Raw genomic sequence first — 143,857 nt, forward strand, 5'->3', positions numbered from 1 at the left:
TTAGTGCTATGTTTGGAAAAGCAAGTCTCCACATTCACTGTAAGACTCACCTTTCTTGTCCAGGAATTGTGGGGGTTTGTGGGGATATTCTTGAAGTATGAAAAATAATTCCACAAAGATAACCAAGAAATGAGCTGCTGAAAGAAATAATCCCATCAAGGCTTACCACAGTCTCTCAAAAACCATATGCCAACTCAGAATTCCACCACTCTTAATAGAACCATATCACCACCAAGCTTTAAAACTGATTAACTGTGCCCCAGCAAAGGAGGATAGAAACCCAGCAGCTGTCAGGCACAGTTACATAAGGAACAGACTATTCCAAAGGTTTCTGCTAGACAGAGGAAGAGAAGCCTTTTTTTTTTCTCCTCACATAAAAATAAAGGTTATAATAGTGGAAGGTTGAATAATAGCAAGAACAGTTACAGAAGAAACTGATGAATAGGGAAAGACATGCTGCTGGGGCTGTACATTTAGAAAATCTGCATGGGGCAAAAATTTGCTAGAGTGGAATATCACTCACAAACCTATATAGCTAATGCCATCAGCCAGGCATGTGTGAGAAGTGAGGGCTAATGTGCACCATCCAGAGAGCTCCCACAGACACCCAGAACAAAGGAGTCCTTTCATCTGTTCTTACCTTTTGTGGGGGAGAGCAAGAGATGAACACAGTAAAAGGCCAAAATATTCAGAAATACTAAATGCTAAGCAAACACCTTGCCTCTGCAGTCACGCGTGATTTCCATTAAAATGAAGTAATTCAGCAGTGAAGCAGTGCAGCCTACCTTGATTGACTGCCCCCATGTAGATTCAAGTAGGAAATTAGATATACTATGAAAAGAATTAATCTTTGGCTCAAAGAAGCCTGAAGCACTGGGAATTTTTCAAATTCCTGGTTTAGTGATACATGTCTGTATGTGTGTTTATCCAGTGTTACAGCTGTAACCTTTAGGATACAGCTCTTGAGCCTTCTTTCAAAGCACTGGGGACTTACTCCAGTCCATGAAGGACCAAGTCCTCTCTCCCTTACGGTGCTAGAATTGCCAAAATAATTACAGGACAGGGAAGCAAAGGGCAGTCCAGAAGCAAGACTGTGTGCAGTCCCAGCATTTAAAAGGATGCAAACACTAAGGTCATGTGTTTTGGGTTAATTAATTAAAAAACACCAACAACTCACACCTATAATCCACCAAACCAAGCCTAAGCCACAACATTTCCAACACCAAAAAAACTAATAAAAAACTAAATAAACTAAACTACAACTCCCCCCAAAAAAACTTTCTAAAATTATCATCTCTTTTAAAACAACAAAAAAACTTATCTCAAGACAACTAGTTATATATTTGAAGAACAATTTGACCGTTTCTATTCCAATTAAAATTTCCAATTAAATTTTATTAAATTTATTAATTATAGATTATATTATACATTATATATTATATATATAATATAAATTATTCTATATATATTATAAATAATCTATACTTTTTATATTATATATTTTACATATTTTATATATATTTTTATATAAAATATATTTTATATATTATATATATGAAATACATATATATCTATGTAAAATACATACAATATATAATAAATTATATTTTTTATATATATACAATCTATATAAATATAATATACAATATGTAATAACTGTATTATCTGAATTATAAAATATATATTTAATAAATATTGGAGATACATATATATATATTTATGCCTTTTTCACACAACTCATTTGGAAGTCATTAACATGCAAGTCCTATGGAAGGGATACACATCTACCAGCACACCTACTGAGTCCTGTGGGAAATCCTGGTTTGTTCAGGAATTTTTGGCTTTTTTAAGGACTCAACCTGAGGCAATTATGCTTGGCACTTGCTCTTCCACTTTTTCCACCTGCACAGCTTTTTCTCCTCAACCAGTCACAAAATCTCCCAGGTGCTCCCAGTGCTGGCCAGGAGCTGCCAGGAACTGATGGCATCTCCATCGCTGCACAAGTCCAGTGTTCCCCTGGAAAGGCTCAGTGTCTGCTGATTTGTCATCAGATTTGTTGTTTTAAAGCTGGTAATGAACAAGAGCACATTTGGTTCACCATGAATGGGTATCAGAGACAATAAAAGCCTGGGAACATGAAATCCTCTTCTCATTGCCATTCTCTTCTAGTATGGGATTAAAACATTAACATTCTCAGACGCTGATGTGCCCTGGAATATATGGTAACCATTTTTGGAAACACTACTGAATACAGATAATTCACAGCAAAAGATTTATTTGCAACACAATACATCAGCAAATTCTGAAAATTAACCACATCTTTATTTATTTCCTGATTTTCACTATGGTTACTGGGATGAAACCTATATGGCCAGTGTGATGATTTCTGTTCAGTTATTCCTAGAGCCTTCACTAAATATAGTCAGTCGCAAGGAAAGCAGAAGTTTTATATAATTTTGTGACATTCTTCTTCAAATCATGCTATTTCAAATTGAAAAATGAAGATATTGCATGGTTCACTTATTGTTAACCAACATACGAGAATTGTATTATCTCTACCAGTGTGTCAAATGTTCTTTCTTTTCCATATAACTCTGGCAATTTAATTGTTAGAACTTCCTAGAACTTCATTATCATGTTATATAATTGAGTTTTACCTTTAGTTTTCCAGTTCCTGTTCTCTATTTATTTGACTTTGATGCAGCATTTCAGTGTAAATGAAAACCTAAAATTGCATTTCCCCTTATCCCTGCAACACTTATTTAAAACATGTGAGTGTTCCCCGATAAGGAAATTAATGAGTTTTTAATAAAAACCCCAACAATACTGATCCACACAAACAGTACAGTTATGTATTAAAACACAAGAGCCTCGTAGAAGATTTTGTAAGATGCCCCTGCTCTCACAACCCCCTTTTTCCATGCCACTCTGTTTGGCCAGGGTCAAAGCATTTCTCAAGTCTAAAGATGCAACTCGACAGAGTGACCCATATTAGTGAGTGGTCAACCAGTAGAAAAAGAACCAGAAAGTGTTAGAGCAGCAGTTTCAAGCCAGTTTTGAGCAAGACAAAACTTCAGACAGAATATATTTTGTAATGTACAGCTTTATAGCTGTACTAGTCTCTTGGAATCCAGACTTGATAGCAGGGAACACCCTGCAAAGCAGTGTCAGACTGGTAAGGGTTATTTGACATGCAGAAGCAATATGTGCAAGAGCTTAATTCCTTTCCATATCCAAGATATGAAAGTGGTGCCCCAGGCAGGGCTAGAGAATATCAGGTGCCTGCAGAAACAAAGCAGAATCTATAAAAGCCAAGAATATCTGCTCCCATTCTCATCCAGGGAAAAAATTTATTTGTTTTAGAATTCATTTTATGGCAAATAACCCCAAGTCTACCTCTGCTAACATGCAGAGGGAGGAAGCAGATGCATTGCTGTATGGCTTGGAAGGGAGGCTGGTGCACACACAGTGATTTTTCAGATTCTGTAGCAGCACAAAGGCAAGCAGAGCTCAAACTGACCTTGAAAAGCAGTGAAATCTTCCTCTCAGTTTTAACTGCCCTGGTACTCAAACAGAAGCTCGTTTATGAAGCACATTTATGCTTAGACATGGTGACTGTAAACAGATGTTCTTTTTGCAGTCCTTCATTACTGTCTAACTGAGGTATCCTGGACTGACAAAAGCATCTTATCAACATGATCAGTACCTATAACCTGTTCTTTGGTTTAGTTAGAAATTGGGAGGGAGCTTCACAAGAATTCAGAGTTTATCATTATATGCAGATTTTATTCAAGGACATGATGCTATTGAGTTTTACACTGAATTTTTCCAGACTTTCCAGTGCTTCATACATATGCTTTTTTGCACATAAGGAAAAGATATAAACAAAAGGCTTGTATTTAATGTGCATGTTTTTAGTCACCAACTAGCAATATCCTTAACCTGTAAAGCTGTCTTGTTTCTGTGGAGCACTTGAGACAATCTGTGAAGAAAGACGAGAAGCTAACAAAAAGGGATTCATTGCTGATGAAGGAAATCTATGAAGATTAGCTGAAAGCTCAAAGCTTACAAAGCAAGTTAAGGTATAGCTTTAAAAAAAAGCTCAGTTTTCATGGATCTTAACAAAATTTGTACTCTCAGAGACCTTATGGAGCTTGGATTGCAGTCTGACATCCCCATTCCCTGTGGGTGGATCAATCTCTGCATCCCCCATGGATCCCCATTTCCTGTGGGTGGATCAGTCTCTGGATCCCCATTCCCTGTGGGTGGATCAATCTCTGCATCCCCCATGGATCCCCATTCCCTGTGGGTGGATCAATCTCTGCATCCCCCGTGGATCCCCATTCCCTGTGGGTGGATCAATCTCTGCATCCCCCGTGGATCCCCATTCCCTGTGGGTGGATCAATCTCTGCATCCCCCATGGATCCCCATTCCCTGTGGATCAATCTCTGCATCCCCCATGGATCCCCATTCCCTGTGGGTGGATCAATCTCTGCATCCACCATGGATCCCCATTCCCTGTGGATCAATCTCTGCATCCCCCATGGATCCCCATTCCCTGTGGGTGGATCAATCTCTGCATCCCCCATGGATCCCCATTCCCTGTGGGTGGATCAATCTCTGCATCCCCCATGGATCCCCATTCCCTGTGGGTGGATCAATCTCTGCATCCCCCATGGATCCCCATTCCCTGTGGATCAATCTCTGCATCCCCCGTGGATCCCCATTCCCTGTGGGTGGATCAATCTCTGCATCCCCCATGGATCCCCATTCCCTGTGGGTGGATCAATCTCTGCATCCCCCATGGATCCCCATTCCCTGTGGGTGGATCAATCTCTGCATTCCCCGTGGATCCCCATTTCCTGTGGATCAATATCTGCATCCCCCATGGATCCCCATTCCCTGTGGGTGGATCAATCTCTGCATCCCCCGTGGATCCCCATTCCCTGTGGGTGGATCAATCTCTGCATCCCCCATGGATCCCCATTCCCTGTGGATCAATCTCTGCATCCCCCATGGATCCCCATTCCCTGTGGGTGGATCAATCTCTGCATCCACCATGGATCCCCATTCCCTGTGGATCAATCTCTGCATCCCCCATGGATCCCCATTCCCTGTGGGTGGATCAATCTCTGCATCCCCCATGGATCCCCATTCCCTGTGGGTGGATCAATCTCTGCATCCCCCATGGATCCCCATTCCCTGTGGGTGGATCAATCTCTGCATCCCCCATGGATCCCCATTCCCTGTGGATCAATCTCTGCATCCCCCGTGGATCCCAATTCCCTGTGGGTGGATCAATCTCTGCATCCACCATGGATCCCCATTCCCTGTGGGTGGATCAATCTCTGCATCCCCCATGGATCCCCATTCCCTGTGGGTGGATCAATCTCTGCATTCCCCGTGGATCCCCATTTCCTGTGGATCAATATCTGCATCCCCCATGGATCCCCATTCCCTGTGGGTGGATCAATCTCTGCATCCCCCATGGATCCCCATTCCCTGTGGGTGGATCAATCTCTGGATCCCTGTGGATCCCCATTCCCTGTGGGTGGATCAATCTCTGCATCCCCCATGGATCCCCATTCCCTGTGGGTGGATCAATCTCTGCATTCCCCGTGGATCCCCATTTCCTGTGGATCAATCTCTGCATCCCCCATGGATCCCCATTCCCTGTGGGTGGATCAATCTCTGCATCCCCCATGGATCCCCATTTCCTGTGGGTGGATCAATCTCTGCATTCCCTGTGGATCCCCATTTCCTGTGGATCAATCTCTGCATCCCCCGTGGATCCCCATTCCCTGTGGGTGGATCAATCTCTGCATCCCCGTGGATCCCCATTCCCCGTGGGTGGATCAATCTCTGCATCCCCCATGGATCCCCAAGGGCTGCAGGGCCACAACTGCCTCACCATGGCCATCACCATGGCCTGCAGAGGAATCTCAGCTCTGGCCCCTGCAGCACCTCCTGCCCCTCCTTCCCCACTGATCTTGGTGTCTCCATAGTGTTTCCCTCACATGTTCTCCCCTACTCCTCCTCTTTTCTAACTAGAAGCAAAAACTGTGTGACTTTGTTTTGATTTTCTTCTTAAATCTGTCATCACAGAGGCGTTACCAACCTCTCTAATTGGGCCAGCAGCCTGTCCATCTTCAGAGCCATCAGCCATTGGCTCTGCTGGACATGGTGGAAGCTTCCAGCAGCTTCTCACAGGAGCCACCTCTGTGACCCCCTGCTACTGAAAACCAGGCTGTGCAAAACCAGTGCAAGTACCTAAATGGTCCTGAAGAGGCCAGTGCAGAGGTGGAATCGCTCCCCTCCAGCCTGACCTGCTGCTCTGTAACCAACAGGACTGCGCAAGTATACTCCCCTGTATTGGAGGTGGCATTTACAGAGATGCAGGAGCTCTTCTACAGACAGAAATTGATTGTCCCCTTTAATTTGCCACTCTGCAAGGATGGTGGCATGCACCCCTACAGCCAGAGAAGAACAGCAAAGTGGGACTGACGGAGTGGAGCTGCTGTGGGGAGTGCCAGCCCTGGAGCCCTGCTGAGCCAACCAGACAGACAGCAGGCACACATCCCTGTCCATCAGGGCTGCTCCTGCTCCCGTGGAACCGTGACACCATTGACTCACTTGCTTCCTACTGACATTAAAACTGGTGCCTAGTGACTGTGAGTAACACCAGGGCCACAAAGATGTGCATAAGCACCCACAGATGCTGCAGTTGCTTTTCCAGCAGAAGGCCTGGCTGGCACTAAGCTGTTCCTTTGCTTTTCCTGCAAAGCAGTCCATGTCTTTATTGCTTTAAGAACTGCCTGTACATCAAAATTGCAAAAAGATTAAATCAAACGGGTTTACCATAAAAAGAGAATTACATCAAACTCTGCAAGCAAGGGGGAATATATTTTCATGGGGGCACTAGCATTGTGTCAGCATCAAACCACGACAAAATGTTGTAAAATGCATAAGTTTGTTTATGTGATTTTTAACCCAATCATTGTAGTAATACATTACTAGCCTCCTAAAATATCATGTAAGCATTTGTATCCCACAATAAAATCAGATTGTTTGACCATCTCACCAAGTCCTTGACATGGCCACTCTTAGAGGCACTTGTCTTCTCTTGAATAAAGAGTCCTAAATTTTAAAATTCAAATAACTACAAGGTATGATAAGTAACTGAACAGTTCCATGTTAAAACCCAACTATAATTTAATCATGAATGAGTTTTATTTTATATAATTAAATAGGCATGGTCACTTTTTATAAACTATCAGGCAGAACTGGTTTCTCTCTCCAGATTTACATGCAATAGCAATAATACAACTGCTGAGAATATCAAACCAAAACAGGAAATTGAAGGTGTGATTATCGATTTGGAAAATACAGGATATTTTTGTGTCAACAGTACCACCTGCTGGATATCAAGAAGATAAGAGGCAGATAGTAAAGAACATTTATAAAAGATTATTGCACAACTCAGGACTAGTCTTGCACAAATGTCAGCATCACTAAACTGTTAAAATTAATCGGTAACAAATTTTCAGATCTTCTAACGCACTCCCAAAACCCTGCAGAGAGGTCACAGACATTTTCAATACATATTTTTTCTTAAATCAAACATTCAAAACTCATTAAACATAATTAATCAGATGAATAAAAAATTCAAACCAATCTGCCTAGCTGCCCAATTTAAAAGCAAAGCTACTACTATTAATGACTGTGTTAAGCAGGCAGTTTTTAAATTTAATTGCACAACTAATGTGTTATATCCTTACAATCTTATTAGCAGGGTGGGAGAAGTAGACAAAAATGCCCTCAAAGCACTAAAATAAGCAAACTCCCTCCCCACTTCTATTACTATTAAGGTACTGTGCAATCCCAAAAATAACTACCTATTAAAGGATCTCAGTCCAAGTGACTTCACTGAAAGGTTAAAGCTTCAGCAAAAAATCGTCACCCTTGAAATCCCCTAACAAATAGGCCCTCGGACACAGAAAATTGTTGGCATGTTTCTGCTACTTCTCAATAAACAACTTTCTGACTGTATTATTGTATTGGTTTTGCATGGTTTGGTTTTCAGTAGCAGGGAGGCCACAGAGGTGGCAAGGTGCTGCATATGGGTCAGGGCAGTCCCAAGCACAAACACAAGCTGGACAAAAGATGGATTGAGGGTCCTCAGGAGAAGGCCATGGCTGTGAGGAGCTCACCGTGAGCCAGCAATGTGCACCTGCAGCCTGGAAAGCCAACCACAGCCTGGGCTGCATGAGGAGCAGTGTGAGGAGGAGGTCGGGCAGGTGGCTGTCCCTTCCCTCTGCTCTTGTGACACCCCAGAAGGAGCCCTGTGCACAGCGCTGGGCCCAACATGAGAAGGACAGACCTGTTGGAGAGTCCGGGGGAGCCATGGAGACCCTCAGAGAGCTGAAGCACCTCTAGTACAGAGACAGGTTGAGAGAGTTGGGCTTTTCAACCTAGAGAAGAGCCCAGAGAGACCCGAAACCCCTTTCCTGTAATACACACAAGAGAGATGGAGAGGTTTACAAGAATGTGCAATTGCAAGAGCACCGCCAAAGAGGGAATGTCTTTAAACTGAATGAGGGTAGCGCTCTTCCAGTTGCGCCCATGGCTCCAGGGAACGACACCTGGCCACAGGCTGAGCTCCCGTTCTCCCTGCCAGCAGCTTTCTCTGGCCATGTCCATCTCCAGCCACGAGCCGGTTCTGCTGCCCCCGGGGCGGGCTGGGCTCTGAGGGCACAGAGGGGCTGAACGCTGCCGTGGGGCAGGGCTGTGATGTCCCCAGGCTGTGATGTCCCCGGGCTGTGATGTCCCCAGGCTGTGATGTCCCAGGGCTGTGATGTCCCAGGGCTGTGATGTCCCCGGGCTGTGATGTCCCCAGGCTGTGATGTCCCAGGGCTGTGATGTCCCGGGGCTGTGATGTCCCAGGGCTGTGATGTCCCGGGGCTGTGATGTCCCCAGGCTGTGATGTCCCCAGGCTGTGATGTCCCCGGGCTGTGATGTCCCAGGGCTGTGATGTCCCCGGGCTGTGATGTCCCCAGGCTGTGATGTCCCCAGGCTGTGATGTCCCAGGGCTGTGATGTCCCGGGGCTGTGATGTCCCAGGGCTGTGATGTCCCAGGGCTGTGATGTCCCCGGGCTGTGCCGGCCGCAGCACTGTGACATCACCGCGCTGCCGCTGGATAAGCCGGGCCAGCGCCCGCGGCCGCCAGTGCAGTCGCGATGGGACGTGCCGGAGCCACGAGTGACGGCGGCGTCCTGGTGACGGTGCTTGTCCTGCTGCTGGCCGCTGGGGCTGTCTGGTGGGCCCTTGGCCACCGGCACCCACCGGGCCGGCGGGCACGGACAGCAAAGAGGAGCGAGCGCCCCGGGGTGCGGCCCCGAGGCCCACGGAGGAACCGAGGAGCCCCTGTGGCTCCCAGGGCCCCCAGGCCTCGGGCGGCTCGGCGCAAGCGGCCACGTGCTCCCGGCAGCCCCCCGGGCAGGCCCTGCAGCTGCGGCCCCTGCGTGGCTCTGGCCCGGGAGCTGCAGGAGCTGATGCGGCTGCTCTGGGATCCCAGAGGGACGCGTGCGCCGCTCTACTCGGGGATGTGGCAGGCGCTGTGGGAACAGCTGGAGGAGCTGGTGAAGCGAGGCCACCTGCCCTGCTGTGGCCCCTCCAGCTCCTCCCGAAGCCTCCATCCCTTCGAGAGGCTGCTCCCAGCAAGATTCTCCATCCCTGGGAGAGCCTCAAGGCCTGCAAGGATGGCACAGCAGGGGAGAGCCATCCTTGCAGGAACCTCAGGCTGTCAGAGACCCTGCATCCTGCCAGGAGCCTCTGCTATCTCTGACAGCCTCCATCCCTGGCAGAGGCTCAGTGAGACCTGTCAGCCTGCAGAAGGTGCAGAGCCCATGGACAGGTCCCACAGCTCCCTTGGACTCACGGGCTTCAACAACGCGGGCGCAACCCTGACCCCTGACGTGGCCGGGGAATGCCCAGAAGTCCAAATGGGAGCCCAGCCTGACCCAGAGGAGCCTTCTCGGGAGAAGCTGGCCGAGCAGCAAGCGTCCTGGAGCCAGCAGTGGCCATCCCACAGCTGCCAGGACGCTGTGCCGCTTGTGCCAGCCGGTGACAGCCCGAGCCTGGTGGTGGAGACCAGCCTGGAGACACCAAGGAGGCTCCTCCATCTCCAGGAAGCTGTCCCGAGACAGCCCTCGAAGGCCACAAAGAGCTCTCTAAGAGCAGGTGAGATCTCCTGAGGAGCTGTCTGAGGCTCCCCCGGGGCTCTTGAGGGGCACAGTCAGGCCAGGCCAGGGCCCCTGGGAGCAGCCTGGTCGCTGGCTCTTTCCAGTGCCTCTGACGGCACGGCTTCAGAAAGCCCTGCTTGCTTTGCAGCTGCTCCTGGCACCCCCTTGGGCGAAGAAGCCTCGGGCTGCAGCCCCGGCCGCGGTCAATGGCAGAGTCCAGCCCACGAGGCCGGGGCCAGCGACGGTGCCGCCGTGCCCCGCTGCCCCGGGGCTCCTGCAGCCGCCGGTGCGCGCTGCCCGGGCCCGGCTCTGCCGCTCGCCAGCCCGGCGGCTGCAGGGCAGGGGCCGCTGCCCGGCGCGCAGCAGGGAGCAGGTGAGAGCGGCGCGGCCCGCGGGGCCCGGCCCGCTGCACCCGCGGGCACTGGGGGGTTCCTGGGCGCAGGGCTGATGGCCGCTCTCGGCCTTTTGCAGGGCAAAGGAAGGAGCTGCGGGAGCTGTACCAGCTGGGCCCGCGGCTGGGCAGCGGTGGCTTCGGCACCGTTTTCTCGGGCATCCGCCTCTCCGACGGGAGCCCGGTGAGTGGCCGCGACGGCCGGCCGTGGGACGAGGGGCAGCGCTGGGGAGGGGCAGGGCCGGAGCTCAGCCCTCCTCTCTCCGTGGCTTGCAGGTGGCCATCAAACGCGTGGCCCGGGAGAGCGTCCTGCAGTGGGACGAGCTGGTGAGGGAGCGGGGCCGGCGGGACAGAGCGGGCCGGGGCGGGCAGGGAGAATCCCGGGGCGCCGACTGGCAGCGGGAGCCGGGGGATGGCGGGGGCGGCGGGCGCGGGCTCAGCGTGCAGCCGCAGCATCGCGGGCCCGGCCGTGCCAAACAGCGGCGGCGGGGCCGGGCAGGGGCGTCCCCCAAGCATCCCCTGGGCGGGAGGAAGCCCCAGCACCGGGGAGGCTGCGCCAGGGGGCACGGGGGCATCGCAGGCAGGGCGCAGCGCAGCAGCCCCAGGGCAGCACCAGGCCTGCCGCAGGCACTGATTTTCTCCTGCTCGCAGCCCGACGGCACCCGCGTGCCCATGGAGGTCGTGCTGATGGAGAAGGTGGGCTCCGGCTGCTGCAACATCATCCAGCTCCTCGACTGGTTCGAGCTGCCTGACAGCTTCGTGCTGGTGCTGGAGCGTCCGGAGGCATGGCAGGATCTCCTGCAGTTCCTGCGGGAGCAGGGGTTCCTGTGCGAGGAGATGGCACGCTGGCTTTTCGTCCAGGTGCTGGAGGCCGTGCGGCATTGCACCGCCTGCGGCGTCCTGCACCGGGACATCAAGCCGGAGAACCTCCTCGTGAACCCGGAGAGCGGCGACCTGAAGCTCATCGACTTCGGTTGCGGCACCTTCCTCCAGGAGCAGGCCTACACGCGGTTTGCCGGTGAGCCCATGGCCCGGGCCCCGCTCCCGGTGCCAGGCACTGCAGGGCCCCGCTCCCTCCTGGGCTGCGGGCTGCGGCCTTCAGCCGGCTGCCCTTTGGCCCGGGGCAGACGCCCTGCTCCGGGACCCGGCTGCCGGCCCTGCCCGCAGAGGGGGCGGCCAAAGCCGGCTCCGGGCCTCCTGGCTCGGCAGGCCCGCATGGGCCTGGGCCGCTCCGCTGGCCTGCTTTGCCTGGCAGAATGGTTCCTTGGCTTTGGCCAGCTGGCTAGGGGACGCGGGGTGGCCTCGGGGGGGAAGCTGTGGCCGCGGGTGCAGCCCCTGCCTCAGCCAGGAGCCTGGCGCTGGGCTCTGGAAGGCAGCAGCCCGCGCCTGGACAGCGCCGCCCGTCTCCCCTAGGAACGCACGCCTACAGCCCGCCCGAGTGGGTCTGCCTTGGCTGCTACGACGGCCACGAGGCCACCGTCTGGTCCCTGGGCGTGCTGCTGTACGTCATGGTCTGCGGCAGCCTCCCCTTCAAGGACGACCATGCCATCGTGCTGGGGCAGCCCTTCTTCTGGCAGCAGGTCTCTCCAGGTTGGTGTCCGGCCCCGAGCGGGCGGCTTTGGCAGCCGGCGGCGCGCAGCCCGGCGCGGCCCTCACGCGGCTCCGGGCACCGTCCATCTGCCCCCAGGGCCGGCGCAGGAGGTGCCCGTGCCCACGGGGTCAGCGCGGCCCCGCGGCCGAAGGAGGCGGCCGTGTCCCGCCGTGCCGCTCTCTGCCCGCGGGGCGCGGTCGCTCGGGAGGCCGGCGCAGCCCCGAGCTCACGCAGCGCGGCCCGGGCCCCGCGGGCGCCGGGGGCAGCCGGGCAGGAGCGTTCTGCTAGTGACCGGCGCTGTCTGTGCCTTCTCTCCGCAGAGTGCCAGCACCTGATCCGCTGGTGCTTGGCCAAGCACCCCGCTTACAGGCCGCACTTGGAGGAGATCTTGTGCCACCCTTGGGTGCGGGGCAGGCGTTTCTGACCCCTTGCAGGAGCCTCTGAAGCACCCACTTCCAGAATCCCACGCAGGACTGAGGGCCCGAGAAATAAAACAACAACAAACCCCTTGTGGCGAGTCAAGTTTGCTCCTTGTCAGCAACTTCAGCTAAAGAAACCTCTTGGGAAAAGGGGAGATCTGAGTGCTCCCAGTGTGCCCTGTGCAATCCAGGTCATGAGAAGAATGAACAGCTGCTTCTAGGCAAGACCCCAGCTGCCACCACTGTCAACTCAGGCTGCTTTGGCAGTGCCAAGTACCTCCTGCAATCTGCTATCAGGAGCTTGGGATGCTGAGTTTTGTTTCCCAGGGAAGAGGCCAGCATTGTTGTTCACCGTCTGTGGCCCTGAGTGGTTGGCTGCCTGCTGAGACTGGAATCTCTGCTGCTTTTGTTCAATGCATGGGTGCGTTAAAGGGCACAGTAGTGCTGGCTTTGTATAATTTACAGCTCTGATCTCATACTGCCTGGGTGCAAACAGACTCTTTATGTCTGGGAACAGTGACAGCTATATCCTGGTCCTCATCATTAGCAATTGAGTGCTCCATTTTACATAGAACTTAAATCACAGGTATGAACAGAAGCTTAAAATCCAGGAAAAGAAGCAAAGGAATAAAGAATGGTGTGTCTCAATAGGGCTTAGTCTAATGTGGCCCTAGAAGGAAAGGAATCAGACGAAATCTGCGAGGAAAGGAACCAGAGGAGCCGGGCATAATTGTCTATACAGGGCTGGGAGGGCAAAAAAAGTTTAGGGTGGATACTAAGTAACTACAAAAAGCATGCAAAACTTCTCACTCTGTAAGAGTCATTTCAATTTCAGAGTCATCAGCAAGACAGTGCTGGCCTCCAAAATGTTCCTCTGTTTCAATGTTAACCAAAATGCTCCTGTGTGTGTCACAGCTACACGTGGCAGAGGAATTAGGGAGCAAATGGTGGGACTGAGAGAGCCTCTTACTGGTGAAGGACACCTGGAAAGGAATGTGCACGAGTGAGGTGACTTGCTTGTTGAAAATAGAAAAGGATCCAGAAGAATTCTCATCATTTATAAATGATGTAAAAACTTGCCTCCTGCTCAGACACAATGGGCATGGTGAGAAATCTCTGAGACACATAAATCACCTCTACTTTCTGCCATAATGCTTGCATCATGTGAAGGGCAATGTTGAGTAGAAATATGCACAAACCACACAGGGAACAGTGGGCTTTGTCCTTACAGTAAAACATTGAGCTTCACAGCTAAACCCCTTTGCCTTTATTTTCCAGTTTGTAATGCTGGATGATCACCCATTTGGAATGATGGTATTTAACCATAAAGGTATTATTTGACAAATGCTTTAATTTTTTTTTAGACTTTTTACCTTTTTTATGAAGTATTGTGTGGCTTTAGTGCTGATTTTCTTAGAATTAGAAACCCTTCCTCAAGCCATGTGGGGGACACCAGTGATCTGAAACTACCATATGGCACACTCATATGCATTCCAGCAAGTTTTGTTTCCTTGCTCTTTTGAAAACGTTGGCCGTTTTGACTTTGAGAGAAATCTTTAGCTATTATTCATTAATTTTGAGAGTTGTGATAAAAAGCTGTTTCATCTCAACGTGACAGCACCATCTAGAGGCAAATTACATAAACTGTAGCATAAACCTGTACCAATTCCTTAGGTAATTATGTTTTCCTCCAGAATTCTAGGGACTTTCAGAATTATGTTCAATAAGCTTTTAATAAATATTCCCAAATTGAAAAGCACTCTCAAGCCATTACAATGAGGTTTGCAGTTAGCCAGTTACCTACAGCTATCCAGGCAGAGAAAGGATCATTTCAGCTTGGTAGGTTCATCCACACCAGCTAGAATGATTGGCCCAAGCCATCCTGGCATCAACAGGAACATCTGAGGAGATCTTTTTTTTAGCTGCCAGGCCATGGTGAAGCTCGTGCCACAAGGCCTTCACCATGCCTCTTTATTCAGTAGCTGGATTATTTAATGAAGTTTTTTTGCTTTTGCAGCTTCACAGCTTCACCTAGCTGTGCAGAGATGCCTTAGATATACATTTTATGGCATTACAGTCTGCTCTATAAACTCAGTGTTCCCACTGACACTGATACAGCATTTCTCAGTGGTTTTGAAGATTTCTCTAAATCAGGGGGATGAATTATTGAGCCTCTTGTTTCCATCCTCTGCATGTCAGTATCTCCTTTTCTGCCATCACAAAGTAATGTAGAATTCCTAAGGTAGGAAAGGTCTTAATACGATTATTAAAGTATTTACACTTTGTACTTCTAGTGCTTCCTTAGTGTTTGCTAAGGAGGATAAGATCTAAGTGGTCATGGATTTCTTTTTCTCTTAGGTTTTGTGCCTGGAAATCCTGTGACCTGCGCACAGCACCTGCAGAGGATTGAAGATGTAGCTCAATATGTGGCTAAACTGGATTTAACTTCCTGTGCTAGGAACAAACATCACCTGACAAATGTCTCAACATGCACTTGTCCCCACTCCTGGTAATTCCAGCAGAGAACGAAATTAACTTTGAATGTTGCAGGAGATTTAGGCATTTTCTGGGACGGCAGTTGCAATTTACTTGAAGGATTCCAGGTTTGAAGAATAATTCCAGGTCTGAGGATACCAGAAGATCACTGAAACCAAGGGTCTCCAGTACAAAACAGATTGGAAGGGACTGTTTCAAGAGCATGCAGTGACAGAACAAGGAGGGGTGGCTTCAAACTGAAAGAGAGTAGGTTCTGATTAGATATCACAAAGAAATTCCTTGCTGGGAGGGTGGTGAGGCACTGGCACAGGCTGCCCAGAGGAGTTGGTGCTGCCTCATCCCTGGAAATGTTCAAGGCCAGGCTGGATGGGGCTCTGAGCAGCCTGGTCTGGTGGAAGGTGGAACTGGATGATCTTTAAGGCCCATTCCAATCCAGGACACTCTGTGATTTTCCAAGGATCAGATTTTATCCCTGAGGATATCTGTGGCTCTCCACAGGGAAACCAACATAAAAGTTTGTCATGGTTAAGGCCAGCTGGCAGCCCAGCCCCATACAACTCCTTGCTCACTCCCACACCAGTGGGACTGGGGGGTAAATCAGAAGGGTAAAAGCTACAAAAATCATGGGCTGAGATAAGGACACTTTAATGGGGAAAGGAACAGCCATGCACACAAAGCAAAGCAAAACAGGGAATTATTCCCTGATTGCCATGGACAGGCAGGAGTTCAGCCTTCTCCAGGAGATCAAGACTCTGTCATGAGTAAAGGTGGCTTGGGAAGGACAAACACCATCACTGCAAATGTCCCCTTTTTCCTTACTCTTCCCCCCACTTTATCCACTGCCCATGACACCACATGTCTGGAATGTCCCTGTGGTCAGTGGGTCCCCTGTCCTGGCTGTGTCCCCTCCCAGGCACCCCCAGCTCCCTCACCACGGGGCTCACAGACAGCAGAGAAGGCCTTGGCTCTGTGCAACAACCACAACAAAAACATCTCTGTGTGACCAGCCCTGTGTTCAGCACAAATCCAAACACAGCCCCACAGCAGCCACTGCAAAGAACATTAAGAACATTAACTCTACTCCAGCTGAACTAAAATTTTATTCTTACTGGGAAACAAAAAACTGTCAGGGTATTTGTTTTCTGCATGCCTTGGGTTTTAGGGGATGGTTTTTCTACTGGAACTAAGGAGGAACTAAGAAGAAAGTGGGAAAATTACTTTAACATAGATCAGTGGCTCTCAAGTTTTCTACATTGGATCAAATTATATAGCTCAAGTCATGAGAAAGTGGAGAAAAAAACATTTTCAAAAGCTTGTAAATTGTATTCTTTAAAAGTATTAAAAGTTATATTTTCACAAAAACCATGTGACAGTTGTGAATTAGGAACAGTTTGGCACAATCTGTTTCAGACTGGACAGATCTTTGGACATGGCTGATTTCTGAGGTTAAGGCTTCACTACTGCATCAGAATCCTGATGTAAGTGTTATTGTGTAAGGCACTGTGTGAATCACTACCACTGCATCTTGCTCCTTACATCTGATTTCTCTCAAACACTTACACAATTTTCATACAGGCCCAGTTTCTGCTGGATTTTTCTGTCCAGGAATCTGTCAGTCTTTGCTCGGCAGCTGATTAGAAATACTCCTGTGCCTGATTAGTGCAGCTCAGTATTTGTGGTAGTGACCAGCTGGGAGGAGAAATCAACAGGGAGGTGGTAACATCCCTAAGCACTCTTTCTAAATCCATAGGAGTTCACCTGTCAACCCTTCAATTGAACAAGAGATCAGCCACATCTCAGTCCAGATTGAGCCTTTGTGCAACCACAGCTCATTGGCTCCATCAGGATTTCTGCAGGGTGAACCTGGCCCAGTTTCCCTTTGTTGTCACAGTGACTGTGGGAAGGTTCTGTCACACCTGGGCTGCACCACAGGCAGCGAGAGCAGCAGGCTGAGAGGGACCCCACCTGCAGGGCTGCATCCATAAATCCAGCCTTAAATCTGGGCTCCCAGGCTGAGAGGTGACCCCGCCTGCAGGGCTGCTCCAGCTCTGAGAGGTGACCCCACCTGCAGGGACATGCACCTGCTGGAGCCAGCCCAGAGAGAGGCCTCAAGGCTGTCAGAGAGATGGAGCATCTCTCCTGTGAAGAAAGGCTGAGACTATTGGCCTTGTTCAGTCCAGAGAAGAGAAGGCTCTGGGGGGATCTCCTTGCAACCTGCCAGTACCTGAAGGGAGCCTGCAAGAAAGGTGGGGAAAGAATATTTACAGGACACAGGGAATGGCTTCAAACTGGAAAAGGGCAGGGTTTGATTGCAAATTAGGGAGAAATTCCTGCCTGTGAGGGTGGTGAGGCACTGGCACAGGTTCCCCACAGAAGCTGGTGCTGCCCATCCTTGGAAGTGCTCAGGGCCAGGTTGGATGGGGCACAGAGCAACCTGTGATAGCAGAAAGTGTCACTGTCTTGGCTGGGCTCTTGGATTAGAGACCTTTAAAAGTCCCTTCCAACTCAATCCATACTACGATTCTATAATTCTGTATTCTGTATTATTTGAGCAGATTGCTCAGATTCTTTTTTTCTTAGGAATAGGGTTTTGGGCTGTTTTGTTCTCAGAAATGTGAGAGATTTGTTTCTCAATGGCATGAATAAGGAACCCAATATTACCAGTTTTCAGCAGCAGAAGCAAACCCATTCATTGTGCACCTGCTGGTCCCCCGTGCCCAGGAGAGGGCAGCAGTGATAGAAAAATATCTTTGTAATGTATTCAAGAATTGACGAATACCCATGTAAAGCTGATAGGCAATTTCCCCTCAAGATTCTTACCATTCTTCCTCATTTCCCCAGCAAGTAAACCCCCATCCTTGTTGGTAGGATGGGATTCTTGTAACTTTTATTGTGGATGTCATCAAAAGAAACAACCATTGAAAAGAAGGTCCCTAGGCCAAACATCAGTTAAACCCTAAGTTCCAGAACTTTATAGATATAAGAGTCAGAGGAAGTTTCTTAGAAATCCGTGTCCTCCCTAAAATGTCACCAGCTCCTCAGGGACACAATTTAGAGACCTTTTATTAAATTTAAACTTGTGTGGTTTTGAACAATGTGAGTCCATTGATGACGTCAATACACTCACAGCAGATATCAGGATTTAATAAAAAACTTCCTTTGCTGAGGCTGAGCTCCTGCTGTGCACCCCTGCCTCTGCAGCATTTAAAGAACTGTCTTTACTAGGGAATGCCTGCTCTGCTTCCAAAACAGAAAGCTGGGAGCTGGGGAATTTGATCTGTGGGCCAGATTCTCCTTCTGAGATCACTGGCACAGAGAACATTTCCCAGCAAGAATGTTTAGCTTATGGGAGCAGTGGAACCTCACACAAGAGTCTGTTTAAAACTGTACCAATAAAAAACCCCAACACCCTGGCAGTCTGGTTTCAAGAGCCACCCTGGAAAATCTGGTCCATTGAATGTACACTGAAGGAAGCCACTGCCACTGAGCTCTTGGAAGTGTTGTCACAGTTGTTTTGGGTCAGCAAACAATTATTGAACATTTCAGGCACTGTGTGCATGCACTGAGCAAAGAGAGAAGCATTACAAAGGGCTGCTTCTCCTTGTTGCGTGTGCGATTCAGTGTGATAAATTCAAACTGCACCTCCTCCCGCATAATCTTTTGTCCTTTTGCTTTGTTTTTCTGGTTGTGAAGGAGATATCTGGAAAAATCAATTAGATGTACAGATGTAATGATAAGATGAGGCAAGAAAAGGGCATGGTAGGCAAAAAAAGACCTTTGTGATACCTTCACCTAATCAGATCCGCCCTTGATTGCGAATATTCATGACTAATGGCATTATTTTAATTATAATGGAGCACTTGTTGTTGAGGTGCTGCTAATACATCAGATTTTCAAAAGCTTTTGTGTCCAAATGTTTTGCCAGTGCTTGCTGAAACTCCTTGAGCTGCAGTAGTTTTCTATGAAACTTGCCAAAGCCAACTTACAGCCAAAGTAATACATGATAAAAATCCTAAATGGGGTAAAACATATTTGTGGGAAAGCTGTTTAAATGCACAAGTGTTCTTTACATAAATACTTCCCCATATTTTTTTTTCCATGTCTGGATTCCTTTTCTGATGAAAACAGAAAGTGAGGGGACAAAATCCTTCTGGGAAACTCATGCACGGGTGGATGATACCTCTTGACATGTGATATTCTTAGGAATACAGAAATTTATAAATCAGGTCATAATCAAGATCCTTCTTGTCTGTCTGCCACTTATTAGCATGTTCAAATAATTCTGAGAGATGAGTGAGGCAGAAACTCCTTTGTTTACGATGGTTATTCTTGCAGTGGTTTCCATTTTAATTATTCAGGCAACCAATGTACCTAAATAAATCTTAGTGCTGTATAACACACCAGATTACCCAAAGAGCCTTTTTCAAAGAGAGATGCAAACTGCTCACTGTCCCCTGGAACAGAGGTTATTTCTATTCTATGTTTTGCTTAGTGTAAACCAAACTAAATACTGAAGATCCTCTAGCTACCTTACATAACTTGTTTCTTTCCCTAGTTACTGCATCACTTGGCTTATAATCAAGTGGCATTTGAAATGCCTAATTCAGTTTCCTTTGTTCAGCTAAATCTTTATTATTTTCAATCAACCTCACTCTATATATCTTTAAACATGATATGTGCTTTATTTTCCCCCTTGCTTTTTATTTTTTAATTGGAAGCTGCTATGTAACTACCTCAGCCTAGAATCCTTTAAAAAACACAACAATTGCTTCAGAGACACGGTGAAAACTGTGATCTGAGTTGTTTGCATGTCTTTCACAAATTTTTTCCCTTCACTTCAAGAAGGATGGGCCCAGAAGGTGCAGGTCAAACATTTTCAGTGTTCCTATGCAATCACAGCTTGGGCTGGACTAGTGCAAGATATTCACCTTGCCATAGCAATGGCTGGGCAAGGAGTGGCAGGAGAGATCACTGCTGCTTGATATATGGGAGATTCTGATTAATACACAATGAACCAGGATGCCCAGAGAGCTTGCAGGATTTTTTTCTTTGCAGATTTTCAAGACCCAACTGAATAAAGCATGCTGGTTCTGGATTAATTGTCAACCCTGCTTTGGGCAGGCATTTGTACTACAGGATATTTGAGTATTTAAGTGTTTCTGGAAACATGAGATAGTTGAAAGCCTCCTCTTTTAAAGATGCTACATAGACTGTGTTCTCTTCTGAACACTGATAAATTTTAAATGCCCTTTGCATTTTTTCATGGTTTATACTCAAATAAATAGAAATGTGAGTTATTTCTGTGGAAATGCAAAATATTGATGTGATATCATCACCTAGTTAGTCTAATGCTATTTGCAATGCAGGCATAGAAGCTGAGCTAACACCTGTGTCTTACCATCACTGGAGGACTAGGATGCAAGTAAATGCCTGTGACAAAGTATTTATCATGCTTGTGCAGTGAGATAATACAGAGAAGTGTTTTATTACATGGAGGTGTGATTGGCACCAGAAATAACAGCTGTCAGTGAGAGACTCTCCAGAAATCCAAAAAAATTGCAATCATTCCAATCAGTGTTTGTAGTTTTGCAAAGCGCTTTTATATCAGGCTTCAAAAGAGCAGAGTTATAAACTAAGCAGAACAATATCTATTCATATTTCTTCAGAAATATGGTATGTAGTGTGCCAGAGGGCTGATTATAAATTAGGAATCCCAGAGAGAACCCCAGCAGAGATGGATAAAACAGTGAAGGCTAATGGAAAGAAAATAAGTGTGTCTGGAGAGCACAGAACATTGACACACATGAAGTGAAAACCTAGTAACACCCAAGAAGCTTGAAAATCCAGCCTGCAAATTTTGTGTAACTCCCCTGTGAAGATCAGTACAGGGAAGACAAGATGAGGTTGCAGCCCTGGCAGAGTGGGCAATCTGTGCTCCTGCAGGAGTCAGATCCCTTGTGCCAAAGCTGGTGCATGTTACACAGCAGAGCAGCAATAGCCTGGCAGCCCCATGGCTGGAATGCCACCTCTCCCACCAAACCAGGTCAGCTTTTGGTCTCCACGACTTTCCATGATGCCATGGAAAGGTATCTCCACCCACAGGAGTGATGCAGGGACCCTTGGGTGATATTTCCTATTATTGCAGGGAGATTTCAGATGAGAGTTACCACGAGCAAGAGACCTGTTGTGGCATTAGTGACAACACAGCTGTAGGGCACCCTTTCCAGAAGGATCCTGTTCTCTAAGTATGTCCTCAGTGTGATGAGGTCATATTTGAGCATGTCCACAGATCAGTCCATTCCAGTGCACTGTCCTCTCCTTATATTACCCAAGGTGCTGGGGCACCCTGATTGCTCAGCCTGAGGAGGCAGGAGCTGGACTCACCTTTGTGAGCATTAAGGACTCCTGGGGTGTTCTCTTTGCAAGCACTCCCAACACACAACTCCATTGTAGAAGGCCTAAGAGTTTCAGAGAGTTGGGATTTGATTCAAGCACATCTTTTCCACTCAGCATATTCTAGGTCCAGTGGCTCCTTTAAGGACAGATTTCAGAGATCCAGAGTGAAATCTTCCTTTTAAGTGTGTGATGCTTGCTAAATACTAATGGTTTCCAGAGGAAAAAACACTCCACTGGCTTCCCAGGCAACCTGAAGTTCAAGGCCAGCCTTGCAAAGGTGTACCATTCTGCTTGGATATCTGCTCCCTAACTCAGCCATGTGCATCCAGACTAGTGCATCAAAAATGTCCCTTTTTGACCCTATACTCTGATATTTCAGACCTGCTGTTCTTTTTAAATGTTCTTTCATAAATATCTGCAACCAACGCCCAAATCCTGGGATGCTGAAAATGAGCATTTGCTCCACTGAGTCGGTGTCAGCCTAACAGCTATTCCAGCAAGTGCTGAGTGTAAACCAGAGGGATGCACTAATTTTAAAGTGGTGGGCAAAGAACCCAATGTGCAGAGTGAATGAGGCTGTTTAGAGAACAGGGTTATGTAATTCATCTATTTTGGGGATCAGCCATCCCCCAAGTTCTGGAAAAGGTAACTGGGTTGGGCTATTTATAGAGTCTGCTCCTGCAGTTACAGCACAGAACAACACTCAGCTCAAGCCACCCTCTCTGTGCCCCAGGTGAATTTATACCTCACAAATGTCTACAGATCTCCCAGACACAAAGAGATTCAGGGGTCCAGGATGCACTCCCACCTCAGCATCTGTTGCACATTAGCATGCCCTATTTCCTATCAGCTTCTGACCATGCCTTGGCTTTTCAGGTCATTTCTATTACAGACACGCACAAAGATCCCTTTCAGGTTTCTTGGTGTAGGAAAGAGGAGAAGGGACACTAATCTTGGGAAAACTAATGCAGCAATTATCTGAATTATTCTGCTCTGTAATTTCACAAGGCTGCTAGGGAAGCTGGCTTAGGATCCTTCTTTCACATGATTCTGTTTCTAAGCTGCATTTATAGGATCACTGCAAAAGTATGAAGCCCTCTGTTACTATTACAGGATTATAATTGTGCAGAATTAATGAAAAACTACAGTCTGTACTCAGGGTCCTCAATCTTGAACTCATACAAAATTGTACAAATTACAAGATAAGAAGGAACAGTTTATAGAAGGATTGTACAGGCTTGGTCTGCTTCTTATGGATTCTGCTTTTTAGATATAAATATTTGTGCACATATAGTAATTGTTATCTTTTCTTAAATGGTGAGAACCAGACATTTGTTTAGGTAGTGGGCAGTGAGAAAAGGGCAGAGGAGACAATAGGAGGAAAGTTATCTGGGTAATGGTGAAAAGCCTGTTCCTAAGAGAGATTTACCCAGAAAAAATTAATATAAGGACTGGATTTCATAGGGTTCACCATTTTAATAATTACTAGGAACTATGGAAAATGAAGTGATTGCTTGGGCAGAACTGGTTAATTCTTACCCTCAGTAGCCTATCCCATGAGACAGGGAGATCACAGGGAAAAAAAAAGAATAACAGAAAATGAGGGCAGAAATACAGGGTTAGGTCCTCAATTACTCATCATTCTAGTTTGTCATTCATGCCCAGTGCAAACTGTGCAAATTTGGATTTTTTACCTAGTCCAAACTGCAGAAATTAAAATGACAATGTGCAGTGCATGCAAGTGATGATCTAGGCCCGTTATAAAAGCAGAGAAAATTAAGATGAAGAGCCTGAATGTCACATGGAAGGAGACAAAACCTATGATTAGATTTCAGTGGAGGTTAAGCAAAGAAAAAACAGTTAAGGATGAAAGCTTTTTAATTGAGATAGTCTGTATAGCATTCATATAAGGTGCTAATCTTAGTGAACTAGATTGTCAAAATTACTGTGAGATTTTCATGTTAGTAGTGATATTTCAGGAGATGCTAGGGAAAAAAATTAGTTTTGAGAAAATTTCTGATGAACACAGGAATATGTTTTAAAAATATAATGAAAATAATATGCATGGATTTAAAATTAAGAAAATTATTAGTTTGAATAAGAATTTGATTTTGACAAATATTAATAGTCCAGGCAATATTTTATGAAAAGGCTGTATTAAATAGAGCAGGAAAAATACAGAAAATGTGTTATGTGTTAGTAAATAATACAAATATATGTAAAAGTACATTAAGAGATTATCACAAAGAAACTTCAGGTCAACATTTATATCTTTGGAGTTAATTTTTGATAAGTATTCACCTAGAAGTTTTCATTTAAAGGGGTTTATTTCTGGGACAAGGTCCTTAAAATATAACATAAAGCATTTTATTTGCTGCAAATTATTGCTCAAATAATGAAAAGCTTTGCATTAAATACCACATATTTTTCATTCTTAGTATCACCATTATTAGAGGGTCTGCATCTCCTTGTATCTCCTGCATAGCACAGGAGATATTTTCTTGTTTTCTTGTTTTCTTGTTTTCTTTCAAAACCCAAACAATGATTTATGCCAGTTCTGTATGTTTATGAGTCTTTCAGTAGCCTGTGGACTGAGATTGTTTCAGGATAGTCACTGGATTGCAGGAAAGGTCTGAAATGTCATCCTTCTTTTGTGAATTGCACTCGTCATTGCCATGAGATTTCATCAGGGTGCTTGCTTGGGCGCTATCTGCTCATCTGCAGTGGCTGCAAAAGCAGGGGAATATGAACTTGAGCTATCTCTTCAGGAGGGAGGATAGAAAAATACATGGCTACCTGCATAAAACCTGCAGTCCCTCTCTGTTTTATCCTCTATCATCCTGAGTCTTCATGGTTCTTTTATGCAGAGCTGGCACAATCATTCTTACACTAGTTTTGCTAGGTCAAACCTGACACTTGCAGGAATCTGTTGTTTGTGATATTGACTATTCAAACCTTTTTTAGCAGATGTCCTAAATGCTTTTTAAATGTTGATTTTTATAGAATGTGCATGTATGTGATTGTGTCTGCAGATTTTTACTTAAGAAGAATTTTTACACATTTTTCCCTTCCTGAATCCCAAAGCCTTGAGTGAAGTGCTTGAGACTGGCCAAGGAACGGGAGTGGATTTTAGACTCATCCCTGTTTCAATATTAGATGCATTTCCCTCTGGGATTCCTTGTGTTCCAAGATGTGCTGTCCTTGTGTGGCTTGTCAGGGATGCCGTGGTGGGTTCAGGGATGACACAAAAGAACCTGAGCCCTCATTGGAACCCTGAGTGCCCTGCGTGGCACTGGAAGGGAGCTCAGGCCTGCCCAAAGCTCTCAGAGCCAGCAAGGGCCTGGAAATATTCTGGCCTATGTATAGATGTGTGTGAGTAGGCATGTGCATAATCCAGTTTGCTATTATCCCTAAAATCCAATGATCCAACAGCAGTTCTGAGTGTTGTACCAGCTTCCTGCCCTCTGGAAAAGGTCACAAAGTACTGTATTGTTCATTATAGCATTGCATTCAGCTGGGCATTGACAGCATGGTGTTTCAGTGTCATCAGGGCTAATATTTATTGATTACTGACTGTAAAATAACTTACCAGAACTTTAAAATCCAAATCAAAACCTAGACTTACACTGGCAATTCTATAAATACTATAAATATTTAGTGTACAATTCACTAATAGAACTTCTATAAATACTTACATATTTAGTGTACAATTCACTAATAGAACTTTAAAAGTGTGCCAATATGTACTCATTGAAACTTCCTATGGCTTTTCTCATTGTTCAGGATGCACAACAGCATTTTTGTTACTGACCAGTGAAATATGCAGAGAGTCAGAGGTAGCTCTCTTTCATGGCTTCCTTTGACAGCCATTTCAGCATTCCTCTAGGCTGCTCTGGGCTGCTTCACCAAGCTTCAGATTCTTCTCATGAGAGGAAGATGAGGTAAGCAGGAGCCCCCATCTGGTCTTCAAAAGATTCACGTAATGCTCTGTGACATTCCAGGCAGCCATCCTCCAGGGTGGCATGCAGAGAGCGAGCTCTCCTGCATTCCTGATCTCTCCAGCAAGGCCTGCCATGCCCATGAGAGGTCAACAGGGAAATTCTGGGATAAACTGGACATGGCTGAGTTACGCTGAGGGCAAAAGGAAGTGTCCATTCATTGCGTGAGTTCCATTGAATTATTTTACTCTAGGAATAGTTTGGGTCACAGTTATCATGACAGTCAGACATCTCCCCAGGTAAGTGAACTTGAAGTCAGGTGTCTGGGACTAGAATCTACCAGCTTCTGTTCCCTCTCTGATCTTTCAGTTTGCAATTAAAATGTTTGCAATTAATCCATCTTGGTCTGAATGTCCACAGACTAGGAAAAAAGCATCATCAGTATATACTTTAACCAGAAAGGAAACAGGGAAATTCAGGAATACTGTGATTCTCAAGTGAAAGATTTTATGTAACTGGAGAGAAGACATACTGGTAAGCAATTCTGTCCAAATGCACAGTTGCCAGTAGCTGCTAAAACCAAATTGTATGAGGACTGGACACAAACTCGAACTGTGATAGGTGATCTTTTGAGAAATCCTTGTGCTGTTTTTTATCCAGTTAGAAACTCTCATGGGCTTGAAGCTTCATCTGGCTGCATGAACCCAAAACCCACCTGAAGATGCCCAACATTGCTTACATAAATTACTGAACATGCTGCTGTGGTATTTGAAAAGCCACAAATCTTGTCAATCAAATGAAGTTCTAAGGAGTTTACTGACTGTCACTTTGGCTCTTCATTGTGTCAAGACACAAGCATTCCTTGGACACATTTAGAAAGTTGCCTCACCAATCATCCAGTGTGTCATCAATTACTTTGCTCCCCTGCTCAATGACCTGCTAATATTCTTTAAGCCATAGGTGCAGTTGGAAAGCATTTTATCTGGAGCTGCCCTCTGCAACAAGCAGTGTGGGAAAAGCCTGCTGGTGGAAATAGCACTGGAGGAATCTCCCTGCAGCACTGAAGCCTTAAATCTAGAGAATGGAGACTTCTGTAGGAATATTAATACACCAGATTACATCAATAATTTTTGAAAATGTGCTTTAATCACTGAACAGTAGAATTGTAGAAAGTTTTGTGTCCTTTAAGCATATTCCGGTGATGTACCTCAGGATGGGTTTAATTTCAAGATGTAGTATAATATTTTCCCATGACAAAATTAATAGAATATGTAAAAAACATTTTAAAAATAATTCAGGATTTTTGCAATATGGTCATTGTTCATCTACCTGGCTGTAAAATCTGTCTCATTGCTTTCCCCTTGTTTTCAGCCCTGGAGTCTGATTACATCCAATGGCACAAATTCAACGTCAGTGGCACACCAGCTGCAAATAAACAACCCAGATTTCTTCATGCCCAATTGGTTCAGGTATCTGTACAATCTATAAGGGAAGGTCAGGGAAGGGTAGGTTGCTGGCTGCTCAAGAAAAACTCTTGTCAGAGGAAAAGGCTGGGGTCAGCTCTTCCCTCCACACTGTGGTTCCAGCACTTTGGGTTTTCAGCCTCTCCCTCATCCTCAGAAGTGCCATCCCCTGCCCGGTGTCTGCAATGCTGCCTGGCATGGAGAAACCTGTCCTGTAATAAACTTTAGAGAATTTATTATTATATTGTCTCATCTCCATAGAGCATTTTGTGAGTTTATGTGAAGGTAGAAGAGAACACCCTATCAAGCTTGGATCTAGCCTGAGAAAGTTTGCTGTTGTGCATGAAGAAACAGTCACATATGTGAACTAAAGTCTTCTACATATCTTTGTATTTCAGCCTAAAAAGGTGCCCATGCTCCCTCTGGAAACTCAGAATCAATCCACCGTGTTTTCCCTCTTCTTATTCCAAGAGAAGCAAAAATTGTCTTCCATAGGTCAGGTCTCATTTGTAGGCACAAAGAATTCCTAAGAACCTCCAGATTTTTTCATCCATACTTTGCCTTTGTATTTACGTGCACAGTCTTGTACCTACAAAATATCTTGAAATGCCTTTCAATTGGAAAGATAATATTTATTTTTTCTGTCTGTTGTTTCTTTTTTGTGGCAGTGCCTATAAATGTGGGTAGTTTTAAGCCTCTTACTGAACAGCAGTTCAGCAGTTGTTAGCCCTGGTTTCCTGGGATCAGTTCAGTAGTGCCCAAAACAGATCTGAATTATTAAAAGGATGCTTAAGACAGGGAAAAATTTGAATCTGAACATGAATCATCCTCTGACTGAAACATTGAAAGAGCTCAATACCATTTTCAGCTCCTTATTAAACACTGGATACACTGTGTCCAAACAAAAGTGCAAGCTATTACAGTGTGTGGTAAAAAACTGCATTCACTTGGTCCATTATCTGCCATTCCCACATTTGATATGCCAAGTTTAGCAAACAGGGATGACATTGCATAACTTACTAGCAGCTGTATTTTCAAATGACATAATTTCTGGCTATGAGGGAGAATAATCCAAATCAAGTAAGTTATTTTTTCTGCATGTAAAGCGATGCCCATTTTGAGCAAAATTTCTTTAATTACCATCACAGGCTCTATTTGTCTAGAAATAATGGGCACATACTGAATATTTTTCTTTTTGTGTCTTCACTCTCCTGAAATAAACTGCATCTTTTTCAAGGTATCAAGTTAAGCCATCTTTGTTTGAAATTTTAGGTACAACCCATCACTACCTTTGAATGAAAATGTCACTAAATTTTCTACCACTTGTCCTTTACTTCAGCCTTTGCTGTCACATGCTAAAGTTCCATATGAATGCCAGGCCTCTGTTAAAAAATGACCTTGAGAGTTTCATCAAAGGTTTTGCATATGTTACAGTAAAACCTAAAAAAGAGATTTTTCCACTGCCAACTGTGTGGAGATTTTAAAATCCTTGCCTGTTATGCCATTCCACTGGACATGTTTTAGTCACATTATGCCTAGGAATATCCTTTAGTAATAGTTTAGTCATGTTTTAACCTACAGTTTAGTATCCTGGTGTTTCCAGGAGATCCAATTCTCTTAATAAAACACATTCCCAGGAATCCCTGATTTAAGGGAAGGATATTGCCAGCTGACAATATCTTAACTCTGTTTTCTTGGACTTGTTCAAGTGAATTGCTTCATTAATTCTCACTTTACTCACTAATCTATAGACTGAGGGAACCATGAGATCTCTAGAGCTTTTTGGAGTTTCTGGTTCTTCCCTCCCTTTCCCCATGTAATTTTACAACTCTTTATGAGATACAACAGGACCATAGCATAAGCAAAAAGCATTCATGGTAAAAGCAATAATATCTTACAAATTCTGGGTTACAATGTGCAAGTGCAAACTGTTTTATGGTTGTGGATCCTTGCTTGAGTTTTTTAGGGAGAAATACACTGGAAATCAGAAGTAGAATCTAACACAGGAAAAGCATTTTGCAGCAAAAAATAATTTTTCTTCATGCATATGGGAAAATACTGCTGATTTACACATTTCACTTCTTAGAAAGCAGGCAGAATTATATATTTCTTTCCCAACATTTATAAAGTCCTATTTTTTATCTCAGCTGGTTCAAATGCCTTCATTCCACTTAGCACATTGGGGATATTCAGGGCTATTCACAGATATAGGTAAAACAGAGCAGTGAGGGTCTAACAGCATTTCAGCAACTTTTCAGTGGTACCAGCTCATTGAAAACTTGATCCTCTTTCATTCTGGAGGCTTCTGCTCCTTACTAGTAAATAAACTTTATATCTGATCCTGAGTGACTGTTCTTATTTCCCACAAATATTAAAAGGATTATCTTTTCAGTATTTTATAAAAATATTTAGTTGTAATCTTTCACTTGTAGATCACTTACTGTCTCATTTAAGTTTTACCTGCCTGCATTTAACAACTCAAAATTTTCTTTGCAATTCCTTCCAACAGCTTCAGAGCTCACAGAGTTATCTTGGGCACAACTCTGAATTTAAAAGTCAAACTTCCTCCCAGCTTCCCAGGACTGACTTTCTGCTGAGGCCTCTTTACCCTGTAAATGAAATGTCAAATCAACGAAAGCATCTGAGGGTGGGTACATGAGGGTCAGGAGGGTGTGTGTGACAGTGACATCAACTGAGACAATAAAAGGGCTTCCAAGTTGCTTAGAAGCTCTATTTTAAAGTTACATTTAAGGGGTCCACTAAACCAATTCAGTGGTCTTTAAATATACTTGACATCAAGAGACAGTCATCTGCTGACATACCCAAGCCAGAAATCTCTTAAACATTCTATCTGGTAAGTATACTCTACTTTTTACCAAGTTCTCTGGAAGACTTATTAGAATATTTTATCATTGATTCTTTGCCCATTTTTGTGTTAGTTTCTCTTCAGACTATCTTAAAAAATAAGTCAATCTTAGTAAGGTCAAACTGTTCTGTTATCTGAACTAAATCTGTGAAATGGAAAAGTCAGAGAGAGACAGTGAGTGAAAAATATCTTGAAGTGAATTCAAGTCCTGAATTTCTAATCCTGGGTTAGATGGACTGCCAGGACCTCATTGATACTGTCATGTAAGAGACTGTGTTACAAATGCTTTTCTGACCTAGAGCAAAGCTGCAGAAACTATTGCAAAAAATGGCATTGTGGAGTTTTCTATCTCTTAGGTTTCAGTTACTCTCTATCAAATTTCTTAAGTGGCAACAAAAAGATGCCTTTTCTGCCTGCCAATACTGAAAATTCAGACTAGAAACTGATATTGGAACTGGGTTGCTGTAGCATCATCAGTGGTAAATATTTTCTAAATATATTCCAAATGGCAGTTCTGATGATGATGTAAAAATCAGAGGGGAATTCATACAAGAAATGCAGGATTATCCCTGATAAAATGAAGGGCATAATTTTAATTTTTCTTCTGTAACTCAACAGTGGCTGGGATAACTCAGTAGAGTTATGCCTCTGTGCAAAATTGTCGGGGAAAGTGTCAGCCTCTTCATTCTAAAGAATATGCAAAAGAAATAGAGAAACAGAAAGTTTTATTCTGTGATTTTTTTTTTATTTGAATATCTATACACAAGTATTTCACTGGACTTGAAGGCTACAAAGTCATAATGATGATGATGATGACAATAATAATAATAACAGTGATAATGGAAGAACATGGTGCTTTTCACCCAATTATGCAAGAGATAGGTACCTAGATGATGGTAATGATGGTGATGATGATGATGATGCAGGGCAGCTAAAGCTGACCAAAATTCATGGAGTTCCCAGGGAGTAGCAATGAGTTGCTCACAAAATTAGTATTAGAAACAAATCCTTCATTTACATTCCTTGCTCTAGCCAGTTTCACAAAGAAATGTTTTCCAAAAACTCTTGTCTGATGTTTCTCAACTTATTTTACCTAATTTAAATTTGTTTGGAACAAACAGAAATAACTTGAACTACAGACTTTACGTGTATTCATTTCTACCTTTGCAGACAAAATGACTTCTATAAGAAACCTGGCCCAGGCTGCAATCATTTTATGTGCCATGTGCTTCATTACAACCTCTGATGGAAGACCAATGGTGTAAGTACATTATGTCACACTGGATGGCTTTTGCTGCTCCTGAGAACGTGATGGTTTGTATGTCCTGTGTGTGTGAGTTCTGTCCTTGCTTTTGAACCCCTCGAGAGCTGGCCAAGCTCTGTCCTCTAGAAACAGCTCTAGAGATCTCAGACACTCTGAGTGTATATATATATATATATATATATATATATATATATATATATATATATAGTGAAAATAGGCAGCTGAGTAGAGAGATAAAAATCATGTAAGTCTTCTCTTATTATTCAAATTGGATAAGCTCCATGCCTTGGGGCTCTACACAGGGGAACATCTTTTGTACTGTAAGAATCTAGCTGTAACTTAGACACTAACACCCACCAGCTGAGACACAAAGCCACAGGGAATCATACTTCCTTAGCTCTAGTGATCACAGAAAACTACCACTGAATAAATCCCATAGCTTCATTGATCACTTACCTAATGTTATAAAAGCCCTAAGCTCCTCTGCAATAGCTGAACTAAATTATAGGAACAACATTGTCACAAAACTGAACTACTTCCCACTTGTGAAGCCTTCTCACTGATATATCCATTAACAATAACAAATCACCCCCCACTCTCCCTCTGTCACCAAAGGGGTACTGGGGACAGCCAAAGGTGACACAGAGACTCCATCATCAGGAGGCATGAAAAGGCACTTTATTATTAGAAATGTACAGTCCTTATGGAAACAATGGTGGCCCTAAGACCTGATTGGCCTTTAGGAATCTTCTCTCACACTAGTGGTGAACTATGAATAGCACACTCTGGAGAACCATATCTATAAACAAAGGTTACAGAAAGAGAAATAATAGTTGTTTGAATTCTTTCATCGAAGTTTCCCACAGCTTCTACAAAGCTTCCCAGGATTTTCCTGAGAGAACCATGTCTCTCTGATCAGAGGATATGTGTCAGGACCCAGGACATCCCTCTGGCTGTCCTGAGCAGCCAAGACCAGGGGTCTCAGAGACCCTGGCACAGAGCCCAAAATGCCCCTGTGGGTTTGATTATGACCTGTGGAGCAAGTAACCAACCTTAGATGAAGATCTGTAAGCCATGACAAATTAAGTAGAATGATAGTGAATTTACCACAAGGTGAAAAAGTAGATTTTGAGGTTTTTAGAATGGGAATTCAGGGGGGCAAGATGGTTGTAGATGATCTGGCTGTGTCCAGCCTTTCTCTTTCTTCTTCTTCTTGGCCTCCATCTTCTGCTGTGATGTTGGCACTTTGGGATTGGTTTAGAATAGAAGCTCACTGTCTAACACAGGTGATAGGTATTGGGAAGTAATTGTAAACATTGTACAGGTAGTTTTTAGTATAAAGACATAACACCGCCCTGGGGGAGGCAGAGTGCCTTAGGCTGTCTTGCTGAGCTGACCTCAGCAGGCCAGGAGAAAGAATTTTATAGATAAGATACAATAAACCACCTCGAGACTGAGAAATGAAGAGCCCTGACTCCTTCTTCAAGCACCAGGCTGGGAAAAGAGACTTTCTAACCCATCTCGGGGTCACTCTGACAAGGTAGAGGTCATGACAGATATGTAATTACTACATCCCTCTCTTCCCCAGATGTCATTCTGTGCCTTACACATCAGCCAGGCAGCTCCTACAGCTATGTATTGTCATTCCTTACAGAAGTTCCCAAAGCTGGGCCTTTGGGCCGAGTTCTGGAGCCCAAGAAGGGCTCCCACGGGCCTGTCTTTGCTCTCCTTTGTGCAGGAGAAGGTCGGTGAGCGAGATGCAGCTGATGCACAACCTGGGTGAGCACCGGCACGCGGTGGAGCGGCAGGACTGGCTGCAGATGAAGCTGCAGGACGTGCACAGCGCCCTGGAGGACGCGCGCACCCAGAGGCCTCGCAGCAAGGATGACGTGGTGCTGGGCCGGAGGCTGCTCCCGGCAGCGGCGCAGAAGAAATCCCTGGATCTGGACAAGGCTTACATGGATGTCCTCTTCAAAGCCAAGCCGTAGTGAGAGCAGCCAGAGCGTGTCTGTCCACGTGAGCACGTGTCTGTGTAGCATTGATCAAGTAGGGCATTTCATTCATATTTATTCCAGCTGCAGTGAGGATTAAAGGCTCTGTTCAAGGCTGTAGCCCCGCCGAGTGAGACATTTCACAACCAAATAATAAAATGTATTTACAGTCTACCCAGGAGCGCTGCTGGGTACATTTTGGCTGATGTATTTTATAAATTGCCAGCATAAAAGGAAAAAGAAACCCAAATCAGTAAGCAAGCTGGAAAACCATTTAAGGCCAGTTCTACAACTCTTCCATGGGCAGTATTTGTGTGTAATCACCAGGCCTGCTTGTGCTGTTAACCAGGAAGGAATAAATGCAGGGGAGCCTGTCTCCAGAAAAGGGCCTAGGGTTAAACTTTGTTTAACTTTGTACTAATGGAAATACATAAATTAAACCCACATCTATTTTCAGAAGAAGGCCTAAAATCAGATGAACATTAATTACATAGCAAAAGCTGCATGATAATAATTTAGGATTAAAGACTGCAAACAGAAAAGAAATAGGATAGGAAGGCAAAGCTTAAGATTAAAGCACAAAGGGATAAAACTAAAACAAATTCTGAAGAATTTTGCAAAATACAGAAACAAAGGGAAGGTTTGATTACCTTCTCCTCCTCCAAAAGATGAAACCCTATAATTAAGTGCAGAAACAGTGGGAGCAGAGATGGTAGCACATATGTAAGTCTGGCTCTAACTATAGAACTGGGAAAGGATTCTACACCAGACAATTACAACTGAAACAAAAATCTTGTGATACATACTTTTTCCCCTCATTTTCTCTATAAACTATCTGTCTTTGAACATCTGTATGTTGTGCTAGGCCTCATGTGTAATTTATTTGTGAGACCAGTGGCTCTCATGAATAAAATTACTCATTTCCCTAACCAATTGATTGTAGAATTGAGATCTCAGTTTTCCTGACCTCCAGAAGGAGAACCATTAACATGCAGAAACTAACCTGGGAGAGGAACCGTTAGCTGCAATACATTCCAACTCCAAGCAGGACTCAGAAAGAATTGTATAGGGAAAAATCAATTATGGCAATGATTTTAAAAGGCAGCAAATACAAAATGGCTTTGATGGGCTGTGCACATGTGTGCTCAGGAGCCCCCCCAGAATAATTCATCATTATTCTGATGAATAAGAAGCAATTCCCAGCAGGAACACTGGTGGCTGCCTCCCCATTTGCCACTGGCAGAGCTCAGAGCCAGAGGAATTGCTGCTCTAAGCCCAGGTGGATGTTCCCAGGCTGGCTCTTATTTGTTTGTTTGATGTCTGGCACGCCTTGGGGAGCCTCACAAACCCCTCTAACTCCCCACAGATATAGATGCAGCCTGCTGAGGGCTGGAGATGTGTTTGTAAGCAGAGACCTGCCCATGCTCCTGGCCATCCTTGCAGCAATGCAAAGGCCCTGGTGCTGGGAGCAGATGTACCAGGGCTCTGTGCCAACTGTCTGCTTGTAGAAGCGAGGCCTTAAGGTGCACTTTCTATTTATTCTTTAATCAGGCATCTGTGCTAACTTCAATAAATGAAATTGCATTTTTGTACCTATGTCTCACTTATATATTACCAAATAAAGTGGACCAAAAGCTCTTGGACATTATTTTAAAGCATAAGAACTGACTGGCCTGTGACTGTTTGGATGTAATTTACAATTTAGGGTAAGACTATGAAGTCATTTAATTTTATGACAGCAAAATAAGCACAAAAGTTATGATGAGAGTAATTTTTATTTTCCATTCTTCCAGCATACAAAATCACAACGGTGGTTAAATAAAAAGTGTTTACCTAGCACAAACCTATTGATATCCCCTTGCAATAATGACACACACATAAACTATATAATCTTCAAGTGCCAAAATCAAAACCTGTTCCATTTTGATCTAAAAAAAAATAATTCTATTCTCCAAACCACAATTCCTCCTAATCTTCAGCTACCCAATAGATGAATGATGACTACAGAAATATTTAAACTTTCTGTACACTTGCAGTATGACTTTTCAGGACTAGAGACAACATAGTATTGTCTAGTCCTAGTGCTAGGTAATGCCCATTAAAAAGAAGATGGAATATTAATATAATTACTTACTAATTATCTAGAAAGTACATTTGTTATGGATTTTCAGCTTAAACTTCTGATCAGTGTAGCAGTAGTTGCAACAGCAAAAGGTTCAGTGTGGGGCAGAGGATGTTATCAAAAACATTTCAATACCAAAAAAATGCAAAGATTCATTTTCACCTGAACAAATGTGCAATTTTGGTCATCGCCCTTTCATAGACTGAGGAGACCAGAAAGAGGATGGTGAGAAATTACTAGGCCACTGAAACACTTATATAAATCTCATGATAATAAATTGTAACAACAGCAGTCAGAAAAGAAATAAAAGAGGCATGATAAATGTAGATCAAATAACAAGTCCAGATGTGGCCTCACTGGGGTCAGGAGAGGGGAAGGATCACCTTGCTCTGTAATGTGACAAAGGGCTTTTTTGGCCTATCCTGTGCACATGCATACTGACTGTGCACACCTGTTTTTTACAGAATTCTCAGTGAAAATCAGTCTGGTCTCTCACTGGTGACTCGTTGAAAAAAAAACCCCACCAATATCAATATTGATCCTCAGGGGGAGCTAAACAGTAGCACATGGATAAAAACCCCAATGAGCTCATGAAAATTCAGCAAGGCCAAAATCACAAGAAGTCAAACAGAAACAAGACAGACTGCGAGATCTGTCGGTGAAACCTCCTGCTGGCTATTTGACTGATCTGGCTGTCTAAGATGCTCCTGACCTTGCCTGCTGTAAATGCTTGTGTTTGGTGTTGCTTATTCACCACTGGGCGTGTGGCATCTGACTCCTTGCCTTGTTTGCACATTCTGACAGATTTTGTGCCAGCTGCTTGCCCCTCATTGTTCTGCTGCTGGCTTTCTAGAACTGGGTGGTTTGTTTCTCTGGCCATTGTTGAAGGATAGAAAAGAGAATTCATTCAACAGATTCATGGTTTGCTGTCTGTTGCAGCAAAGCTGCCATCCTTTATGGGGTGTTTGGATATGGCACAAGTCTTTGCTTTCTTGTCCCCTCTTCCCCTCCTGTCCCCAATGTGCATGAGGATTTGTAAAGACCTTTCCCCTGGTATGGAAATCAAACCTCCTTGTATTTAATAACAATGCATCAGAGACTGTTTTAGAAAAAAAGACAAATGTTTTCTTTAGATTTGAATCTATTTGGGGCTCAGTATTGAGTTATCCTCCCTCCTCTGTGCCATGAGGAGTGGGAAGGGTTTAGCGGCACCTGTGACACTTCAGTACATTGAGGGTGCCTGAACTGCAGGACAGGACAGTTCTGCTGGGGTCTTATGGAACGACAGCCACGTCTACTGATTGTATTCTAAACAGACTGCAGATTAAACTCCCTATTTCCTCTAGGGCTGTACAAACATAGAGTTGTAACTAAAACCAGGAATCAGTTTTTGCATGAAAGTTGAGATATCAGAGACGCCAGCTCTCCTAGATATAAACTGTATTATATGGCAGCTGGCCCGCCATCATCGCCCTGAGCGCTGCTCTTCAGGGGATATGCCGGCTCCTCAGAGGGGATCCCGGCTCCACAGAGGAGATCCCGGCTCCGCAGAGGAGATCCCGGCTCCACAGGGAGAGCCCGGCTCCTCAGAGGAGATCCCGGCTCCGCAGAGGAGATCCCGGCTCCTCAGAGGGAGATCCCGGCTCCACAGGGAGAGCCCGGCTCTACAAGGGAGATCCCGGCTTTTCAAGGAAATCCCGGCTCCGGAGGGGAGATCCCGGCTCCTCAGAGGAGATCCCGGCTCCTCAGAGGAGATCCCGGCTCTACAAGGGAGATCCCGGCTTTTCAGGGAAATCCCGGCTCCGGAGGGGAGATCCCGGCTCCTGAGGCGGGATCTCAGCTCCACGGAGGAGATCCCGGCTCCTCAAGAGGAATCCCGGCACCTCAGGAGGAATCCCGGCTCCCCGCCCCGCCGTTCCCCACGGCCGTCAGGCGGCGCTCGCTCTCCAGCACCGCCCCGGCCCCTCTCGGCGGAGGGTTGCGCGGGGGATGTAGCTTGTTTCTACGTGACTTGCCGCCATTTCGGTTTTGTTAATTCATTTCACTCCCCGCGGTATTTTTCCGCTGGGTTTTTATTCACAGGCTGCAGCTTCCTCACCCGCCTCAGGGCGCCCCCGGCCGCTCCCCTGGCAACGGCGTCCCGGGCGCGCCCCGCCCCGCCCCGCGAGTCTCGCGAGATGCGGGCGCTGCCACCGCCTCCTCCGCGGCGCGGGGGCGGCTCTCGCGAGAGCTGGCGGCGGTGCCGGGCCTGGCGGAGCGGCGGCGGGAGGCGGCCGCGCCGAGCCGGTGAGTGTGGGCGGGTAGGCGGGCGCGGCTGGCGGGCCTGTGGCAGCCTTCGGCACCATTCAGCCCCATTCAGCCCGGCATCCCGGGGCTCCCGCCGGCCGCACCGGCGCCGCTTCCCCTGCCGCAGAGCCTCTGGATCGGAAGGCATCGCCGGAGATCCGCAGTGAGCCCCGCGGAGCAGGTGGCGCGGCCAGGTGGGTCAGGGGTGTCTCTGAGGAGGGGCTCCCGGCGCTGCCGCGGGGTTCGCACCCAGAGCCCGCAGGCACACCGGCCCCGTGCCTCGGCTGCTGTGTGCCGTGAGCGGGCTGGGCTCGGCTGCCATCCCCGGCTTTCATCTCGTGTTGTTTATCGGTGGCACCTGCGAGGCCTGTACAGGGACAGTGGTATTGCCTGACAGCCGTCGTGTAATTCCTGAGCGGTCATTTACCCTCTCAAACGATTTCATCATGAGTCCAGTGTCTTTGTGATTCTTTTTTCTGTGTTACCATATTTTATTTGTAGAAAATATCAGCTGTTTATATGATAAATCTGCCATAGTACAATTACTTGTTGCAGTTGCCTGTCATAAGGTTTTTTTCTTTACATTCACTTTTGTCTGTAGCTGCCATGTCTGCATCTTTTCCCTCTTCGTCTCTGGTCCCTTCCAGTGCGTCACTTTAGAACCCTTTTCTTTCAGAATTTGGATCGAGCTCATCATAGACCTCTCCCAGGTTTGTTCCTGTCACTTGTCTGGCTTCTTTGTCCAAAGGAGTTGTTGAGCCTTGTGTCTTTTTGTTCTTTATTGTTGGCTGCCTCTTACAAATTCGAATACATGCTTAAAATCTGGCTTCTCAGTAGCCTTTTGACTGTTGACACTGTTCTCCTTACTTCTGTTTGCCTGTATTCTTCATGGATCACCTTCAGTGATTCATTTGAAGAGCACTTAGCTCTGTTGTTGCTTCACCTTTCTTGATCCTTTCCCTGGAAGATACTTTCTTTTCCTCCTAGGTTTGCCAGAGAAGCAATTCAAATTATCAGCCTCACTATTCAGAGTCCATAACCAGGTGGTGCATACTTGTTATCTTTTTTCTGAGCTGAAACACTTGTCTCTGCATCATCTGGTGTTGGAATTTCTGTAGCTTGAACACAAGTACAGTCAAAAGGAACTGGATGATTTTTTTTCCTTTTTTGTTTTATCCATTGCCCTGTAGTTAGGGCAGTCTGTTGCACTGTGTTTGGCAGGTCTGTCAGTGTGTCTTGGACTGAGTCTCTTGCAAAACATCAGAGATTTTATTTTCTTTTCCTGTTAAGATTGCCAAAAGCCTTTGAGTATTACCCTGGATTTGTACCATTTCTGTCTCCAGACCTCGTCATGCATCCTGCCTGTGCTTGCCATTGCCCCCTGTGCAGGTGGTGCTGTGTGAGGCTGCTCTGGGAGGTGTTTTCAGCATGTTGGTGTTTGTGTGTTAGTGCCAGGGAACCCAGGGGTTAAGAAAGACAACAAGCTAAAGCAGCTTTCACATCCACATTAAATTCCTTCCTAAAGCCCACTTTTCCTTTTAGGCACAATTGCATTTGGAAATGGTAACAGCTGATGTGTGGATGACATTGTGTGTTAAATTAGTAACAGATGTCATCCCTGTTGGGTTTTCTGTCACTTTGTTATAAACTGTGTGTTTTTGCAGCTTGTGTGCTTCGGGCTGGGGCTGCTTTGTCCTGGTTCATACCCAAAGACCAGAACCTCCTTCTGTGCCAGTTCCTTTCAGCCCAGCTTTCCTTTAGCAGCGTTGCTTATCCATGAAAGTATGTATGTCTTTAAAATACGTATAAAAGCTAATTTGGACTTCATTTCAGCTGGGAAAAACTGTGTGCATGAATTTTCTTGCTCACTGAGATGTGCTGTCCCTGCTGGGCGCAGCCATGGGTACAGACCTTGCTTGTTCCTTCAGGAGATGTGGTTGCTGCTCTGCTGCCCTGCATCTCATCTGATGCCAGGTGTGGTGGAGCCCTGTGCCTGCCTGTGTTGGGGGCCACCAGGGCAGTGCAGGGAGTTGGGTTCTGCTCCTTCTGCTGCACTGGGAGCCACGATTCTGCTCTGGAGGGAGAAGCTGCTCCATCCACTGGGCTTTTACAGGGGGAGCTGGGCAGGTTTCCCACAATGATCCCAGTACACAGGGGGAGCTGGCAGTCATCTGCCTCTTGCTCTTTGGGCTTCCAGTGTCAAACAGCTGCTCTGTCATCGTGCTCCCTTTAGGAGTTAAACAGCTTGCAGGCTGCTCACTACTATCTGTTGTTTATGCTGCTCTAGATGGGAATACCAGCAGCTTCCTGTGACTGCTCAGGGTTGTTTTTCCTTTTTTTTTCTCCCCACTTGCTCATTAAGAGGAGCTTCAATCCTGACCTGCTGTGTGGATGTTGATCCTGTATTGCAAAGGATGTGTCTGAGCTGGGCTTTAATCAGTGTCAGTTTGATAACATTTCAGTGATGATGATGTATAAAGCTGTTTTATGTGGCTGAATTGTGACTGATGTCTGCACTAGTTTGCAAGAAACTCACTTGGCAGGTATGGATTTCCATGGTATGTGGTGTTTGCATTATGAGCATGTGTCCTTTGAACTGGATTTCTTAATTAGGATGTAATGTCACCGTGCTTGCATTCCCAGTGAATCTTGGAAGTTCCTTTTTGTTGCTGCTGCTTTTGTGCTTTGATGAGTAGAGGCAGTGAGCAGCAGACTGTCACCCCTCACAGAAAGTCTAAATATTTAATCTGAGCCTTGAAGTTTCCTTGTCACAACTCATGCCCAGTTTTGTCCTTGCTGGTGACTTGTGTGTTGGAGCTTCCTGATTATCCTGGGTCACCTTTCCAGGGAGCAGGTTAGAGCAGAGGAACTTCTGAAACCTGTCCTACTTTTGGAAATGCTTCTGACCAAGGCTGAGAGCTGAGTAGATGCCTGAAGTATTACATGGTAGTTATTTGAATGTGTTCCTCAGTACTGACAGCAGGAGCCATCAGATCTTTGTTCTACCTGATGAGCTGGTGGCCAGAAGACATCTTGGCTCTCTGCCTCAAAATTGCAGGGCACTGTAATCATCATTTTTAGTAAGACTCCAGATTTTTGCAGCCTACAGGTATTCTCAGCAATTACAGAGTGACTGGCTGGCTGGAAATGCATTGATGTTGGTTTTGATTAGCTTTCCTTCTTTGCTGAAAGATTTCCAGAGAGCATTTTCTACCCCCTCCTGGCCTGCAGTGCCTTGAAAAATGCAGGTCCTGCATCTCACAGAAGTGCACCTTGAAAAATGCAGGTCCTGCATCTCACAGAAGTGCATGCCCACCTCTGTCCAGCACCTGATGGCTGAATCTCCCTTGATCTGCTCAGCAACCTTTGTGCATTCTATTTGGTCATGGCACAGAGCTGAATATGCTTTAAGTGTTATTAAAAATAATCTGTGCAACATCTATCACAAATTAGTGTATGATCCATCCTTTCATGAGCTCCTTTAGTAGTGCTGTAAACACATTAATTACTGTGTTTTGCAGTGGCTGAGGTGGCTCTACCACATTGACTTTTCTCTTGTCAAACCCACTGGGTCTCTAAAATTCCCTTGGATTTCAGTAGCCTGCAACTTTCATAAATTAGTGATGATTCTGGCTTCAAGTTGATGTTAGTAAATCTGAAGTGTTCTAGCTGTCTGTGCTGAAAGCTTTGAAAATTAAAGTCTGCTTCCTGATTTCCTATTATTCCCTGTGATGATTCTCTGGAGTATTTGCTTTCTGCAGAAGGGTATGAAATCATTCTTTACACCTGGAGAATTACTAATTACTAATTAGCTAATCAGAATGCCAGCCACCTTGGCCAGTACACCAGTGTTGTGTGATCTGCTGAGGGTATTTGAATTTGATTCTTTATTTCATGTGCTCCCAGTGCCATTTCACCTTCACCAGTGTTTCAGATGTGGTTCCTTGTTTTCATGGAAGGTTTAAAATAGTGTTTGGGGCCAGGTACTCTTGCAGGGATTGTTTTTGTTTTTTTCTCGTACACAAGGTCAGAATGTTCTTCAAAACATGCTTTGTTTATTGCCTGCCTTGTGAATCCATGCAAAAAAAAAAAAAAAAAAAAAAAAAAGCCCAAAAAACAAACCACAGCTGAAACATTATTTTTTGCTGCAGGAAAATGTGGGTTTGCAGAAGTGTTTAAATATTAATCAGGATGACTGGTTAGTTACTTCAGAGTTTATACAGCATTTTCTCATTGGAAAAAGAAACTCTTTTTAACAAAAGCACTATCAGCAGTGGTCAAGGAGAAAAAATTGGCTGTGTTCCAGCAAATTGTTTTTTAGAGTAGTGTTATTGTTGAGGGCCTAGGATGGAGGGAACATGTTCATAGTGTGACATGCTTGGAACTAAACAAGAAGTTTCACAAGCTGTAGCTTTGGGCACTTGGGATTGTTTCCATTGATGTGCCTGGTTCTGAGCTGGGTGCCAGCCTGGCACCCTCAGTGGCACTGCTGGGGTTCCCATGTGCTGGGAGTGCTGCTTTGATGGGAAGCAGTTCCTTCTGTTGGTTCTGTCCCTCTGTGCCATCTCTTGTTTGTGAGCCTTCAGCGTGGGGCTGCAGAGCCAAGGGGAGGAGCTGATCCTGCTCTGAACGGGCTTTTGATGGAAGTGTGTGTGGACCTGCATCTTCCTGTTGAACTTTCATTGTAAGAAAGAAGGGGAGAAGGCAGAGAGTGTGAGACAATTTAAGGAAGTAGCTTTAAATTGGCCTTTCAGCTGCACTTCTCATAAAACCAGTTGCTTTTGCACATCTGCTGAGTACAAAAGCTCAATTCAAATATTGGCCTCTATGCAGAGAATTAGAACTGGGTGCTGGGTGCCTCTTTGGCACCTGCCTTGGTGTGTACCTGAGAGGGTCAGGTGTCTCTAAAGCTCTTGGATGGTTTGAACGGGAAGAGAGGGTTTGTGGAAAGAAAGGAAAGCTTGCAAGGGAACCTGTGGTGCTGTGGCAAAGGCTGCAGTGGGAGCAGGCCCAGCAGAAGAGGGGATGGCCCGGTGGCAGCTGTGGTGTCCCGGCCATCGCTGCTCCTGGCTCTGTGTGCACAGCCCGGCTCGGTGTGTGCACAGCCCGGCTCGGTGTGTGCACAGCCCGGCTCGGTGTGCACAGCCCGGCTGGCTCTGTACGGCCCGGCTCGGTGTGTGCACAGCCCGGCTCGGTGTGTGCACAGCCCGGCTCGGTGTGTGCACAGCCCGGCTCGGTGTGTGCACAGCCCGGCTCGGTGTGTGCACAGCCCGGCTCGGTGTGTGCACGGCCCGGCTCGGTGTGTGCACAGCCCGGCTCGGTGTGTGCACAGCCCGGCTCGGTGTGCGCACAGCCCGGCTCGGTGTGTGCACAGCCCGGCTCGGTGTGCGCACAGCCCGGCTCGGTGTGTGCACAGCCCGGCTCGGTGTGTGCACAGCCCGGCTCGGTGTGTGCACAGCCCGGCTCGGTGTGCGCACAGCCCGGCTCGGTGTGTGCACAGCCCGGCTGGCTCTGTACGGCCCGGTGGCAGCTCTGGTGTCCCGGCCATCGCTGCTCCCGGTTCGGTGTGCATGCTGTTGCCATGGGCAGCCAGGCTCGCCGTACCTGCCTGCAGAGCTCAATCTAATGAACACAGTTTGTTTCAGCTGGGGATACAAAGTGGCTTTATTCTCCCATGGTTGTGTGCCTGGTGTTGCACCCCAGCTGGCAACCACGGCCCCTGGGTTCAGAGCCAGCCTTCCTTCCCCCAGTCTCCTTAATAATACTTTTTCTGTTCTGACACAGGTTGTAGGTTTCTCCCTGTTTCTCCTGATTAATGTGTGCAGATCCTACAACCTTCTCTGTGTAATACCCTCACTTATTGACTGTGCTTTGCTAACCTGACTTTGCAGGTAATACACAGTGAAATGCTTATCAGGATTTTTTTTTTTTTTTAATGCAAAAGTTGAGTATTTCCTGTAATTTTAAATAAAATGTTTTTTCCTCTTCCTGACTCTGTATGGACACCTGATCATAGGAGTCTTCCCATCAAAGTGCATTTAATTATAGAAGCTGCAACAGGAAAAAGACCCAACCCTGTGGTGGAGACTGTATTATACTTTGTATTAAACCTATTTGCTTGGGTAAAACTGAACATGAAGGCAAAACTTGGATGCAACCAACACTTTTAAGAAGCTTGTTCTCTTCTTCCCCTGTAATAAAAACTTTTGGGTCTAAATTTAGCTAGGAGAATCTATATTTGCCAGGAGAGCTATTTCATTTTCCATGACTTAAAGGACAGTTTATTTGAGAAGTAACTTTGTTTTAAAGAGATCTCAGTTGCTTTGGGACTCACTTCCATGTAGGATAAGTTTTATTGAATGTAATGCAAGTCTGTTAAGGGTGGGGTGAGGTAGAGATATAATGTTTCTACAATATGTAGCTTAAAATTGTAAAGAAACATAGTAGACTTCCCATTGCTAGAAGGGTTTATCTGTCTGTAATTCAGTTTTTTCCCAGATGTTGTGCAATCATCAGCTGCTCACTTGTGGCTGCTTTATAGTTTTTGTAACCAGGTCGTTGAGAATTATCCGACTGTGTTGCCACAAGTGTCACTTAGAGCTGTGATTGAACAGCAGAGATTGGAGATTAGCTGTCTCTGCTGACAGTCACTGGGTGGTTTGAGCTAGGAGAGAATTCTGAAGGGAGTTGAACATAACATCAGACCTCACTTAAGGAAGGGTAGTTGTTATATCTGTTTTTATTAAGTTTTTGTGACTTCTCTGCACAAGTCAGTGAAACTGGACCACATTGAGTGTCTCTAAGGATTGCTGTTAATTCCATTTTGTAGTGAGGACTCAGATGTAAATGTTAATTCTGTTTTCTTCTTGGTCAGACATTCAAAGTGTAAAACTGTTGATCTCTGTTCTGTACTTGGGATCCTCCTTTGAATTAACTTTATACATTTGAAAGAAAATCATGATATGTTTGTCTTGTGTTTTATAACCAGTGACTTTTCTGTTTGGACACAGTGAATTTAATTGTTGCAAAATTGAATTTGCCTGCCAGCATTTACAGAACTATATTTTTTTATAACAAAAGACTCTTTTTAGTGCAGGTATCAGCAAAACATGTAAAATATTATTGTCATGCAATTTCTGCTTCAGCGTATCCTGTTTTTCTGTAATCTGCATTTAAAAAATCAAAACCTAACAATGCTAAATTCTGCATGTCTGACTTTTCTTTCCTGTGTGGCATTACTTAAAGGTAAACACTGCTCTCTTAATGTAGGTTGTGAGTGCTGCATGTGTGCTTTTCAGAGCAGTAGTGTGAGGAAGCTGGCAGTGGAATGGCAGGACGGCCTCATCCTTATGACAGTAACTCCAGTGATCCAGAGAATTGGGATCGGAAATTGCATAATAGACCTCGTAAACTTTGTAAACACTCAAGGTAGGTGCTGTGTCCCATCTATTGCATCTCAAAATCTGCACTCAAAGTCCATCCTAAAGGCTACTGTATCTGGTTGTGGCAAGTCCTGTCATAAACGTTGTAATTCTTCTTCAAAAAATGCTTCTTAATTATTTTCAAAGGTGTTTTCTGGCCTGATTTGTCAGCTTCCCCAATCTGTGCTTAGATTTGTTTTGCCATGGGTTGCATTTTAGTCCTTAAAAAAAAAAACCAACAAAAAAAGCAAACCTAAATGCCTTGTGTGCATAGCAAAACACCAGCTGAGTGATTAAATATATGAATTTTTTGGGGGTGCTTGCTAGGAGTTACATCCCTAAAAATATGTGCAACTAGTCCATGGTGAGAGCTAATAGTTGCTTGCATGCCAGTATCACTTTCTGTAGCACTTTCTTTGTTAAGCTGTGTGTCATATCTTGCTTTTGCCTGCATCCCTCACAGTAAGAATGTTTTTTTTAAATGCTTCTTGATTTGACAAAATGATGAAATTAATTAGTGTTTTTCCAGTGTACAGTGTTCAAAAATGAACTAAGCAAAGCAGTTAGTCACCTTGCAAATATATGAGAAGAAACATATTGCTGGAAAGATATTTAAGCATCCAAATAAGTGTGTATCTTTCAAGTACTTTGCCCTTTTAGAAGTGCTAAATATAACTGAAACATCTCTGTAAACGAGCTAAAATTGTTGGTTATTCAAGCTTTCCTACTGGCAAGATGATAGGGAAAGAGCTAAGGAGCATATTCAATACCATTCCACATTTTACTTGTATGGATGCAGATAAAGTGGACTCAAGTGTTGTCCAAAGAATTCTCTAGGCAGTTAATACTGTGGGTTATTTTCCTGCCATTAATTCTTCGATGATTGTGAGAAATTCAAGAGGGCAGGACAAAAGAATGCAGCAGTAATTAAAAGGCTCACAGGGAGACCCATGTAATTAGAGGCCTGTGCTGTGAATAATGGAGTGGTTAAGGCAGACCCGAGGAGGGTGGCTGGTGCTGCAGGTCAGGGAAGGTTTGAGGGGTGTAGCTTTGTCCAGCTGGTGTTTTTATTCAGGGAAGGTTTGAGGAGTGTAGCTTTATGCAGCTGATGTTTTTATTCAGGGTGGGTTTGAGGGGTGTAGCTTTGTCCAGCTGATGTTTTTATTCAGGTGCTGTGTCTGGGGGTGGCTGATGCAGCTGTGTTTTTAGGATTCCAGTGGGCACAGCCTCAGCAGTGAGCAGTGTGTGTGGGATGGGCTTTGTGTGGAGTGAGGGCTGGGCAGTGCCCCCATGGTTCCTGCTGAGCCCAGGCCACGTGGTGACCAGGGATTGGAACAGAACCTAAAACTGTTCTGGGACAGACGAGCCTGAGGGGCTGTTGGGAACTGAAAGGGGCAGCGAGGTCTGAGGGGTCTGACAGCTGCAAACCCCCGGGTGCTCTGTTTGACCCAGTTCAGCAGGGAGCCAAGGACATGGCTGTGTTTGTCACCTGCCAAGGACATGGCACTGCCACCGCAGGGAGAGCAGGGATCACAAGTCTCCAGCAACATGTGGGCAGTGGAGTTACTGCAAGTCTGGTGTCAGCAGTTCAGAATTACCTCTAATCAACAACTTCCCTGAAGGTCCAGAAGCTACTGAGTGTCTTGTGAGACAGGGAGAACCCAAAGGTTAAAGAATGACTTCTTGATCAGTCACAGAAATTAGGGTGATGAGCTGTAGTCAGCAGGCAAGTTTGAAATAAAGTGTGGGAGCTGCAGCTGGGTAAATCCAAGCCAGAGGAACAGGACACATGTCTGACCATGTGTGGTCTGGGGTGGATTATCTATGTTGGAGAAATGTTTCAATAAAAAGCTCTGCAGCTTTCTGCAAAGATTATTTGATGCAGATAGGAGTTAACTCTGTGGCCTGTGCTTTGCAGAAATGCTACTGTTGATCTTTTCATGCAATCTCAATTCAAGGGTCGCACATCAAAAGGTAGGAAGTCTATGCTTCAAAGTAATTGCAGCTATTGCACATATTTCTGGCAAAACACAATTTGTTTCCAATGGTGAACAGCATTTTGATGGAAGCTGTATGCTAGGGATATAGTACTCAAGCTAATATCTGATCATTTAAATATTTTTCCCCAAATAAAGTGGTTTTGGAAGTCTTTGAGAATGAGAATCTAAATAATAGTTTGACATTGTAATGGAATAAGGGATAAAAAAGGATAAATATTTTGTTACCTTATTCCTTTGAGATACTGGATTACTTCAGAGAATCTAATTATTGGAAAATGGTGTACTTAATTTCAAAGCCTGAACAAAATAATTGGGTTTTGTGTGGCTGAATATGGACGTATTACTGTAGTTTCTGACTCGAGACTTTTTCATCCAGACAAGTGAAAGTCTATGTAAAAAATTCAGTGTGAGGGCAAAAATGCATCTGGAAGCATAAGTTGTAATAGTATAACTACAACTGTATGTTAAAAGGTTTGAGTGCTCCAGTCTTGTTTGTCTTACTCAAAATATACTTTGTTATCATCAAGAAAGAGAATATTTCTGGTTTGGAAAACATAATGGTGAAATAAGAGCTTTGTAGTAAATAATCTCAACAAAGGAGTAATATAGGAGATTCTTAGCTTGTCACTTCTTGGTGCTTTGGAGTGTTTAATCCTTCAGCCTTAACATTCTTAAAATAGCTTAGATAATTTTCTTGACTCATAGAAAACATAATCTAGGGCTGTGAGCAGCCCTGTGTGTGGGGCTTGTGTGGCAGCAAGGAAAGCCACGGGTCTGTTTGGGGCCAAGGATGAGGGGCAGAACTGTCCAAAGGGGAATGGACTGAATCCTTGTACAGGTCAGCATTGTCTCCTGTTCTTTCTAGTTTAGAGAGTGTCCAGTGTTTTGTACTGTTGTTTTCTCTCCTCCTGCTTCTTACTTGTTCTGAGATGGGCAATGGAATGGAAAATTCAGAAGGGAGAGATGTGGAAAATTAGGACAAAAAATATAGTGCATATGATCCCTGGTATAAATCTGCAGAGCCTGTCAGGATGAATTTATATGTTGTTAGAGATGACTAAATAATCATACAAACAGTCTTGTTTGTCTAAGCTATTACAGAAAATTCTTGCAGATGCTTTTTAGTTAAGTACCTGAATAAGATGGAAGAAAATGTGCAGGAGCCATACATTGAATTGATAGTAGTGAAGGTTTAAATAAATGGTCTCTGAATTCATATTTTCATTATTAGATGTTGCTTTTCTGTATGTTTTATTCTAATTTTCATCAGTTATTAGTTTCACACATGTGATTTCTCTGTAGTGTTGGAGTTTTTGTTGTTGGAAGACTTTACTTCTAATTCTCTTGCACTGAGTGCTTTTTCTAGAGTTGCAGTGCAAAACCTTTGGCTTAAATTTGCCTCTCCAAGACTTGTCCTGGATTTTTCTAAGTCTGCTTCTGTTTTAGTCTCTTTTGACAGTTTCTTATTTGTTCATTCTGTTTAGACATTATTAGATCCAAAGTCTTGCCTGCACTACTGCATTTATGAACAAAATGTGATTCTGCTTTGATTCTGTTGCCATGACTCTTGGATCTTCAGTTGCTTTTTAAATCTTGTAAATAGATGAGAAGTTGTTGTGCAGATGCTAAATGCTGGGATTTTTTGCCCCAGTATTGTTTATGCCTGCTGGGAGGATGCATTCATGGATTGTGAATGGAAGTACCATGTGTCTCAGCATTTTGTAAAGTACATGAAGCATCACCAGAAGAGTTCCTTTCTCATCTGTGGAAGAATATCAGAATGTATAATCTGTTTTCCACTGTGGGACAGGTTTTATTTCTCTTGCTGTGATTTCTGCAGTTGAACATTTTGCAGCATGGGGTAGGCCTGCACAAGGCAGGGCATGAAAATAATGAGGCCTGATTTACCAGGGGCTGGGGTCATACTGTGCATCCCCTGCTTTCAGTCTCTGCAAACATGCCTAATTGCAGCCTGGCACTGGCAGAGCAAAATCTCCTCATCCAGCCTTTGTAGGCACCAGCATGGAAAACCCTCAGGAGAAACTGAGATGGGCTGGGAAGAGCTGGTCTTGGAATGCAGAAAAATGGGCTGCACTCAGTGAGAGCTTTCCAAAACACCACTGTGTTCATCTTCTGCAAGGTACCCAGTGTATAGTGAGTGATCTTAGTGTTGTGAGGACTGGGCTTTTGATTTCCTTTTGACATCCTTCATGTCTGCATGACAGCTTATTGACACTGCTGAGAAGGGAAACTTGGTGACTTCCAGGGCTAAAGCACACACTAAATCCTCCTGAGCTTCTTCAGCACCCAAACTGCCTTTCCCAAATGTTGTCAGATATTATTTGTGGTGGACTTTGGCACATTTAATTGGGACACAAAGCACTTTAGAAGTGATTATGCTCAGAACTAGAATTTTTTTATGGACAACACTTCATTGTTTGTACCTCTGAGACCAGAAACTGTAATGGCTACATAGTTTGTGTTTGGTTCCAGTTCTTTTGAATTTGAACTTCTAAAGCTGTTTTTTAACAAATGGAGGCCCTTTCCAGTTCTAAGGAGGATAATATTGCTCTGAGTTTCTTCGTTTGATTTTTATTTAACTTCCATGTTGACAATGCAGCAGAAATTGGTATAAGATTCTTTTATGGAAGTCTTGTGTTTGGGAGCATGGCAGAAGTCATAAGGTGTGAATGTGTTCCCTCCTAAAGGTTAAGTCCTTGCTGCTTTAAGAAATCCCTTTGGCAACTGAACACTCTGCTCATGAGATCCTTTCCTGAAATGGAACTGCATTACTAAGAAGTACATTACTCATGGCTGAGAGAACCCACTGAAGACCAGAATTATGTGAATATTAAAGAATTTTGAGGGTGGAAAGTGTTGACAGAGTTTCTGCTTCGAGCGCAGGGAAGATCCCGTGGCAGCCCCCAAATTAAGCAGTGAGAATTCTTTCTTGGGGCTTCCTTCCATGGAGCCCCAAGTCAGTGTGGCTTCTGGGCTGGGTGTCTGTGAGATTTGCATGGGTGTGTGTCCTGTCCTGAGGGGTGGTGTTGTGGGATTTGGGAGCCAGTCCATCCATGGCATGTTTTTTCTGCCTGATGTAGGAGTAAAGAAGAAAACACATCCTAATTCTGCTGTGGAGAAGAGACCCCATTTAGGGAACCAGGGTATTTTCTCTTGCTGCTGGGGGACTTTTGTATCAGAGGCAAAAAGTGCCTGAGAGAGGTTTTTCCAGCATGCTTTTCATGCAGCTTATTATAGCCATGTCTTCCTTGGCTTATATTGAAGGGAAGGAAGGCCTTACAAGGTTGATGGTTATTCTTCCCCTGGGGCATGGGGAGGATGCTTGTGTGAACCATCACAAGACCCTAAAATCAGGAGAAAATTCACTGGTTCGGGTAATTGAAATTGCATGAGCAGAAATCTTCCTTCCATGTGTAAAGAGCTGACCCTTCAGCCTGGAGTGCCAGTGTTCTCCTGCCTTTCTAATCACAAGTCTCTTGTTTTTCCTACTGACTTCCCTCTTTATTACAGTACTCATTTGCTGAACAATCCTCCTCATTTCTTCAGCTTGCATCATGTTTTAATTTCCACCCTGTGACATCTTGATTGTTATTTATTGTAGGACTTAGTTTTAAGCTATTCCTCCAGTGTATTTTGACTCCTTAAAACAGCCTGCAGACATTTTAAAAAGAATCATTTAAAGAAAGCTGTCTCATCCTGCCAAAAAATCTTTAGAAAATTTTACAGACTCATGTATTAATTTTCTGTGTTGCTTTTTGTGCTTGGTGGGCCCACCTTGATGACCTCTTGGTGTGAAAATGCACAATGGTTTCTGATGGGTAAATGTACTGATTAATATAATTATATACTAATTGTGAAAATGCCGATCACTTGTTTTTAAAATTTTAAAAGTTTAATAGTAATAAAATGGTTATAAAAATAGTAATACAATTAGAGTAATAATAATTTGGACAATTTGAATTAGGACAATATGAGACAATAGAGACAAAGAGTTACGGAAGGCCAGTACCTTTTTCTGGGTAGCACAAAAAAGGCCCCACGTTAACAGAGGATTAACCCTTAACAGCAGCATCCTGTTGCATATTCATACACCTCGTCCATGATGCATTAATTCCACTCAAACACAGGATTCTGTCTGGGCAGTGTCAGCTTCTTCCTCCAAATCTTAACAGCGCCTTCGAGGTGGGAAGTTCGTTTGTTCTGATAATGTAGCAATAAATTCTCTTTCTCTGAAAGATTCAGGTGTCCTGTGGCTGCTATCTCACTGCAAGTCTTTAAAAAAAGTATCTATCCTACATAGCAGTTTCTATTTTAACATTTTGTTATAACCTAAAACTATATTTACCACACTACTTAAGAGAATTAATACAGCATCACTTTCTAACACAACAGGTATAATATTAATTTTAATATTTGCAAAAATGCAATCATAAAATACATGCATTTTTCACACTAATGATCTTTAAGTTATTACAAAGGAGAGTAATTTTTCCCTAGCTGGGAAAGGGGTGCTTGTAGTTAAAAAATGGAGCTCGTGCTGTCGGGTTCTCAAAATGCTCTTGCTGTACCCGCCTATGACCTTGGTGTCAGGTGGATTCATTGCCAGTGTTAATGCGGGCAGACGGTGCGGGAGCGGTCGGAGCGTGGCTTTGCTTGGGGCCGATCCCGGGGCAGCGGCGCTGGCCGGGGGCCGGGGCCAGGACCGGCACGGCTGCTGTGGCCGGCACGGCTGCGGCCCCGGCGCTGCCTCCCTCCGTGCCGGTGCGGCCCAATGGCTGCGGGCCCCGGAGCCGCGGGGTCACACGTCAGCCGATCGCGCAGCACGCACGGCTGAGTCAGGCTCCGCCACAATCCCGCTCCGCAGCCAGCGCGCCCGGCTCGGTGCGCTCCGTGCGCTGGCAGCTGCGGGCGCGCATCCTGGAGCGGCTGTGATGCAGGGAAAAGTAAGGCTCGCTGACGATGAAGAAATATGATGGAAATATCAAATATGCTGAACTTAATAAGTAATGCCAAAGGATGCTGATCTGGATTTCAAAGCTGCCTTTTTGGAAGGAACGGAATTCCTTTGTGCTCTGATTCCTAAATTGTTCCCGTGCTTCTGTGTTTCCTCCCTGATAGACACGAGAGGAAGGTGCGTATTTGTTAACAGGAATAACGCGTGGGCATTATTCAGGAGAAGAATGAGGAAAAGGCGAAGTACTGTCCTTTGTGTGCACAGGTCAATTGAAATGTCTGCCGACAAAGAACAGGCTTGAGGGGGAGGAAGAGGGGCATAAGCGCTGTCGTTGTGTAAGTCCTGGCAGGATGAGCAGAAGGGATTTCTTCTAAAGCCTCGGAGCATGGCAGCTGTAACTTAGTGCACAGATAAAGCTCTATAGCCTGATTCTACAAGTGTTGATTATGGGAATCGCCCTAGAAAAGGATGGATCTAAGTTTATATTTTAAGGTGAGTTAATATAAGTTTTAGAATAGATGGGGGGCGGGGAGAAATGGTAAAAGTGTTGGTTAATTTTCCACTGCTGTGGTTCTTTTCATTTGTTTAAGGTTTTAGGGTGGGTTTGGGAGTAATAAATATATTGGTTAAGCACCATAATTCTGTGTAGACACGAGCTGGTTGTATAAAAGAAGTCTATTTATTGGCAGTATTCAGTAGGATGCACATGGAGCTTTTATGTTGGAATACAAGCTAATTGTTTTGGCAGTAGGATTAATTCGGTCTAATGACTTCTTCTAATAATTAGTAATATATTCAAAGCAATCTGTTGTTATGTATAAAGACAAACTGAAGCTCTCCTTCCACAGATGACTCCAAAGCATCATTAAATTGAAGAGCATTTACATTTTTTAAAAACAGCTCTTCCCTTAACTACAAAAATAGGAAGCATTACCAGTATGACAAGTTGCCATTTTCATGATACTTTTTTTTCCCTCCTTCACATCATATTAAATAGATTTGCTTAAATAAAACCTTGAGCTTATTTGGTTTTCTTCATGAGGCAACTGCTTTTAAAGAAAATGCCTCATTCCCTTACAAAGACAGAGCTTCCTTGATCCCTGTCTGAGGGGGAAAATAATTTCTGTGGCTGCCTTAAAGTTCTTGAATGGGTGTAGTGCACATGTTCCAATGTTCCTTTGAAACCAGGGAAAAATGAGTATTGAATTTGTGAATATTGCCAAAAGACATGAATATTCATGAGGTTGTTTAGTTGTTTTGGTTTGGGTTTGTTTATTGGGAGGGAGTGGAGGGGGTTGTTTCTTTTTTCCCTGTAGAAAAGTAATTGATAAAACAAGATGTTCTTCCCTTTCATAAACTTTTGAATACTAGGTGGCCTTACATATGTGGGGCTTTTTCCAGCTTTAGTGAATGAAGGGATGAGGGTTTGAAATGGTGTTTTCTTTGTTCTTTTTCCTCTCTTACACTTTTAATTTAAATGCAATGTGTCCTTTAGCACACAGGAGAAAATTCTGCTTATGGGTTGGGGCTGTGCCTTACGGCTTCCACAGCCCAGAGTGCAGCTGGTGGTCATCAGCTGAGGAATCCCTTGAAAGCTGACTTTGCAAACACTTCTTTTCAGGGTGAGATGGCCCTTCAGGTAGCTTCAGATCTCCTTCTTGGAGGCTTGAAGTCAGGCTCTGTGCAGGCTCCCCTGGGTGCTGTGGCTGGGATTTGGGGTGAATACAGCCTGGCAGCCGTGGCTCCCTGGCACTTGGAACCTGCAGTGTTCCACTGCTGTTGGAGGAGTCCTGGTGTGTGTCTGGTGTGTGTGGTGCTTCTGTGGAGCACAGGAGTTCCTGTCTGCCTCTTCTTCAAAGGGGGCAGCTCTGCTTTGGTCCATCCCATGTCCCCTGGTGTAGATGGGAAGGAAGCTGCAACAGCACGGCTGTGGAACTCCCAGTAAATGCCAATTTGTCATGCCTTCCTCACTGGGGCCAGGTTTGTCCTTAGTCCCTCACATTGCTGGTGTGCAGTGAGGGCTTTGTGTGCTCCCTGCAGAAACAACCTCTGACCCACTGGCTTTGTTAGAGGGGGAGAAGAGGAGAGGAGGTGACCAAGTCCTTCTATCAAGTAAATCAAAATTACTTGTAGTTCTGATGTCTTCCTGTTTCTTTGAGCACTTGCAACTTCTTCTAAAGCCTCTTTACAGGAAAATAAAAGTCACAGGTCTTCTTTCATATGTACTGGCCACAAGTGAGTTCCTTTTTCAGAGTAACAGTAGAGCAGCTCAGGGACAGAGCTTTTCTGGTCAGGTAACACAGGGTAAAGCCAGTGATATGCCTGTCTGTTTTGACAGGCTAAGCTCCTCTTCTGCATTTTCTCTTTGTTCAGATTGAAGCTCATGTTAGTTTTCTTGTTCATGGTAGAGCAAAGTTGTATTTAAGGGTAGCATTGATCCGAGTGCTCATGCTGTTGAACACATGGAACTTCGTTTGTTGGCTGCATATCCAACAGATCAAAGAACTGGTTTTTGTGACCTGTGACTCAACAGTGATGAGATTTAAGACTGACATTTTAGATGGCTGTTACTAAGATGAATAAAGATTCACAGGATCACGGAATAATGAGGTTGGAAGAGACCTCTAAGATCATTGAGTCCAACCTGTGCCCTAACACCTCAGCTAGAGACATGGCACCAAGTGCCATGTCCAGGCTTTTTTTAAACACATCCAGAGATGGTGATTCTACCACCTCCCTGGGAAGAGCATGCCAGTATTTTATTATTCTTTTGGTGAAAATTTTTTTCCTAATATCCAACCTATCCCTTCCCTGCTGTAGCTTGAGCCTGTGTCCTCTGGTTCTGTCAGACCAACCCCACCTGTCTGCACTTCAGGAAAGTGTAGAGAGCAATAAGGTCACCTCCGAGCCTCCTCCTCTCCAGGCTAAACAGCCCCAGCTCCCTCAGGGGTTCTTTACAAGGTTTGTGTTCCCAGCCCCTCTCTGTCCTCATTTCCTCCTCTGGATGTGCTCGAGCATCTCAACATCCTTCCCAAACTGAGACACAGAGCTGGACACAGCACTCAAGGTGCAGCCTCAGCAGTGCTGAGCACAGGGGCAGAATGAGCTCCCTGCTCCTGCTGGCCACACCATTCCTGATCCAGGCCAGGATGCCATTGGCCTTCTTGGCCATCAGGGCACTGTGCTGGCTCGTGTTCAACCAGTTGTGCACGAGCACCCCCAGGGCCCTTTGTGCCTGAACACTGTCCTGCCACACTGTCCCCAGCTTGTAATGTTGTCGGGGATTTTTGTGGCCAAAATGTGGAACTCAGCACTTGGACTGATTAAACTTCGTGCTGTTGAACTCTGCCCATCCATCCAACCAATCTAAGTCTCTCTGCAGAGCCCTCCTTCATTCCAATAGATCAACACAAGCTCCCAGCTTAGTGTCCTCTGCAAATTTACTCATGAAGGACTCGATGCCCTCATCCATGTCATCAATAAAAATATTGAACAGAGCTGGCCCCAGCCCAGAGCCCTGAGGGACACCCCTGGTGCCTGGCCCCAGCTGGGTGCAGCACCATCCCCATCACTCTCTGAGCCCAGCACAGAGTGCTCCTGTCCCAGCCATGGCTGCAGCTTCTCCAGGAGGGAGCTGTGGGAGACAGTGCCAAAGGCCTTGCTGGAGCCCAGATAGACACATCCACAGCCTTTCCTGCACCCACCAGGCTGACTGTTCCAGAAGCAGTTGATTTATTCAAGGATGGTGTCCTCCTCCAGCTGGCAGCCTCTGCCTCTCTCCAGTGTGCTGTGCTGAGCTGAATTGATGGCCCAGGCTCCCCAGGGATGGCTGTGGCTGGCAGCAGGAGCAGATAGATAATTTCTGACTCTGCCCCTCTCCTCCAGGCTTGCTGGCTGCTGGCAGCAAAGCAGAAGCAGCCCCAGTTGCCATTCAGGGAGGTAGAGCTGAGCCACGGCCCTTCCTTGGGGCAGGCTCGGGAGGAAGCTGAGTCAGTGTCGCTTCCTGTAGCACCTGTTCTTATCAGCTCCTGGAAGAGATTATTAACTGGGCTTTGCCCTGCTTCACTGGCAGCTCTGAGTCACTGCTGGGAGCCTAATGGGGCTTTAGATGGTTTTCTGGATTAAGAATCACATTTTAATTGCCTTCTCTGTTAAAGGGGAATTTGTGTTTGCTCTGCCAAAATGTGTGATAAGCCTGCATCCCATTACAGTGGTTGTTTCATTTTCTAGCACGTTTCCCTTATTTAAAGCAAACAGAGCTCTTTAGTTGCTGAGAAACAGTGAGTCATGCATTTTGATACTATAAAATGTGACACCTGCAAAACTGTTTTCTCACAGCATGGTTGGAAATGTTATCAGGTCTAGGATCAAAGCTGTGCCTCAACAGAGGCCTGGTCACATGAGGCTTTATTGGGATTTGCAGAGATGTTTTGTCACCAGGCTGCTATGTAGGTGTTTGAGTATTCCACACATACACACCCGCTTTTGTGGCACCCCTGATTATACCATAGCATACAAATATAAAGATGCACAGATGAGATACAGAGCTTCTTAAAAAAAAAAAAAAAATCACAATTTTTTGGAAGTTTAGCTGAAGTAGTAATGAATATTGTCATGTTTAAACTGAGGCTAGACTTTGGCCTTGAATTCAAGACTGTAATCCATGTTTCTAATAATTTATGGGCATATTTTGTATCTATTAAAGTGGTTACATTAGGTATGTGTACCTGTCTCAAAGGAAAGGTGCAAAGGTTTTCCTAAATTGTTGATATTGATACTGTTTTTGGCTTTTTTTGGAGGTTTGCCGATCTGATTCTTGCAAACTTTTGCACATTTCACTTTCAAAATAAAGAATTTGCCTTTCTCTAATAGAGAGGTAAAACAAGTAAGGAGATGTATTAGCCATGCTGAAATATTATAAATTTTAATATCTTCAGAACTGCACTGGAAGTCCTCAGGAAATTTTCTTTTAATGGAAGTGCTTGGATCATTATTCTTGGACTGTAAATGTGAGTGTTTTCAGCCAGAAGCAAGGCTTGCAGTTCTTTTCCCTTATTCAATAGACCTTTGGCTGACTCCACATCCCAAAGATGCATTTCTTACTGCAGCATATTTTAAGCTTGGCAGAAAACAGGATTGCAGTAGATTCCCTCTGCACCAACCTTGTGCTTTGTCAACAGGAGATCCTGCCCTCGTTCCAGCAGGGCAGGGAGAAGCTCGTGTGCCATAGTGAGAGGTGCATTTCTGACTGCTTGCCTTGTGCTAAACACTCATCTGTCACAGCCTTTTTGTTCTCAGTTCAGCTCCTCTTATCAATCTCTGAAACCTGAAACTGCAACATCTCATGCTAGTAGGAAGCCTTGATTATTTTTTTATCATTACTTCTAAGCAAGCTAAAAAGAAGACGCTGCTCAGTGTGCTTTTCCAGTGAATGCTTTTCTGTTGGTTGTGCTTGTCTCAGGCAGGCCATCATTCTCAGCTCTCTGTGTTCTCCTGCAGCATCCCTGCAGTCGTGATTTCAGGTCTCTTGGCAGGAGTTATGGGATCTGCAGGCTGCAAGCAAGTGGGGCATTGAGGTTCCTCTGGGAAATCATGACTCTGCTTTGTCTGGCAGACCTTGTAGCTGTGCAGGTGTCTGTCTGGGTTATCCACTACCTGAGGCTTTGGGAATTTCTTCAGTTAAACCCATAAATAAAGAGTGTTGTCATGCCCACACTTGAAAGGTAAACAGCAAAGATCTGCTCTGGGAATTCTGGTGGGATGCAAGGACACAGACATGTCTGTGCTGTCCACACATAAATTTGTCTCTTTTAAAGAGTATAAATAGAAAACAAAAGGATTTTTAGTAAATTCAACAATAGCTGTTGCACGTTGATTTTTAATTTTTAGATGGTTTTTGTCCTCCATTTGATTGTTGCTGAATAGGGGATGGGTTCAGATGAGTAGGAAAATTCCTTGGGAATTTTCCCAAGTTGTGGGATCTCAGAACTTGATTAGTTTTGTTAGTTGGTTTAATAATTGTAAAATGAATTGATATCTTAAATTGAGTAATGTAACTTAATCACAGTCTAAAACATATTAAACTATTATATTAAATTTGCTGGTTTGGAACAAATATGCTACTTTTTACTGACAGGCTGGCAGGTTGTGTCAGTTCATGTCTAGGTTGTATGGCTTACTATTGTTCTTTTTAAGAATAAGTGAAAATTTAAAACAATGTGCAGTAGCAAACTCTTGTCTGGTGTGTCTTGATGTGTCCCCCTCATTTAAGACTGACTACCTTTGCAAAGGGCAGGTTGCAGGAGAAGTGTGAATTCAGCCTGTGGCCTGAGCAGGTTTTGCCAAAATAGGTTGCATTGGGAAAAAAAAAAAAAAGATCCCTAACTTTTAATTTTATTCTTTGATGAGAACATTTAATTTAACAGTAAGAATCAAAATAAAATGCTCATTTGTATTTGACCTACCCATTCTGAAAGAGATTTGTGTGAATGTATCTTCACAGGCAGGCTCAGCTGAGCAGGTGCTGTCTCTGTAAATCACACAGCAGCAAACAGGTAATTCCTGCTGCCCATTCAATGTTCCAAGCAATTGTAAATACAAACATGAGTGCAACAAAGAAAATGGAGCTGGATTATCTTGGAAACATCTCCATGGAGTGTGAATGCCTTGAAAATCTAGATGTGTAATGTCTCTGCAACTTTGAAATGCTGAAGTTGTGCCTTATTTCTGCTTTCAGCACCTCATCCCGTGTAGCTAAAGGACTCGACTGCAGCAAGATGAGCCTGCACGGGGCCAGTGGGGGACACGAGAGATCCAGGGACAGGCGCAGGTCCAGTGACAGATCCCGGGACTCGTCCCACGAAAGAGCAGAGTCTCAACTCACCCCGTGCATCAGGAATGTCACTTCACCAACAAGGCAGTATCATTCTGGTGTGTGCAGCTCTCTGCTATTGCAGGACTACAGTTCTCCAAATTTGAGTACTCTTTTGTTAAAGGAATACAATAAAAAGTGTTATTTGGTGATGGCACAACATACAGATTTCTTACATGTGCCCTGAGCTGGGAATACCATTCTTTGATAGGCTGTAACTTTTTTTGCAGTCTGCTGTGTGTATTCCTACATGATGCTCTTATTTAATTCAAATCACAAGAACAATCTAATTTTTATAGATAATTGACTGAAAACATCCCCTTTTCTCTGTAGAGTCTAGGTATTTGGAAATAGAGGAAATAGGGATTTTTTCAAGTGACAAAATATGGTTTGTTTCTTTGAGCTGTAGCACCAACTGTTGATGCAATGGCTTCTGTGTCATGTTGAGTTCCTTTTTCAGTACTAGAGTAGTAAATTTTCTTTGTAAAGACTTTTGGGGAGGGTGAGGTGGGTTTGATGTCTAGGTGATGCAGACTTTGTAATCTCATAAATGGCTAGTTATTTTTGAAGGTTTCTTTAACCAGAATAGATTTAACCAAAATAATTTGTACTTAACTTCTGAAATGGGTGTGTTTTGTGCCCAGAAGGACACAAGCTACATAGGACTCCTCTAAATCTCTAATTTCATTTCCTGTTTTTTCTCCTTCCCCTCGTCTCCACCGAAGATCGCGAGAAGGATCACAGCTCATCTCGGCCCAGCAGCCCCCGGCCCCAGAAGACGTCCCCCAATGGTTCTGTTGTCAGCATGGGCACCAGCAGCAGGAACAGCAGCCAGTCCAGCTCAGATGGCAGCTGCAAGGCTGCTGGGGAAATGGTGTTTGTGTACGAGAATGGCAAAGAGGGAGCCCGGAACGTCAGAACTTCCGAGCGAGTGACGCTCATCGTGGACAACACCAGATTTGTTGTAGATCCTTCCATCTTCACTGCACAACCTAACACAATGTTGGGCAGGTTTGTATCTCTTTTGGTTTTGGTTTTTTCCTTAGCCCCCAGCTGTTATAGAGAGCTGGATATTTAAACTGTTTGGTTAGCTGTTGGACTCATATTGCTGCAGCTGATCTTGCTAATGTCAAATATTACCAGTTTACAAATGTCTTTAAGTAAAAATTGAATGCAAGTTCTCTGGTTTTGGCAGGAAAGCCAAGAGATGTCTATTACCTAGAGATGACAGCTGATAAATAAATCACCATTTCATGATGTTCCCATTTCTTTCTGTCTTCCTGGGCATTGCTTCTATGTTCAGTCTGCCTCACTCTTCCTCATTTTTCAAGCTAGGTGCTTCATAAAACAAGGTGGCATAGTAAGTGTAGACAGTCTCTTTCAAAACAGCAAGGAGGAAAATCTTGAAGGAATTTATTTTGCTTAGTGGGCCTACCCTGAAAATGTTCAAGCTCAGCCCATTTATCTTCTGAAATGTCAAATAATCAGTGTAACAGCCCTGAGCCACTCAGCAGAGAGTCTGAATACTCAAAATGATCAACACTTGAATGCAAGTCTGCAATATGTGTGTAATGCTTTCTGTAGAAACTATAGTGAGCAACATATTTAACATGTTTGCTTGGTGGGAAAAGATTCAACACTTGACTGGCTCAAATTCTGGTTGGTTTTGCCTTGTCCAAGTGCAGAGGGCACCACTTAAAATCTTGCTTCAAGAAAGAAAAGAAGGGTTTTTCTGTGTCACTTTGGATTTGGCTTTTTCATTAAAATACAGCTATTTCTCAGCACACAAGGATATAATCGTATTTAAAATACATGTATATAAATCTCTTTGCCACATTACAGGTAATAAATGTGATTACACAATTTCTGCTCTGTTTAAATCACTGCAATGTGGGATAAATAGTACCTTGGATCCCTCTTTTGTGAAAAGTTGGCTGAGTCACAGAGGAAGCAAGAAATGCTTCTCTGTCTAAACTGTCAAAAGGAATAAATGGGAGTAAGAATCAACAGAATTAAATAATTGATTTAAAGCACTTGTATATTATACAATACATGCATCCATATAAATATCCAGACAGACTGGAAGTGTATCAGCTGAAAAGAAGCAATGAAAGAGTTTCCTTTTCCATGCCCAGCCTCAGAGTAAGAAGTGCTGCCTAATGCACTGGATTTTTTGTGCATGTGTGATGCTGAGTTATTCTCCCTTTGGGGTTGGTTCAAGGAACAAGCTTATTTTATCTTTTGCTAATTGAAAAGTAGGTTAATAAAGATACAGAAATAGTGCTCTAACACGCAGGGTATTTATAAACCCACTTTCCCTCAATGCCAGTCTGCAGGACAGTAAGCAGGAGCAGCTTGGGAGGTAAAAGTAGCTATAATAAGAATGTACTGTTTGCCTTAAGCCTGTATCCTGTTAGACTGTGATTTTCTAAATATTATTTCTTGTAGAGTGGTCAGGAAAGGCACGTCAGATCATGAGGTGAAACTATAACCCAGCTGAACAGAGTGCACTGCTTTTCCCTGCAGTTTCTTCACAATTTCTTGCATTTTATTTTTCTTATTTACAAACAAGAAAACCATAGTGAGCAATTCTAACCCAGATTACTTTCATTCTTGAGCAGGATGTTTGGATCAGGCAGAGAACACAACTTTACACGGCCCAATGAAAAAGGAGAGTATGAAGTTGCTGAAGGAATTGGTTCTACTGTGTTTCGTGCTATTCTGGTGAGTTTTTAGGGGCAAATACTGTTAGGACAAGCACTGATAAGAAGTAAAACCTCTTGGTTTAACCCACCTTGCATATCTAGATGTTGTGGATGGCATAGATACTGCTCTTTATATTGTTTAGTAGAGGGGAGAAGATGATTGCTATGAAACCCCTTTTCTTAGACATGGACATGTGACAGTCAGGGAGAGAGAAAGTACTCATGGAAGAAACCAAAAGTTACAGTTCACCTTTTCCTATGCATGTAGTTCACCAAATTCAAGTATTTTCTGCCCTTCTAGAGCTGAAATTAGGTGAAACAGAATACTGGAAGTGAGCTTCTACTGGAAGTGAGGCAGCTAACAGGAGTCAAACAAACTTCAGGCTGACTTGGAAATGGCCCCTTATTTAATATCCACACAAGGAAGCAGAGCTGCTGGACTGCTTTGTCAGCAGCCTTGGAATGGGAAGAGCTCAGTGAAGTACAGATAAAAGACAGCAAAATTATCAGTATTAATAGTTGTCACTTCAACAACATTTTTAACCAGAACTCACTGCTCTGAATGCAGCTCTGAAAACTGATAAATTTGAGGACAGAAAGATTCACAAAGTTTAACATTTGTTGCTGTCCTACATTTTGGGGGCTGTCTGAGTGGAGAAGGAACATGAATGAAATGATGCAATGTTTCTCTTGGTGGATGTTGTGCATTGTGCTTTTTCTTGGTGCCTCCTGCAGGATTACTACAAGACTGGGGTGATACGCTGTCCTGATGGGATTTCTATTCCTGAGCTGAGGGAAGCATGTGACTATCTCTGTATCTCCTTTGAGTATAGTACTATCAAATGCAGAGATCTGAGTAAGTACAGAGTTTATTACAATAATTTGAGTTACACAAATTGACTTAAGAGTGTGTGTGTTAATTCTAAATCATGTCCTTTATTTGAGATAAGGAAGATGGCTGGCAGTACATGAATAAAATCCATCCCTTTTTATCTCTTATGTAATAAAGCCTTAAAACCAATGGATTTATGTTCTTTGAAAAATAATGTCTGATATCTCAGCATCTGATTCTGTGCCATGGTCACCCTGTGGAATATTAGCTCTATGATTGCATTTGCAGTGCAGATACAGTAACATTGAGTGGTACCTTTTTTGCAGAGGACAGGGAGGATCATTTTCCAGCTCCTTGCTTAGGAGAATGGGGCTGTCTCCCTGGTGGCAGTAGCACAGCTTTGCTGTGGAGGGGGCTGCTCCAGGATTCCCAGCTCGTGCTGTTCTCTCCAGCTGCCTCAGCCCTGAGCACAGCCTGTGCCTCTGCTTGCTGTGTGTGCAGTGCCAGGCCAGCCTGTGGCATTCCTGCTGGGAATGCACCCCAGGGCCTTCCCTGCAGGGCCACCCCCCTGCCCCATGCCCGAGCTCTCTGTCCTTGCAGGGATTTAGCAGCTCCTGCCCTGGGGGCTTTGAGAAGCTTTGGCTTTAAGCTGCTGCTTATGAAACGTGGGTTGTGTGCTCTGCTCTCCCAGCAACTGGCTTATATGATGTTTCTTTTGGAAAACCAAGAGCAGCCTTGCACAATTACCTATATTTAGCAGTAGTGAAATGCACAGGAGGTCTCAAAGTGCCCAAGACTATGTTAATATCTGCAGGACAGGCTGGTAAATATTCAAACAAGGTCTGAACCTACATAAGCTCATAGACTAAGTGTCCTTACACCTGTCTGCAGAAATACTACAAGATAAACAGATCTAGTCTTTCTTGTTGCTGCCTTCATTTCTTTACCAAGCTCTCAAATGTGCCTATGCTTAATATTTTCTTCTAGGTGCTCTCATGCATGAACTATCAAACGATGGTGCTCGCAAGCAATTTGAGTTTTACCTGGAAGAAATGATCCTGCCATTAATGGTAGCCAGTGCCCAGAGTGGGGAGAGGGAGTGCCACATTGTTGTGCTGACAGATGATGATGTTGTTGACTGGGATGAAGAGTATCCCCCCCAAATGGGAGAGGAGTACTCACAAAGTAAGTTTATCCCCATTGTTCCCACCAAGCCATGCCATGGTAGAGGTAGCAGTGAATGTGCTGATTTAAAGTTGTTGTACAGAAATAAACCTCTTAGTTTGACTAATTCTGCTTAATATTTTGTTTCACAGAAGCATATTATGCTTGTTCTGTTCAAGTGTAATTAAAAAGAGAAGCTAATTTTTATTATTAAGGTATTGTTAGCCAGTGAGGAGGAAGAAAATACTTCTTTAGAAAGAGCTTGAGGTGGGAAATGGGTCGGGGTCATGTTTACTGTGGAAGAGCAACTAGAAGTTTTTTTGAGGAAAAAACCAAGTGTTACTATTTTTGGAGTATTACAGTTGTGTGATTGATGAGTTTAAGCACCTGTAAATGGGCTGTACTTTCCTGCAAGATGTGCACCCAACCCATTCCCCAGTATCTTCAGCTGTTTTTCTCTGGAGTTCTTGAATTTCTTCCCCTATTCTGAAATAAAAATACCGGAGTAAAGCAAAGCAGTGGAAAAGATAAACTTTTATGTTTTAAGGCTAGAAGGTTAATATTTGAATACAGGTATTTTTTTTCTCATTAAAATGTAATTTTAGTTATTTACAGCACAAAGTTGTACAGATTCTTCAAGTACATTGAAAACAGAGACGTGGCCAAATCGGTTCTGAAGGAAAGGGGGCTCAAGAAGATCCGACTGGGCATCGAAGGTAAGGGAAGCATTGCTTGTGCTCTCCCTCCCTCTTTGGCCTTCAGGGTCTGCTGCCCTTCTCTGTTCTGTGGCTTTCTCTGTGCCTGGAAAAGCAAGGGCTCTCAGTGTTGCTTTTCCTGCTGAGGCTGGGTGACAGAATGGCCAGAGGGGAATGGTACCCAGCTGGAAAACCTGACTGTGGGCTCCAGAGTGGTGTCCGAGCTGAGGGCTCTGTGCAGACAGCTTAGGTGCTTCTATTGCCTTCATGACTTGCATCTCATGCCCTTTGTCCTTCAGTTTCCACACAAAATCTTCTCTGTGCTTTGTCAGATATTTTAGAATCTAGCCTTTATAATTAGCAGGATTTCTATCATTCACTCACCAAGTTGTCATAGTTACATTTGTAATTTGCCAAGAAAAAGCAAATGCTTTTGACTGGTGAGCCCTAAAATAACTAATTTCAGCTGAACAAGGTGGGAGCCTTTCAGCTAAACAAGAGCTGGCCCTGCCTGTAATGCTGGCTAATAGCAGATTATTTCTGCTGGCATTTCTTGGTTTGACAAGGAACAGCTGTGGCACCAAGCTGTGATGCTGGTGCCCTGCAGTAATGTGCAAAATGGACATTGTTGTTGGGGCACAGGGAGAGGTGACTCGAACACAGCACAGCCATCTGCACTGGCAGTGCCAGTGGCTGCTGTGCCCCAGCAGGGCTGAGGGGCTGTGCTCTGTAGGGGCTGTGCTCTGTAGGGCTGAGCTCTGTACAGTCTGGGCTGAGGGGCTGTGCTCTGTAGGGGCTGTGCTCTGTACAGTCAGGGCTGAGGGGCTGTGCTCTGTACAGTCAGGCCTGATGTTGCTGTGCTCTGTACAGCCAGGGCTGACGTTGCTGTGCTCTGTACAGCCAGGCCTGATGTTGCTGTGCTCTGTACAGCCAGGGCTGACGTTGCTGTGCTCTGTAGGGCTGTGCTGATGTTGCTGTGCTCTGTACAGCCAGGCCTGATGTTGCTGTGCTGTGCAGCCAGGGCTGACGTTGCTGTGCCCCTGCCTTTGCCAGGTTACCCCACGTACAAGGAGAAGGTGAAGAAGCGGCCGGGCGGGCGGCCGGAGGTGATCTACAACTACGTGCAGAGGCCGTTCATCCGCATGTCCTGGGAGAAGGAGGAGGGCAAGAGCCGGCACGTTGACTTCCAGTGCGTGAAGAGCAAATCTATCACCAACCTGGCGGCGGCAGCAGCGGACATCCCGCAGGACCAGCTGGTGGTGATGCACCCCACGCCGCAGGTGGACGAGCTGGACATCCTGCCCATGCACCCGGCGCCCAGCAGCAGCGAGCCCGAGCCCGAGGGCCCGAACCCGCCGCTGTGAGCGCGCCGCCCCGCACGCATGCTGCACAGTGACTGCACCCAGCCCATCCCGCACCGCAACGCCAGCTTTCCATTGTGTCCCGTGTGTAGGGTACTGCAGCAGGGCCCTGGCACGGCCCCGGGGATGCCCGGCGGCTCGGGAGCAGCGCGGCCGGCGCTGGGGCGGTGACGTTCGTGTCTGTGTTTACCGTGGGTTTGTGACGTTGGTGACCCTGAGCTGGCCTGGCCCCGCTCCGCGGCCCCGCCGTGGCACGGCCTTAGGAGGCAGAGTGGGAATTGATAGTAGCACTTTACAAATGGTTGAGAAGTGGAATTTGAAGCCATTTTTTATAAATGTATTGCACAATACTAACAAAGTGCTTCTATCAAAGGTATTAACTGTACATAGTTTTGCTCAGAATAGATTGACCCTTTTGAAGTTATTGTATATGGTTGAGCACAAAACTACTTACTCTTGGGTTTTTGGATTGAGGACGTGATTCAATGACCCATGTAACATCTTGTTCAAGTTCTTTAGTGAATTTTTTCACTTGTTTGCAGCGTGAGCCATGTTCAAAAATTGTGAACAACGGACAGGGGCTTTATCTTAAATTTTGCCTTACCTTAAGCTGTTCACAAATATTTATTTAATACATTTTTTCATAAGTGTCATGAAATAGGAAAATGCAAATGGTTCATTCTTCATTTATGAATGATTGTAAACAAGTTTTTCATGCAAATAAAGTTTCCATTATTTTAATGGGCTTGAATTATCTGTGAATTATGAATTTTGCAAGTAGTTGCTTTTCTTTCCTCGGGGGAAGGATGTTTAAGTGAAAAACAAGTGTTTCTTGAAGATAATCAGCCCATTTCAACACAGCTGCCTGTTGTGCTTTTCTCAGGATCAACATGGAACTAGGAGTAACAATAGCTTCTCTGGGAATATTGTAATGACCAAGGCATGTAAGTGTAGGTAAGGCACTGGCTTTCCTCCCTTTTCTCCCAAGGCTAAAGAAATGATAAATACCAAGTGCTTCTAGCATGCACCTTCAACAGGGTTTTATCAAATTTATTTATCAAAGTAAATGCTCCATCTTAGAACAAGGGAAACATTTATTTTAAAAATATTTAACTGTCTAATACATTACACTTTAACAATATTTATAGTAAAGGATTCTTACAAGAAAGAATAAACAGCTTTATGGTACAATTAGTATAAGAAATATCCACATGGGGACTGTTTTGCAGTGTAAAAACACACCATACATCTGAAATGGTCATTTGCATATAAAAGCTACCACTGATGCCAGTGAGTCGCACAGTGATTTAAAAAAAATTTCAAACAACAGAATCCAAAATATACAAGTATTGCAAGCTATACACAGCTAACCAAATCAACACAGAACACTGTAGCAGGTTATTCCACTTTGTCTGAAGTTACACATGGTAGGATGAGTTGCGTTCTGACGCAGCTTTTATGAAGTTCCCACATAAAAGCCTCTCAGTCCCACGGGTTCCGCAGAGCCCCAGCAGTAAATGCACTTGGCTGTTGGCTGCTGGCTCCTCACAGGGGCCAGGGCAGGTCGCTGAAGTCCACGGGGCCGCCGAGCCCCGCGTCGGCCTCCAGCAGGCTCATGATGACTGCCATGGCTGCCTCGTCATTGCTGGGGCTGCTGGAGCCCTGCTCCGTGTCGATCATGTCCATGCCGATGTGGGAGTTCTCCCCTGCAGGGACACAGCATGGCAGCACCTCAGAGGCTGCTCCCCTGCCTGCACTGCTGCTCTGGGCACAGCCCGGGCCTTGGGCCTGCTCTGCTCCCTGCACTGCTCCCCTAGGGCACAGCCGGGGCCCTGGGGCTGCTCCCCTGCCTGCACTGCTCCCCTAGGGCACAGCCCGGGCCTTGGGCCTGCTCTGCTCCCTGCACTGCTCCCCTAGGGCACAGCCGGGGCCTTGGGGCTGCTCCCCTGCCTGCACTGCTCCCCTAGGGCACAGCCGGGGCCCTGGGGCTGCTCCCCTGCCTGCACTGCTGCTTGTGGGCACAGCCCGGGCCCTGGGGCTGCTCCCCTGCCTGCACTGCTCACTGCTCCCCTAGGGCACAGCCGGGGCCCTGGGGCTGCTCCCCTGCCTGCACTGCTGCTCTGGGGCACAGCCAGGGCCTTGGGCCTGCTCTGCTCCCTGCACTGCTGCTCTGGGGCACAGCCAGGGCCTTGGGGACACCCCTGGTAGCTGGGTCACTCCCCAGCCAGGGCCACCACGGCTCAGGGACAGCCTGAGTGCCAGAGGGCACACACAGCATTGCAGCAGCATCTGAAATACTTCCCACTGACTCAGGGAAAGAGGCTTCCCAGCGCTGCCCAAGGACATTCCAGTATGAAGGAACTTTACAGAACAGGCTGCCAGGAGCCTCCTGGGGCACAGAGTGCTCGGCTGTGGGCTTTGTGCCTCAGCTGGTAAAAGCAAGTTACTGCTAAAGGCAACCAGTGTGCAAGTGTGTTCAGCTGGCACTGAGGGTGCTCATGTGTGACTCCACTTACCCAGGATAGAAGAGTTGTCGGAATATGGGTACCCAGAATTATCCTGGATTTGCCCAGACAGCAGCCCAGCTGAAGAAATGTCTGGAGTGCCACCATTCAAGATCTTGAAAGACAAAACACAAGCTCTAAAGAAGCATGAAATGGAGCATTAAGTCTTAAACAGTCATTTAAAGTGATTTTTAAAAAAATTCAAACAACAGAATCCAAAATATACAAGTATTACAAGCTATATGCAGCTAACCAAATCAAGTTGTCCTATACTGGAATTTTTAATATAGGGTAGATGGACTTCCCAAAATAACCCTGTGGTTTAAAACAAACAATCTTCTAAACAAGGAGAAATATCAAGGGGGTGCTGAGAACACCCAACCCTCCACCTGCATTTTCCTTTATGCCATGCCAGCAGCCCCTGTTCTGTGGGCATGTTGAATACTGTAGGGCACAAGAAGAAAGAATAACTATTACCAGAATTGTAACACTGTTCCAACCTGGAGTTTTACTTCAAGAACAAAGAGAGCTGGGAATAGACAGAAATATTTACTGTCTGTTCCAGTACAAGCAATTCTTACAGGCAAGTCATCATTTCTGAGAAAAAAGGTTAAGTAAGTCTGAAGTGGAGCATAAGGATCTGGATATGCTTTGGATAAAACTTCCATAAGCATTTAGAGATTGCTTGAGTAGCACTCAGGTGCCATTACCAGCACTGAGCCACCTCACCTGAACTCTTGTCCTGGCTGCTTCCAGCAATCTCAGAGCAAGGCAGGTGTATGGTGTTGACTTAAAAATAACCTGAGTGCCCAAGCAAGCACTGAGCTGTGCTGGCTTGTGCTCAGTGCTGGCAGGGCCAGCACTGCCAGCCTTCACCAGCACGGGGTGTCAGAGAGTTTCTGGAGGCTGCAGATGAGCAGAGCTGTTCCTTACAACCAACCTGAGGGGCAGGTGAGCGTCAAACACTGCTGGAGTTTGGGATGTGCTGCTGGCTGGCTCGGAACAGGGGCTGGGACCCCTCAGTCTGTGGCTGGGCCCCTTTGCAGCCCAGCAGCAGGAGCTGCTCCCTGAGCACAGCTCCCTGCTGGTTCTTACCTCCTTCCTTCCTCACTCTTACCTCCTTCCCTCCTCACTCTTACCTTCTTCCCTCCTGGCGAGGACGTGTCGGGCGGGGGTGTGCTGGTGATGTTCAGGGGACTTGAGCCACAGCTGGAAGGGGATGATCCTCTTATCCTAAAACATCCATAAAACAGGGCATGCAATTACAAGCTACTCAGAGACTTGGGGTTTTAAATACTGACTTCAGTATCAGGTGCTATAAGGTGCTAAAAGCTTGAGTTTCATTTTTGTCATCTCCCTTTTTTTGAGTTCCTCACGCCAGCAGGAGCAGCAATGCTGTTATTTGCAGCCAGACCAACGGTCCTGTGTAAATCCAGCCTGCCTGATCTGCAAGCTTTACCTCCTGCCTGTTTTTTCACAGAGTCAGAAGGAAAAGGTCCTGGCTGCTAAGGAAAGCCTCATCTTTGAGTATTTTACTTCAGTTTCCATCAGCTAAGAGTTCCAGCTGCCTCAGTCACAGTAACCCAGACTCCTCCAGTGAGCTCCTGCTCTAGAAGCCCATTGGACACTGGATTGTTTGTAACTGCTCAAAGCCACATTGTTCACTCCCATTTTCCATAGCCTGATCAAACATCATTAATAATGAATAATGTATTGATTGCAGCACCAACAAATCTCCAGACTAAAGGGAGGAGGGGCAGTTACAGAGAAAAGTGATGGAAATGGGATTCTTCTCCTTGGCAGAGTTCCCCTGGGAAAGCTGAACAGAAGGCAGCTTTGGAAAATAGTAACAGCTGCTGAAAAAGGACTGGAACTAACCCAGGGTCCGAGCTGAAATGCAAACATGGGTGGTAACTGCACTACTACACTCACTTGGGCTAATTAAATGTTTTACAGCTACTAAAAGGGATGGTTAAGCTTCAAAGTAATGATTCAGCCATGTTTTCCTTCTTTTCCTATTCCTACAGAGAGGAATGCAGCCTTAGGGATAGGTCTGCAGCTGCCTGAGGTGAGCACAGAGGGAGTTCTGCCTGCAGCAAGAACAAAACTATGGGAAACAGACTGAATGTGTGCCTGGACTGCAGCTCAGCCTGCTTACATTGCTACCACTGAACACCTGCTGGGTGAGACCCCTTTTATAGGAAGGGAAACAGTTCCCAAGAGGAAATCAGTGAGGAACAGGGAGTTTTAGCCAACAGAAATGAAGTGGTACCCCCTGAAAGCAGCTGCTCACACAGGTGAGAACACCACAAGCAGCTGTGGATCCCCACAGCCCCTCAGTGACCCTGGGCTTGGCTGACAGCCATGGGAGGGCCCCAGCACTGTGTCCTTGCCCCAAGGGCTGCAGGGGAACTGCAAAGCTCATCATGCACATATGACAGCCCCAAAAGCATCTGAGCAAATGGACTGCACAAAACAAACACTGCTGTTCTGGCACACAGTCAACAGCTTTGGCATTTGGAGGTTGTGCCACTCACAGCCCCAAGTCACTGGGAAAAGAGCAGTCTGGAATGGATTTGTTTCTAGGTAGCTCTTTTTATCTCCTGTTTCTGGTGAACAGGCCATCATCACCACCACTGCAAAGAAATGTCAGTAGTGAAATCAGAAATCAGTCTCTTGCAGCAGGGAGCTGAAGGCTGTAACTCTTCATGCTTTCCCTGTGGGCTGACTGCCTCAGGGAGGCTGAACAGGAATTTGTAGTGTCTCAGTAAGGTTGGATCATTCCTTATTCACCTTGAATCAATTGTTCTTTCAGAGGAAATTAGGGAAGTCTAACTTCTCCTAAAGAACAGGAATAAAACAATTCAACCCCACACCATTTTCTCTCACCTGTGAATCTCCATGATTTCTTCAGCAATCATCCTCCCTATTTTACCTGCCCCAGCTCTTGTTCCACCTGGAATTCCAGGCACAGTAGGATGGGTCCTTTTGGGGCCACCTGAAATGAGCAGAAATGTTAAGGTCAGAGAAAAGCTTGCAAATTTTCTCCACAGGGCAGCTGTGCTTAGGCTTTGAGTGGCTGCAGGACCTTCTGAACAGGATTTATTGACAGTTCCACCAACTGCTGAGTGCCTCCAAATGCATGAAATGGCTTGCACTGAGCTGTGCTGGGTCTCAGGTGTCCCTCTGTGCCAGCAGGGACAGGACAGACCTCAACTCTTTCAGAATCTGGCTGTTCCCTTTCAGAATTGAGCATCTGGTGCTACCTCTCACCCAGAGCTGGTACAGCATGGCCTCGTCAGACCCTGTGCCCAAACAGGCCCTGCTCCAAACATTGTTCTCTGCTTTCTGTGAAGAACTTGCCAGGGCATACTCCACTCAATAGGAGATAAACCCAAGGGAGCTGATGACTGCAGGTAACTGCAGGAATGTAAAAGTGAAGGGAAAAGGGAGGTGTGAGCAGTTAGGAGCTGTTCTGTAATGTGATTTCACACTTGCACAGCACTTGGGAGGCTGGAAAGAACACCTCCACCTGCAAAGAGCCTGATACACTCCAAGCAGAGCAAAGCCCCCACTGAGAGGGCAGGAAAGGCCTCAGCATTGCTCGCCCAGAATGGATAATGCAGATTTACCAACAGCCACCCTCAGCAGGCACGGCTCAGACCCAAAGCTAAACCCCATTTTCCTCAGGACATGAGCAAATCTCAGAGCAGAAGGGCAGGAGACGCGTGCAGGAGGCTGAGCTGCTGCCCAGGCAGGAGAGGCAGGGCTGGCTGGGGCTGAGTTACCTTCTCCAGCCTGGAGCACGCTGTCCACGCTGTGTGGGGACGCCGCCAGCTGCGGGAACGCCGCGTCCCCGCTCTCCAGGCCCGCGGTGCTGCGGAGGGCAAGCATGACAAAATCAGGCACGGGAAACCCTGCAGAGGCACAAAACCCTCCCAGGATTACAGCCCAGGGTTTCAGCATGGAATGCTTCAGGGCTTCAGCAGTGTCACCTCTGAGACTGACACCAGGGATGGAGAAACATAAGGGATCAACCTCCCTGCTCCACCTCCACGTGTGCAGTGCCAGACCCCAACAGCCTCTCTCAGCACAGAACTCCTCTGCAGGAATTATTCTGCTGAGAAGTCACCCCAAGAGAAAGGAAAAGGGGGGGGAAATACCTGCCAAAGCAAAGAAATGCACGCCCTTAAGTTCCTACAAAGACCAAATCCCAGCTTTTCCCAAAGAAAGAACATATTTCTATTTTCTGCAGCTTTAATGACCAGAAATTAAATTACTGCAATTTTTAAACTAAACCTGGGATTGTTTTAACTCCCTGTGGTGTTGTCTGGAGAAGACAGCTATTGCCATACAGAAGGTGTGCACAGATTTAGGTCAAACCTCACATGAGAAAAGGGCAAAGCAATGGGCACTCCCAGGCACCTGCTGGGGGAAAAGCACTTACGAAACCACTGTGTTTGTGGAGACAATGTATTCTACTTCTTTGGTCCAAGGGTTCATGAAACTGAACCAGCGACTCCGCAACGTAATAAAAGAGCCATCTTTTATTTTAAACTTGTAGCAGTTAGTTGTAATTTTTTCTCTTGTCTGCAAAACTGAAGACAGGCAGAAAGCAAGTCATTAGCATCAAGCAGGCACCACAACATAAACAGAGCCCTTCTCAGGGAAAACCCAGTTAATTCCTCCCCACATCCCTCAGGAAAAATGCTATTCCTGCCTCACCCCCCTCACCCATCCTGAACCTCAAATATTCCCAACAAATCCATGCCAGTCTGAGGCAATCACAGTGCTTGGCACATACAGCACATTGCTCCTGACTAAAGCACTTGCAAACAGCAATACCCAAATCTTCTCAAGTGTTTGGTTTCCTTAACACACAACAACTGGTGCCAATATTTTGAAGCAAACATCTTTCCTGAATTATTAAGAGCCATACCTTGTCTGTGACATTCTGCAAGATGTGCTATATCATCTTGATGGAAATATTCATAACACGAAGTACCTAGAAGCTCCTGGGGTAAGTATGCCAGGATGGCTGTTGCCCTGGGGAAGGGAGGGAGAGGAAGAAAAAAAACATAAGAAATCTTTTCAATTTGAAGCATTAGTCAGAGATTCCTAAAGCTCACATTGAGGGTGGGAAAGGCTCAAGTAATGTGGAAAGGAATTTTCGGCTTAGAAGGTAAAAAAAATTCCTTAAGAACACTATTTTTAATTCTCAGGTAATTAAAAAAGTACCTAACACCCAGAGCCCTGAGGTATTACATTTGACCTACCATCACCGGAGGGGATGTAAGGCTTTCTAAATAGCTTTGAAGATTTGCTGTAATTTTGGGAATTTAAGCCTGAAAAAAGCTGCCTTGCAGCAGCCACGAGATAACACAAAGCTTTGTGCACAAAGAGCTCCTCAAAGGTGTGGAGAACTCAAGGGTGGCACAGAACAACACCACACCAAACTTGACTTGGATTTTGTAAATTTCTTAGAGAAAAATTCTTAGAAGAATTCTCTAGAAGAATTTTCTTAGGAAAAAAAAATCTGCGTTTCTTCGGAGAAAATTACTGAGGGAGAAGTGAAGGTTCCTTGCAGAAGCTGAAATAAGTGCCACAATTCCAAACCATTCCAATTCAAATTAAACATGAAGTGCAAAAAGGAACAAACCCATGTAGATTAACATCTTGTCTGCAATCTCGAAAAAGCCCAAATTAAGCAATATAAAATGCAGAAATTAGTACATATTAACAATTATGAATAAGAACAGAGGGGAAAGAAGCTGAAGCACCAAATCCATATATTTCAATGTGGGGCATTTTTGTACATTCCCAAACACAAGAGATTTCAGGACAGGTTGAGGACACCTCAAGCCCTCCTTGACAGGGAGATCAATGCCCTCAGCCTTGGAGAAGGAAACAGGAATTCAAAGTGACTTCTGCAGGGTGAGCCTTGTGCCAGGCCACTTAGAACTCCAAGGAAACTCATCAAAGCAATCTCGAAGAGAACCACAAAGCAGCAAAACCAAGCCTATCTTTAACATGGAAGAGCTGGGAACCCAGTCAAGCTCATTCCAGTGTATTTCCAAGAACTTTAGTAACCAAGGCTTTCACAGCACTGCTGTGGTGGGACACCCCACACAGAGGGGGAATCTGTCAAGCCTTTTCCTTTCACAGCAGGGGCTGTGGAAAGGAGAATCTGCACCAAATTACAGCCACCAACAGACTGGGTGCATTCAATATCTGACCATGCTCTGTTATGCAAGGAAGGAAATTGTTTGTGTCCTTCTGGAATTTCAGCCTGTATTTACTTTTCTCCTCAGCTCGCTTCTCCCACTTAACAAGGCAGCTCTGAATCCTGAAGCTGTATCTGATGACATCTGCATAGGTAATAAACTTAATTTTACTCTCCAATTCAGCCTGCAGACCAATCAGAAGTCCTGAATAAGAAACTCTGCTCAGTGTAGCTGCCATTGAACAGAGAATTGTGAAGCAGCTGAGGCAGCCCAGCTAATTGGAACCCAATCCATTGCTGGGCTTCCCCAGGGACCATCAAATCCATGAAGACACAAAAGGTCACAGGGAGTTTAGGAAGTGTTTCTTTCCTGAGTTCCTTGGGCAGATAATAAATGAACAGTGCAAGTCTATATGAACAAAACAACCTGACTTGGAAAGAAATTGTTTTCAACTTTTACAGGTGCCTAAATATTCTCCAGGAAAAGCAAGGATCATTGGATGTCAGCTTCAGGCCTACACCTGAGGCTTTCATCTACATAAATTCCCTTTCAAAGAGTTCTTTGAAGTAGCACAGACATCCCAAGGACTGTAAACAACAGCTGGAAAGCAATTCAATAAAAGCATATGTGCTTAAATCCAATGGATCAATATTTTCTGAGTCTCATTATTTTAAAAATGCCTTCAAACTACACATCAGGGGAATAAGCCTGATCTTTTGAAAATAAAACTGGTCTATAAACAAGATAGAATGGCATTTTCTGAGCAACAGAAAGCTCTGAATGCTCCCACAGCTCCCAGAGTGAGCACCAGCTCTGAGCATTCAGGAGTTGGTATTTTCATAAGCTTTCTATCAAATAAAAAAAAACCCAAACCACCCAACCTAACCAAAACCCACAAACCCAACCACTCCTAAACAGGTAAGAAATATAAAAAATAAATATTCTCTGCACTTGAATCCCTCCCATGACTATCCCCTGCTTCCTCTCCAAGGGCACTAAAGATCACCTGGGTCTGCCCTGAACCCAGTTCCAGCAGGCAGATCTTGTCAGAGTTTGGAGTTTGGGCTTTTCTGTGTCTCAGGCAGCTGAGCCAAAGCCACAGGGAAACTGGAGCAGCCTCATGTGGGCAGTCTCAATCCCTCTTGACCAGGAAGGGAACCAAGCAAGCCCTCTCCAACCAGCCCAGCACAACCTCTCCATCAACATCCTTCAACCTCCTACTTTTCCCTCCACCATCCAGTGATTTTCAAGGAAGATTCAGGTCATATGTACCTGCTACTGAAGAAAATTCAATCCCTTTCTTTTGGAAAAGGAAAGAATTACCCTTTTAGACAATAAATTGATGTTTGAAAGCAGATACCACACGGGCACAACCATTTCCTGGAGATAACCCTTATGAAAAGCTTTCCTTTCTACAAACACAAAGGGTCCCAGAGAGAAGCATTAATCCAGCAGAATGTGTCCTAGTAGACAGTTATGTAAGTGTACATGCTAGCAAAGCCTAACCCAGCTCTGCAGCCTCTCAACTGCCTGCTGTTTGCAAGAGGTTTCATGTAACAGAGGGAGCAATTAGGGTCCAGTTTCAAAACATTTTCTTCTGAAGATTACACACATACATAATACATACTCCCCTAATGAATTGGCAGAAAAGATCCTGGCCTTATTCTGGCACATTTTTTGAGGTTTAAGGGTTTTTTAAAAAAATTTCATCAGCCATGCTGAATTAATGCATAGTAACAGCTCTGAGCTCCATCTCAAAAGCCAACTCAGTAAAAAAGCTCAAAAGGGCAGTAATTCCTCTTCCCAATGGCATTTATGTGAAATACAAAGCTGTGTTTCGTGTCAGCTACATACAGGCAATGTGTGTATTTGGGATTGTGATATGTGTGGAAATCAACCATGGGACAGTTATAAAGACAAATTCTAATAATAACTGAGGAAAGTAAAGCATGGAAGAAGGCCTTTGAACCTATCCATTGTTCACAATTAACCTTGGTTGATTTAGGAGCATTTGAATTAAAGTGTTAAGGATGTTGCTCTTTGCTTGTAGTTAAGCCTTAGAGATTTCTGCAATAATAACCTCTTGAAGTATAATTTTAGAATATTGCTTGTATCCTTGAAACTATAGCTTTGGAATATATATAAAGGAAACATGCTTATCTCAGGCCTTAACAAAACAGAGAAAAGCAGCTTGAGAAAGTAAGATGAACATCAATCAAGGATTTATAGTTTCGACCAAGGGAAGCTGGACATCACTGTTATGAGATTTATAGTCCTTGCAATTCAAGGGTTTGACCCACATCTGGGGAGCTGGACCTCACCAAATGGGATTCGTGTTTCTTCTTTTGGAAACCAACCACCACCATCTGGGGATACTCCTTTTGGGATACATCCTGAGAAAAACTAAATCACAATAGTGTATAGAATTGTGATGTAAAAATTGGGAATAGAAACTGCTCATGAGTAAAAATTTGGAACAGAAACTGCTGAGAAAGCTGATGAGTACCCCAATAAATACCTGTAAGCCTCAACTATGGGTGTGCGGTTGGAGGGAAAACTTGAAAACCTCTCCCACTGTACCCAGCGCTGTATTGCTCATGCTTTACCATATTAATTGATAAACTGATTGCTGTTTGAATATTGGTCTAGTCATGCTTCTCATTTATAACAACAGCAACAGCTCTGAGCTGCACCCCAAAGCCAACCCAGTACATAAAGCTCCAAAGGGCAGCAATCCCTTTGCTAGTGGCATTCACACAGTGCTGGGCTGTGGCAGAGGCAGCACTGGCAGCTGCTCGGGGCTCTGGCATTGACACAGTGCTGCAGGGCACGCTGTGGCAGAGGCAGTGCCGGGCTCTGGGCTGGGCTGGAAGCTGTTCAGGGGGGCTCTCACCTCTGATCTACAAAGACGAACTTGCCGTCGATGGCGTGCCGGGACACGTACTCGGTGGGCTTCACCCGGATCTCGCCGTTCACCGGCTGCGGCACCACGTGGGGATGGAGCCTCCCGATGGCGACAAGGCAGCTCAGGTTGCAGCCCTCGTTATCGGGCTCGTTATCTTCGTCCAGGCCCATCTTTGTGGGAGGCCAGCTTTTTAAGTAGCCTGTGCTATGAATAGTGCAAAAGCTTTTGCGGTCTGCTGTGAAAAGAAAACAAAACAAAAAAAACCAAACAAAACAAAAAGCAAACAAACAAAAAAGAAAAAAAAAAAAAACAAACCAACAAAACCCAAGAAAGCAGTTAGGTCATGGGTACAGCTTTGGAGAACTTTAACTGAATTCTGCTAATAATGCACCTCCTCTGTCATGCAGGAAATTTGGGATACTCTTCACTAAGGAGGGGCTGGGAGTGTTCAGCCTGGAGCAAAGGAGGCTCAGGGGTGACTTTGGAGACTTTACCAGTGATAAAATCACTTGAGTGTGACTTTGTCACTCTCTGGAAGTGCCTGACAGGAGGGTGGAGCCAGGTGGGGATTGGCCTCTCCTCCCTGGCAGCTGTGACAGGATGAGAGGACACGGCCTCAAGCTGCATCAGGGCAGGGTCAGATTGGACATCAGCAGGAATTGCTCCACAGAAAGGACTGTCCAGCATTGCCCAGGGAGGTGGTGGAGTCCCCATCCCTGAGGTGTCCCAGAAGTGACAGAGCACTCAGAGCCACGCTCTGGCTGACAGGGGGATGTTTGCTCAAAGGCTGGGACTCAATGATCTTGGAAACCTTTTCCAACCTTAATGGCTCTGTGATTGCAAGGGATTTTTCAGCACTCCTGCTGTAATGTAGCTAATCTGAGATAATCCAATTAACAATTTATCCTGGAAAAACCACTGTTTATGCTGAAACATCACATAGTTCAGACCAAGGTTGCTTTTGGTAATTTTGAGCAGAAATTGCATCACATTTTATTATTTCAGCAGAAGAGGCAAATAACCCAAAGGAACGTATGAAGAAATTAGTAGATTAATAAATAAGATGCCTCTTTCATATTAACCTGAGGCTCCTACAAAACCCATGTTTGGCAGAACATACTCTCTCTGGGGTACATAGGGCACACAGGGGTTATGAAGATTTGCAATGGCCAGTAAAAGTCTGTATCCAAAAGAATTCCCGTTCCTCAGCACTGAGCAGGCCTGAAAACTCCAAGGAAGATGATTTTCATAGGTGGAGTAAAAGGCTTATGCCAACCACTCAAACTGGCTCCCTCAGCAGAGAGCACAAAAGGAGCATGCAAGGTTGAGCCTGAACCTCACAGGGAGTTGGGGCAGCTGCCACAGCCAAAGATGCACCAAAATTACCTCTGTTCTCTTGCTGTTTGTCTTTTCACTTTAACTAAACCAAATCTATCATTCACAGTACTCAAAGAAGAAACCTTCCCATTTGGGCTAAATATATATTCCAACATACCTAGAATAATAGCCTGCAGAGGAGAAAATACTACCAACACTGCTAAGGCCACAAGGTGTAGAAATGCCACGTTCCCAGTACTCAGAATGTACCACACCCACAGATGAACTTAGAATTACACTCATTTTTTGAGGTGGATGTCCATCCACACATCCCTGGGCAGAGAACAAGGAACAGCTCCCCTTTACTGGATACACTGGCCAGGTGGTCAAGAGTGAACGTGATCTGACCAATGTCTGAAGATGATGCAATAACCCCCAGAGCTGCTGGCACAGACTGCCTGAAAAAGTTTCGAGAAATCAGAGTGGAGAATTTGGCTCTAAATGCTAATACAGGTGTGTAAGAGATACTGGAGGGGGCCGAGAGGGAGTTTGAAGAAGTAACAGACCAAGACATAGCTCAGAATGTTAATAAGAAACATCGACAAACGTAAAAAATTCAACCACTGTGAACGAGCAGCATTAAAAAAAATCCCGACAGCCTTGGCAACAAAAGCATGATGGTTACCTTTCTTCTTTGAGCAGGTTGAAGGGAAATCCTTGTCTTCTACCTTGACAGAGGGCCTGTTGCACTTCATCCTGCAGAAGAAGGAGCGCCGTGCCCCGGAGCAGAGGCGCGAGGGCCCGGGCGTGATGTCCGTCTTGACCGGGAGCCCGGCTGCGAGCGAGGGAGCAGGGTCAGAGGGAAGCACCCCAAACCCACTCCACAGGGCTTCACCCCACTGGGCACTGCCTCTCCTGCTCTTGGGGCTTTGATGTGTGTGACTGTGCAGGACCCAGCTGGCCATACTGATACCTCCTCTTTATGTTTTTCGATTTTGTGCTGCTTTGGTGTGAGTTTCATATAAGGGGTAGTAAGGTGTGAGTTTTCATATAAGGAGATAGTAAGGTGTGGGTTTTCATTTAAGGGGATAGTAAGGTGTAGGTTTTCATATCAGGGGTAATAAGGTGTGAGTCTGGGTTTCATATAAGGGGTAGTAAGGTGTGAGTCTGGGTTTCATATAGGGGGATGGTAAGCTCTCTTTGCAGAGTAGGCAGACACAACAATTCCTTCTCTAGCTGGGCACCCAAAGACAGCCAATCCCCATCTCGGGCCCAAGAGCATAAACAGCGTGGACTGAAGAGAGGAAAACCAAGAAGGATGGGACTGCATGAGCTGGAGCTGTGGTTGGACAATTAGCTCCAATATGCTAATGGACCAAAACTTGTAAAAATGTGAGCTCTTGTGACCAAGCCCTCCTTTGCTTCCATCTTAGAGCCATGTGGGTACTGCCAGGGTGTGGCCTTTGAAGGCTCTTCAATAAATATCCACTTTATTGCCAATAACTCTGTCTTGCCTCTGTTCCAGCTCCTTAAGGCATCAATACCAACACTGCAACTTCTGACTCTGCTTTCGGCTGTTAGAGCACTGAGGCTGGAGAACACGGGGTTCTGAGTGCAAAGATCAGCAAGAGATTGGACAAATCCACACGAGTCCTGTGATAAACACTACAACTTCTCTGAACTGGTTAAAAATAGAGAGATTACTCTTCCCCAGGCAGAGCAGAATTCCATACACAGTCACTGAGGAGGCTCCTGACCCTTCAGACTGGCACTTTCTATCACAACACCCTCCCAGAAAACATGTGTGCATATGGAGCAGAAGAGTCCAAATGACACTCCAGGGAGAGATGGAGGAGAAAGGGTAGCAGGAACCCACACAGGAACTGCAAAAAATACAGTTGTTATTCAATTTTCTTGCAGTGGAAAATTCTGAGACCTTTTTTCCTACTTGCAGCTTTGTTGACTTGTTTGCCTGTGCTATTTTTCTGCTTGGTAAAAACATCTTGTTTGGGGTGGGTTTATCCTTTGCTATAAGCCATAAATACCCTTCTAACTAACACACCCTTTGCCTCCTTGGTTATCCAGTAAGACTGGCTCAGCAATTCTTTTCTTCTACATCAAAACTTGCTTCCATCTCTATTCCTTCATCAGACTCTACATTTAAAAATCCTTCTGCTAAGCATCCATATCTGTGAGACTTTCTTGTCAAACTTTCATCTTTCTCAACATCTGAGAAGCCATGGAATGCTTCCATGGCATGCATCAGTAGCACAGGTATCACCAAGGGCTGCTGGAGGATTTAAATCACACAGCAGCTTTTCCACAGCCTGCCATCCACTCCAACCATGACTGCATGGTAAAATCAAGCAGCTGTCAACATGAACAAAAACTTCTCAGGCCTTGTGGGCTTTTAACATAAGGAGGTATCCCAGTAATTCCAGTATTTTAGTGGAAAGTGTGCCTCCCTCACAATTCCACTGGAGTGAGGTGATCTCCAGGAGGTCAGGCTGCCCTGCACCACATGGCCTCCAAACTGCTGCACCGTGGTGTGAGTACAAGCTGTGCTGAGTTACTCATGCCAAGACAAAAATAAATACATGCATACATCCTCATACTCTTCACCAGTATGAGTTCTTGAAACTCTACCAATCCGTCTATCATAGCAGATGGGAAGACTGTAATTCATAGTATTTATTTTTGCCCTAACTTTGTCAGAGCCATACAAAAAAACCCAACAAAAAACCAGGAGGCAGCACTGGATATTCATGCTTGACAACCGATGAAACGAGGAGCCAGAAAAAATCTTCAGCTGATTCTGCTGAAGCCTCCAGGCTCCCTGCCCTCAAATGATCTCTCCCAACTTCAGTTTCTGAAGTTGAGCTGGTGGCTTCTGTGAGCTGAGATCCAGGAGATTTCTGCTCCTGACAAGCATGAGACTTAATGGCCTGCAAATCTGCAGTTGTAAGATACCACCTTCCACTTAAGCAGTGCAGACTCCTGTTGTGAGAGGGAATTAAACACCCACTCACCCCAAGAGCAGCAGAGATTCAGAACTACTTGAAAATACCAGAATGGAACAGAGCTAAGAGACATGGCAGGAAATTATTCCAAAGTTAAAAACCTTCTGAGAGAAAGGCTGGGTCATTGATGGCAGTAAGCAATAAATAAGTAGATAAATAAAATGAATCCTCTATCTTGGCTGACAGCTAAGGACTACCAAGATAATACTGAGTGTATTCTGACCATTTAGAATGATGGATTAGAAGAAATGCTGCATGTGTTCCAATGGAAAAAGTTAAAGGTTTGATGCCTGGAAGAGAGAGGACACCTCACAGGTGAAGCCAGTTCCAGTAATGCCTCTGTGCCACAGTGCATGCCAAACCCAACAGCTTCCAGGAACTTGTTTCACACTCTGTTTTTTTCTTTTTTTGTTACTTGCTGTCTTTAAGCTACAACTTCCTTGGCATGAGGCAATCCAGGCAGCATTCCCCCACATCCCCACTTGTGACACGAGGCAAAGCCCCAGCAGCAGTGACTCTGGATGACATTTTCCCCAAGCTGGGAACACTCACTTTTTGCATCTATAAGTCTTTCTCGTGGCGCGGTGTCAGAAGAAGAGAGCTGCTCCTTCACTTTGGCAATGTCTTTAGGATGGAGATAATCAAATAAACTTTGACCAATCAAATCATTCTGTAGAGATTGAACATTCAGTCAAAAAGTAAAATAATGGCTCAGTATGTTTTCTTCATTTTAGCATCCAGTATGAACAATCCTTTTACACATAGGTGTAACCAAGGAATACCAAACATCCAGATCCCCCTCACTGCAGGGGGTTTGGACTGGATGACCTTTAAAGGGTCCCTTCCAAACAATTTTATTATTCTATGATTTGATGGAAGGTTTTCTCTGTGTATTGAAGTTATGACTACATTACACAGTTACTCCTGTCATCATTTTCAGTAAGAGTTTTGCAGAATTGGCATGCTCAATTCCCCCCCACCAAATATTCTGGTTTCTATTAAGTCTTACTTCTTCTACCACACATTTGAATGAAAAAAAAAATCCTAATTACAAATGTTCTCTTTCATTATTTACATATGAATTTAGTATATACCTAACTAAATGCTGGCTGAGGAAAACTTTTGAAGCAAATACAGGTTTAAATTTGATGAGGAGTGCAGATGACAGAAAGAATGAAGATTATTTACACAATATATGGTCCAACTTAAGCCTTATGTTGAGCAGACATTAAAAACCTGGCTTTGATATAACTGCTTTCCAGTTTCCATCAGTAAGCATGCAAGCAAAACCAGAACAGATAGAAAGAAAACTAAGCTGAAAAATCCATGTGATGCTACTGGAAAAACCCCAGAGTGATGTTTCAATATTTGCTTGCACTCCCAATTAGGTAATGCTTTTGCAAGCCTGAGGGTAAATCCTTGAGCAGAATGTCTCAATCAGTGAATTAAATTTAGTTCCTTTTCACCTCTTGCTTTCAATGGAAACCAGAAAATCTTCTCTAATGACATGGCAGAGAAAAGCTCTCTCTTTGCAACACCTCTCAGCTTTCAAGACAGACTCTTCTCATACCTACCCCCCAGATAAAGGCATAACCATCAAAAAGCTCTCACATCTTTTAAGCCCTAATGTACTTAAAATGGAAAGGAATACCTGACTGTAGTTGAGGATCTTGAAGACAGATTCTGAAACAAACAGTATCTTTCCTCTGTCACAGCCCACCACAAAGAGGAATCCATCTGCTGCCTAATTGGGGGGAGGAAAGTGAAATCCCAAGTTATACATCCACATTGCATTGCTATAACCTTTAAAAGCACTTTGTGTACAGTAGAAATTCTACACTAGGAGAGCTGCCTTAACATTTAGAGGTAACTGAGTCAACAGGAAAAAATGTGAATTACAATGAAGGGGTTTTTTGCATCTGCAAACATTTTTTGGCACGATTCTGGGCATTGTGCCCAGAATGTAAAATAACTTTTAGGAGAAGAAAGAACCCATGTCTTGCCCAATAATATTATGATTATGTTTAATAATGCCTTCAAATTAAAATGTTATTTTAACTGTACTTAAAAAAGCTCCTCTTTTAGAAACCAACCATAACCTGGATGTTTATTTCTGTGCCTGGAGGCAAGTAATTCCTATTTGCAAAGTACTGTCTTTTAGTCCCACACAAGCATGCAGGAATAGGCCCCAGTTATGTATCTTCAGAGTCACAATGCTGCAGAAATTAAATTCTACATACACTGCACCTGGACACTGCAGTGCTTCAGCAATTACACAGCCACTAGAAAAGCTGACCTACTGACTAATGAGAGAAGAGAGAAGCTCCCCACACTATAAAAGCAGTGTAACAGCAGGCAGCCAGACACACCAAGTCATGTTACATCAGTAACCTCAATAAAAAGGTGTTCATTGAATCACTGTACACTGAAAATCATGGCAAGGTAACCAGGGCAGCAAGTCTGCAAGAAAACTATTCATGTGGTTTGTACATGTAAATAACTGAATATTCCAATGGTTCCCATCTAAATCCCCCTCTTCAACCTTTCTGCTTAAATTAAGAAATGCTAGTCATCATTAAACTCACTGACTCTGTGAAGTAGGCTCCAGATTTCTTAATTATCCTCCATAATCAAAACATTTTTAAGCTGACAGACAAGGCAGAAAAATACTGGTGGTGGGCTTTGGGAGAGCTACAGTCACAGATATTAATATCTCTTAATTAAAAGTTGGAACATACCCTGAGAATAAGGTGTTTTAATTCATCATCTGATAGAAAAGCAGGCTTGTAGTTTGCTTCTGTATATGGGTTTGTAGCACCTAAAGAAAACAAACAAACAATTCCCACATCACCAACATTACACACTTAAATGAGCAATCTTTCTTTGGCTCCTTTTTAGGCTGCTGTTCATTGCAGGAGTTCCTTAAAATGAATTTTTTTTTGGTTTTACTATCAACATGAGCTCTGTTGGTATTAACTTAAAAAAGGATGAAGCTTTTTTTGCTAAGACAGAAGTACTGCATTAGAAATGCAAATTAAATGCCTCTGAAATATAAAAGTATTCCTTGACATATTTTTGAACCCAAAGGCTGTCCTTGATTTATGGCCTGGTCTCAGAATTAGAAATTATAACAATAAGATACCATAGAATAAAAATATTCAAACTATTTATTCTCCTTATAACTCAGTAAAACATGACAAGGTTATGTAAACAAATCATGACAGGAATTTACAAATCAATTCTCTCATTCCAAGCCAAAGATAAAACCCGGCATTACAATGACATCACCTTACAATGCCAAAACCCCAAAATTGGCAACAAACGAGGCAGCTATTTATTAAGGAGTAATTCTTCTCATTCTGTTCTCCTCATAAAGGCAGAGGAGAGTCAAATTAGTAACCACTAAAGTGTTATAAAGTATTAACCTCATCAAATGACAGTGGCAGGAAAGTTAAGCCTTCCAAAACTGTGAGGCTAGATATGACTGAAGGCACCAGCTCTCCTAGAAATACAACAATCACCAGGATCTTTTTTACCATTAGCTGCATCCCTTTTTTCTTCTCACTAATGCATTTCTTGAAGGCTTAAAGCTTTTAACATCAGCACCAATTGTACTGATTCAGTCATGTGAAGCTTTAGGAACACACAGCGATTTCTCACAACCTCAACTCTTCCAAACCTGTGTGTTCCCTTCAAGTGCTTGCAACAGAAACTGGTCAAAAAGACCAAAATTAATTTTTCAAAGTACTCTCTATTTTTTCACACAGAGCTAAAGGTACAAACACAAAACCTTATAAGTCCTGTGGGAACATCATACCTAAAATCTAACCTCTCTATCCAACAACCTGGTACATTGCCTGCTTAGCACTTCACCAGAATCAACTGTGCACTGCCCTTAAACTCTTCGTTCCCTCTCCCCACCTGCCCCAGCTGCCTTGGTGCTGTGGAATCTGGCAGTAGTGAGCAATGGATGGAAAATTATTCTTTTCTCATACACAGGTTCCCCCAGCCATGTCAGGGTATTTACTGGACCATGAACTAGTAAGCTGTGAATGAACACTGAGCATCAGATGCTAAGAGAAGGGAGGAATCCTCCCAAAATGATTTAATATTGTATTTGTGGGGACCCTTGTGGCAGGGAGGAATGATGAATCTGACTCCATGTTCTCAGAAAGCTAATTTATTATTTTGTGATACTATATTATATTAAAGAATACTAAAATTTACTATATTAAGAATATAGAAAGAACTTTCCAGAGCCCCGACACAGCTCAGCACTCATTGGCCAGAGTCAAAACAACTCACAGCAGAATTCAATGAAACAATCACCTGTGGTAAACAATCTCCAAACACATTCCACATGAGCAAAACACAGGAGAAGCAATCAGATAATTATTGTTTTCCTTTTCTCTGAGGCTTCTCGGCTTCCCAGGAGTAAAATCCTGGGCGAAGGGAGAATGCGAATGTGACAAATTAAGTTACTCCTTCTGGGCAAAAAAGGGAGAGGAAAAGCGTGGCTTTGGGGAAATGCCACTTGGAATGGCCCTGCAGCCCCAGGCAACTCACCACGAAGTGTTTTCATGTGCTGGACAGCCATCCTGAGCACGGTGAGCTTGTCCAGCTTGCGGGACATGGCGTTGCACGTGGGCACCAGCGAGGCCAGCTCGTCGATGAAGCTGTTCATCTTATCCCTGCGCCGCTTCTCGATCTGGCTGTGAGCCTCCCTGCACACACACACACACACACACAGCAGGGCAAGTCAGGCACGTGGGGCAACGCCCAAAGCAACCTGCTCAGGGTGAGGGAGCCACCCTTATCTTCATGGAAAGGACAGCAGACACTCTTCAGGTGTCTGATGTACGTGAAACACAAGGGGCAATGCCCAAAGCAACCTCCTCAGAGTGAGTGAGCCACCTTGTTATCCTCATGGAAAGGACAGCAGACACTCTTCAGACATTTGATGTATGTGAAACACAGGGAGCAATGCCCAAAGCAACCTCCTCAGGGTGAGGGAGCCACCCTGTTATCCTCATGGAAAGGACAGCAGACACTCTTGAGGCAGAGTAGAAATTTTCCAAGGTAGAAATTTATTTTGATTTAGGTAGAATGCACATCTTTAAGTATGTAGCTTGCTGTGTAGTCTAGCTGCAAAAAGCCTAGGCTCAGAGAAACTGCTTCAGTGAAAGACGGAGATAAGGTGGGGGAAGACAGAGAGACAGAGACTGATGTGAGAGCAGCTCAACCTGACCTAGGAATTCTTTCTGATGAAGAAGAACTAGTGGCAAATGTCATGCAAAATTCATAAAAATGAATATGTATGAACCTATTGTGAAATTGTTTACATATGTATCTGAGAGGGGGGTAAAAAGGGACCTGAAGTTCCCAGAGGTACACGTGTCTTTTAAGGAGAGCAATCTCCACATGCGTCCAGTGATGTGATAAACATACCGGCTTTACAACTTTCACAAAAGTTGTAGAGTTTTGTTTATCTCTGCAAAACACTTCAGATATTTGATGTACATGAAGCACAAGGAGCAATGGCCAAAGCAACCTCCTCAGGGTGAGGGAGCCACCCTGTTATCCTCATGGAAAGGACAGCAGACACTTTTCAGATATTTAATGTATGTGAAATACAAGGGGCAATGCCCAAAGCAACCTCCTCAGGATGAGGGAGCCACTCTGTTATCCTCACGGAAAGGACAGCAGACACTCTTCAGATGTTTGAGACACTCTTCAGATATTTGTTGTGAATTCTTTGAGTGAAGAACAGTTATAAGCAATGGGAAAGGTTGCAGCACAAGCTTGTGGTTTGCCAGAAAACACACCCAGTGTTGGTCAGGTTTATATTTTCCCATGTTAAGATTCACTGCTAACACTTTCACAACCCACTATGGAGTCTGAAAGAAGAATGATGAAGAATGCAACTTTACCAGAAACATATCTGGCTTCAATTTCAACAGCAATGAGGTGACTAAAACCAAGTTACTCACCAGATTAGTTGTTTCACTCTATGCAAACTTAATGAAAAATGTCAACAGTGCAAAGATATGGAAAAATAAGGGAAGGTCAAAGCTAGAAAAAGATATTTGCAGAAGAAACATGCACAAATAATTCATATATGGCAAAAAGAAAGAGACGATTATTTCAAATATATTTATTTAGAGCATTACCTTGCATTTTTTATCCTGCCTTGTTGGTCTGCATACTCCAATCTGTAGAGAAATGACATCACAAAGTTAAAGTGTTGAAAGCACTCAACCCAACTCTTTTACTGCATCTCACATCCTACTGATCCTCATTAACATCAGTTTTTTTTAGAATTTGAATGTTTACTTAACCTTTCTACAGCAAAGATCAGTATCTGTAACATTGCACCTCAGACTTGGGGGTGTTTTAGCTTGTCTGCTCCATGTTGTTTAAACTAAGGTTGTTTAGATTATTGCTTCATCCCAACAAAGCAATAATTTGGGACCACAGTGACACTGAGAACAGGCATCCACAGTCAGGATCCTGTGTCAGAACTGTGGAACTGAGAGTTCAGTGACTGTATCAACAGTACCTTCCATGTTGGTCATCTTTATCTGTATCCATACCTTCCCTGCAGAAACAGAACAAAGCAACACATCACAAATTCAGCAGGACTGGCAGAACTGTTATCCAACCACCATAAAGTCAGAATCAAGTATTCCTGCCACCTCTAAATCACAAATACAAAAACAGGAGTATAAAAACAACAACCTGGAAGGACTAAGGAAGCTGTGTGGTTTTTGTAACATTAAAACATTTTCTTAAATTAGTTGTATCTCCTTCAGAACTCACTAAATGGCACAGTTTGATGTGTTTGACAGTAAAACATGCTGCAGTTCAAAGACATCTGTTACAAAAATGTTTTTCAGTTAACTACAGGAGGGGGAAAAAACCCAACCTTGTGCAGATGGTCTCAGAATTATGCCTTTATGTCCTATAGCTCAGTTTGCCTTATAGTAGTTGATTTTGGGGTAGAAAATGGTAATAACCTAAATTAACACACCACTGGAGATGCCAAATGCAAGGAGAGAATAAAAGTCTGTGTGAAATAACCAGGCACACTGGAAATTAGTACAACTTTCAGTGTAGGTACATGGTTTGCTTCTGTTTCAACATAAAGGAAAGAAGGAGAGAGGCATGAAGAATAGAAGCAATCCTCCTCATTACATTCAATATTGTAGCCACATGTGTACAGAAGAGGGGAGTATAAAAGTTTTCATAGCTGCACTTGGTAGAAAAAGCTAAATGCTCATGACTACACATCTTTTTTTAGACAAAATAATTAGGAAGAGAATGTTTTGATTTACATAAACTGTGCTCACATGGACATTCCTAGGCCTGCTCATTCTGGTTTAATTTCTACTTGTGAATTTTAGGTCTATGGAAGCAAAAGGAAAGGAAAAAACACTGGGCAGCTTTTTCAAGTGAAACCAATGACTAAAATATTTATACTTACTCAAAAGGAAAGCCATCGAGTCTGAAAAGAAAGAAAAATAAAGTACACCATATATAGAAATTAAGAACAATGTCTTACATTTTCTGCTGAAATTCCCAAGCTAATTCAGATTCTACTTGAAATGAAAAGCACAATGAAAACAGGACAATAGCAGTGAGCACTTTCTAAAGAAACAAGCTCGTTCAAATTAATCTACTTTCTGAAAGAATAATTCTGCTTTGTAAGAAAAGAGAGCATAGTTCATGACACTTAATGTGAAAAACTAATAAAATAACTAACCTAAATTATGTTATGCAAATCATTGACATATTGTTTCATCTTCAGAAAGGAAAGATCTGTGCTTTATGCATGTTGTCCTTGTGGTTAGATAAATGGGATTTCAGAGGACTCTAAGGCCAGAAATAAAACATAAAAATAAAAATAAAGTATCCCAAGTTTCCCAGGTTTTGATTCTTGCCCAGCAGGATAGATGGACAATTTTGCTTTAGTCTAAAGTCCCAAGGTGAACTTTATACAGACTTTATGATATCACAAGGAAATTAAACAGAATTTCTACATGCAAACTAACTGCTGGCATCACTTCAAGACTGTAAAGTGACCTGAAATATCACTGAGCTTTAGCATGATAAGAGGCTATGTTTTATAAAAGCCTTATGAAAAAGTCTTTTCATCTCAGCCAATAACATACCAGTTATTCCTGTTCAACACTGGACACGAGCCCTCTTAAAAACAAACGTGGCAGCCTTTCATTTTAGCGCAGTATTATTCATTTTAGTGCAGTATTATTCACTGCACTCTTATATAAATTATCTTTGTGATTAGTTTTAACATAATATTAATAATAATGCTAAATATTTTCTTCATCTCCCAGTGTGCACACCTGAGCTCTTGTCTTAGCCACTGACTGCTGATGCTCACCATTTACCAGCCCTTGTGACACCACCTTTAGCTCTGGGATATTTGCATGTAAAAACCCCCAGAAAGCCAAATCTACAACAGGCACAAGGTAAGTTATTAATGCAGCAGGGTAGTTTAGTTTCTCATCATGTAATATTTCAATGGACAGCATGAATCCCAAGCAAAATCCACTGTTCATAGTCCTGTGCATGACGCCTTGGACCACAGCATTTGACAGCTGTAAGTTGGGCAGGGATTTTCCTGGAGCAGTTGCAGCAGAAAGAACTGAAAAGCTGTTGTGGAGAGCTGAAATTGCAGCTGATGACTCCTCTTGCTTGTATTCCAGAGGTGATCAAAGAACCACCCTAAACCACTGGTTCTGCCTCCCTTATTCCCTGGCCTCACTGGGACAGGAAGCACCAAACTGGGCACTTGGATACTTGATGTAATAAAATCATTAACAGGTAGCAGAAGTTGAACAGCAGCATTTCTGAACATTTGCCCATACATACACATAAAAGAAGGGGTCAAGGCAGCCCCCCTTAAGTTCTGCTTTCCAAGAGGAATATTTAGTAGCCACCATTTACTTTGTAACACAAAATGAACTATGGTATGACTATGTGACAAGCAGTGGTATGTAGTGTATGACTACAAAATAAGTAAACTTATTTTACTGAGGATTCAAGGAAACAGTTTTCACACATTTTAAAAAATGCACACAAAACCTAAAGGGCAGAATTATATCTTACAAGAACAAGCTGTCTTCTGGAAAAGAGGACTTGAGTAATGCTTCCTACCCAGAGGAATAAAAATGGAGAAATCCTTTCTAGAGAAGAGGAAGTTGGTAGGACTGAGGCTGTTCACTCAATTTTGTAGTAGTCAATTCGACTAGAGGGACACATGTGCTTTTCAGGGAGACTAAAGGCACTTCAGAGAGGTATTTAAATATTTTGTGCCTAAGTTCTAAAAAGAATCTAATTCTTAATTGTGATGCTCAGCATGGATTAAAAATTCTGCTCCTCCTCGTAAAAAGAGCTGCCAATAATCCAAAGGCCCTCAGCAATAAAATCTGTGCTAAGCTACATAAAAATGGACTCTGTGGCTGGATGAATGAATGAATAATGGATGTGGCCACTCACAAGTTCCCCTGCAGCCACACTTTGTGAAGTTACAATGCAGAGGAGGCTTGCACAGGCACTTGCACTAAGTAGGTTGCTCTTGCTGTTCCCATTACAGGTCTGGGGGTTTGGCAAACTCTGCTGTGCCCTTCACTGTTCTACAGCAGAGGTGGTGGGATTTCCTTCTACAGCTCAGAACCACTACAAGATTAAACCAGATGATTAAAAGGAAGACAGCTCTAATACCTCAAACCAGAGACTATTCTGATTCATTTTCAAAGGAGAGACCAAAATAGCTTCATCAGGTAAAGGTTGGCAGCACACTGATAGGAAGTGACTAAATAGGCAAAAAATAGGTGAAAAGAACTATTCCTAGTTTTGCTTCCACTTTTCAATAAATTTATTATCTTCCCCTTCTGTTAGTCAGACATTGTACTTCCTATGTAAATGGTCAATATATAATCAACCTTCACACAGTACATTTCATCAGTACATTCCATTCCCCTACCAGTCAGAAGTTTTTCTCCTCAGCTTCACCCCATCTAATAGCCCTCAATTCTAGCTGCACTGAGATGACAGCTTTATTATTATTATTATTAAATAATGAACTTGGCTCTTAGTGCACAGTAGCTCTCTTCTTTATTAAAACCATTAAAGCAGGTTGTAAAGCACAGGTTACTTCAAAACTGCTATAAATATTTCTATAGTCTTCCCCACTGTATTGTTGTGTTACCACCTCCTTTTAGCAGTGCTAAATCAAGAGAAATCCAACTTACTGATAATCAGTTGAGCTTCCCTTTCTTTTCCTATTACAGTCCATTCCTGAAGTGCTAAGGGAACTGGAGATCAAGTCAGCAGGGTCTGGTGACATGAAGTCACTAATTGTAGAAGATATGTCCATCCTTTGGTCTGCCATTGGACTGTCTAACATTAGGGAAGAAATAAAAAACAACACCCCAACCAAAAGCACTGCATTAATATAAGGAGACACTTTGTATTTTTAACCAAAAAAGTTATCTCAAACTTAGCATTCTTAAAAAACTGCAATAATCAGTTTCTATTTTTCCCTCTTGCTGTAAAAAAACAGGTAATTTCTCCTTTCCCAGTTACTGCTCTATGGAGTATTGCACACAAACCATGACCATTCTCCAAACACATTATGTAGCACAATTGTTTTTCAAGATTTGTCAGAATGATCTTGGCTTACTCTTATGTTGCCTGCCCAGCCAATTGCTTCTTCCTAACAGGAATATTTCTGACAGGGAACACTTGTTTTAATGTGTCTCTGCATTTGAAGATCATATAAGAGCTCACCAACTTTTAAAGCTCCATTTCCACTGAATTCAGAACATTTCCATAGAAATGAACACCTCTGCACAGCAGACTCCACAAATAAAAATATTAGAACCCAATGGTGGTCACAGAAGTCTAATTAAAGGTAGAAATTAATCTAATTGGCTTTTTAATCCTCTAGACTGCAAGTAATTCAAATCTTCACTATTTAATCCACTAGACTGCAAATAATTACACTGTTGGAAGAAACCCTGTGGAAAGATGCTAAATAGCATCAGCTGTGAAAGAGAGGAGGTTTTACCTGAAGGCCTGTCCTGGAAGCCTAAATCCACTTGGGCAAAGATGATGATGCTCAGCCCAAAGCAGCTGATAACCTTAGAACTCTTCCATGCCTCATGTTCTGTTGGTCAAATACTTTCAAAAACCTGAATGGGGAGAAAAACCAGCAAGCTTAAAAAACACCTTAAAAACATCAGTGTAGTCACAGTTTACAAAAGGAATAGATTTTTCCAACTCAGGGATCAAATACACATTTCCTTACAAGGTGCAGAAGCTTTATCCATCCATTCAAAGGGTTAGCTGTTGGGATGTGCCTCTCCTAACATCCTGTCAACATGATCACACTGTAACCAATTCTGCTGAAGCATGTATGTAGACATAAGTTATTAGCCAAAAAAACCTAAAGTTGCTTGTTATCATTTTCTTCAGCTCTGCCAGAACAGCAAATTCAGAATTTCTCAAGCTTAAATTATCTAAATTTCTGCTCCTGGCACTGTAAGATCAGGCAAGTCATTGTCGTGGTACCACCAGCTACTGAAGGGAGGATCACTGTTGCTGAGGGCTCACTGTCCATCCCACCCAACAACTCCTCTCTGGTCCTTTGCCAGATAAATAACCCAACCACTTTTCCATTTCTGACAATGTGTGGACATACTGCTAGAGGCACAGTAAGAGGCCAGCTGGCACCAGAACTGACCAAAGCTAAATCAGTACAAATTGAAGTCAAATTAAATGAAATGCCATTGAATCCATAACCACATTTGTTTTGCAAGGCTCTCATTCAGACCCATAGCTATTTTCCCAGCTGTCTGCTTTGTCTCTCTTAGCCCCAACAGCCCAACAGCTACAGACTCAATGGTGTTGTTGTGGTGGATGAGGTTGCTGCATCTCAATTTACCAGTAAAACCAGTCACTGGCTATTTATCTGTGCTAGGGTCAGACCCAAACCCATTCTCTTGAGTCTCAGTTGATGTGCAGAAATTAGTTATAGCTAAACTCAGGGTGTTTCTGAACACCTCTCTGTGTGAGGGTGCAGGCTGAACTCACACTTCACTGCATTAGGAAACTTCATGGACCACCTATGATGACCTCAGACAGAAGGCTGGGATGAGCTGGAATGAACAAAGAAAAAAGGGGTGGAGGAAAAAGGGTTTGTAAGTTCACCCCAGTTCTCCCTCTTTAAGAATGCCTGCAAATAGTCAGCATTTTAGCTACAGAACCAGAACACTGCACAAGTCACCATGCACTAATGCAAAAACCAAACTGTTGTTCATCTCAAACAAAAATTTCATATCAGTTTTATAGAAAAAAATTTAAATCAAGTATCCATTCAGCTTTGCTATTTTATACCTGTCTATATTTGATAGTTCCATTCAGCTATTTTAAGTGTCTTGACCATTTGAGCAGAAAAAAAATACATAAAGAGCAGAATTCTCAATTTAATTTTCAGCCAGCCCTTTCTCTACCATGTCCCAAATGCTCACCCAGTCCTAACAATCACAGTCCTACATTTTAGCATCACAGGAGTTAAGAACTATGCATGTCTCTTGAAATGAGTTTTAAAGTTAAGAAGATGTCAACTCAATGATCAGAGCAAAAATCAGCATGCCCCACTAAACAGTGAACAGTTCAGAGAAATGTTTTTTCACAAAGCTTTCTTAAAATTCTAGGAAATTGAATATTTTCTGTCTTTTTAGCCTCCACCTGCTGGATGTTCAATGCCTAAAAAAAATTCTCTCTGAGGAGAACCACAAAAGTTACCCATATATTTAAGCAAAGTTCAAATCTTCCATTTCTGATGCCAAACTTGTTGCCAAAGTACTCTAAGGACCTACTTGATAAAAATGCCATGGAGTCTACTTCCTGACTGAATTCTCCTACAGAGGAGAATCAAATGGTATTTTGTCATTGTATCCATGACAGTTTGTCTCCACAGTAGTTTGGGACTCCTTGGGATTCCCCTTCCTTGCATTTCCTCTTCCTCTGATCCCTTGAAACAAGGCTAATGAGACAGCAAAAATAAATCTTACTGTTAGTCCCTTAAAAAAAAAGTGAGATGGCACGTGACCAGCTTAATCACGCAGCAAAGCTGATCACGAGTACACAAACACCTCTGAGCAAATCAAGGTCGCTGCCAAAGTAGGTCAGCTCCATGAGCCAAGCCCCCAGCCAGAGTCAGCACCTCTTTCCACCAGCTCTGGTCCCCCAGGCAAGAGGCAGCCGTGCCCCAGGCACGCAGGGATCTGTTCTGAAAGAAATGCAATTCATAACTTCATCAATCACAAGTGCCTCGGATCTCAGAGCGCACTTTCGCAATGACAGAGGAAAACCGTGGTGTGGTTTCCTGAAGAAGTCATTGAAAAGATACTCACTGTCCCTGTGGGGAATGACTGAACCAAAAACAGCCCCAGAAAGGAAACCATCCACTTCCCTTCACAGCAGCAGTCCATTGCTGCAGTTAAGTGTCACAGCACAAGCTGGTACAAAAAAGAAAAAGAGGTTCTTCATCTTCCCTAGCAGCAGTTTGCTGCTGCTGGAGGCTCTCTCACACTTGCACTCAGTGCTGGGGAGATTTCAGCTCAGTAGCACGAAGGCTCCAAGGATGCCCAGGATGATCTCAAGATGCAGACCAGCATCCATGGGCTCAATGCTGCAAGTAACATCAGAGCCTTTGTGCCCGTGCTCACAGGGGTCTGAGGATGAGGGAAGAGACGAGGATCTGACTCCATGCTTCAGAAGGCTGATTTATTTTTTTATGATATATATTATATTAAAGCTATACTAAAAGAATAGAAGAGAGGATTTCATCAGAAGGCCAGTTAAGAATAGAAAAAGAAGGAATGATAACAAAGGTTTGTGACTGGGTCAGAGAGTCCAAGCCAGCTGACTGTGATTGGCCATTAATTAGAAACAACCACATGAGACCAATCACAGATGCACCTGTTGCATTCCACAGCAGCAGATAACCATTGTTCACATTGTGTTCCTGAGGCCTCTCAGCTTCTCAGGAGAAAAAATCCTAAAGAAAGGACTTTTCATAAAATATCACGACTACAAGCCTTTATTATGGAATACTCCATGGGAATCACAGGAAGATCTCTGAAGTAAAGCAGGGTAGTTCTCTTTGCCCTCAGTACTTGAGGAATACTCAAGTGAGACTATTTCCTACCTTCCTAAGATATTGATACTGTTGGGTTTTAATGGCACCCTAACACCATTTCCAATCACTCTGCACTTCCAGAAAAAGTGGCTTCCTCTCACATGCAGATGCATCTCACCACACTCTGTGGTGCAAAGAAGGGACTTTACCCTGCTGTGTTTGTTGAGGTCACCCTTTCACCACTGAGTCCTCAGCATGCCCCTCTGTTAGAATACTGAACACTGAGAATTTTAAACTTTGTGTGCTGAAAGGCACAGACCCACAAGAGAACACTGCATTTGACCTGAGGCCATGGAGAAGGCTTCCAAAATTGATTGGTAGCACTGGGATTACGGGTGTGTAGTTAGTTAGAAGTGTGTAATATCACAGGGTGAAAAACTTAGAGTTTGGGATTTTAGAATATAGAAATAAATATGAAGCAAGATGGAGGCTTTGGGGTGGAGGCAGGCTGTTCTTCACCTTCTTCCTTCTCCATGGGTTTGGGTGGCATTTTGTATTTGGGCAGAAAAGTCCCCATTGCAGCTCTTTGGGATCAGTTTTTGGGTTAGAAGGGAAAATAATCCAGGTGTCAGTTCTTAATTGGATAATTTAGTCTTAAAAGCCCTTGTACCAAGAGATTGTTGGCCATTTTGTGCCTTCTAATGAAAAGCTGCTGAACTCACAGCAGTGAGACTGTTTCACTGATAAGAAATAATAAACACCTGAGTCCCAACATGAAATGCCATCTCAAGTGCCTTCAGTCCAGACCCAGAGAAACCCATACCCATCGGTTCCTGGCAGCCTGTGATTCACATCTGAGTTTTGGAACTCCTCCTGACATCATGTTTGGAGCCTGACCACCCAGCCAGAGCTGCTCCAGCCTCCTGCAGCCCCTCACCACAGGGGCAGAGGCACAGCCCTCAGATGCCCAAGAGACCCCTTTTCCAACTTCCTAAGCAAAAAGCAGCAGGCTGGAGGGAAGCAGCCCATGAATTTTAGCCAGACACAAAGCTACAAGACAAGTAATTTTGACATGGAAAGGAAAAAGTCTCTAATAAACAGAAGAAAAACTCCACGTGCAGTTTCTCAGTAGATCAATCTGTCCAGGTACACTCCCACACCAAAAGCATCTGCTCATCAGCAGAGTCTGAGACAAGGCAGAACAGGTCACATCATGGCATCCCCTACAGCCTTTCAGGCTCTCTCAGTGCTGATGGAGACACACAACAGTGCATTTTATCTTCCCACAACACTGAGACTCTCAGACCAAGAGGAGTCTTGGTTCCTATTTTATGAGGGAAAGTACCTCAATCTTTACTTCCAGCTACTTTAAGAAAGGACTCCTCATTGCCTCAAAACCAGGAATGAGTGCTAACTAAAATAACTTCCTCTTGAACAGGGGAGCTCCAAACTAGCCCCAGAACACAGAAGTGTCTCAGCAGCCCTCAGTAAATGGGAAGGATCACTTCCCCAGCCTGCTGGCAGCACAACTCCTGACACAATCCAGGAGGCTCTTGGCCCTCTTTGCTGCAAGGGCACCCTGGGAGCCTCATGAACCATCAATATCTTTTCTGCCAAGCTTTTTTCCAGCTATCCAGTCCCTAATCTGTACTGAGACATGGGTTTTTTTCTCTCCAGGTACAGGACTTGGCACTTCTCTTTGTTAACTTGCTAAGGTTCTTTCTAAGATTTTTGGTGACTCTTTTCTCTGGTCTGTAGAGATCCCCCTGCGTGGTAGCACACTCATGTGGTGTCTCAGACACCCCTCCCAGCCTTGCATTTGTCTGCAGCTCTATGTACAAAATTTCAGACAGCATGGAAGAAAAGGAAAACAGGCTGGTTCTGGAAAGAGAACCCAATAGAATTTAAAAACCTCCAAAAATCCTAGCTCATGCTCTTTCCTCAGTGAAGCAGACAAATATGTGTTTCAGGGTGGTGTGGTCACATGGGAAGGCCTTGTGGATAGAAGTATGGATCACCTTCAAAGCAGAAAAGGAAAAATGGATCAAAACCAAAGCCAACCCATGTCACCTCTATGAATCAAACCTGTTTATACCAGCTGTGCTAAGTATTGGTATTGTTCATGAAGTATTTCCCTCCTTAACAGGGGACTGGGATATACCTGTAGTGCCAGAGCTCAAGGTCTAGCTTAAAATTCTACACAACAGCCACTGGAGACACCATCAGAACCAGCATCCTGATTATCCACTGACCCTCACTGGAGATTCCATCAGAGACACCATCAGCATCCTGATTATCCACTGACCCTCACTGGAGATTCCATCAGAACCAGCATCCTGATTATCCAGCTGACCCTCACTGGAGATTCCACCTCCCCTCACATCTCAGCAGTGTCTGCTACCTCTACCTACCCACTGAATCCCAGCTGCAAGAGGGTTCCAACAAAGCTTGCCAGTTTGCAACCATTACTGAAAGCTTGATCTAGTGTAAGCTTCTCTTCAGCCAAGATTTGACTCTTTGAGCTCTTATTCTTTGAAGTGAGCTTATGCTGCCCTCTTTGCATATTTCATTCTGGGCAGCTATCAAAAAGAAACATCACAAGGGAACTAATCAAGCCCTTGTGAAAAGGTGGTGATGCACACTCTTGGAAATCAGCACTAACACACTGCTGCTACCAAAGGAATTTGGCCTGCTTCAATAATCCATCTGCCAGCACAGGCACTCCTCAGGTTCCAAGAAACTGCTTCCACAGAGAGAGCAGAAAGGGACCTGCCTTTCTTGGAAGGGCAGGCTTGAAGGGATTTATGAAACCTCTACACATGAAGCAAACTGTTGCCTCTCTAGAGGCCACTGAACCAAGAAGTACTGTTGCTCACATCAGCAGACACAGGGCAGGGCTGGGAGTGCTGCAGGAATTCCTGAGCTCAGCCCCAGCACTGCAGGGGTCTCCACTGAATTGTGCCCCAGAGCTCTGCACACCCTGGGTGTCACTGGGTGCCTCGTGACATTTCACAGACACACTGAGATCACCACAGATATTCTAGGAGCACATGTTCATATTTCACCTCAAATGCCAGCAGGGATACACTAAGGAGGGTTTCAGCAGAAAAGTGTAGCTGCCACACAACACCTGTAAGCTAACAGCTGATCTCTAACAAAGTAAAACAAGTTACACTGAGAATTACACCCAGGTCTATCTGTCAATGAAAGATCCACTCTCAGTCAGCACACACCTCTGGATGTCTTAGAATTTCAACAGGTCCTGCTGCTCGAAAACATCCAGATTGATTTCACTGGAAAGGGATACAGTCATTATTCCATAAAACAGAATAAAAATCAGTCATCCTAAGAAATCCAGCTTCTAGTAGAAAAAGGACTGAGCCCAATGTCAGAAAGGTTTTAATTATTTCAATCCAAGACACCCAAGCCAACATACTTTAAAACAATGCTTCAAAAATGTTTTTCAGCACAGCACCCCAGAATTTTAATGTTACAAAGTAACATTAAAAATTGGTTCCACTACTGTTAAATGTTGGTAAAGTAAGTTCACAAAAATCTGTGTTAGGATGTGATATTTAATATTTATTTATTCCAGTCTTTCAGAAGATTTTGTGTGTGTGAGAAGAAACAAGGTATTGCATTTTCAAGACTGGGGAGAATGAGAAGATTTAAAATCAAAAGACAACAGAAACTTTAAGTCCTTTGGGCCAGTTATTTCAATCTGCTCATGTGACATCAAAATCAATTGTTCTTTTAGTAATGACAGAGTTAAAAGAAACAGACTGAGGCACAACAAACTAAATCTACCCCCTCAATTACTGCAATTAAGCTTAGCTGAAGTCCTGAGTTTCCAAGCCAGGTCCAGCCTCTAATGTGTGAGGGACCTGCTGTTTCACAAGCACAGGATGAAGCCCTTGCTCACCAACCCTAAGCCAGCCAAGGGATTTGGAGAGGGTGGCAGGCAGAGCAGGGTGTGTGAACGACAGGAAAATCCATCCTACCATGTGGGTAAATCAATTACCCAGCATTAATGGGCTTCAAGGAAAACCTAACCAAAGTTGATTTCTTTAATAGCTTCTGTATTCTTTAATGTACTTCCAGCATGCTTTGATCAGAAACACACACCCAAGCCCACAAAACAGCAAAAATCTTCTCAGCTGAGGAGGCAGTGGTTCTGTGAAGTCTCCCAAGTTGTACACATTACTTCTGAGCTGTCAACAACAGAAGATTCACTGTAGATTTGACTTCAAAGCCAAAAGTTTTAGAAGATTAGAAATTTCTCTGTAAGAGGACTGCACACAACCTGGACTGACATTTCTGGAGCAGGAGCAGCATACAAGATAACAAGTAGGTAAGCTACTTAACTCACTCCCCATGTTACACAAACAGAGGGAATTTACAATCAGTGCCTCTATAACTCACAGCTGGCTCCTTTTTACACTTGCAGTCCAAAAGATGCAGCTTTTTGTTTCAACATTTCATCCAGCTCCTAAATATGAACACCAGTTTACAGCAGACAGATGTTTTAGACACAGGTCTTAAAGACTTTAATTAGCCAAAGAGAAAAAGTAAGTTTCATATTGTTTAAATGCACATCTTCTCATCTAAAGATGATGAATAAAGCCCAGCTGTACACTGTAAGTATTATTATGATGTGATATGATCTGGGCAAATTTAATTTCCTTATTGCAGCTCAGTGAAGCTCGTGGATCCTCACAGCCCAGCAAATATTCTTCCTGTAGTTCATAATGTCAAAAGTTGTCTTTCAGTGGCAGGAAGGCAAAATTCTCGGAAGTTCAAAGAAATGTGTTTTTAAAATGAATCAGCAGCCTAGGCAAACACTTCCTCATTTGTGTCAAAAGTAGAATTTTACCCTGTGATCAGTGACTTGGCACACCATGGAAACCCTTCCAGAGCTTCTTCCTCAAGCTCAGAACTACTGCTTGTACTTCAACAGGATCTCTTGACTGTAACACTTCCAGTGAGCACAAGCTGTAACTAAAGCCATCTTCTCACTGGCACAGCACCATCCTAGTACTCCATCAGTTACTCCAGCTTCCAGCCACCAAGTCCTTCTGGGCTTTTGTCAGGTCCTCATTTCCTTCCCTCCTCTTACTGCAGCACTGTAGGCATCCAAACCAGACAATACATTCAAGCCATGAATAATACTACCCAAGTAATATTTCCTCGCTTGGCTTTTAAAGCTTATGCATTATGGGAAGTTAGTTATTTTTCATTGAATAGATTAAACCACTACTCACTTCTTTCAGCCTCTGAAGTGCATCTATTAAGGTGAAAATCCTAGTTTTCTTTTGAGTTGAACCACGTGGTCCAAATACTTTTTAAGATATTGCACAGAGCTGTTTTCCATTCATATTAGTACTACAACAAACCCAAACACATTTGGCACGTGCCAGACCTTTCATTCAGAGATCTACTGCCAAACTGCAGCTAAATACTTTATATCTTCAGGGAACAAAGCATTGGAACAAGAGGGCAGAAATATCACCAGAAGGAGCAAAGACAGGTGGTTCTATCTATAGCTGATACTTTCATTTCCAGTTTTTGCATATTCCCTCTGGTCCTGCTGGATTTTCCTCTCTGGCTGGAAGAAGCCACCCCTGCTCTCAGCACTCTGCCAGCCTGACAAAGCAAAGCCAACAGGCTGTCACTTCCCCTTCCATCCTAAAGCAAGCCCTGGGAAAAGGAATAAACTCTCACCCTGCCTGGAACCAAGCTGGGGTTTCCTCACCCTGGCTGCCTCTCCACCATTTCCTCTAGCTCACATATCCTCCACAGGTTCATTTTTCCCCACTGGTTTCTTACAAGCTCTTTTTTGCTTCACACAAAATCAGCTGTCAAATCACATCCATGTGAATGCCTACATTTCTTCCTTCAGACTACCTTAGAGACTCAATTTTTGTTTTCCTGCACTACCAGTGCTTTTTGGATAAGAGGGCATCACAGCTTTTCCTTAAGCGTACAAGTCAGAATCTGGTAAAAAAAAAAAATCCAGAGAATGTACAAGGATGGCATAACTACTGTATGCAATAAAGTTTGTGTGGAAACAGAAATTTGCAACCCTAAAATTATTGACAAGTTTCCAGTTTTAAGAAAACTTTTCCCCACACATGCACCTGCAATTGGAGTCCCTCTGTTGGTGGAGCAACAACAAACACTGACATGAATAAGCTCAGCAGCTTCTTTTCCTGAAGTCACACTATCTGCCAGTTAAATCCAAATCAAACAGTGAAACCCTGACACTGCAACAACTTAGCACTTCCTAAACTCTTCTATGGAAAACATGTAATGAAACACACATTAAAAAAAAAAAGATACACATGTCATTTTCAAGTCTTGGTTAACGCTCCCGTGAGGGAAATAGATTTGTAAGTAAACTGGCAAAAAGCTGATGTGGCAAAAAAGCTGATAGGCCAAGAAACACCTATAATGTATTGTAATTAGGAAATAGTTGGCTTCTCATTGTGGTGGTGTGAATTATAATATAGGAAGGGTGAGACAATACACATGAGACTGAAAATGGAATATAAGTTTTCAAAACACCTCTCAGTTTTCCCACCTCTGGGTCAGAAAAGAACACAATCTGACACTGCAGAGGTAACACCACCAGCCATACCTGAAATCCAGGTTTGTGAAGGTAGGATTTGCTGCTAAGGCTGAGAAAGGCAGCCTTTCCTTCCCAAGCCATGACAGATCCCAGTGGGCACTATCCCACACTGTGCCCTTCGCAGAGAGCCACACAAAGCAGCTGGAAGCACAGCCACAGAGAACACTGAGAAGTAGGGCAAGCTCCCAAGGCCCCCCAGGCCAGCACTAATATTGACACAGCACATCAGGAGCAGAATTGCTGCAGCTGACACCTCCCTGTCCAGCCAGAGCTGTGCTCAGGACTGCAGTGGAACAGGGGAAGGGATGGCAGGATAGAGAAACCACAGTGCAGGACATTAAAGGTGAAGATAGATGTCTCATTGCACCATGTACTGAACACTGAAATGAATGCTCTTGGCTTCTACTGCAGCCCTAGCTGCTTTTCATGCTTCCTTCTCTCTCCCTTGGATCAAATGGAATGTCTGTGCAATGGACACATGTTTAAGGTGAGCCCCAAACACCCTACAGCCTGAACATCACTAAAGCCAGCATTTTGAGTGGCTTTGGTTTTGAGGGTTTGTAATTACAGCATTCAAAGTAAGACTTGATGGAGCAAATCAAGTGACAGTTTAGGGAAAAGCCATCAGAATATTGCTTGGAAAAAGTTGTATTTGTCTAGCTCAGGATAAGCACAAATACTGCTGTAAACCTGACAGCAAGTTTCACAGAACAGCTGACAGAACACCTTAGTGCCAAAGGCATGGCTTTAATCCCTTTTTTAGTCTCTTGTCACTCTTCCCCCAGATTTCCCTTCCAGTACTCGAGCAGAGACTTTAATGAAACCCTCAGAGCCTGCATGTCCAGTGTGTTGAATTCATCAGGCTGAACAATAACTTGAGAGAAAGCACAGTGCTCTGGGGGCTCAGAAATCTCCAGTGCCTTGCTGAAAGGGCAGATGTACCCAGAAGCAGCTCAGAGCAAGGGGAGGAGACGTGCCAGAGAAGGGGGAGGGAAGAAATGTCCCATCCACTACAGTAAGCAGTTAAAATATCCCTGTTACAGCCTTCCCGCACTTTCAAGATATTTTCAGCACTCCCACAGGATTTGTTTTCAACAACAAATCCCTCCTTGGTTTGAGCAAGACAAGGTGTGCTTTCCACTGATCCACATCTGCACTGTGACATTTTCTCTGCTCTTTTGTGAATGGCAAGTTATTAATATACAGACACAGTAGAGGAGTATTTCCATGCACTCTGCAGTCACTGCTGCAGTGGGAGTATGAGCTTTATTTTCATGAGAAAGGCCTACAGCAATAGCACAGCCCTGTAGAGAAATGGCTGATACAACATCTTCCTTTTTTGTGCCTCTGTACATTCACATTGATGTTGAGAACCACCACATTTCCAAACCTGTGACATTCAGCAGCCACACATCCAGCTGGATACAAGCCTCAGACTTTGCATTTTCCAGACAGGCTTTTAAATCCATGATTTCTAATTTAAATCAACAGTCAAGTTTGAATACATACTTTTTACATTACAACTGAAATTGAAGAAGTTTTAAAATCGCTGCTGTATTTGGAACAAAGACTCGAGTTCCCAGATCATGACAGCCTTTAGAAAGGCAAAGGAATGATCAGGAAACACCAGCAGTTCACTTCATGGGATCCCTATCGCTATGCAGACATCTCAACCATTGCAAACATTAAAAATAACAGAAATGCAAGTTGGGAAGAATAGTGTGCAATAGACACACACATATAAAGAAACCCAAGAGATAAAAAAATCCTGCCAAGACCAAATATGAGCAACTGAGGAAGAAAACCTGTTCAGAAAAAACCCAACACAAGAAATCACAGCCACCCAACCCCAAAAATGGACTCTTCATACAACTGAAGGCTGCATGCTTGGTTTTTTTTAAAATGATTTCTCATCCTAGACTCAAAGATCCATCCACACAACAACCTCCTTCCCCACCTAATCAAGAAGGGATGCAACACAGAGCAAAGGGACATCTTTGAACAGTTGCAACCAGAAGTTTCTCCACCTCATTGTTTTAATTCCAAAAGAGAACATTCCATGACCCACACAGTCTGATCCCAATGGACCTAGGAAGGATCACTAGACAGTTCACATTCCTCCTCAAAAAAGCTTCAGTAGGTTTAGATGATTTTATTACTGCAAGTAGCAGACTGGTGCCAAATATTAATAATGCAGTCCCTTAGTTACCACTTACAAATGCTTGTAATTATTTACAGCTCCTGAACACAGGATGGCTTGGATATCATCCAACAAATCCCCAGCAATTCAATTTATTAGAAAATGGAAAACTTTCTACTTTCACTCAGCAGAACAATAGAGGCAACGAATTCTGCTTAAGGAACAATGAAATAAACTGGTCCTCTTCTGCTTAGAAAAGTGGCAGGACCAAGATCTACAAACTCCTCAAACGCCATGGGGACACCAAACAGAGCCTGGCTGAAAGGCTCATAACAACACCGCCCTTCACATGAGGTGGAAAGGCTCTGGAAACTCTCTGCCAGGCAAGGGGAGGCCTAGGAGCTCCTGTGGTTTGTGTGGTCTGCACAGAGAGGTAGGAGCAGCTCACGGACAGGGATTCTGCTGAGCGTTACCAGCAGAAGTAAAGGTTACTGTGAAGTCCCTGAGCTGGAAATAACTGCAGCCCTAATCCCCCTCCTTCACCAGGAGCACTCACAGCCCTGCTGGAGACACAACTGTAGAGCAACTGGGTCTTCATGACACACAGGGGTCTCTCTTGCCTTCATCTGCTATCAGTAAAAGAACATTACCTCCAACTCTAAGTTTTCAGAGAAACTTCTATTTACAAGTATGATATACATGGCATGCTGACAGGGAAAGTGTGAAATATACAGCATCCTCAAAAAGCCTTCCAGGTCAGGTGTGCTTTAAGTTAACTCACCTACAATTATCACCCTACCACCACTCAGCACCAGGTGGAACATTTCAACTGAATCAACAGACATCACAAGTTTAGCAAAGCAGTTTGTAAAAGCTTAGCTTATCAGGAAAAACCCCAGCCCAGTCTAATACAGGAAGCCAGGTTTATATGCTCGGTGTCTGCTCTCCTAAATGGAATTTCAAATCCAGTTTTGACAGCTGAAGTCCTCTGCGGCAGCACAGAGCAAGGAACCACATAAAAGTCAGCAGGCACAAAGCACCCAAAACAAACACCAGAAAGGCAGGCCTGAGCCCCACCTTGCCTCACTTCAGTGCCTACACACTGCTCCACTCACCTCAAACCTCTCCTACAGTGCCACAGCTTTCCTATCATTGAGTAAAACTCTTAATTCTCTTTTAAAAAGAGGCCAAAGAGCCACTAAAGCAGGCAAACTGTTACTGATCATAGAATCATTAAGGTTGGAAAAGACCTCCAAGATCATCAAGCAAACCTTTGACCTTTGATTGCACACAGGGAAAAACCCAACCAGACAAAAACGCTTAGAACAGAAAAGAATCACATATTTCAAAGGATCATGGACTAAACAATAGATACAAAGAGTTCTGGCTTTTTTTAAAAGTCCTACTTTTCTGAAATGGTCACTTCAATCTCATGCACTATTGTGCCTTGACTTTAATAGAGCAATACATACACTTTTTGTATGTATGTTTTCTTCAGTCACTCATCTGGTGCTCAACTGAAATGCTTTTTTATCTGTTCAAGCCCCTTCAGCTCTCTGCAAAGGTTCTGTCTCCTCTTCCACATACATTGAATTTATTTGTTATCCCTAAAGGTACAAGCTTAAATTTATATTCTCTAAATTCTGGAGTCACTGACTAAACACAAAATATTTACTCTGAGCAATTAAACTGACAAATGCAAAGGCACTTTCATTACCTTCATGTTAAATCACTCCATCTCTGTTTTCATAAATATGAGTATGAGCTCCTCAGGTTTCTGTCCCACTTCTGTCTCCCTCCAGTATCAATGCTCCAAATTTCACCTTCTAGCAAATCACTGGTATTAATATTCTGTCACTGGTATTGATATTCTTACTCCAAAATAAAAAAACTGTTATATTTTGATCCATTTAAGATTACAGACCAAAAGTGGTGCTTGCTTTGCTGAACAAAACTCATGGGTGTTACATTTCATGCATGCTTTAGAGAATAACAACATGAGAGCTCCCCTGCAGTATTTTTAACCTTTTGACTTGTTTTGCTGCAAGAGTCTCTGCAGTCCCCTTCTCTCTGCTCCAGGTCCTGCTCAGCCTGCTAAAAGCTGTATGTCCTTGCACTTCCTTCTACTCAAACACAGAGCACAGATAAGCAGGCAAGCTTTATCTCAACACTGATACCAGACTCATTCATATCTGTTCCCTTGTACAGTCCTGTGTTCTGCTCTCCTCTGCTGCAACAGGAGGCAACCTCATCTACCCTTTTATGGGACACACCGATATGCTGTAATTCAGGTCAAAGTTTACTTTACAAAGATATCCTGGAAGAATTGATGTGTTGTAAGAGTCCCTTACCTGCCTCCCACCTTTTCTGTTCCAAAGCTTAGTTCTCCTTGCTCCTAACTTCCAACTGTTCTAGCCTGAAAGTCACTAAGTCACCTATCTGCCATTAAACCTCATCTCATTTTCTCCTACCAGATAACATTATCAGCTCATTGACTGAAGGATTAATGCACTGAATTGCTTTTTGCTCCTTTAAATGAGTTTAGTTGTGCCCCTTTGATCTGACACTAAATTTATGTTTGCAAAACAGTTCATTCCTTGAACTCCTTTCAGTTTTCCATTCACACTTTATCAAGTCTGAGAAAGTATTAAAGCCATGACATAATTAACATCCTACATAGATCAGCCTCCCTTTGAGTCCAGCTTGATATCCTTGTTTACCAAGGCACGGATTCTTTTGTGCACCTCTCTAGTGTTGCCCTGGGAACTGCCAGTCAATAAAGCCCTTCCACCCTCAGTCACTTCCTGTTGCAAGTGTGACATACAGAACAGGGCCCAGCTGTAGTTAGAAAGGGCACATGTATTTCTCAAGCAAGCCAAGTGGAAATTGCCAGAATCAACGCTCCTGACTAATCCTTACTCAGCTCACACACAGTAACCATGAATCAGTCAGATAATAGTTTATTTAATACAGGGCTAGGTGGGTTTTTACAGTGCAGCACACACTCCTCTTTGGGAGATTCAGAAGACAGAATTCACACTATTTCATTAGTTGAGAAGTTGAAAATCTAACCTTTTAGTCCTTTCTAACTGCTAGAGCTTTTAACCTCCTGGCTTCAGCACTCAGCTGGGTACTCCCATACAGCACTGGTGCTTACCTAACCCCACACTGAACTGCTCAGATACAAAATAGATCAAACCTAATCTTGTAAAGAAGTAATTTTTTAAAAAGCTACAAGTCTGAGTAATGACATTTGGTGATTCAGAAGTCAAACAGATACCAGCACTGCGCAGTGGAGGGGAGAGATGATGAGCTCACCAGTGAGCATCATTTAACTTCCCTTGTGGGAGCACACAGGTCAACCCTCAAAGGCACATCACAGCTCAAGTAGCCCTACAAAGCCTCCAGGGTAATAGAGGCATTCAAGAAACACTCTGAAATGTATTTATTTTGTTTGTGAGCTGCTGCATTGGATAAATTTGCTTCTTTTGTAGAAGGCTGTTTAATCAGCACCCAGGTGAAATCCATCTCCCACCAACAACAAGTCAAGGAAGAACCTGGATGAATGTGACTCCAGTTAGGATTAAGAAACATTGCTCTGGGTTGGGATGGCACATGGAACAGTCAAATCCAACTGCACTGAGATGATTGATGCCTACAGCCTGAGCAGTGGGAATGTGAACACTGTGAAGATAAAAGCAGAGCACAACACAAGGAGCCACCAGGAACAATGTGAGCAGCCCTTTGAAGGGTGGAAAACAAGGAAAAGCTCACATGTGGAAATGATTGGGATGAGTCCACTTCTGGAAGGATGTGTGGAAAATACAGAACTGCACCGTGAGGGATGATTGAAGAGAAACTCACGGGCTGCTGCCAAACAAAGACTCAGCCAAATTCCGTCACAGGGAGGAGTTACAGGGCTATGCTGGGCTGTATTTGGAGGTGAAAAATCTAACCCTCCACTGCCACACGCAATGAGGTTTGCTAGAAAGGCCAGTCAAAGTTAGCTGTACTCATCCCTAATGTTTCTCCTTTAAGCTAGTGCACCAAGAGTCTTCCAGGTGTCGAAAGGGCAGGGAAGTTTCTTTTTCTGCTTCCTGCAAGTCTTTGAAATCCACTTGGCAGCCACTCCTCCGGGCAAACCTGAGAAGCTGCCCCAGTGTTATTGTGTGACCTGGTTGCCAACACAGCATCACTCCAAAACATCGTCACGGCCACGCAACACACACGCACGAAAGAGCAAACAGAGCTCCCAGAACTGAGACAAAAGGACAGAGCCACACACAGGCAATTCCAAGGGTGAATTCTTGAGTGCCTGCGTCTGTAAATAAAGTCAGAGGCCAGCTGAGACACCACTTACCAGGCTTTCCAAAGTCACCAAACAAAATTCAACAGAAACATAGAAAAATAGGTTCCATTGACAAATAACAGAAAGCAGTACTTTTCCAGGTTCGTCAAGGGACACCATCATTCCAGTGGCTTTGGGGCTACAGGAAAATAGCAAGCCACAGAAATACCCTAAAAGTAGAGGGCGAGTTGGACGAGGGACCAAATATTTGTTTTAAAAAATAAGAAGTATGCACCCAAAATGTGTGCCAAAGAAAGTAGATTACACAAGTGTTACAGCACACCATGAATGAATCCATGGAGGCTTAAGCACTTGCCTGAGCAAATCCTGCTCTAAAAGGCACGTTCATTTGGTCTAAAAAGCAGCGAGACCTCTGCAACACTAATTGAAGCACTTAAAGGAACTTTAAGAATTCTAAAATATGGAATAATGATCATCAATATCCTACACTACCTGGGTCTCTAGTGAGATACCAATAGGGCACTTCTTTCTCACTTTTTTGCTACATGAAGACATTTTTTTTGTTCTGCTTCTTTCCAAGGTGTGCAACTATTTGGTTTTAATAATGTTCATATGCTCTAGGGAAAGAATAACTAGAATCACTTCAAGTAGAAGGCATGAATTATCCTGTTATCTGTTGAGTTAAACTTTGTCTTACATTCCGTTTATATTCCGAATAAAGTTCAAAATTTTTAGTAAATCTCTTTCATAAGGGCACATTACAGTCTTAGAGAGTGTTTCATGCCACTGAACACAAGAACAATTCTCCTGAACAGCTATTTGATAAGAACATCAAGAACAAACTATGGTGCCAATATTTCTCTGAATGGAAGTCTGGGTAGGTTTTAGAAAGCTTTGCTTCTTGAAAAAAGAACATTTAAACCAACTGGCAGCAAGGTGAACGATTCTCAAACTATGCCAAGTTTGAGAATCATTCTTAAACAGCAATTATTTTTATTTTTTTAACACAAACATGTCCCCTCCTCAAAGGCAGCAGAGGTGTGCACAATTAATGGAGTTCAAACCATGTATTGTCTTGGAAAAAAATCATCTTCCCCTCAGTCTCTTTCCTATATTCCACTTCCTCCAGACTTCCTGGCAAGTTTAACTGGAGACATTGCTGGGCCTCTGCCAATTTTACATAAATTATCAGTTTGACAACAACTTGGACACGTAAGTGTTCAGCTCTGGCAAAGTCAGGTGATGGTGGTGAATGAGCTCCTGAGAGATTTGTGTATCTGAAACACTTCTATATTTGTCCATCTGGAAACCCAGAGGCGCATGGGCCAGCAAGGGGAAAGGGAAAAGAGTCAGAGGTCTGCCTGAGTTACTCTTCCTTGTTATAAAAGAGAATTTGTTTAAAATGGCACAATAAGTACTGAACAGCTCCACTGTATAGCTCCAGAGATGAAAGCAAGAAGTTGCTTATTTTTCTGCCTTCTGGGTTTCAGTGCCAAAGCCAGATTTTTTTTTTCATCAAGTTTTTATGTAGATTTATGAAAGAAATGACCCAACAGAGCTTAATCCAAAAATACACATGAAGGTTGCAGTGTAACACATTTAAAACAGCACTCTTCACACTTCCTGCCTCTCCCACCTCTCCCTCAGGAATCCTCACTTTGTGAGCTGTTTCCTAACCCACAAAAGCAGAAATGGTTATGAAGCCACAAGTTGTATGGCATCAGCAATCCCAAATCACTCTTGTGGGCAAATAGTCAGCTTTGAGACCCAGCAGATTGCCCAGGCCTGGATCTTTGCCCCAACATAAATGTCACCACAGAGGATACACAGATGGAAATTGTCAGCTTGGAGCACTGACCATGGCAACCCAGTCCCAATGAGCACCAAAACTGCTGTCCCAACTCATCCAGCTCTCCACAGGTGATGCAAAGGACTCATGTGTCATTATAAACCAAACTTCTGGGCACCAAACCCAGCATTTTGTCCTGTCAAGGTACCAGAGCAGAGCCCTGATGATCCTGCCCTGTTTCCCATATGTTCTTTGAAAACCTGCAAAAATCCATCAGTCAGAGCACAATTCTTGGGAGAAGCACACCCAGAAAGGACAGTCAGAAAAGCTGCACAATGGCATCAGCTGCATCCAATTGTTAAAATTTGCTCTAAAATGGTGAGCTGATAATCCCCACCAGGAATAGGAATGTAGAAACAGTTTCTCCAATAGTTGACTGCAGTAATCTTCTCCTCTGCCGGGCTTTTTCCCCTCATCATCTTATTCTTGATAATGACAAAAGCATTTGAGTAAGACAAATAAAGAGCCACTCCAGCCAGGAAAATAAAGTAGGCATTTGCTATGGAAGAGTCTCATGGTCAAGTCAGATAAATGAGGACAGGAATTACCTCATTCAACAAATAAAGCCAAGTAGAGTAATTGAGATCTCATTATTGCCAGCTGGGATAGCTTAAACAGACTGAACTAGATTTTAAAATGCTCTAATAGAGAAATACCCATCTCTCTTCAGACTGTCTCCTGGCCAGACAAGCTGACCAAGTTACACATGTCTCAGAGGGAGAAAAATGTATTTACATAAAACTCCTAAAATTTCTACCAGAAGTGAAACAGAAAATCCCAACACGAACCCAAACTAGCATGAACTCTTTATCTTTCTACTTAAAACAGGAATATCCAATTGCTGGCCTTGTATTTCTAAAGCACAAATCACTTCTAGTACTTCTAGAATTTGGACCCAAACTGCATAGAAAGCATTTGACAACATTTTGAACAGATTGTTCTATAATTACAGCACATTTCCAGCAATTCTAATGTTTTATGTGACAAGCCCCTCTAAGAAGTCACTGAACCTGACTTGACAGCTTTCTAAAATAAACTACAATATTCAGAGGCTGGTTTGGTCATTGCAGTTAAAATATATTTTAAAATAAGAAAAAAAAAATAAAGAAGAAACTCTATAAAAACAGGAAGAAAACAACACTATTTGTAACAGCAACTTCCAAGCCATAGTAAATTTGGTACAGATTACAAACACAGTAAAATGTTACTCTAGGGCAGCAAATTTGCCTAATATTCTGGGACTTTATCAGATTGATAAGGAAAAAAGCTATTCCAGGTATCAGAGCCTTCTAAGATCACAAACATATGTAAATTTCTGGATTTATGAATTTGGGCCATGGCCTGACTATAACACCAAAATATTCTTAAGTACGTTGAGGGCACAGTGTTGACACTGACATTTTTCCATTAACTCATTGAATTAATTTCATCAATAAAAAAGCCAATTTGCAAATGCCAAGATTATATGAAATGCCTTGGCAACAACACATTGGGAAAGGAAACAGGAATAAATGGGCCTCCTGTCTCTTGGTCAACAATTCTAGAACTTCAAACTGGAAACTGCAACCTGCTCAAGACCAGGTTAAAAAAATATAAACCTCCAAAACAAACATCTGATTTTTTTTTTTTTGCAATCTATTCTAGACCACAGATTCTATCCCTGAAAAATGACAAGGTCATTCAAGTCTGTGGGCAAAATAAATATTATTTTCCAAGGTTATATATAAAAACTAATAAGCCAAAGTGCAGCAGAAAGCCCAAAACTCAAGGAGATTTAAAATACAATTATCAGAAATCCTTGAATGAAAGATAAAAATATCAGTAGCACGCAAACCAAAGCCAACTTGCTGCCACTCTCAAAGACTACAATGCATCTGCACAACATAAAGGATGAAAGTTTTGATATTTTAATAGATCATTTTGCTTCAAATTGGAACTGAACTCGTAAATTGTGTAATGCTCCAAGAAAAAATGCACAGATGACAAAGAAATCCATTCACAACAAGTTAAGGAAAAGAAAACCCAACGAAACCAGTTCAAGGAAACTATAAAATAACAGCTTTGAAGACACAAAAAACATTCTTACAAAGGAAAAAAACAAAGGAAAAAAGTTTAAAAAAAAGTTTCTTAGCTTTATTTTTTCCTGTTTTTTCTAGGAAGTAACTTTTCCTTCTCACTTCACCTGATAAATATTCTGCAGTACAGTATTATTGAAAAATTTCTACCAGTCTTCTTGATTTTGTCCATTTTGGTCAGGCAAATTATAAAAGGTAAAGGCACTTTAAGGAAGTTTCCAAGATAAAAAGAACTTGAGATCAAGAATAATAGTGATTTCTGAGCTCTCTGGTTATTTCATTCACCCTTGAAATCCTGCATCAATCCCAAATGGATAATAAACATTTTAGAGTTTTCTGAGTAGCCCTGTATCAGGAATACATCCAATCTTTTAAATACATGGATTCCATTCACTTATTTTTCAGCTGACACAGAAAGGAATTAAGGCAAAGGACTGCAACTGAAGGAGCACCTCAGAATTGCTATAAAGCACCTCCCTAGGAAAGTGATTTCAGAGACATGGTGCCAAAAGATGCTGCCTAGGAATCACCAACACCCTTCCCAGTGCTACACAACTGCCCATGGGAGGATTTCCATGCCAGCCACACTGCTCAGGGTTCAGCAATGTGCCTGCTGCACTGACCTGCCCTGTACCTCTGGAAAACAGAGCCCACCAACATCTGCAAGGAAATCCCACCCAAAGCCACCCCAAACGCAAGGAAATCCCACCCAAAGCCACCCCAAACACAAGGAAATCCCACCCAAAGCACCCCAAACACAAGGAAATCCCACCCAAAGCACCCCAAACACAAGGAAATCCCACCCAAAGCACCCCAAACACTCCAACCATCAGCCCCAGCTGCCTGGACTCATGGTTGGGTCCCCTGAAAGCCAGCAGGGAAGGTCAGCACCCTGGGCCCCAGGAGAGTGGCTGGAGAGCTCTCCCCTCCCAATGCTGCCAAGGAGATCTCCTGCTCTCTGAGAGCCTCCTGGCACCATTCCTGCACAGGCCAGCCTAGGAAACTCCAGCACAGCTCCAGCAAGCTCCTCTGGCATCAGCAGCTGACCCACAAGTGCATCTGACACAGCACACATTGAATAACAGCTTCTCAAATGGCAGCAGACTGAAAAGGTTACAAATTCTCCATGTGCTGCCTAAGAAATATCTTTTTGCAAGTGACCTGAACAGAGAGTGAAGAAAGACAAACCTTGCAGGCATGGCTCCTCAAACAATCCTGTACTTTTCTCATGAAGAACCCACTATCAGGCAGCTCTTGAATCAAATTAAACCATAAACCAGGAACTTGAGCATCAGCTAAAATAAATTTGAAATAATACCAAACACAACAGAAACTATCAATCTTCTTTGGGGCAGAGACTGAAATGTCAGACTATTTTTTTAGGTAATTAATATTCCAGACTAACAAAGCCTGGAGATGCTGTTTTGATCTGTATTCTTCTGCAGAATGGATTAAAAAAGAAATTCCATTTCTCAACATCTGGTGAAAGATCAGGTTTCCAAGGAGATGAAGTCTGGGCCTTGGATAAGTAGCCTTACTGCACATTTCCAACAAATTAGGTTAAAAAGGCAGGTGCCATATGCATTTAATGGCAGTGAGTTACCTTGATACCCAGCCCATTCCATGTAACAGACATCACAGCTTATCTGACAAGGTTCAGAGCCATTAAATACAAATAAAACTAATTGCATAATCACAACTGAGATTTCTTCCTCACACAAAAAAAACCCTCAAAACTTAAACAGGCTTTCTAAATAACCCAATACACCAACTCTTAGAGAGAAAAGCCTTCTGATTTTTTTAGTGCAGAATTTTTCTGCTTCAATGTCTTGACTTTCAACCATCTAACACCTGAGCACCAGATTGCAATTTCTGTGAGTTCAGAAGCAGAAATGTTCAATAACCAAATTTCAAAAGTTGGTAACTGAGTTCCAGTCAGCATCATCCAGTCAGCGACTGCATTTATCAAAATCAATTATTTCACGCTGAAGCTCTCAAAATATGATGACAGCCAAAAATTAAAGTTTCAAAACATGTTTACTGTATCAAAGTAAATAGAGAAAGCTTAAATATTGCATTCTGTAAACTTAGAGAGAACCAAAAAGCCACACAAGATTAAAAATATGTAGTTATTTTGGGCTTCTCTTTGCAGTCATTTGCACATGATATGCCTTTTTACAGCTTTTACTGAAGACAACTAACTTCAGAGAACTTCCTGACACTTGGGGATACAAGCAGCTGCCTTTTGCTACTTTTCTTCCCTTTTTTAGAAATAGAAAACTGAGGGTAAAGGTTAAGAATGAAAAGCATGCAGGTTACAGAACTGAAAGTCACTACAGGATGCACCAAATTTACTTTGTTTCACTTAACAATGATGTATTCCTTCAGGTTTTCCTGTAGCTTCTGTCAAAATATAACAACACAGGCAACGGCCCTGTGCTGAAAACAGCTTCAAATGTTACATTTGAGCATGGGAACAGCGCTTCTGTACTCATGCAAACAAAATAACCTGCAGGTCTCCTGGGATTTCAATTACCAATTATTATCAATTCCCTTGGAAAACCTGCCTTCCTCACCTGAAGCTCTCACAGTCTCAGCTTTGCCATCAGTCCTGCACATCCTCAAAGGACTCTGTGCAACTCTAAGCTCCACCAAACAAACGCAATGAATGCTCTCTGCTCTCACCCCTGCTTGCCCAAAAGAACCCTTGAGAGCAGGAGAAAAACAAATCTCCTTTAAAGCCCCCCTACAAACATCACCTTCCTAACACATCCCTAGCAAGGCTCCCCAAGAGGAGCACGTGGTGACAGGGACGTGGCAGCAGCCCCCAATTCCAGCTCTGGCTTGGTGGAACCCCAGCTCCAGCCACCTAACCAAGCAGCTTTCCTCATGTTCTCACTTGTCTGCTCTCCCAAGGAACTTCTTTTACAGAGCTTGATCCTCCACAGCTGGCATCCAAAGAGACAGTGGAAATGCACGGTGTGGAAGAGGATATGGGATAAAACAGCATAAAACCCCAATGGAATGCTGTGGCTGTAGATTATTTTACACACTCAATTTCTACAAGAAGGGGTAAAAGCCCAGGAATGGTCATGAGAAGCACAAAGCCACAGAAGTCAGGAGGAGTAAAGCCTTTCTCCTTAATAAGCAGCTGTGGTTTAGAGTAACCAGAGAGAGGTCTGGAGTTCCTGATGCTTCAAAGAGCTATTTACATTTGCATATTCCTGCAGGATACAAAACATACATTATGGAGAGGGCAGAGTTTAACCTCAGCCCTCTGCAAGAACGTTTAAGGAGACAGTTAGCTGGAATTAATACTTAATTGGAACTAACACTCTTTCTTTTCTCCCTTACAGACTTAGCTGCAGCCTGTGTATTATCAGTCACTCACATTTAAAAAGCCCTTTTGATAAAAGAAGATATAAACAGGCAGGATAGGTACTTTTAATATGAGTATGTTAAAAAAGAAACATAGTATTTTGAATGTTGAAGTTCTAGAATTAAAAAAAAAAAATCTACTTAAAGACTGAATTTTGTGAGATTAGATCACACTCTGCAGCTGACCCTTTCTACCTTACGCATTAAGGAAATACTTTAAAATTCCAGTAGGTATACTTGCTTCCAAGGCAAGAAAACACACCCACTTGTTCCTTCACCCTTGTTTTTCAAGCACGAAAACCTTCCCAAAACTGTTATCACCGAGGCACTGGAGTAACAGAGACCTCAGCAATTCCCAACGCAAAGTGATTCCCTTGCCTCCCCCAAGCGCAAAACGCTGCTCTCGGGAAGCCGCCCCGGTGTTCCGTTCCCTGCCGGAGGACACCCTTCCTTCCCTTGCGGCAGGCAGGGCGCACAGGTGTGCCCGGGATCGCCGGGAACAGCCCCGGGATGCTCCGTGCGGCCCCGGGCCGCCACCTGCCCGCAGCCGGGACGGGCCAGGGCGCCGCAGCAACGGGGAATTCCCGAGCACCGCCATCCTCCCGCCTTCCACACGGGGCCTCCCCATCCCGGAGCGGCGGCGGAGACCCCGCGGCCCGCTGGGCAGGCCCGGGAAGGGGCTCCGTGCCCTCCGTGAGGCGGCCCGAGCCTCGCACCGGGGAGGGGGCACAGCCCGGCACGCCCCCCCAGCGCCCCGACCGCCCCTGCCCGAGCGGGACCCCGGCCCGGCTCTGCCCTCCGCGAGTGCGGGCCCCGGGCCCGCCCGCCAGCCCCGTCCCCCCGGTGCCGCCACCCCGCCGGGCCAGCCGCCCCGGGGCCGCTCCGTAACGGGGCCCCCGCCGCGGTCCCGGCCCCCGGAGACACAGCCCGGCACGGCCGCCGGGGGTCCCAGCGCCGCCATCCCCCGGGCCGGGTCCCCCCGCGCCGCCCCCGGCCCCTCCCGGGACTCCCGCGGCCCCCGGGGGCGGCGGCTCCGCCGGGGCCGCGCTGCCCCCGCCCCCCCCCGCGGCCCCCGGCGCCCCCCGCCCGCCGCCCCTGGCGCTCACCGCGGCTCCGCGCGCCCCTCGCCGCGCCGCGCCCGGCCGAAGGGAGGGCGGGCGGGGGTCGCGGCCCCCCGGCAGCGCCGCACGCCCGGCGCAGGCAGCCCCCGTCCCTGACCTACTTTCCGCCTGGCTTGCCACCCGACGGCGCACCACTAACCTACTTTCCAGCCAATGGCACCCTCCCCCGGCCCCGCACCGGACGCGCCCGCCCGCCAACGGCAGAGCGGCTCGGCGCCCGCCTCGCCCAATGGGCGGCCGCCGAGCGGGCAACGCCCGCCCCCCCGAGCGCCGGCAAATCCCCGGGCGGCCCCGCGGCCCCGGCCAATGGGGAGCGCGGCTCTGGGCCCTGGTCCCGCCCCCCGGCCGGGGGCGGGGCTGAGGGGCGGCGGGGGGGCGCCGCCGGGACCCGGATGTGGCGGTGGCGGCCGGGTCGGCGAGGGTTCGGGGCGAGTGTGCCCGGGGCGGCGGGGAGGGCTCGGCCTGGCCCGCGCTGCTTGCCCCGGCGGCGCCGCCCGTCCTCTGCCCGCCCCTCCGCAGGGGCTCGCCCGTGCCGCTGCGTCACCGCCGCGTGACGTCAGCCGCGACCGTGACGTCACGCGCCGAGGTGTGAAGGTCATGGCGGCGCTGCCCCAGCGTGGCCGCCGTGCCCGCGCCTCCGCTCCCTCCTTCCCTCGGCGGTGGAACATGGCCCGGACACCGGCCCGGTGCCTCGGGGAGCGGTGCCGTGCTGGGACTCGCCGGCCCCCGAGCCGCCCTGCCTGAGTGTGGCCATGGGGCCCTTCAGCCCAGCCGCCGGTCCCCGGTGCTGCCGAGCCCCGCCTGGGGTGTGCGGGGTCACAGCACCCTGCCGGGGCGCCGTGCTGCGTCACTGGCCTGGTTTAGGGCAAATTTGGGAGAAAACCTCCCAAAGGGGCCCCTCCAGAAAGCAAACGCAAAGGGCCCCTCCAGAAAGCAAACCCACACAGCCCCTCTCCCCAACCGTGTCGGGAAGGATTCCTTGGATAGAAGTGGAAAGAACCTGTTTGTTTAACAGGCACAGCACCCCCAGCACACAGAATGAACAATACCAGGTGACACCGCTCTGTCACCGCTCTGAGAAAGATGACAAATTCAGAAAGTCTCTCTTGGGGATGGTCGCTCTGTTATCAGTCCATCCTGTGCTGGGGCAGCTGCTGCAGCCACAAGGTGCAAACTGTCGGTGTTCCCAGGGCCCAGCCCGGAGCAGGGTTGGGTAGGCCCAAAAAAGGGAAAGGAGAAATAGGCCAGTGAAAATTTGGGCTGCTTAGCTAAACTAACCAGCAGAAGCAAAGAGCAAGAGCAAAGTGAAAAGCGAAGCGAAAAGCAAAAGCAGCACAATGCACTGCCCTGTGTGTGTGTCCTGCCAGCTGTAGGGGAGCGGCTGAGAGCAAAACCAAAACAAAACATTCGCTCTTCAGAGCCAGTCCTGAAGGCACAGAACATGATATCCAGCACAAACAGAACACACAAATGGGGATAGAAGCGTCACAACGTCACCCCAGGCCATTCACACAGCGCACCCTGGAGCCCTCGGCCTCCAGCTGGGCTCGGTGTGTGATGCTGGCACTGATGGGGCACACTGCCGGAGCTGCTCAGGGCATTGGTTCTGTTTAGGTGTGCAAAAGGCCGGCAGTGAGTGTGTAAAGCCATCCACCTCACCATGCTCTGGTCTAAATTTAGCCAATCCACACAGCAGCGTGCAGGGGATGTGTTGCAAGAGCGTAATCACAGCGGTGCTGCTGCTTTCAAATGCAAATATTTGCTAAACGTGATTGCGTGATCGCTGCATCAGATTGTCATTGCCACATCCTAATTGTCTTAACATTTCCTGTGCTGTGATGCCACGTCCCAGAGGTTTGGTTTACGTTTCCCAGGGTAACATCACCGGGGCAGAGTGGATTGCAGCACGGCATGGTTGTGGTTATCCCAATCCACCTGCACGGGATGTGGGCTCAGCCGGGACAGCGTCAACAGCTCCTTTCCACCTCACTGAGTGGGGACTAAACACAGGCAGCAAGTGGCCCCTGCTGGATACAAACTGTTCGCATCAGGGCACTCCTACTCGGGAGAAACCCTCCAGCAGAGTGAGATAAGTGAAAGGCTGTACATGAGCAGGATGGAAATGTGCACCATGAAGAGAGAGGAGAAGACGCATCCTTTTATTTCCAGCAAAATGGTGCTGCTTTGATTTGTTTCAGCGCACAGAAGTTATGGAGGTGGAGAAGTCTCCTTGACTACTTCTGTCAACTCAGCCTTTGTAGTTTTGCTCATTGTTTCCACCCATCTGTAGAAATAATCTTCCTTATGGAGTCAATCACATAGTGTCTGTTTTAATGAGCCCAGTGCCTGTTGTAGGGAATGATGCCAAGAGTAATGATCTTTTGCTATTTCTGAGGGAGAGCAGCTTAGCAGGCCATATGTCAGATTTCCCAGTGAGCCATTGTTTTGAGTTGTTTTCACACCGTAGTTTCTGTTCGTGAGATATTAAAGGAAATAACAGCATCTGGTTCATCAAATTCCCAATTTCACCATATAATGATCAGTCCTGTGTTCTGTGACTTCCCTTGAAATAGATTGTCAGGTCAGTGCAGGCAGTTTCTATCTGCAGGTGAATCCGGCATCTTATACCTTGAAATTTTAAAGGTGAGGAGCTAAGAAACAACAATTTTAAATTTGACAAGACCCAGTTCAGCTCCTGACACCAAAAAAGTTTACACCACCCTTCTACCACACGTTTCAAGAGACAAAAGGCAAACAGGAGAGGGGGAGCACTTGAAGTAGAGCACCCCAAAAATCGTGGGAGCTGCTGGGCAGACCAGCTCAACTGTGTGCTCAGCTCAGGGCACTGTGCACTGTGTGTCTGACACAAGAGCTGAAGCATTTCCTCATCCATGCAGCTTTCACCTGATTCATTTTCAGAATTTATGCTTTTTCCTTCTAAGAATGTAGTTAATTAGATCTTAGGCAGAACTGCCTGCTTAGCTATGTTAATATGATAATGGTTACACCATGTTTAAACACCAACATTTACACTCACGCTTGGCTTACAATGACAATTTAAAAGCAGGAAAAGGGTGTGCTATGTGGCATTTATACTGCAAATTGTGGTTTATTAATAGAGTATTGGAGAATGTAGCTCACATTCCAACTGATTACTGTGTTGACATTTGAATACTACAGTAAAAGCTTTCCAGGTTTTAGGATTTTGACTTTGTGTCAAGAAGAGTGGTAGATACGATCTCCGTTAAATGCAGCCTACCTAAGGTATGATAAGGCCATATCAGTGGTTTCACTTTAGAAACTGCAAGTTTTTAAATCTAGATAACTGTTTCCCTGTAGAAAAAGGATTCTGGTTTCTCAGCTGATAACCCAAAAACTGATAGGTTTTATTTTTTTGTGTTTGGATTTTTTTTGGGTTGTCTTCAGGCAGTCTTGATATATCTCTGGAAGACCCACAGATGTTCAGAAGTAACCAGCCAAATTAGTGCTTTGATGTTTTTATTTTGTTTTCTCTCAAACAAGATTCATGACCCCAGTTCATGGCACAGAGGACACAGATCTCTGATTCTTTGGAGGGTGAATTTTTGTGAAGTGGTTTGAAGATACAATTATATGTGTTTGTTTTTTTAGTGTCTTCCAAAATATGTGCAAGATAGGATATCTATTTTAGCACCTAGCTGCGGATCCAACTGCTTCAGAGCATTTTAACCAGCTGCTCTTTGTTTATAGGTTTCCAGCCATGGAAATACTGACTAATTACTGGAAATACTGATTAATACTGATTAATTAACCTGTCTTACCCTTTTATCCAACCTCTTCCTCCATTTCTCTCTAGACATACAAGCTATGATCCTGTATCTTCTTTGAGAAGTCAAAGCTCACAGAAAATTATCGAGAGTTAATTTGAATCTCTGGATCTCTTGTTCTGTCTGTACATTAAAAACTCCAGAGATTATTGGGGTTATTTCTGACCCTCTGTCACACAGAGTCGGTGCCTTGCTTCAACCCAGTTGTGAGGGTAGAAGAAGCTGCAAACTTTGGCTTGGATTGTTTGCAGACTGGTGCAAAAAATCACACAGTGGTGATCTGTTGACTGTGGTCTGTCACAGCTCCTGTGTGGCTGGCTCAGACCTCTTAAAAATAAAGGTTTTATCAAAATATTCTATTGCAGACTCATTCTTTTCCCAGTTCATCAAATTCTTGAGTTATTACAAAACCTAAGCCAGGGGAATATTATGTTTTCCTGCTTTTGTTTGAATAAACACTTGCTGCTTTAAAGGGTGTACCTCCTACCACAATGTTTCCACATTTGAGCATTAATTCCATAAATATAAAGCAATAAATATTGACTTTTTCATGTTCCTCCTTCCTTCTGAGCTTTTTAAAACCCATCCCTCTTCCTCCTGGCCTTTATCACAATTTAAAGGGCTAAAAGCTTGTTTCAGGCAAAAAGAGAAGATTATTATCCAACCATTGATTTCAGCCCTGTGGTCTATGAGAAGAGCAATTAATATTCAGAGACTCCATGAGAATTCCCAGGAGTTGGCAATCCACTGCCTGGCAGCATAGCAGGAACAGGAAAAAGAATCTGAGGAGGAAAATGAGGCTAAAGCCACAGAATTAAGAAATTCTGAGTACTTCTTTGCATTATATTTTCGATCTTTACAGAAGGTTCAGGAAAAGAATTTCTGTCTTTATGTGGATTTGGCCTTAATGAAGGTTAAAAGCACTTCAGAGTTTCTATTTCATTAAAAATATATGGAGTTGAGTTTGTGTTTCAAAGTCTGGAAGGCTGAACTCAAAGAAGACATGGTAAACTGTAAATATGTTAAGAAAATTTTAGTGAATATAAAATATTAAGTTGAAAATTCTAAAAGGCTAGAACCTTTTCAAATAACCGGTTTTTGTTTTGTTTTGTTTTGTTTTGTTTTTCCAGGGATTTTGTTAAAATGTTTCCTAGAGTTCATTCATGGAGTTATTTTGAGTCAACACCATATTTATTGCTTTGATTTTTTTAATGCATCACACACAAACCTAGAGTTGGCTGCTGTGAGATTCTTCCCTCCCTCCACAAAAATAATAAGGAATCCCAGAAGCTGTTTTGTTAGAAGAGGATTGCGCCAAAGACACACTTAAAAATTGCTGACAGTGTTTCTTCAGGATTTACTGAGGACATTCAGGGTAGAGTTTTGCTGCCTTTTATTTGTAGGAGTATTAAAATTTTCTAAGTTCCATTAAACACCATAACTTTTGGTACTGAAATGAACAGAGAATGGATTTCAACCAGCCTAATTTTGCTTGTTCTAAGGGGTAAATAAGAAGCAGAAACAGTTGAATAAAAATATAGCTGGGATTATAAATGTCATTTAAATAGTGTTTTTTAACTAAACAGTCACACACTGTATTAATTAAATAAGTATAGTATCCTCCCTTTTGCAGATTGGGAAAACAGGCCTGGGGATTAATGAGTTGGTCAGGATTACACCCACATATTAAACCACAATTAGAACTGGAGCAACTCATGGCAGCCTTCTAAACAGTCTGGGGAGTCACTCAGCACCTCCACTTGGTTTTCCATAGCAGTTACACAAAACATTTTATTTTCACATGGAAATTGTGAGGCTTAGGGCATATTTTGAAAAGAAGCTTTGCAAACTATAAAAGTTAGGGGTTTGATTCTCTTTTCAGTTAGTGGTGATGACTCTAATAGGAGCATAACAATCCATGGTGGGAGGATGGATTTCCAGATTCACAGGCTGTAAGAGGACAGTGGGACAGTGACTTGATTTTTTTGGTGTTTCATCTTGCAAATGTTCTAGACCCTATTCTGGAATTTTTACTTCATTCTTACACAGTCAAAATTCAGCATTGGTCTCGTGCTTGCAGTGGGGGCTCAAGCTCTCAGGGTTAAACACATGGCACAGGCTGCTCTTCCTCTCAGCATGGCACCTTTCTGTCCAGGATTCCAAGATTAAGATGCTTTCAAAGCCATGAGCCAGGAAAAAAGGGAAACAGCAATGAATCTTTCATGTTTGATGCTAAGCTACAACTTCGCCGTTGTCTATTAATTAAGCAATCTATTAATAGTGCTTTGGTACATACTAATGTTAGACAAAAACCAGTTTTGTTGCTAGAGAAAAAGCTGCTATTTAAAAACCAGAGCAAAAGCAAACTAATTCTGAGACTTATGAGTATATCAAGCAGTAGGTGTGCCTGGAGTGTTGTAAATGGGGAAGGTGGGAGGACTCTGTCTTGTTATTAGTACATGTAGAAAGACAGGAAGTACTTAGGGAAGGTTTCCCTCTTGTTCTGAGTTCCAGGAAAGTTATTCAGCCAAACACATGAATCACAAAGCAGACTAGAAGGGAGTTTCTGTGTGGCATGAAAATAACAATCTGGGAGCCTGAGAAGTGAAACAGTTTGATGCTTTTGTTCCGCTGCAGATTTTTCATGGCAAATAGCAACCCCACGAATATCTGACAATGAAATGTCTTAGTGCATGAAATGTGAAGTTTATGTAAGAGAGAGTGTCTTACTCATCAGCTGCTCTATTTTAAGCCCTGCTCAGCATGAGGGCTTTCATTTTGTGATCTATTTGGACGGCAGCTGGCACATTAGAGTTTTACATTAGCTGACATCTTTACAATCAAAATGATACTTAACATAATCCTGTAAAACCTATTCTCATATTTGTGCTCAGTCACTCATATTTCATCTTAGTGTCTTCTCTTTCCCCATGGACATTTTCTGTCCATTTCATGTTAAAAAATGGTCAACGTATCAACAGCATTAAAGGGATGTTTTGTGGTGATGTGATCAAAAATATATATATACAGCATCTGTCATAAAATGGATGTGCCATTTTGATGACTGCAAAAGGCAATGAAAAGGAATCCATAGTAACATATGTTGGGGATGAATTCCAGCAACCAGCACAAATAACAAAAAAGATGGTATGTATTAATAATTAAATACAAAGATGAGCTACATGCATGATTTAGATTCACTTGGAAATATTTACATCGTGGAAGGATGAAACAAATGCCAAGTTGCAATCCAATTCCAAAATCCAACAATTATCAAGTAGTTTGCCTCTTGCCATGAAGTCCTAGGACTTCATCTATCTGTTCATTCAAAAAGAAAAGTCTTTTCCATCTTTGTGGATTTTAAATCCCAGTCAGCTCTAAACAAATGACAGAATAGTCCTGAGAGAAGCTGAATTTACCTGTTCCTGGAGATGCTTGGGAACAAGACTGATGAAGAGAAAGAACAAAATAAGGCACTGTTGAGGGTGGCAGGCACTGGACCCTCACCCAGTGGGGTTCCCTTGTGATGTTTTTCCCTGAATCCCACACATTTTACACCCTCCCTTGGCCCCCCAGTCCCTGGACCCTGCTGCCATCACCTGCCCTGCCTGCTCAGAGCTGTGCTCTGGAGGCTGTCCCCTGCAAACTGCAGCTGGGAGGTGTCAGCATGTCCCACTGATTGCTTCAGGTGCTGGAAGGATGGTTTGACTCTTCTCAGCAGCAAAACTTGCCTAGGAAAGGTGGAAAGCTCCTTTTCTTCACACATTTTGTTTCCCAGCTGAGCAGCCTGGCATCCATTGTGTTCTGTGTGTTTGGCCAGCTAAAGATTTCAACTGCTTCTTGAAATCTGAAGCACCAGTGTCCCACTAGATGTATTCTCACCCAGACTGGGTTTGAAGGGAGGGATTTAACAAAGGAAAATAAGGGGATCTAACCACTCCTTGTTCCCCATGAGTGGTGGCCAGGAGGTTCTGCACCACTGGAGTCCTCCAGCTTTGCTTTTGTGCTGTACTGCACCCACCACTCGTTCCTCCTGCGGTTGCCCAAACAGTTGGAGCCTGAAGTAGAGCTACAAAGCTCCCTCCAACCTCTGACACAGGTCCCACCCTCTCCACACCCACCCCATGGCTTCATGAATCTGCTCGTTAATTACATGCACGTCGCTGGGCGTGGCACCAGTATGAACTGTTCTTGCACTTCTTTGATAGCAATGGGATGTTTATATTTCCATTTGTGACCACAGCAATGAAAATTAGGGCCTTTATACAATGATTTAGACTCATGTGATGTATTGCTCTATGCTTTGTGAGCAATTACTTTTTTCTTTTTACTTCAGAAAAAAATCCCAGTAGTTCTCAGCGTGATGAGCAAAAAGATGATCATCAAAGGAACATTTTAATGACCAAAACAATCCAATTTTTTTTCAATAAGAAATGCCAGTGGGCAGTTGCACTTCTTGTCCAGAATTACCTCAGTGATTTTCACATAATGCCAATGAAATTTAAGGTCCTCTGTGTGTGCACTTACCCTGTTTGCCTCCCTGTCCATTCCTTTGCTTCCTTGGAGGTTGTGTATTTATAAGCTTTATGTCCTACAAACCAATGTTTGAAACAGAGATGGAGAAGTAATGCATGAGATTACAGAGGAGCCTTAACAACTTAATGACAGACAAACATGCAACACCCAACAAAACAAAACCCGGCTCTGTGCTTCCTCACCCACTCCTCCTGCAGGCCGCTCGGCCACAGAGCCCAGCCTTGGTGTGATACCTGCAGCTCTCTTCCTTCTGTGGAAAGAAAATCTATGTTACAATTCTTTCCTGCCTTCTCAGGAGGGTGATCCTTTTAGGTGTGTGGCTTTCTACTGTTGTTTTACACTTGATCTTTTAATTAATTCTAACTCCAAGGTGGAAGTAGCAGCTTGGGGTAGCCAATTATTTTGAGTTTCCTTAGGTTTGCTTCCATAACCCTTATGCTGTGTCATGCTGAATTATGTCAATGGCATAAAACAACATAAAGCATTCTTTTAGATATTTTTTAAGTCTCTCAGGATTCTCCACTGCAATACAAGATAAAAATGAAAATCATTGCTCTTTTTGCTGGTTCTGTTGTGGTACACCTAATTATTTTTTCACATTATCTTTTTGTTTGTGATTTTAGGTACTAGCTTGAGGTTCAGAGGGTAAAAGGCTAAAACACCACAAATAACAATGTAAGTTAATCAGTAATTATATTAATTGGCCAATGTGAAGACTTTGCATTAATAAAAAACCGCAGACTTCTAATACTTGGCCTGTATTCAGACATTTCTACCTGTTGCATTTGGTATTTCTCATGAGTATTGAGCTCCCAAACATGACTAAAAAAAGAAATCACACACTTATTGGAAATATGATGGGTAGCCAAGCTTCTCTTGGCACACTCAAAATGCTTTCTGCATATCTCATGTAACCCTGTGGGATCCATTTGGATTTTGTGATAATCTGTGGGTTTGTGTAATGAATGTACCCTAACTCAGCATATCTGCAAAGGTAGCTCCAAAAATGAAAGTACAAATAAAATGACCAAAAAATTGCAAGAAAATGTTGTCCAGATGGTATCTTCATTTTTCATGGCATTGACCTGATCCTGAAATTTAAATTTAGTTTTAAAAATTGAATTTAAAATTTAGTGAAGACCTGAAAAACAATTGTGGCAAATGGGGAAAACAGATGGTGGCATGATGAACAAATCATAGCTGTGAGAGACAGTAAGTGTGTAATTCATTCAGCTAAATGGACCCAGAATGTCTCACTTTTGACCTACAATTAGTGCTAGAAGGCAGTTCTGATTCTGTAGATATCAGAGTCATGATAAAGAGAAGAAGTGAGCTAAAGAAAAGAAAGATAATGTTTCACATTACTTTTTGTTTATGATTTTAGGTACTAGCTTGAGTTCAGAGGGTAAAAGGCCAAAACACCACAAATAACAATGTAAGTTAATCAGTAATTAAAGGAAAGGAAAAGGAAAGGAAAAGGAAAAGGAAAAGGAAAAGAAAGGAAAAGTAGTCACACAGTGAGGTCTGAGCAGTTTGTCTGATGGTGCCAAAGCTACAGGGGTGAGACAGTGTCTGTCTGATTGTGCTGGCAAATTTTGACTCTTTGAGTACATCTGGGTAATGCACACAGTGTGCACACAGGTTGTAGAGTTTTTTCCTATTACATTCATTATTTAAGTGATTTTTTTTCCTGGTGTTGGTCCTGTTTTGCTGATTGCGTCAAGGAAAGCCTGTGTTTTCCTTTTTTACCCAAGGGTGTCTCGCTCTGTGTTTGGGGACTGCCGCTGTGCTTGGTTAAGCAGTGTTTTGTGGCTTGTCCCAGGCAAGGCAGTTAAATATGCACATGCCTGATTATTATAGGGCAGATGGGTCAGTAAAGCACCAGGTGTTGGCTTCTGTGAGGTGTTTGAGTGTGTGTTACACTGGGGCTGCCGGCAGAGGATGAGCAAACACCTGTGATGGTGCTGGTCCAGACTAACTCAGGTGTCACTGGCCACGGCTTGCATAATCTCCACAACTGCAATCCATGAAAACCCTGCTTCTCCAAAGGGGCCTTTTCCAGTCTTTTCACGAATACTGTTGCTCTTGCTATTCGCATAGTAACCATTTTTACCTCTTGTCTCTGCTTTTAAACTGGTTCAGAGCGCTCGGTTCTTGAGAAACAAACCTTTAAAGGTCTTTCCCTTCATTTGCTGTGAGAAGCTATGGTAAATGCCATGTGCTTTTAAGCAATTAAAAGGCTTTCTGACTTTGTTTTTTGTGTTGTTAATGCAGGTGGTACAGATTCAATGGGCTTTCATGTGTAGCAAATTCTTCATATATCTATTTTCTGTCTCCCAGCACCTCTGTGAGTTTGATATTGGGCTCTGAGTAGCTCTTCATATTTCCATGGTTACAAGTAGTCACAGGGGTTCTGTTAACCCCCAAAGGCAGAGTGATTATGTCTCTTTTTTTTTTGTCATAAGCATAAAATGAACAAATTAGACTGTAGCTATGAAAAGATTGTTTAAGACACTTCAATAAAAACTTTTAATTTTCACTCGCTCCAGAAGTGTTGGAGCCTTTTGCCACAATTATGGCTACGTCACACTTTTTGTAAAGATGAGTTTTTACGTGAAAACCTGAAGGCTCTTTTTTCTTTCCCTTTTAATTCTGGTTGGGTTTACAGCCCATTTTGAAGGCAGTGGGTTTAGAGCAAACAATGCAGGTTCAGAGCTATGCTGTGGTTAAATAATCAGCAGTGACCACTGGCCATCACTGTGTGTGCTATTGCTTATTGTTAAAAGCAGAACAAGTGGAGGGAAGCAGCACTTCAGCTTGCTGAAGAGCACAGATGCAGCCACATCCACATCATGACAAGAAGCCCATGTCCTTCCCAGAAAATCAAGTGCAGAGAGCTGCACCTTCTGTGAGGGGAAAAGAGCTGTGTCCATCCACAAACAACTTCAGAAACTGAGATCTGACAAATCAAATTAAAACAAATGATGGATCATGGTTAGACGGCTTGTTTGAAGGACGGAGCTTTGCAAAGTAGGTTTATATGCATTGATAGTTATCGTGGCATTGTTAGTGATAGTGCCTCGTGTGCTTCTGTGTGCACAGGGAATGATGAATAAAGCCATCAAAGAAGGTTTTTCAGTTCAAGAGAGAGGGGGAAATGTGGGAAATTGATTTGTAGAGAATTCTCAAAGCATGACAGAAGGCTCACACAGTATGCATCCATGTGCAAACTGTGAGACAAGAAATTCTGACTTAGAAATGCCATGGAATAGAACAGATATTGTTGAGAGAGAAATGGAGATAGAAACAAGTTTCAGAAGACGGCCTTGCAAACAAGACTGGATACTTTGGAGAGATAGAACTGTGAAATATGCATTGTAGTGGGACCCACGAGAGGTAATTTTAGATGATTGGCTTTAAGGCATTTACAGCATGGTGTGACAAGAAGCTGACAGGCCCAGAAGCACTTCTAGTGCATTGTTATTAGGAAATAATTGGCTTTTGATTGTGATGGCATGAATTATAACATCTGTATTGTCTCACCCTTCTCATGAGAGTGAAAATGGAATAAAAGTTTTTAAAATGCCTCTCAGTTGCCCCAGCTCTGGGTCAGGAAAAGAGCATTATCCAAGAGATGTAGCCACATCCACATCAGCATTTCGGATCTCAAATTGCTGCATTTCTTTCTAACAAAAGACTGGCAGAAAGTCCCTTCTGACTTTCAGATCTCACCTCTTGTTAAAGCCTAGATCCTTCCCAGAAAATGAAGTGCAGAGAGCTGCACCTTCTGTGAGTGGAAAAGAGCTGTTAGAAACCCTTAACAGGAGCAGGCAGCTGCCAGGAGCAGTGTTTTCCTGAGAGGCTTTCCCAGACTGAAGCTGTAGCAGGTTTTTCTCTGTGGAATAGACTCAGGGAGCTGTGATTTGTTATGGTATCCTGTGCTGAAGGGCTCCAGATCAAAGGGAGGTTTCTGCATCTTCCCCGGGCAGAACGGGCAGTGAGGGCAGGGAAGTGAGAGGGAGTGATAAAGGAAAGCTGGAGAAAAGTCTCTAATGGGCAGAGAATATCTTGTCTACTGAAAAGGTTTTGTGCAGTGATAGAAGCACTGGCTGGAACTGGAGAAAGGGTGAAAGAAAGCTCTGAGACTCTCTTACCACCTTTACAGAGGTACTGCTTCAATGCACGCAGCAAAAGAATCTTCCTAATTGAAGAGGAGAAAATGCCTCCTTTTCCTTTCTTTTTGGCAGGTTTCTTTTCAGCTGGAGGTGCTACATTTGCCAAGTGTCCAAGCCAGTAGAGGCATAAGCTGTTCTGTGGTAAAGGAGCAGGTAACAGAGTAAAATTATATTTTAATAGTACAGCACATTTCAGACCCACCTGTGACTTTTCCAGGGGGATCAGGTGCCAGCACATGGCAGCTGTTGGACCTCAGGATTTTCTTTCTGGCAGGTTTAAAATTCTTAGGAGCTTGCTTGCTCCCAAGGTATGTTTGGGCCTTTTTCAAGTAATAATTCAATTTAAATTTCCAATTTAAAGTTGGTGCCTGCTGCTCCCTTCATCACAGAGTTTCCTCCTAGCAGTGCAGTCACAAAGCAATGAGAATGTCCTCTCACTTTTTCTGTGCCTGTGTTTCTATTGAAACAGAGTGGTTTGCTCCAAACTCTTGGGGAGTTTGTAAGAGCAGCAGAGCAGGATACTCAGAGTGTTCCAGGCAGTCATTGCCAAGGTGGCAAAGGTAGAAAGGGAAAATATTAGGTAGATGCATAATTAGTGTGGAATTGTTCTGGGTTCCTGTAAAATGGCATGATAAATGCAAATTACATGTCAAACCAATTCTTCTGTCTCCAGAATAAGAAAACCACCCTTTTGGAATTTCAATGGGAAATGAAATCATTATAAACTTAGTATCAGGAAACCAGAATATCCTCATGTTTGGTTACAGCATTCTGGTATTTTATTTTATATATAATATAATATAATATAATATTTTTATATTTGTATATATATTTATATACAAATATATATATATAAAAAAATAAATAAATATATATTTGTATATAGATTATATATTTTTGTTTATTTTATTATTTTATTTTATTTCATTTCATTTTATTTCATTTTATTTTATTTCATTTTATTTTATTCTGGTATTTCTACATTGTTACATCAGTGCTTCCAAAACTCTTACTGACTGCAGTAGAACTTGTGTGCAGCTTGTGGATGTGTATGTATAAATACACATTTTCCTCTCAGAGCAGTAGTTTTGCTATTTGCCTGGGAAAGATCCTTGACCCTTCTGTATGACAAAAATTGGTTTTAATAAAATACTCCTTTCTAGACTATGCTAGCATAGTGCTGGCAAGGATAAGACAAAAAGAATTTTATAGAAAAACAAAGATAGTCCTATTAGGGATGGGAGATTAGAGCTGATCCTTCCCTGGGCTCTACAGACTTGCAGTTTTTGATTCTACCAACACTTTGGGCCAAGTCCCTCCGTGAGGAGCTGTTTAGTTGTTTATAAGCCTTTTTCTGGAGTACCTGCATTACAAATTGGAAGAAATTTGTTCTTTGGTGCCCACAAGAACATTTGTCTGTTCTAATCTCTCTTCACTTTTCCAGGTATTATTGTTTGGGAAGCAAACTTTTTAGGGGGGGTCAGATGTGTATTTTATTGTAAAATCTTGTTAAGGTTCTAAATTCAGCTGCAGCCTTTGGAGCACTGTGAGAGGCCAAGGCCCAGAAATTATCCCTGTGCAGGGTTACTTTCGGGGAAGCAGGAGCAGAAAATAAGGAATTATTTTCTTACAAAAAAAAAAAAAAAAAATTTAAAAGATAAGCTTTCTTGTTATTCTGCAATGTTTTGGCAAGTTTCCCTTATTATTGTTCACTCTGCACAAATGTCCTAAAAATGCCTGAAGTGCTTACCAAGAGTTCAATTTCTGGTGCTGAAGGTGGAAAAGCCATCACAGAAGCCACAAGGGAGGTTTCTGGCAAATTTTTAAGATTTTTAACTCATGAGGAACGTTTTTATGTTTGAATGTTTGCACTTTTGGGTAGCAAGGCTAGAGTTTATCAAGGGTGTACAAGAAGTGTGTTAAAATAAAGAACATGACAAGGCAGTATCATAGTGCTGGGGTAAAAGAAAATATCAAATTAAATGGAACTTCAGATTTTTAACTCACCCAATCAGGAGACACCACTCAGACCTGAGCATGTCTCTCAAAACTATCTCATTATCTAAATATTTATAGCTGTTAACACAGAGAAACTTAGTTTGGTTCAAGAGCAAAAATACTCAGCAATTCTAAAGTAAAGCATTCATTGAGATCTTTCTGCAGATGAAGTGAGAGCAAAGCCAAATTTGCATTATATTGTATTGTGTAAATAAGTTATTTAGTTTCTCCTGTGTTGGGAAAGATCCTTTTCTATCCATAAACACTTAAGGAGTGATGGATGAGAGCCCAGGTGGGGATTGTAGGACAGTTCAGTGCAGGTGACCCCTCCTGGGCTCATTCTGACTGCCTCGGTGCTGCTGCACAATAATTTATCTTTTCTGTGTGTTTGCAGCGTCTGCTGCATGGGCTGGGTGCACCAGGAGAGGGCAGAACTACACAGGGGTTTGGGTAAAGGAGAAATGGAAATCGGTCTGTGAACAGCTTTGCAGGCAGTTGTTATTTAATGTTCACCTAAAATCAATTACTGGGATATTCAGAAATTGTGTGTTTTCTGCACAAGTGCTTCATTGCTGCTCTGATGCCAAGGAATGTTTCTGAAGGAAAACATTTCTGGGATGAACTGTGAGGGGAGCACTGTGAGGGGAGCTGCAGCATTTGACTGGGTTATTCAGAGTCCACTTGAAACAGAGTTATCATTTTCCCTATTGTTATTGTAAATACAGTTTATTTTGCTTTTCTCCCCCTTTTTTCCCCCCCTAACTATAGTCTGGTTTATCATTTGATTATATTTTTTCCTTTCTTCAAGTTTAGAATAAAATGTTCTAACCCAAAGTGCCTATTTTTAATATCTAATGTAAAATATTAGCCACATTAGGTGTAAAACAGATTAAAACCAATGTTTCTCTTGAAAACCTGAATGGAATGAGAGAATTAATTCTATTTTCTGTAGAGAACCTGATTTAAAGTCCACTCAGTCGGAGTGATTTAAATCAATCAATGAACTTTGGATAAGCTGGGCTGTGGATAAAGTGCTTTTTTCAGAACAAAAGCCAACTTTCTTCCCCAGTATTTTGCAGGTGAGTAAAGAGAAGGGACAGAACCAGAGCAGGACTTGGGGAAGAGGACAATGAGGGGGCAAAGGACAACTGAGGTGACAGGGACTCTCACTGTTTGTTTGGATACAGTTTTTGCTTTATTATTGTAGGGACTTTTGCTAGCTTTTCTGTGGTTTTTTTTTTCTCCCCTTGATATAATTAAAGAGTCAAAGATATAATCAAAGATAATAATATTATATTTTAATAATAATATTATCTATTAATATCTGCAATACTAATATATAAATATCATCATTATTAAATTTTATATATTTAAGAATTAATATTTTAATGATTTAATAAAAATATATTTACTATATTAAATAATTATTAATATTTGTAATATTAGTATATAAATATTATATATTTAAATACTATTACTATGTAATATTAATAATATTATATGTTAATATTATTTAAGGTAATAATATTAATATTTGTGCTGCAATAAAAATTATTCATGCTAATGGTAAGTAGCTGTAATAAACCTTATTTTATAATTAATCTGGGTAGTAATTAAAAATTATTTAATTTAATAATTAATTTGGGTTTGAGTCTTCTTTTGTTTATTTAAAATGTGACAGGAGTGTGCTTAAGCAAGTTCTTGAGATTTATAAGGTGTAATTGGCTCACTATGTCATCAAAATGAAATGGCTAAAATGGTGTCATCATAGTCTGGGGGTAAGCAGGCAGAAGGATTTGGGGGATGTTAAATCATTCACAGTAAAAGCAAAACTATTTTTTTGCAGGCAAAAAATACCAATATTATTGCAGGCAAAAAATACCAATATTATTGCAGAAGGGCTGTTTTAGGAACTATAATCAATATTGGCCTCTGTCTGCACTAAGAGAGGGTTGGGGTTTGTTTAAAGCTGTGGCTCACAGTGCAATATTTGACATGAAGCACGCTTTGCAGATCACAGGGGGCTGTCTCAGCCCATGAGCTGTCTCCTCAACCAGGTGCAAGGAAGTTTGGCCTCCCAGAATCTCTCAAAGTGTTCTCAGTTCAGACCCCGTCATCTGGGCTCTTGGACCACTGCTGTGCCATCTGTATGAGCAATATGAGCAATTCTGACTGCCTTGCTGTTTTATAAGATGCCATCTGATAATTTGGAGTTAGAGGAGTGCTGTAATTCCCACGTATAAAATGATTGCTAGCATTGTGACTTACATCCTCCTGATATAAATTGACTTTTTATGAGTGATGTGACCTCTGTTGTTGGAATTCAGGCGATAAACTCGCATAGTTGTGCAGTATTTTTGTACCAGCCCCATTACAGAACATGTGTGGCTATGAAGCACAAACCCAGCACTTGTGTGATGTGGAACAATTCAGATATTTCATGTATTGCAGGCACAGAATGCCCATTTTCCTGTGCCTCAGGATCCAGCTGCTCAGTCCAACAGTGTTCCTATGTGGGAGACAAATCTTGAAAACCTGAGCGTGAGCTGATGCAATTTGTGTTTCTGCATCTGCAAGCCAAACATTTTGAAAGGACATCCTCCCCTGGTTCTCAGCAGGAGAACTTGGCATCCCAAACCTCACTATTCCTGTGCCCACACTCATTTTCACTTAACTCACTTGAACAGAAACAGCGAGCTGAAGTCTAAAAGTGCTTCTAATATTAACTCTGTTCCTTGGCAAATTCATCTGACACAACTTCCAACTTCCTGTGTAACATTTTCAGCAGGGAGTTGTGCTCTGAAGGCCAAAATAGCCCTGTACTAAAATCTGCATGTAAGGATCCAGATAAATAGAGCATCTTGAGCTAATTTTTAGCTGTTTGAAATGCAAATAAATACAAGCTTTACTTGTCAGGATGAACTTCCTGGATGATTCGGATCAACAGATGAAGCCAAGGCTGTAATTGCCTAAAAATATTCGTTTGAGAATTGAATCTGATTAATTTTTTAGAGTCTTATCTTCTACATTCTGCTACACTTTATTTAGAGAAAAAACACAAGATAGAAGTTTCTCTTGGCTTTTTAGTCTCCTTCAGTCTGACTATAATTTTAGTAGCATACAAGTAAAGATATCCCTATGTAAATCTTTTCATTCATGACTCTCATTCAAAATGCTCTCCTACTATTATTGGTTAGTGAATGAACAATGTTTGAAGTCATTAAGAATTGTGGTAGATTATTCCATTTACTTTCACCTGTAATCTGGGACATTTTACATTACCTGCTTGGAATTTTGCCATTTTATGAACTGCCTCAAGCATTTCTTCTCATACTGTCCATTGTCAGGTAAATTGCCATGTAAACTAATAAAGTTTAGAGAAATTAACTTGCTGAGAACATGTTTCTTTCAAAGTTCTCAAGATTTGTACTACAATGAATTATAAAACTCATTGGTCTCTCCACTAGGGTAAAAACTTCATTACTAGTGACTATGAATTCCCAATTTTCAGTCACTTCTTCCAAAACAGCCCGGAAATGCTTCTTGACTGAGTGGAAATTGCAGGGTTTATTCTCAAATACAGCAATCACATTGAATACTGCTTCAAACCTAATGCAGATTATATTTAGAGTGGATTTTTCTTTCTGAATCAGTAGCTCAAGTGCTGGTTCAAATAAGTAGTCAATAGACAGTAGCTGGTGTTGTCTGTTGTCACATGAAAATATAAATTGTTTTCTTATTAAGATTTTTTTGTTGTTGTTCTGAAAATCCCCATGAGCCAGTATTTGAAGAATTGATAGTTTCATAAAAGTGCCTTCAAGTTGTTCTTGTCTGAATTTTGGGGTAACTTCCTTCAGCCAGTTCTTCCTCTTTGAAAGTACAGACATTCAAACTAGGGTAAAATAGTAGAACCAAGTTGTGTTTTCATCTGATTGGGGATGGCCAAACCTTAGAAATAGTTATGCAATATTTTTAAATTATTTCAATAACTCCCTATGAATCATACAGTTTGTATTTACTGTAATGTTGAAGCATTTTTTAAAGGCTATGAATAAAATAAAAACTGAAACTCAGTTATATAGTATGTACACTATTTAATATCCAAACCACTTTTCTGAGCTTGATGTTTCTTTAAAGATAAATAATTCCATTACTTTTTTATAATTAAATTTTCATCTTAATTCTCAAGCATTTTTACACCAAGTGTTATCTACTTTAAAAAAGCCAAATGTAATCATTGCTGTAAGGTTGGATTATGTATTTTATGGATGCTGGATGCCAAGCTGCTGAAGTTGTTCCCTTGTCTCTGCTTTTCATTCTTATTCAAATATGATTTTAAAATTAATGACCTTAATTTTGCTTTTTGATGATCTTTATTTTAAAAGTTGAATGAGTATTATTTACATTGTAATTTTTAAAGATTGTATCTGTAATAATCAGAATAATGTGAAATCTTTTAACTCCTTGGGAATCTTTTCTGGTCTAGTAATTGGAGGGAAGTATTGAATTGCTTCTAATGTAAGCATTTTATATGAAACTTTGTTATGCTGAAGGCTCTATGTTTGCATTTTTTAAATATCTGATTTTATCTTGAGATATGTGGACAGCAGCATTCCTCATTGGATTTGTGAAATCAGAAGTTTCGTAGTCAGGCTCTACATCTGATTTTACTGCCAGATGCAAATCTTGAATATTGGCACGCATATTCCTGATTAGTAATATTTAGTGAAAAACAGTTCTGTGGCAATATTTTAAAACATTTAAAAGGGTATTATTCCAGCTCTTTTTTTTTTTTACATAAAGTTAAAAATATTAATAATAATAAAATTATTTAGGTTTTGCCATAATAATTATCTATATGTCTCATGCTTGAAATCTGTTCATATCTTATGTTCCTTGGTTGACTATTTTCAGTATTTCCAATTTGAAATCTGAATATTTTTTATTCAGATTGCCTTCTTGTCAGGACCCAGGACATTCCTGTGGGTGCCCTGGGAGATTCCAGACCCTGGCAGGGGCTCAGAGACCTTGGCACAGAGTCACAAACACCTGTGCCTTTGGTTTTAGCCCATGGAAACAATTACCAACCTTGTGTGAGGAGTTACAAGCCTCAAGGGTTTGAGTAGAATGATAGTGAATTTGTTTCAGGGTGAAAAAATAGAATTTTGGGGTTTTAGAATGGGGGTTCAAAAGCCAAGACGGAGCAATCTGGGCATGTCCTGTTCTTCTTCTTCTCCTTCTTGTCCTCCATCTTCTGCTATGCTGGTGACACTTCTGGGTTGGTTTAGGGTACAGACAGACTGTCTGACATGGGTGATGGGTATTGGAAAATTATTGTAAATAAAGCACATATAGTTCTTAGTACAAAAAGCCAACACCACCCCAAGGGCAGGGACTGTGCCACAACCCAACCTGCTGGACAGACCTCAGCAGGTCAGAGAAAGAATGTAATAGATAAGAGAAAATAAACAGCCTTGAAAAGCAGAGCTGAGGAATCCTGACTTCTTCTTTGGTTGCAGGGCTGGGAAAAAGGAGACTTTTTAATACCTTGGGAGCCATTTCAGGAACAGAAACCTGAGACTTTCTCATCTGAACATATTTATCAGGGGCCTAACATGGTTACTGCCAATGGGCACAGCTGGCATCACTAGTGTGTGTCAGGAACTGTGCTGACAGAACCAGGGGAAATGGCTTCAAACAGAAAGAAATGGGTTTAGATGAGGCATTAGGAAGGAATTCTCCCCTGGGAGGGAGGGCAGGCCCTGGCACAGGTGCCCAGGGATGCTGTGGCTGCCCCTGGATCCCTGGAATTGCCCAAGGCCGGGCTGGATGGGGCTCGGAGCAGCCTGGGACAGTGAAAAGTGTCTCTCTTCCTTTTCCTGTGTCTGCAAGCCCAGGAAAGTCACCAAGGCTTTCCAGGTACCAGGCATGGCTCAGTGCCACCCATCACTATGCAAATCTGGGGCTTAGAGTAGCCTTGATAAATGGGGTGCTAGGTACAAAGAAATAATTAACATTTCTGTTTCCTCTTTCTGGTTTTATAGAACTCCTTACGAGTGCCCCAGAAATGGCACCAATACCTTCAAGCAACATTTTCTCTCCACTTAATTATATCCCTAATTTAATGGCTCCTCACAATAAGGTATTTTTGACCCCTTTTGGACCCCTTTTTGACTCCTTTTCCTAATGGGTAGATATCAGTGCTGGTTTTAAAAGTGTTCGGCTGTGGGCTGTGCCAAGAAATTCCCTGGCAAACAGCTAATTATGTCCACAGACAAAAGTCTGACAAAGAAATCGCTTCAAGCCACAAGCCAGAGGCTTAACCATTGTTCATGAGAGGTTCCTTTGCATCTGGGGATTGGGGTGTGTTGGGAGGGAGCGTGGCTGGCACTCGGAGCCCTTTGTGGGGACACAGACCCCAGGGATGGAGCTGAGGGTGCAGAGCCCTCTCTGCTCGCCCTGGGCAGGATGGAAATCACCTTTCTGCTCTGCTCTGCTCCATTGTGGGGACACAGACCCCAGGGATGGAGCTGAGGGTGCAGAGCCCTCTCTGCTTGCCCTGGGCAGGATGGAAATCACCTTTCTGCTCTGCTCTGCACCATTGTGGGGACACAGACCCGGGGATGGAGCCTGGGCAGGATGGAGCTCACCTTTCTGCTCTGCTCTGCTCCATTGTGGGGACACAGCCCCAGGGATGGAGCTGTGGGTGCAGAGCCCTCTCTGCTTGCCCTGGGCAGGATGGAGCTCACCTTTCTGCTCTGCTCCATTGTGGGGACACAGACCCCAGGGATGGAGCTGAGGGTACAGAGCCCTCTCTGCTTGCCCTGGGCAGGATGGAGCTCACCTTTCTGCTCTGCTGAGCACCAGCTCATGACTGCACAGCCCAGGAATGAAACCCCGCTGCACAAAGGCAGCTTTAGCAGCAATTGTCAGCAGATTAGATGGAATGCCTGCCCTGTGCAGGGTGTCTGAATTGTACCAGACACGCTCCTGGCTTTGCAGGCTCGTTCCTGCCAAATGTGGCAGTCCTTGGGAGCCTGTCCCCCCAAATGCTGGGGATTTTGTGTGTTCAACGTGATGTCAGTTGTATTGTGTTCCATAATGAAAAAAAAACTAGCTCAGTCTGCTAGCAAAGCACCAGAGTGTCTTAGTGTTGCTGCCAGCAGCTCAATTTGATGCTGTGACTTCTGAATTCCCTTTGTCGTAGTGTTTGGCAGGTTGAAAATTTGATTTTATTTTTGTTCAAAATTTTGAGCCATCAACAAATGTAGCCACATTTCTCTTCACAGAGAAGGCAAGGCACAACTCTACCCAAGAATATTTCTGAGATTCACATTCTCTGAACCTCATAGAAAGGGGAAAAACAATTCTTATCTCACTGGCTGTGCCTGTGTTTGTGCCACAGCAGAATGCAATGTGGAGATTGTTCACCCACAGTGAGGGTGTTCTGTTCCCTTGGCCTGTCAGGGCCAGGTGTGTGACAGCCACAAGATTCTGGGCACTGTGAGCACAGTGAGTGCTTGGCAGATTCACTTTAGATGAAATGTAATGTAACATAGTATAGAATAATATAGTATAATAAAGTAATTAATCAGCTTTCTGATAAGATGGAGTCAGATGCATCATTCTCTCCCCTTGTCGGGGGTTGCCTGCAAATACTATAAACAAAACTCAGATTTTTTTTTTAATTAGATACATTTGTGTAAAATAATCCTGGCTAGTTTAAATTATGCCTTTTCCCTTTCACTTTTGTGTATTATATTTTTACAAGTGGGGACTATAAAGTTATAAATTTCAGGAAGAAAACATTTAAACACGACAAAATTAAAGAGCCAGTCAGTTTCTGCTGAAGTGGATTTACAAATTTCTTTCTTCTATTTTTATTTTCTCTTGACTGTTTACTGTATAACAAAATTGTGCAACTGCTCCATAAATTCTTGACTCAGAATGTGCTGCAACCTGCTTTTTGCTTAAAAAAAAAAATTATCTCACCACTGCCTGTCCAGCTGGTGTGGCTGATGAATAACAGTTTGGAGCTCACCATCCCTTTTAAAATTTCACAGCCTCTAATTCCTCATTAACAAAAAAGCTTCGTGGTTGCCAAGCTTATCCCACCAATCTTTCAAAGACCAGGACACTGTCACATAAGCCAATATAATCCTTGCACAGTTTCTGTAGGAATGTTATATGTGAAATTCATCTCAAAACACGAGTTTAGGGTCACCAGCAGTGAAGAGGCAAAGAAAACAGGGATGCAGAGAAACAAAGAAATGTACCTTCCCATTCCTCAATGCAGGAGAATCTGGGGAAAAGCTGATCCTAATGCACTCAGCCGCAGTCAGATTTTACAAATGACCCTGAACTGATTTTATGTTTGGGGTTTTTTTAAATGAGAAATGGCAAAGATCTCTCCCTTCAGAAGAATGGTGTTGCCTTCAATGACAAATTGCCTTTGGAGTGACTGTTTTTTACCATGAAGGTTTTCATTCTTCCAAGTTTTAACATGTTCTTATGAATCCATGGGACAACACTGAGTCATTTAAGAGTGGGTCAAGAATTAAAGTGCTGTTTTGAACTGCACACAGTTTTCTAGTCAGAAAAGAAGAAAGAATAGACTTCTGAAAATTAAATGCAGGTTAATTGTCTTCTAGAAATAATTTCTTTTTTAAAATAAAAGTATTAAGCTTTGTTTAGTTCTATAAACTTATTTGCTGAAGGAAAAAGAAAATGGCCTCAATTTTTTTTTTTTTAACTGGTTGAAAAGATTTAATACACATCATAGCAGGAATGGTCTAAAGGAAAATTGCAGTAAAGCACTGGAAGTGCTTTATTTCCATCCCATGGTGGTGGATGTACTTTAGTCAGGAATGTGGGAAGGACAGAAAGGAAAGGGGAGTGTGGAGAGTGCATTTCTAGCAGGACTGTGGCATCAAGGGCTTCCCTGGGGAACGCTGCAGGAGCTGTCTCGTGCCTGCAGCCAGCTCACCTTGATTCTCACCTGCCTTTGCCACAGGGCTCTGCTCGGGAGGCTGAAGGTACCAGTGCAGTGAGGGCTGGATCTGGAATGTTCTTACCTGGAACGCCACGGTCCCAGGGCAGCGTGTGCACGACCAGACACGTTATCCCACACCAGGCCTCACTGCCTGCTCGTTTTTCTTTCTTTTCGTCCTTTCTGCTCGGTCTCAGTCTGATTCAGCCTTTGTTTTCCATTCACATGACCAGAGCTCTCTCTCGGGCCCTTATCATTTCATGTCCTGACAGCTCCACTCACCTCCCTTCCAGTCTCAACAAATACTGCCTTGCAACATGTGTATCTCTGAAAATATTTTTCATCTTGTTATGCTGATGTTCCATTGTTCCCTCTCTTGTGCTGTAGGATTATTTTCTTCAACTTCCCAGACCACACCTTATTTGCTTATTTGCTTGCACTGCTGACTATCTGGCATCTGCAGTGCCAATCTTTGTTGCCCTTTCAAGTGTCTCCAGCGAGCAGCTTTACATTTCCCCCTGTGCTATGTAATGTGTGGTATCAACTGAAAATCCCCAGTGCTGCTTCATTGTCCTCTCACTGCTCCTTAACTGAGACCTCTGAATTAATTCTGCTGCAGTTTGGATATGTGTAATAATAATAATAATAATAATAATAATAATAATAGTAATAACAAGAAGAAGAAGGAGGAGGAGGAGAAGAAGAAGGAGAAGAAGAAGAAGAAGAAGAAGAAGAAGAAGAAGAAGAAGAAGAAGAAGAAGAAGAAGAAGAAGAAGAAGAAAAAGAAGAAGAAGGAGGAGGAGGAGGAGGAGGAGGAGGAGGAGGAGGAGGAGGAGGAGGAGAAGAAGAAGAAGGAGAAGAAGAAGAAGGAGGAGGAGGAGGAGAAGGAGGAGGAGGAGAAGAAGAAGAAGAAGGAGAAGAAGAAGAAGGAGGAGGAGGAGGAGGAGGAGAAGGAGAAGGAGAAGGAGAAGGAGAAGAAAAAGAAGAAGAAGAAGAATGATTAAGATAGGCAACCAATAGTATTTCCAAAGAAGTTTGGGCAGCCTATATAATTTTTAATATAATATACAGATTTCACTCATTTCCAGGTCTGTCTCCTCATTTTCTGCTTACCTGTGAAATCCCTCAATTTTGTAAGAGGCAAAATATTTGGGTGATGAGCAAGTGGAAGGGAAACTGATCTAATTATCTGCTTATGTATCACAGGGGCTTTGGGCTACTTCATTAGGTGTCCATTAGTTCATGTTACAGTTGATACCCAGTCAATCCTATTAGAATTTAGCATGTTACACAGCTCTGGAAGTGATCATGTGGGAGGCTTCTGGAAGGAATAGTTTGTAGCCCCTGATTGCTGTGAAAGATTTAATTATTATCTTCATTGCAAGCTGGGAGAAGGAAACCATGTTGTGCTAGGGATCATAAGGAAATGACACTATGACAGAAAATAGCAGTATTTTTTTAGAAGCACAGATACTACCACAAAATAGCAATGTATTGGGGTAAATTTTCCAAACAGGGTAAAGGCAATGTCCTAGATTCTCTTTGGGTTAGTTTTTGCCCTGCTTGAGCAGGGAAATTGGACCAGATGTCCCACAGTGGTTCCTTCCAATCTCACCCATCCTGTGATTCTGTGATTCCTATGTACATATTTATTTTTCCAACCAATGACCACATAATCCAAGAAATTAATTCCCATATGCAGTAAACCTAACCTTCCCCTTCTGATTTAATTTTGAAGAGGGAATTGCATTGAACTTCTCTTTAGCAATTTAGTTGAGATTCCTCTGTAATCTGGACAAAATGATCATAGAAACTGATTTTGTTTAATCACTAATAAGGCAAAGCAAATTTTGATGTATTTAATTTGCAACTGTATAACTACTACATGTCAGTGATTTGTGATAACTTGTAATTGTGAAAAGGCCTAGAGAAAAATTAATTTAAAATTTAAATTTGCAGGTAAGTACTGGGTGAAGAGTTAGTATGAAAAGTAGAAATTAAAGAAACCTTTGCGATAAAAATGGTGGGATAAAGACTGTGTATAAACATTCCCAGGTGTTTGATCACTAAATCAAATCACAAATGCAGTCTGTTTATAGTCTGCAAAGATTTAATTGCATTCTGAGAGTATGCAAGACTGCATTAGAAAGCGTTTGGATATAAATTTAGCATGTTGAAAGAAACATTCCAGGAAGAATATTCAGGATTGAAAACAAAATTTGTAGACAATGTGATAACAGTAAGAAGGATGTCTTGTGAAATGGACCTTTATTAAGCTTGATCACCACAAAGTAAAGATCCAATTAAGCCATTGAAAAGATAAAGAAGGACCATCTGTGAGGGAATTTGCCACAGATCTAATGATAAGCTAATTTTTCAGATAAAGTGAGCACTGTGCTTTGCAGAGGGTGGAGCAGAGAAGTTAGAAATCATTTTAGATTGCCTTTTTGCCAGGAACATGAGCAAACTGGACAAAAACAGCAGAAGCAGTGCTTGTGGGTCAGTTAAACACCAAGTTATAAACTCATTCTTTCTCTCTGGACAGTGGCATTGCGCTGCTCCTTGTTTCTGGCACTGCCTGAAGGCATGCTGTGGGAAATGGCTTTGGTGTTTTCCCTGATTTAACAGCCAGAACTGCCCTAAACCACATGCCCTAAACCATTTTGTGCCAGAGGTTATTTCAGTGTGCATGGCACAGAGTTTGGTGTGCTGGAGCACAGGAGGTTATTTCAGTGTGCATGGCACAGAGTTTGGTGTGCTGGAGCACAGGAGGTTATTTTAGTGTGCGTGGCACAGAGCTTGGTGTGCTGGAGCACAGGTACCTCTGGCAGTGCTTAGCTGGACTCTGCTTCCCACTAAAACCCTCTGGGTTAATTCTGCACTAGCGCAGGAAGAAGATTTACACACAGTTTGTTTCATGGTTTTGTTTTACAGGGAGGTTCTCAGATTCCTGTTCACAATTCCTTGCCCAGGAGAAGCAGGCTGTGTGTGCATGCCTTCAGAGAGAAGTGATGGGGAGCAGGGCTGGGTGGTGGTTGGGGGTTTCAGGTGCCTGGTCAAGGTCAGCACCACAGGATTTCCTCATGGCCCACCCTGTTTCTGTTTCTAACAAATGAGGCTGCTGACAGAGCCAGACATTTGTTCAGAGCTCAGCCCAGCTGAGGAGAAGATAACAATTTGTTGCTTTCTTAGCTGCTGAGCTTGGCCTGTGCAGGTTGGTGAAT

General features: G+C 43.7%; 3 protein-coding genes across 18 annotated transcripts; 2 read left to right on the plus strand and 1 right to left on the minus strand.

Moving 5' to 3' along the window:
• The first annotated feature begins 30,977 nt into the window (after positions 1 to 30,977).
• PTH (parathyroid hormone) lies at positions 30,978 to 33,054 on the plus strand. The gene is made up of 2 exons (XM_058027261.1): positions 30,978 to 31,063; positions 32,805 to 33,054. Exons 1-2 carry the CDS (start codon positions 30,978 to 30,980, stop codon positions 33,052 to 33,054), a joined length of 336 nt encoding a protein of 111 aa, XP_057883244.1.
• Positions 33,055 to 37,441: 4,387 nt separating this feature from the next.
• On the plus strand, positions 37,442 to 66,230 carry BTBD10 (BTB domain containing 10). 9 transcript variants are annotated; one of them, XM_058027176.1, is made up of 11 exons: positions 37,505 to 37,659; positions 38,142 to 38,175; positions 39,130 to 39,247; positions 44,735 to 44,893; positions 58,598 to 58,791; positions 59,458 to 59,743; positions 61,354 to 61,456; positions 62,173 to 62,293; positions 63,257 to 63,454; positions 64,039 to 64,149; positions 65,182 to 66,230. In XM_058027176.1, the coding sequence occupies exons 4-11, from the start codon at positions 44,793 to 44,795 to the stop codon at positions 65,490 to 65,492; spliced, it is 1,425 nt and encodes a 474-aa protein (XP_057883159.1). In that variant the 5' UTR covers positions 37,505 to 37,659; positions 38,142 to 38,175; positions 39,130 to 39,247; positions 44,735 to 44,792; the 3' UTR covers positions 65,493 to 66,230. The 9 variants fall into 9 exon arrangements, with proteins under 9 accessions (XP_057883161.1, XP_057883159.1, XP_057883156.1 ...); XM_058027173.1 differs by lacking the exon at positions 39,130 to 39,247; XM_058027179.1 differs by lacking the exon at positions 39,130 to 39,247 and having other exon boundaries at positions 44,764 to 44,893.
• Positions 66,231 to 66,507: 277 nt separating this feature from the next.
• On the minus strand, positions 66,508 to 117,322 carry BMAL1 (basic helix-loop-helix ARNT like 1). 8 transcript variants are annotated; one of them, XM_058027168.1, is made up of 19 exons: positions 117,269 to 117,322; positions 92,552 to 92,675; positions 91,734 to 91,877; positions 88,943 to 88,963; positions 88,019 to 88,057; positions 87,630 to 87,671; positions 86,026 to 86,183; positions 84,198 to 84,277; positions 83,111 to 83,203; positions 82,012 to 82,129; positions 79,125 to 79,274; positions 77,111 to 77,357; positions 72,933 to 73,039; positions 72,441 to 72,591; positions 71,782 to 71,870; positions 70,883 to 70,991; positions 69,133 to 69,226; positions 68,006 to 68,108; positions 66,508 to 67,195 (listed from the first exon to the last, which is right to left on the minus strand). In XM_058027168.1, the coding sequence occupies exons 3-19, from the start codon at positions 91,871 to 91,873 to the stop codon at positions 67,035 to 67,037; spliced, it is 1,902 nt and encodes a 633-aa protein (XP_057883151.1). In that variant the 5' UTR covers positions 91,874 to 91,877; positions 92,552 to 92,675; positions 117,269 to 117,322; the 3' UTR covers positions 66,508 to 67,034. The 8 variants fall into 8 exon arrangements, with proteins under 8 accessions (XP_057883151.1, XP_057883152.1, XP_057883146.1 ...); XM_058027169.1 differs by having other exon boundaries at positions 77,111 to 77,354; positions 91,734 to 91,881; XM_058027163.1 differs by having other exon boundaries at positions 91,734 to 91,881.
• Between the last annotated feature and the right edge of the window lie 26,535 nt (positions 117,323 to 143,857).

Source organism: Melospiza georgiana, chromosome 6 (assembly GCF_028018845.1).
Source record: "Melospiza georgiana isolate bMelGeo1 chromosome 6, bMelGeo1.pri, whole genome shotgun sequence".
Taxonomy (NCBI): Eukaryota; Metazoa; Chordata; class Aves; order Passeriformes; family Passerellidae; genus Melospiza; species Melospiza georgiana.

Coding starts and splice junctions, on each gene's coding strand:
- PTH (XM_058027261.1), top strand. CDS start 30,978: ATGACTTCTATAAGAAACCTGGCCCAGGCTGCAATCATTTTATGTGCC. Junction 31,064..32,804: donor TCTGATGGAAGACCAATGGT/GTAAGTACATTA, acceptor TCCTTTGTGCAG/GAGAAGGTCGGTGAGCGAGA.
- BTBD10 (XM_058027172.1), top strand. CDS start 51,914: ATGCCAAAGGATGCTGATCTGGATTTCAAAGCTGCCTTTTTGGAAGGA. Junction 59,744..61,353: donor CCTAACACAATGTTGGGCAG/GTTTGTATCTCT, acceptor ATTCTTGAGCAG/GATGTTTGGATCAGGCAGAG. Junction 63,455..64,038: donor GGGAGAGGAGTACTCACAAA/GTAAGTTTATCC, acceptor ATGTAATTTTAG/TTATTTACAGCACAAAGTTG.
- BMAL1 (XM_058027168.1), bottom strand. CDS start 91,873: ATGGCAGACCAAAGGATGGACATATCTTCTACAATTAGTGACTTCATG. Junction 83,204..84,197: donor TAAAACACCTTATTCTCAGG/GTATGTTCCAAC, acceptor CCCCCCAATTAG/GCAGCAGATGGATTCCTCTT. Junction 73,040..77,110: donor TTCGTCTTTGTAGATCAGAG/GTGAGAGCCCCC, acceptor TCCCTTCCCCAG/GGCAACAGCCATCCTGGCAT.